The sequence below is a fragment of the Hemitrygon akajei genome, chromosome 5, assembly GCF_048418815.1.
Source record: "Hemitrygon akajei chromosome 5, sHemAka1.3, whole genome shotgun sequence".
Taxonomy (NCBI): Eukaryota; Metazoa; Chordata; class Chondrichthyes; order Myliobatiformes; family Dasyatidae; genus Hemitrygon; species Hemitrygon akajei.
The window spans coordinates 156611793-156755971 of NC_133128.1; the positions used below are offsets into that span (position 1 = coordinate 156611793).

At 41.7% G+C, this 144179-nt stretch overlaps 1 pseudogene; it reads left to right on the top strand.

Moving 5' to 3' along the window:
* The first annotated feature begins 17435 nt into the window (after positions 1 to 17435).
* Positions 17436 to 92735, top strand: LOC140727257 (elongation factor 2-like; annotated as a pseudogene).
* Positions 92736 to 144179: the final 51444 nt, after the last annotated feature.

A 144179-nucleotide genomic window follows, 5' to 3' on the forward strand; every position in this document is an offset into this window, starting at 1 on the left:
TTTGCCACGGACGACTGTGCAGGTCAAGTCATTGTGTATACTTAAGGTGGAGCAACCTCCTCCCTCACCTCCCACAGTAGCCTGGGTCTCGTCCGGTCCCGGTAACTTATCCAACTTGGTGCTTACCAGAAGCTCCCGCACATTCTCTTTCTTAATATCTACATGCTCAAGCTTTTCAGTCTGCTGTAAGTCATCACTACACCATTGCAAGGAACAACTGAAGCAAACCGAAGTGCAGGACACAGGCACGGAGATTGAGTTAGGATGTGGACGTGAACATTGAACAGCAAACAGCAGGGACCTTGACACGGAGTCTCGACATGGAGTCTCGACACGGAGCCTCGACACTGAGAGATGGGATTTCGTAGGTAAACCTTGAAAGTGGAGCAAACCTTAGAACACACCCTCCTAAGCAGCCGGGAAACATTAATCAGCACACAGGCAAAACCAACAATCTGGTGATTAGTGGTTGTAATGCCAAGGTTCTTATGCTGCAGGTCTTGATGGAAACCAAGTGTGCCATCATCAAAGAGAATTAGAAGCGAATGGGAAAATAATGGTTGGAATTGTGGCACAATCAAAGGAAATTAGGAACAAAATAGGGAATTAATTATCAGGACTGTGACGATACCCCCCTCAATAGAATCCTCCAGGCGAACAACCAGGCTTGTCTGGATTGTCTCGATGGAAATCACAGATGAGGGAAGAGTCCAGGATAAGGAGCAGGGAGTCCAGGAGTATGTCCCTACCAATTGACAGGTCTGGAGGCCCCTGCCTCAGCGGCACACATCCAGTATTCACCGGACGGTGTATGCTGGGTGGTCGTCAATGATCTGGGCGGGTGGAGGGTGTTCAGCAGGAGGGCACAAAGGGCTGACAGATACAGGTTTCAGTTGGGAGACGTGGAACATGTGATGATTGTGCACGGATCCGGGCAGTTTGAGTCTGACCATCGAGGGTTTGATGACACTCTCAATCTCGAATGGTCCCAGGTAGCGAGGGGCAAGTTTCTTGGGTTCATTCTTGAGGGGGATGTCTTTTGACGAGAGCCAAACCTTCTGCCCATGCTGATAAATTGGTGCAGGAATCTGATGGCAATCGGCAATCCTCCGCTTGCGGTCGGCTGAGTGGAGCAGGGCTGCGCATGCATCCTTTCAGATCTTGGGGCACCGGCGGAGATGGGCCTGAACAGAAGGCACAGCAATGTCATCTTCATGTGCAGAAACAGAGGGGGTTGGTAACTGAGTGAGCATTCGAGGGAGACATTACAGTGGTGGTGCTGACCAGGGAGTTGTGGGCGTACTCCTTCCAAGTGAGATGGTTGCTCCAGGATGACGGGTTGTTGGCGGATATGCAGTGCAGTGCTGCTTCCAAATCCTGGTTTGCTCACTCCATTTGACCATTAGTCTGTGGGTGGAAGCTGGAAGACAGGTTTACTGAGGCTCTAAGGGCTTGACAAAAGGATCTCCAGACTTGAGAGATGAATTGGGGGCCCCGGTCAGAAATAATGTCAGACGGAATTCCATAGAGGCGGAAGACATGATGAACAAGGAGGTCAGACAGTTTGAGTCCGACCACCGAGGGGTTGATGACACTCTCAATCTCAAATGGCCCCAAGTAGCGAGGGCCGAGTTTCTTGTGTTCATTCTTGAGGGGGATGTCTTTTGACGAGAGCCAAACCTTCTGCCCAGGCCGATAATTTGGTGCAGGAATTCAATGCCTCACAGCTAGCACCACCACCCAACTTTGTGTCATCTCCAAGTTTACAGATGACACAAAGCTGGGCAGCGGTTTTAGCTGTGAGAAGGATGCTAAGAGGATTCAGGGTGACTTGGATAGGTTAGGTGAATGGGCAAATTCATGGCAGATGCAATTTAATGTGGATAAATGTGAGGTTATCCACTTTGGTTGCAAGAACAGGCAAACAGATTATTATCTGAATGGTGGCCGATTAGGAAAAGGGGAGGTGCAACGAGACCTGGGTGTCATTGTACACCAGTCATTGAAAGTGGGCATGCAGGTACAGCAGGCGGTGAAAAAGGCAAATGGTATGTTGGCATTCATAGCAAAAGGATTCGAGTACAGGAGCAGGGAGGTTCTACTGCAGTTGTACAAGGCCTTGGTGAGACTGCACCTAGAATATTGTGTGCAGTTTTGGTCCCGTAATCTGAGGAAAGACATTCTTGTCATAGAGGGAGTACAAAGAAGGTTCACTAGATTGATTCCTGGGATGGCAGGACTTTCATATGAAGAAAGACTGGATCGACTAGGCTTATACTCACTGGAATTTAGAAGATTGAGGGAGGATCTTATTGAAACGTATAAAATTCTAAAGGGATTGGGCAGGCTAGATGCAGGAAGATTGTTTCCGATGTTGGGGAAGTCCAGGATGAGGGGTCACAGTTTAAGGATAAAGGGGAAGCCTTTTAGGACTGAGATGAGGAAAAACTTCTTCACACAGAGAATGGTGAATCTGTGGAATTCTCTGCTACAGGAAACAGTTGAGGCCGGTTCATTGGCTATATTTAAGAGGAAGTTAGATATGGCCCTTGTGGCTAAAGGGATCAGGGGGTATGGATAGAAAGCAGGTACAGGGTTCTGAGTTGGATGATCAGCCATGATCATACTGAATGGCGGTGCAGGCTCGAAGGGCTGAATGGCCTACTCCTGCACCTATTTTCTATGTTTCTATGTTTTCTATGTCAGTTGTCTCACGGGCTGTCAGGAGTTTGGGAAGGGCTACGAGGTACACAGCTTTGGAGCAGCAGTCCACCATGGTGAGTACGGTAGTGTTCCCGTGTGAAGGGGGTAGTCTAGTAACAAAATCCAGCGCAATGTGACACCAAGGGCAGCTAAGGACAGGTAGGGGATGAAACAATCCAGCAGGTGTTCGGTGGGAGGCTTTTTTGTGGGCACAAACAGAACAGGCAGAGACGAAGGAACGGATGTCAGCGTCCATGGAGGGCCACCAGAAATGTCTCTTCAGAAGGGACAGAGTTTGATCGATTTTGGGGTGGCAGGCGAAACAAGAAGTGTGCACCCACCGGAGAACCTGAGACCAAACCGAGTCAGGCATGAAGAGACGATTGGAGGGTCCGTTGCCTGGGTCAGGTTGAGTCCGTGGGGCCTCTTTGACTATAGATCCAATCTCCCAGGTGAGGGCAGACACTACACAGGATAGTGGGAGGATGGTCTCGGGGTTGGGAAAGTCCTCCTTGGAAATGTATTGACGGGAGAGAGCAACGGGCTTCCCATTCTTGGACCCTGGACGATAGGTGAGTGTGAATCCGAAATGGCCAATAAATAATGCCCAATGGGCTTGGCAGGAACTCCGGCATTTGGCGGTTTGGATATATGCGAGATTCTTGTGACCAGTCCAGATGATGAATGGATGTTCCGCTTCCTCCAGCCAGTGCCTCCACGCCTCCAAAGCGAGTTTGACTGCCAGTACCTCCCGGTTCCCTATGCCATAGTTCTGTTCAGCAGGGGATAGCAGGCGAGAAAAGAAGGTGCAGGGCCAGAGTGCTGGGAAAGGACTGTTCCCACCCCAGAATCGGAGGCTTCGACCTTTACAATGAATTGGCCAGAGGGGTCTGGTTGGACCAGGATGGGAACGGAGGTGAAATGTCTCTTCAGCTCTGAGAAGGAGGCGTCTGCTTCGGGGTCCAAGTGAAAAGGGGTTGTAGGAGAGGTAAGTCAAGGAAGAGGTGATGCCACCCAGCTGTAATCCCTGATAAAATGATGATAAATTTTGTGAACCCCAGAAATCGCTGGAGTTGCTTGAGTGTCGTGGGTTTTGGCCTCTCCGCCACTGCCCGGATCTTTTTGGGATCCGCCCTCACTTGCCCGCTCTCGAGGACGTACCCCAAGAAACTGGCAGAACGGACATGACACTCACACTTCTCAGCCTTCACAAATAGCTTGTTCTCCTAAAGCATATATGTCAAACTCAAGGCCCGCGGGCCAAATCCGGCCCGCGGTGGAATTATCTTTGGCCCGCGAGATAATATCTAATTACTATTAAAGCTGGCCCCAGTAATCAAAGCGCCTATGGCGTATGATATAGCTAATGCTGAGTTTATTCAGGTACCAGGTTTTCAGGGGTTTTAGTGTTTATTCAGCAGTCTTCTTCATAAGAAACGGAATTTGTAAAGTGAAACACTTTGTAGTTATATCAGAGACTGAGACACATGAGAGCAGGCTGAAAAAACGGAGGCAACGAAAGCTGCGTTCGCACGCGTCTGACTGATCCGGCCCGCATGAAGCTGCATTTTGCTCAATCCGGCCCGTGACCTAAAATGAGTTTGACACCCCTGTCCTAAAGCCTCTGCAGAACCCGATGGACATGCTGGGTGTGTTCCTGAAGACTGTGGGAGAAGATTAAGATGCCGTCTAAATAAACAAACATGAAATGATTAATAGTGTCCCTAAGGACATCATTTATCAGGGCTTGGAAGACGGCGGGGGCATTGGGGAGTCCAAATGGCATGACCAGGTATTCAAAGTGACCAAGAGGGGTGTTAAAAGCTGTTTTCCACTCATCTCCCTCCCTTATCCTGACCGGATGGTAGGCACTTCGTAGGTCCAACTTGGAGAAGTTGGTGGCTCTGTGAAGGGGTTTGAAAGCAGGGTTGATATGGGATAGTGGATACTTATTCTTTACGATTATACTATTCAAGCCCCGGTTGTCAATGCAGGGGCACAGTGAGCTGTCTTTCTTGCCCACAAAGAGGAAACCTGCACCTACAGGGGAGGATGAGGGTCAGATAATGCCCGCCGTGAGAGAGTCAGTTAGGTAAGCCTCCATTGCCTCCCTTTCTGGCTGGGACAAGTTATACAGCTGACTGGTCAGTAGAGGGGCTTCGGGGAGAAGGTCAATTGTGCAATTGTAAGGTCGGTGTGGAGGCAGGGAAAGAGCTCGTTGTTCGCCGAACACCTCTCCCAAGTCGTGATACTCTGCTGAAACCTTGGACAAGTCAGAGGTTTCAGAGGCAGACGAGGCCGCAGTGACTTTCACAGGGGAAAGGGCCGACGGAGTGACAGAACGGACTCCAGCTGACTATGTTCCGGGTGGACCAGTCAATGTGGGGATTATGGCGGCTTAACCAGAGGTACCCAAGAACTATAGGAGCTTGAGCAGAGGAAATTAGGTTAAATTGTACCTGTCCCTGATGGTTCCTGGAGAGAATAAGAGACAGGGGTGGTGTGCAGTGTGTGACTCGGGCCAGAAGTCTACCGTCCAGTGCTCAGGCTTAGAGAGGGGTGCTCAATGGCTCCCAAGGAATTCCGGCCCGGGAAGCTATGTCTTCATCCAAAAGGTTTCCCTCAGTGCCAGAGTCCACTAGAGCTGACAGAGGCAGGGACTGTTGGTTGTAACGTAAAGTAGCTTGGATCTGCATCCGAGTTCGGGGGATGCAAGGGAATGTTGTCTGGCTCACCAGGATCCCCCTTTCTACTGGTGAGCCTTCCCTTATTGGCCGAAGGGGACAGGTAGTTCGGAAGTGGCCGGACTGACTGCAATATACCCGCTCTCAGTCTCCGTAGTCGTTCTGCGGGGGAAAGGCGGTTCCGTCCCAACTGTATGTCCCTCTCCTGGGGCAGTGGAAACAGCTACTCTAGGAGCAGGAGGAGAAGAGAGGCTTGTGCTGGTGGGAGACGTTAATGAGTGCCATGGAGTGGCCAAAGGTGGAGGATGACCAGTTCTTTCCCTGTGGTGTTCTCGGAGACGTTTGTCTAACCTGGTGGCCGGGGGATCAAGGAATCCAGGCTGCCGGTGTCATCTCTTGCCGCCAACTCGTCTTCCACCATGTCGCGGAGACCATTCTGAAATACCCCTTTAAGTGCCTCATCGTTCCACCCTGAGTCGGCCGCAACATCCGGAACTCCACGGAATATTCGGCAACAGTGCCTGAGCCTGACAGAGAGTGTGTAGACACTTAGCGGCATCTTTACCACAGGCTCCTTTCTCATTTCTGTGATAAAAGTGGGGAAAGAAGAGCCGATATCCAGCTGGTTATCCCAAACAGCCATAGCCCACGCTAAGGCACTTCCCTGCAACAACCCCATGATATAAGCTATCTTTGACTTATCTGTGGAGTACGTGGACGACTACTGTTCGAACACCAAGGAGCATTGCAGAAGGAAGGCCTGGCACTTCCCCAAATCCCCAGCATAGTCTTCTGGTTCAGGTACGTGCAGTTCTCTTGGCGGGGGTGTTGCTGACACATAGGGGGTAGCCACTACAGGCTGTCTGGGCTGGTTAGACAGAGTTCCAGGAGTGGATGGGGTAAGATGAAGAGATACACGGTCCACCTGGTCTCCGATCTTCGTTACGTTAGCAGACAGGGAACGGAGTTTCTCCATGACATCCCGGAGAAGTTGGTCGTGCAGTCCCTGTAGGAAACCCTGGCTGGCGAGGACTTATTGCAGGGTCTTCGTGTTCCTGGGTCCATAGTGGCCAGATCGTTCTGTTGCAATGAGCGACTGAAGCGATCCCAAGTGCAGGACACAGGCACGGAGATTGAGTTAGGATGCTTAGGCAGACTTGAATGTTGAACAGCAAACAGGAGGGATCTTGACACGGAGCCTTGACACAGAGAGATGGAGTTTCATGGGTACACCTTGAAACTGGAGCAAAACTTAGAACACACAGTCCTAAGCGGTTGGGAGAAACCAGCGATCTGGCAACCAGTGGTCGTAATGCCGGGATTCTTATGTTGCAGGTCTTGATGGAAACCTGGTGTGCCATCCTCAAGGAGAATTAGAAGCAAATGGGAAATCAACAGTCTGAATCGTGGCACAATCAAATGAAATTAGGAGAAAGATAGGGAATTAATGATCAGGACCGTGACATACAACCGCCAAGATCCTTTTCCATAGTGAATACTGAAGGAAAATATTCATTAAGTGCCTCTGCCATCTCCTCCGGTTGCATACACACTTTCCCACTGTCACACTTGATTGGTCCTATTCTCTCACATCTTATCCTCTTGCTTTTCACATGCTTGTAGAATGCCTTGGGGTTTTACATAAAGCTGTCCGCCAAGGCCTTCTCATGGCCCCTTCTGGCTCTTCTAACTTCATTCTTAAGTTCTTTCCTGCTTGCCTTCTAATCTTCTAAATCTCTATCATTACCTAGTTTTTTGAACCTTTCGTAAGCTTTTCTTTTCTCCTTGACCAGATTTACAACAGCCTTTGTACACCACGGTTCCTGCACCCTACCATCCTTTCCCTGTCACATTGGAACGTACCTGTGCAGAACACCACGCAAATATCCCCTGAACATTTGCCACATTTCTTCCGTACATTTCCTTGAAAACATCTGTTCCCAATTTATGCTTCCAAGTTCCTGCCTGATAGCTTCATATTTCCCCTTACTCAAATTAAACAATTTCCTAACTTGTTTGTTCCTATCCCTCTCCAATGTTATGGTAAAGGAGATTGAATTGTGATCACTATCTCCAAAATGTTCTCCCACTGAGAGATCTGACACTTGACCAGGTTCATTTCCCAATACCAGATCAAGTACACCCTCTCCTCTTGTAGGCTTATCTACTTATTGTGTTAAGAAACATTCCTGGACACACCTAACAATCTCCACCCCATCTAAACCCCTCACTCTAGGGAGACGCCAATCGATATTTGGGAAATTAAAATCTCCCATCATGACAACCCTGATATTATTACACCTTTCCAGAATCTGTCTCCCTATCTGCTCCTCGATGTCCCTGTTACTATTAGGTGGTCTGTAAAAAACACCCAGTAGAGTTATTGACCCCTTCCTGTTCCTAACTTCCACCCACAGAGACTCTGTGGACAATCCTTCCATGATTTCCTCTTTTTTTGCAGCCATGACACTACCTCTGATCAGCAGTGCCACACCCCCCACCTCTTTTGCCTCCCTCCCTGTCCTTTCTGAAACATCTAAAGCCTGGTACTTAAAGTAACCATTCCTGCCCCTGAGCCATCTAAGTCTCTGTAACGGCCACAACATCATAGCTCCACGTATTGATCGATGCTCTAAGCTCATCCACTTTGTTCATAATACTCCTTGCATTAAAATAGACACATCTCAAACCATCGGTCTGAGCGCATCCCTTCTCTATCACCTACCGATCCTCCCACTCAAATTGTCTCCAATCTTTCTCTATTTTTGAGCCAACCGCATCTTCCTCTGTCTCTTCAGTTCAGTTCCCACCCACCAGCAATTCTAGTTTAAACTCTCCAATAGCCTTAGCAAACCTCCCCACCAGGATATTGGTCCCCCTGGGATTCAAGTGCAACCCATCCTTTTTGTACAGGTCACACCTGCCCCAAAAGAGTTCCCAATGATCCAGAAATCTGAACTTCTGCCCCTGCTTCAATCCCTCAGCCAGGCATTTATCCTCCACCTCATTCTATTCCTATACTCACTGTCATGTGGCACAGGCAGTAATCCCGAGATGACTACCTTTGAGTCCTGCTTCTCAACTTCCTTCCTAACTCCCTGTAGTCTGCTTTCAGGACTCCTCCCTTTTCCTACCTATGTCATTGATGCCAAGATGTACCATGACCTCTGGTTGCTGTCCTTCCAACTTCAGAATATCATGGATGCGATCAGAAACATCCCGGACCCTAGCACCTGGGAGGCAAACTACCATCCGCGTTTCTTTCCTGCAACCACAGAATCATTTGTCTGACCCCTAACTATTGAGTCCCCTATCACTACTGCCTTCCTCTTCCTTCCCTACCCTTCTGAGCCACAGGGCCAGACTCTGTGCCAGAGGCGCGACCACTGTTGCTTCCCCCAGGTAGGCCATTGCCCCCAACAGCACTCAACCAGGAGTACTTATTGTTAAGGGGGACAGCCACTGGGGTGTTCTCTAGCACCTGCTTCTTGCCCGTCCCTCTCCTGACTGTTACCCACTTCTCTGTCTCCTGAGTGCTACCTGCCTATAGCTCCTCTCTATCACCTCCTCACTCTCCCTGACCAGACGAAGGTCATGAAGATGCATCTGCCGTTCCCTGACACAGTTCCTAACGAACTGCAGCTCGACAGACCCGGCGCAGATGTGGCCGTCTGGCAGAACACCTTACAATACTAAGTAATGTAGAATACATCCCACCTGGATGAGGTGACTCATCCATTTTTCATGCTACCATTTACAGTGATTCCTTTTTGTAAATGTTCAGCCCATGTAGAATCTTAACTATGTTGTTCTTTCCTGAAACTCCAGTAAAGGAAAATGAAATATTGTGTAATGAAGGCTGGTGTAAATTATTCAGTTATTACCTCATCCCTGCCCTCTGCCTCCATAAGTTTTTTCTTTATTTTTGGTTTATGTTTGGCTGCAACTCTTCCCTTGCAAACCTTTGTTATTTTTTTTGTTACTTGTCTTTTCTCATGCTCTTTCTTTGCCTCTCTTATTTTCCTTTCCACACTCTCTCTGAACTTCTTTATATGTCAGCTTGTTTCTTACTTACATGATCACCCTGACATCTGCAAAATATTTGTTTCTAACTGCTCTATTTTACTGTATATCTTTAATGTCATGCAGAGAGCTCTGGTTTTAAACTGGGGAGATTTCTCTGATCTGAGATCTGTCATACAGTGATGGAGCACAGAAATAGGCTCTTTACCCCACCGAGTGTAATGGTACTCATCAAGCACAAATCTCTACTGATCCCATGTTATTCACCCCACTGTCCTGTCAACTCTCCATTTCCTATCACTCACATACACACAGGGGACAACTCCCAGTGGTCAATTAACTGACCAACACACGTGTTTTGGTAATGTGGGAGGTAACCAGAGCACCTGGAATAAACATGTGCTCATTGAGAGAGCTTGCAAACTCCGCAAGGACAGTAACAGAGCTCAGGATTGAACCCAGATCACAGGAAGTGTTAGACAGCAGCTCTACTAACGGCATCAGTCTGCTGCACCTTTTATAACACAACATAAGAAAATGTTACCAGCCGGACTTTGGTCGGCCTTATTTCTTGCCTACAGTGGAGAGGTTGACACCCTGACCCGGTGGTGCCAGGACAACAGCCTCTCCCTCAATGTCCATTGATTGTGGATTATAGGAGGAATGGAGACGGGCTTGGCCAGATCAACATCAATGGGTCTGCAGTTGAGAGGGCGAGGATATATATCACTGATGATCTCACCAGGACCGTATATACTGGCTTTGTGGCAAAAAAAAGGCATAACAACGTCTCTTCTACCTCAGGCGACTGAAGAAGTTTGGCATGGACCTTCTAGAGGGGCACCATTGAGAGCATCCTGACTGCTGGTAGGGGAACTGCACCAACCTTGATCGCTGGGCGCTGCAGAGAGTGGTACGGACTGCCCAGCGCATCTGTGGATGTGAAATTCTCTCCGTTGAGGACATCTAGAGCAGAAAGGAGGCCTGGGAGATCAGCGGGGACACCAGTCGCCCCAACCCTAAACTGTTTCAGCTGCTTCTCTCTGGCGAATGCAACCATAGTATTAAAGCCAGGACCAACAGGCTACGGGAAAGATTCTTTCTACAAGCCACTGGATTTTTAAATTCACATGTCTGTACATTGCAATAGAGTCATAATGCAAAGATTCTTACTCCCTCACATTGTGGGATAGATGTAATATTTAAATAAATTCTATATTCTAATAATTCAAGGACGTTTGCAAAACTTTGTTGAAAAAAGGCAGCATCACCACTGACTCACAGGAATCCCTGCCTCGTGACTGCTCAAAGTGGAGAAGGAGCATCTGTGACAACACAGTAAAGTCTGGCAATCCTGCATCCAATTGTTTGGAAATTCTCATGGTCCAGCGTCTGGCTTACTCATTACTCCAGAAACGTGAGCCAGGAGACCAGAGCGTAAGTGGCTTGGTGCGTTGAGAAGTGAGCTTGGGAGTGGGACCACCAGAGTCTGGAATGTGGGTGGTGTTGCAGTCAGATTAGGGACCAGAATGTTTCCTTTCCTGCTCACTCTATGTTCATCGGGTTAACAGAAGAATTTATTTATCCACCGTGTAACATGTAAAACATGTAAAGTAAGAGTGTATTTGGGTTTTTTTTTGGATATACATCACAGTAACAGGCCCTTCTGGCCCAGTGAGTCTGTGCTGCCCAATTACACCCATGTGACCAATTCAACTATGAACCTGTACGTCTTTGGTATGTGGCAGGAAACGGAACTTCCTAGAGAAAACCCACACGGTCGTGGGAAGAACTGACAAACCTCTTACAGAAAGCAGTGGAACTGAACTGGGTTGTTGGCGCTGAAAACAAGGAGAGCTTGGCGGGCATTCCGGCACATTCCGATGCCTAAATCAGCGGCAGGAGTAGGCCACAGCAACGAGGTTTCTCGCAGGTCGGCAACTCTTGTTTAAAAATACAGGAGGGACAAGCGGGACAGCTATTGTTGGGAGTATGCCAGTGGTGAAAGAAGAATTGTCAGGCTTTGACTCAAAGGAGGCTGTGGCTTGAAAGAGGCATTGACTCTGGGTAAACTTCTGTTAAGGTTCCCTTTTTATTTTCTCTTACCATACCTGATGTAGTAAATGTCTGCTGTGTGTTCTTCATGCCGGATGTTGGCGTCCTGAAGACGCAGAGTCTCCCAGGGAACTACATCTGCGTGAAGTGCATCTGGCTGCAGCTCCTTGAAGTCCATGTTAGGGATCTGGAGCAGCAGCTGGATGACCTTCGGCTTGTACGGGAGAGTGAGGAGATAATCAATCAGAGTTACAGGGAAGTAGTCACCCAAAATTGCAGGAGGTGAGTAGCTGGGTGACTATCAGGGGAAATGGAAATGTGAATAGGCAGTTAGCACAGAGCACCCTTGTGGCCATTCCCCTCAAAAATAATCATACCGCTTTGGATAGTGTTGTGGGGGAATATCTCCCAGGGGAATGCCATGGAGACCAGGTTACTGGCACTGAGCATGGTCATTGGTGCAAAAGGGAACGAGAGAGAAGATGGGACTGGTATTGATAGGGGACTCAATGGTCAGGGAAACAGACAGGAGGTTCTGTGGACGTGAACGGGACACCCAAATGGTATGTTGCCTCACAGGTGCCAGGGTCAGTGTCGTCTTGAATGGAGCCTACAACATTTTGAAGAGGGAGGGGGAGCAGCCAGATGTCTGGGTACATATGGATACCAATAACATAGGAAGGAAAAGCAAAGAGGTCCTGAAAAGAGAACTTAGAGAGCTAGGTAGAAAGCTGAGAAGCAGGAAGTCCCGGGTAGTAATTTCTGGATTGCTGCCTATGCCACGCACCAGTGAGGGTAGAAACAGGATGATGTGGCAGATAAATGAGTGGCTGAGAGACTAGTGTGGGGTTCTTGGATCATTGGGATCTCTTCTGGGGGAAGTATGACCTGTTCAAAAGTGATGGGTTGCACCTGAGACCCAGGGCAACTAATATTCTTGTGGACATGTTTGTTAGAGCTGTTAGGGAGGATTTAAACTAATTTGGCAGGGGGTGGGGACCAGAGTGAAGGGACTTAGGATAAGATGGATGGTGAAACAGCAAAGATAGCATGCATTCAGATGTCAGGAAGGCAGACAGATCATAGGACAACATTGCAGACAGCAGGGTGATTATCAGTGCATTAGGGATGCAGAATCAAAAAGGGTAGCAAAAGCAGCACTCAAAGTGTTATGTCTCAATGCACGGAGTATAAGAAATAAGGTGGGTGATCTTGTTGCACTTTTACAGATGGTCAGGTGTGATGTTGTAGCCATAACTTGCAGGATGATTGTAGTTGGGAGCTGAATGTCCAAGGTTACACATTATATCGGAGGGATAGGAAGGTAGGTAGAGGGGTTGTCGAGGCTCTGCTGGTAAAAAATGGCATCAAATCAGTAGAAAGATGTGACATAGGATCAAAAGATGTTGAATATTTGTGGGTTGAGTTAGAAACTGCAAGAGTAAAATGACCCTAATGGCAGTTATATACAGGCCTCCCAACAGTAGCTGGGATGTGGACCACAGATTACAACAGGAAATAGAAAAGGCGTGTCAAAAGGGGAATGTTATGATAGTCATGGGATATTTCAACATGTGGGTTGATTTGGAAAATCAGATTGGAAATGGATCTCAAGAGAGTGAGTTTGTTGAATACCACCAAAATGACTTTTTAGAGCAGATTGTCATTGAGCCGACTAGGGGGTCAGCTATACTGGATCTCCCCCTCCCCCTCCCACTTTCAAATCTCTTACTATCTTTTCTTTCAGTTAGTCCTGACGAAGGGTCTCGGCCCAAAACGTCGACTGTACTTTTTCCTATAGATGCTGCCTGGCCTGCTGCGTTCCACCAGCATTTTGTGTGTGCGCGTTGCTTGAATTTCCAGCATCTGCAGATTTCCTCATGTTTGAGTGATCAAAATATGACTGAGTTCAACTTGAAATTTGATAGGGAGAAATTAAAGTCAGATGTAGCAGTATTTAGGTAGACTAAAGGAAATTACATTGGTATGAGAGAGGAGTTGGGCAAAGTGAATTAGAAGGAGCTGCTGGAAAGGATAACATCAGAACAGCAATGGTGTGAATTACTAGGAAAAATGAGGAAGGTGCAGGGTAGATGTATTCCAAAAGCAAAGAAATACTACAATGGCAAAACAGGTTAACTTGCAGGTAGAGTTGGTGAGGAAGGCAAATGCACCGTTAGCATTCATTCCAAGAGGTCTAGAATAGTGTTTTTTTCTCTTCTCTTTAATATAAAAATTACTAATAGTCCTTCCTTTCTTCATAAATTGATAAGAGGAAAATTATACATTCTGTATCAAATTTATACTTTGTAGATCAACACTATGTGTGATTCTGATATTGTTTATTTTACCTTCTGTATGTACTGCTATTGACAAATATCACAGAGATATTCTCCTCCTGTTTGTATACACACTTTTTAAAAAATCAATAAAAAGATCGAAAATAGAAAAGAAAGACAGGTTCTTGATTGGACACGGCATCAAAGCTTACAGGGAGAATGCTGGGGAGTGGGGCTGAGGAGGGGAAGAAAGGATCAGCCATGATTGAATGGCGGAGCAGACTCAATGGGCCAAATGGTCTAAATTCTGTTCTTATGTCTTATGGTGTTATGGTCTTGTGGTAATAGTGTTATGCTAGCCACTACATTATGATGCAGCTCCCAGAAGGAGAGCTTTCCAACAGCCTGGAAAATCTACTAGTCTGGCACTACAGAAGTATCAAGAGTGCTGAATTAATGGAGCTTTGAATCCACATGCAAGTAGCACACAGACCACTAGCATAAGCAGCAAAAGGAGATTACCCCCGACAAGCTACCCACCCATCTGCCCCATCATGCATCTCCTACCCCATTTGTGGAATATTATTCCATTTCCACATTGGCCTCATTAGTCACCACTGAGCTGGGGTGGAAACAAGCCATCCTTAACCCCAAAGAACCACTTAACAGAAATGGATCAATACCTCTAATTGCTTGAGTGGGAATACTGGACCTGAGAGAATAATAAGTAAAAGCCTATTGCCATCGCAGTGCGCGTGTACAAAACCAGGCAGGGAGCTAAAGAACTTCTCAAAAATCACCTGAGCCAGCAACTTAAGGGCTTTTAATGCGAACTTTCTTGTGGATAAGTTCTTACTCCTGCAGAAAGATAAGTATGTATTAAATTCAATGCAGAATCGTCAAGTGCATTGAATTAGAATATACTAATTAGTATAATAACTAATTAGAATATACTAATTCTATCAATTATTAACAGAAGTAATAAAAACACACAACACTCCATGTAGACTAAAGTCAACTCCTGATGCAACCATAGCGTAATAGCAACGAACAATAAATATGATACTTCCTTCAAAGTTCAAAGTAAATTTTAACTTACAAATACTAAATAATATAAATATATCTACTAAATGTTTACCAGTAGTAAGAAAGCTTAGGACTCATAGATATTGCTTTTTCAAGGGCAAATAAAGAGGGGATGGAGATGGATGTCTTTCTGAACTGTATGCTTCAAGTCAATATCCAAATTAACCTGCATAGGAAGTGATATTAAAATACAGCTTACATACAGGAAATGATGTTCATACAAAACAAACTGTGCCTCTAGAGGTCAGTACACTCTCCACCTACCATCCATGGAATATCAACTTAACTACTGAAACTAAAAGTTAGACTATCATTTCATTAAGTCTTTGGGTGAAGAAGGACAGCTTCAGAGACTGGTCTTCAAAACAGTCTTACTGCACAGTCTTTAACCATCCTCATTTCAAAAATGTTGGCCTTGATGACATACTTGCTCCTGTATGATGAGCAGAATGGGGACACGGGGCTTAGCAAGAATGACAAATAGCTGAGGTACCTCTGAATTGAGTTGTGCCCTCTTAATACATTCTCCAACTCACTGTAGCTCCTCAAAGCCAAGAAAAGGATAGAGTTCACTCAGGTAACTTTGGATTGGGAGAGGTTCCTGCTTTGTGATGCACTGCTCTTCCTCTGCATGTAACTGCCTTTGAAAAACAAGAAGGATTCTAATCTTTGCTTGATGCAATTCCTCTGTGCTGAAAGGTTGTTTACAAACTTGCCAACCACTAAAAAGATGTCTTTGGCTACTCCTTCAATCTTCTCCTTCATATACTGTAGACAGTACTCTCACATGGTCTGAAGTGACTTGGGTGTCTATTCTTCAATGCACTGACAGCGGGCCGATGAGCACCATCAATGCAGACTTCACACTCTATGACCCAACCCAAGTCCAGTCGCTGGGCTCAAGGTGCCTTGTGCAGACCAAGCACCTTATGTGCACAGATGGTGTCTCTGCCAAACAACAGGAGAACCTCAGCAGAAGAGTCAAGTGAGCGAATTTTGTCAGCTATGTCCATAAGGTGTGAATGAGCACTTGCAACTTCAGGAGTTGGGATTTTATTCTTGTTGTTTGGAATATGGATACACTCAATGAGGGCTGGAAAATGAAAGCAGACCTTCCCTCCTATTGGTTCCATGACAAAATCATGGGCTCTTCTTCTGGCAACTACTGATGTTTCAGGACATATCTTTAAAATGTATGAGGAAGTAGCTACATATGATGGTTGCTCGGCTGGCTCCCAGCTGTCCTCTGCTGTGGTTGTGCTAGAACCAATAGTAGCCCGAAGTGCTGGGCCTGAATTTATAGCTGTATTTGGGTCTAATTTTTCCTGGAGTCCACTGTTGCTTGCTGCACTGTTGGTCCATCTGTGTTCTGCAATATATTGTTACAGTTTCTCCTGTTCCCCTTGATACCCTCCCCAGGTTTTCCACCATTGTCTAGATGATTGCCTTGTCCAGATTTGGGCTCAGGGCTTCTCTGGCTGGCTTCAGTTCCTCACTCAAACTACTATCCAATGATGACTTATCACAATGACCTGGTGCAGCAAGTGAGGGCTCTGTGGTAGCTTCTGCTGAAAAGTGAGCCACTGAAGTATTTGGTGCCTGCTCAGCCCTTGTGGTGAACACCCATGTGTTTCCAAGTTGGCTGAGCTTGGGCACTTCTCATGTTCTACCTTTAATGAGGTTCATCTTTCTTTGGGTTCGTATCTGAAGCAGAGGATGCAAGTTCAGGAGGACTGGGTAGAAATTTGGCCTGAAGTTTGACAGGAAGCTGATTCCTATCTTTGTCTGCTGATTTTATTTCATCTTCTGTTCAGCAACCATGTATTGGAGGGCTTACATCAATGGTCAGATCTTTTGTCACCTTCATAGAGAGACAAGTGCCACTGTCTAAGTCAGCTGCAGCTTCATACACCTTTGCCTCTGCCAAGGTTGCCTCAGCCTCACCTTCTTCCTTGAGCACACTCAATGTAGCCTGTATCTGAGCTTTCTCCATTTGCATTTCATCCACGCTTAGCGTACGCCGCTCTCGTTCTGGCCACCTCAGCTCTGGCACGGGCTCATGCTGTAGCAATACTAACTGTGGTTTCACTTGAGTGTCGCAAAGATGCAATCATTGCGCCGCATTCTGATCTGACTCTCAGGGCTCAGCGATCGATGTCGCTCAGGTCAGAAGTTGATACTGCAATGTCCAACATTCAAATGTTGTTTCCAATCCATGGGCAATGCCTTTGAAGACAAGCTACCTATTCACTCGACTGCCCACGCAGTGAGTATGTACAGAGCTACACAGAGAGTTAAGTAACTTCTCAAAAATCACTTGTACTGGAAACTTTCTTCAGTGATTTTAATGAGAATTTACTAGTGAAACTACAGAAAGTTAAGTAAAATATGTATTAACTTCAAAGCAGAATCATCACATGCCTGAATCACACTGGACCCTTTCCAGCTTGCATATCTCTTAAATCAATCCACTGATGATGCAACAGACTCTGCCCTCCACTCTGTCCTGTCCCACCAAGAAAATGGGGTTTCATATGCTAGACTGCCACTTGTAGACTTCAGTTCAGCATTCAATACCATCATACCTCAGAAAATGGTGGGGAAAATGTCCTCGCTGGGTCTCAACACCTCCTTCTGCAATTGGATACTGGACTTAAAAGGAATGCCACAGTTAGTCCATGTGGGCAGTTGCATCTCTAGTCCCATTAAGCTGAACACTGGCAACTCCCAAGGCTGTGTGCTCATTCCACAGCTGTTCACACTGCTGACGCATGACTGTGTCACCGGATCGAATTCAAACCGTGTCAGCAGGTTTGTGGATGGCCCAACAGTGGTTGGCCTTATCAAGAATGATAACGAGACAGAGCATAGAGAGGAAGTGGAGCGGCTGGTGGACTGGTCTGAGAAGAACAATCCAAGCCTGATTGTGGAGAAGACAAAAGGAATCATAGTGGACTTCAGGAAGGTGCAGACATACCATCCCCCTCTGCGAGTACACGGCCCCTCCACAGAGAGAGAGTTAAGTACACCAAGTTCCTGGGAGCTCACATCATAGGTTTCTTCACCTGGTCCGCTTCCGAAGAAGATTGAAGCAAGCAAGGCTCCTATTCCCCATTTTAATTGCGTTTTAAAGGAGCACCATTGAGAGCATCCTGACAAGCTTCATCTTCATTTGGTATGGGAGCAGCTGAGCATTGGACTGGAAGTCGCTACAAAGGACAGTGAGAGCAGCTGAGAAGATAATAGGGGTCTCCCTACCATCCATCGGGGACATCTATTAGGAGTGTTGTGTACGCAGGACCCTTAGTATTATTAAGGAACCACACGTCCTCTTTGACTTTCTACATCAGGAGATTACAATGCAAACAAAAAGAGCAGTCAAGATGAGAAACAGTTTCTTACCCCAAGCCATTAGGCTTCTAAACTTCCTGCCGCTTTGTATTCAAAGTGTCACTGGTTAATCTGTTCCGTAATTTCCAATATTGAAAATTAATGCACTTCAGTTTGTTACTTCTGTGTGATTCATCTGTAAATTTTATCCGTACCTTCATAAGTTATCGCGTGTTGTGTGCTACGTGTACTACTGTGCTTTACACCCTGGTTTGAAGAAACGTTGTCTTGTTTCTATATACATTATATGGTTATGTATGTTATATTTATGGATGCAGTTAAATAACAATAACCTTGACTTGAATATCCTTACTCGGGAAAGCCAAAACATTGGGACCAGAGGTGATGGTTGGCTGTTTCACTCCCTCTTTTGTGGTGTTCATTCCTCTCTCTGCGGCCCTGAGACTGTGAACTGCTCCAGTGGCTGTCCTCTCTGTGAGTTTCACAGCCCTTTCCCTCACTAATGTGATTAACTGAGACCAAGGCTTCAGCCTACTCTGACTGCTCCGGGAAGCACATTGAACAACTCGGTCTGTTTCAAGAAATTCTGTTGTTTGCTCCTATTATTTGGGGGGGCGGGGGGGGGGTGGTGGTGTGTGTGTGTGTGTGTGTGTGTGGTGTGTGTGTATGTGTGTGGTGTGTGTGTGTGTGTGTGTGTGTGGTGTGTGTGTGTGTGTGTGTGTGTGTGTGTGGTGTGTGTGTGTGTGTGTGTGTGAGTGAGTGTGTGTGTGTGTGTGGTGTGTGTGTGTGTGTGGTGTGGTGTGTGTGTGTGTGTGTGTGTGTGTGGTGTGTGTGTGTGTGTGTGTGTGTGTGTGGTGTGTGTGTGTGTGTGTGTGTGTGTGTGTGAGTGAGTGTGTGTGTGTGTGTGGTGTGTGTGTGTGTGTGTGTGTGTGTGTGTCGTGTGTGTGTGTGTGTGTGTGTGTGTGTGTGTGTGTGTGTGTTGTGTGTGCGTGCGCGCGCGCGCTTTCACCCCCTCTTTATCAGTGTAGAGGTAGAGGTTATGGTCTTATTTTTGGAAATTGGGTTCTTTGGGTTTCTTACTTTGTGGCTGCCTGTAAGGAAGACACATCTCAAACTGTGTAATTTATACATTCTGTGATATGTACTTTGAATCTTAAACCTGCTATTTATTATACGATTGGTGATAACCAAGGTAATACACACGCACAATATTACATAATTATGCCACGTAGACCATAGTGTACTTGTGGCACAATCATAGCTTAATAGCAATAAATGATAAACATAATATATCATTCAAAATATACAGTATCTACTAAATGTTTACGGATGTTAAGAAAGGTTAAGACTCACAGATATTACTTTTTCAAGGGCAAATAAAAAGGGGATGGAGCTGGATGTCTTTCTATACCGTGTGTTGAAAGTCAAAATCTGAATTAATCCATGCAAGAAATAGTATAAAAAGCAACTTCAAAAGGTTTCAAAGGTATATTTAATGTCAGAGAAATGTATGCAATATACATCCTGAAATGCTTTTTCTTCGCAACCATCCATGAAAACAGAGGAGAGCCCTCAAAGAATGAATAACAGTTAAATGTTAGAACCCCAAAGTCCCCCCCAGTTCCCCTCCCTCCCGCATGTAAGCAGCAGCAAGCACCAATCTCCCCCCACCAGCAAAAAAAGCATTGGCACCCACCACTGAGCACTCAAGTGTGCAGCAAAGCAGCAGCAAAGACACAGACTTGCAGTACCCCGAAGACTACTCGTTCACCCAGTATTCAACATACCACAGGCTCTCTCTCTCTCTCGCTAATAAGGGAGAAAGAGGTGTCTCCATTTCACAGCGAGAGGGGAGACATAACAAACAACTTGCTGGTTTACGATGCTAAAAGTCCGCGCACGGTGCCCAAAGATCTCAGGTATCTGGGCACACAGCCATACACCTTCCATCTCCCAGGACACAGTGATCTCCTTCTGGGACATAGTCCTTCAATCCGCCTGTCTCCAGAGCCACGAAATCTGGGACTTCCGAAGGCGAGCAGAGCTCTTAGGCCGTGCCCTTGGCATATCGAATAACGGCCAGTCGTGAAACCCCGTCAGCGGGTCCCATTCCCACAAAGAACCAAAGTCAGCGTGTAACTCCAGGTCAGGGTCTTCAAAAGAACCCTGAAAGGGAAAAATAGAGATATTAAAAATAGAAATAGAGCTGTTTCCGAAGATGCAAGGAAGGGAGTCACCGTTAGGTGCTATTGTCTCCTCCTAAGCTCCTCCTCCTTTACATCCAGGATGTTATGTTCATATAAAATGAACTGTGCCAGAACAAAAATGATCTTATGTTATTTATTATTTTACTTTATTTTAGTATTGTTAAACATAGATTTGCATTTTAATATTTTGTTTATTTTAATAGAAAATTCTACTGCTTTAATTCTTTGAAAACAGCGTAAGATTCTGGCTCCATCGGCTGTGTAAGTCGAGGGAAGACGATATTCGGCCCCGCCAAACATGGGAGATTGAAGCACGAGCCCCCCCAAATCCCCGTTTGTGTGGATGCTGCGTGATTTGTTCCCCTGTTACAAATAAGTACCTTAAAATAACAGACAGTACACCACATACAATGAAAAGGTTTAACTTTATAATTCTTAATTTGACTAAAGGGTTAGTAACGCAAAACAAAAGAAAAGAAAATGGGCCCAGTTTAATGAAACAGTCTGGTGTGTACAAGATGAAGGTCACGGTTTCCCCTTTGCCGATGCTCTTTCGATCTCCCCGGGCTTCGTCGACTCACAGCCCCACTCCGGGTTGACTCCTACGACCTCTCATCTCTGGTGTCTTCTCCTTCTTCGATAACAAAGCCCCAAGCCCAACCTTAGTGTCTCTCACTGGAGAATCCTCCCCTAAATCTAGCCGTCCTAATTGGATGGGATAAAATTCTCCTCTCTCTGTGATCTTCGACAGTAACCCAAACAAGCAATGTACATAGAACCGAACAGCATAGCAGAGAAAAAAAAATGAACCACCTGAGCCAGGGCCGTACAACAATTTTAAATATCTTTAAATGCCCCTGCACACAAGCCTTGGAAACTTTGCTGGGAGGTGAAGCTCCATCGCCAACCTCGGCTTCTGTCAGCAGATTTTAGTCAGGCACGAGGAGAGACTTGGTCACTGGTGAGGCCTCACCTCACTCTTGACCCTGGGATCTGCAGAACTAAGACTATCAAAGCTATGTGCCATTATGCAGTTAACGTGGGCATGGGTAGAGTGTTGTCAATAACATTTCAGCCTGTAATTTTTTTCCCTAATTTAGCATTTGTGGTGTTTGTTCAGAGCTGATGTTTAACAATAAATTGATCCAGAATGTTAAGCGGAGTGTACCTTCAGTTTAATAATAATTGCTGCCTCAAACTTACAGTTATTCCACTGCTGTGTATTTGCTAGCTTCTTTTGTCTAAAAATTAAAGAACAAATATTAGCTTTGTACATGCAGTGAAATGCATCATTTGTGTCAAATCAGATCAGTGGGGATTGTGCTGGACACCCTACAAGTGTCACCATACTTTGGCACCAACGTAGCACGCCCACAGCTCACTAATGCTAATCTATATGCTTTTGGAATTTGGAAGGAAATCTAGCTAGTCACAGGGAGAACCTACAAACTCCTTACAGCTGCAGGAATTCAACCCAATTACTTATCAATGGCTGGCTCTATATAGTGATAGCACTAACTGTCACACTGTCATGCCATCTATATTTAATAACCTCAGTGGTCACAGCTTAAGTTGCACATTTGTTAATCACATGCTGTGGAGGGTAATATTTCTGAAGATTCAATTAGTATGGTACACTGGCTGTTCTCCTCTTTGATGGTTCGAGGGCATCCAGTTTCCCTTTCTGTAATCTTTTATTTCTGACAACCTTTATACTTCTTCCCAGAAAATGAAATCATACCAATACGCTTTGGTCTTTTGTTAAATTTGTATAAACTATCTTCACCTTTGTAAAAATCTTGTTTTTCTATTCCACTTCAATTCCAGCTCAGTGCAATATAACTTTCTTCTAGGTTTTCACAATCATTTTGCATTCGCTGTTTAACTCGTGCACTCCACTGATGAAAGGCTCTGCCATGCAGATGCTCACAGTACGGCTGCTCTTTGATCTATCTAACCAATTGCTTCAGAGTGGGTGACTGAATCATTCCCCCACTTACGCCAGGCCAGTCATTTACTTTGACCTTTCTCATCTTTACTGTGAGAAACTTGCCTTCATAAGTACGCCGAGCAATGGATAGGTGTCCACACAAAGAAGCTTTGCTGAATCAATTCCGAATCTTTATCAATAACTTTTGAATGATAGTGATCACTAACAGTAAACCTGCCACTGTTTCTTTGAACACAGTCCTCATTTAAATCCTCACACTGCAACAAAGTAATGAAGAAGGAATGATCAATAAACCTGTTGAAAACACTACCATATCCTAATCCCTTAATTGGGGTCTAATGCATTCAAGGAAGGAAGGGGTTGATTAGTGATCAAGCATGGTAATACATTCTGAGGCACCTGAATGTCACTCAGGCATGGAGCAGATAAATCTCATTGTCATGTTATATTATGAAATTTGAGCTTTGGCTGATGCTCCAGTCAAAATGACCTTTGATCATTAATCACACAGATTTCTTTAGCTACAGCTTCCTGTAGACTAGATGCAAGTTCACTAACAGCTCAGCTAAAGAGGCAGGAGAACTAATTGCTTTTTGTCTGCTATCATGGCTGATGGGTAAGAAGCTGAAACCCAATTTAGCCAGTAATTGCTTTGCTTGTAAGGAGTAGCATCAAAGCTGTGAGGCGTTATGCTGTTATCTCAAGAAGGGGGAGAGGACTTGGGGGGAGGGGGAAGGCAGGAAGCGGGAGTTGGGTGGCAGTGGGAGGCAAGCTCCTGTCTAATTTGTTTGCTAATATGTCTTATAATACGATGCTCCAACTATTTCCTGCTGCTCTTACAATTAGCCAAAAAAAGAGATTTATTCCATTGTATGCATTCATTGGTTTATTGAGCTCAGTATGAAAGCCCAGGTACATCAGGTCTGTATAACATTGTACAGTAGATTTAACATACCAATGCACACAATATTAATGAAGCTTCAGAATTTTCTGCCTTATCCCTTGAACATTGGTTGAATGGGTAGATTATTGTTTAATCAAGACAATTTAGTGTGTTGTGCATAAGGTGGTCTTTATATTCTGTAACTTATTTATTTACAAAGGACTCTTTTGCATTGATATATGTTTGAAGGCAAAGGATATTATATGTAAAACATATTTTAAAACAACTTTGGCAATTTTATTCCGTGGTATCATTGAAGATCTTTGTTGTTCCTCTGAAGTTTATATATATCCTCGATTGTTGGAAGAAGCAGCAAGCATCATACTTGACAGAACAGCTGTACTGCATGCATCTATGACTAAATCCTGAGCTGAAATATCACAACCACAGCATCTATGGAATCACATCTAAAATATGAATTAATTTAAAATCTCTGCGGTATCAATCAAATGTTCCTGTCACATGCGAGCATTCTGGTTAATAGCTGGATTATGTCGACATTGGTTAAGTCAATAGTAGTGACAGTACAATTTTAAAGGCTGCCTGTTATCCCATTGCTACTGGTAGGATGGAGAGTCAGCAGTATTAAGGTATTAACCTAAACGTGCCTAATTGGTTACCTTGACAGCAGCTTGGAGCAACGTTGTCAAAACTGGAGGCAAAAGTCCCTTGTACATTTTTATAACATAGGATGTAATCCAGTTTCATTTTTAACTGATAGCTATAACTATGATATTTTTACATTGGTGCTGGCTCCGATACTTCATAATGAGCATTTTGTGAAACATTTCATGATGAACTTTAACTTTCAAGTTGGTATTATTTTGCAAAGAAAGTTATTGATGCTGGACTGCTTTTAGTTTTTAAAGTAAACTCTACGTTAACAAGATGCAGTTGTACATTTTGTTTTGCTCTTCAAATGTTTTGACAGCTGTTAACTGGTGAATAATGTTGTGCAAATGCACATTCTACCTTTACTGGTTCAGAGCCACTTTTTTGGATTAAATGTGCAGTATTTATATTGTCGCTGTGTTAAATTCTCACTGTACTCTGCAATGCTTCAGAGAGCTAGCCTTTCTCAGTATCTGTTATTATGTTGGCTGTATGACAAAGAACTGGGTCACTAGACATCACACAGAACCTGTAACTATGAACACTGCATCTATGATAAATAGCATAAGATCTAAACTGCCGCGCAGCTTTTCACCAAGAAGTGTTCACACTATTATTTCTTTACTCGAAAACAGGGGCTAAATCCTCCCTATGTACAACTTTAAATTATGTATTTTTTTTCAATCAGGTCATATATTTGAGCCGAACAAATTCTGTATTACTTGTACAGATTAGGTAATGTTGAACAGTCTCCATGAGTTATTTTTGGGGCTAGGCCAATTACAGAAACATAAGTATTAAACCAGTTGCTTATAAAGTAGCTAGAACGTTTTATATGTGTTGCATTTGTTGGTAAGGTTGTCATTCTCCCTGCTCCAGTGTCCTGGGTTTACTTCTGCTCTCCACTGCTCTGTGTGTATGTCTGCATGCACATTCTTGCTGTGACCCTGCTTCCTCTCCCACAGCTTTGGTTTCAACCCACAAGGGCATGCTGATTTGGAGGTTAATTTGTTACAGTAAATTATCCACAGCACAGGTGGATGGTAGAATAATCAGATGGGGTATTAATGATGGAGGATAGCATATAAGGAAATAGTGGGGGAAAGTGATGGGATTGCTCTGAGCTCCATTGAATCAGAGTTGAACAGCGTTCTTCAATGTCATAATATGAAAAAGAAAATGACTTTATTTACACTTCCATGGCTAATATTGCAAGCACTATTAAATAAAAGGCAAGAAACAGAAAAAGAATAAATGTTTTAAGGTTTAAAACAAAAAGGAGTTAGGAAAGACTGAATAGGTTAGGCTATTTTCTCAGTAGAACTGGAGGCTTTGAGGTAACCTGACTCTAAATTTGATAAGGTAATCAACAGTCTGTGGTAATTCAAACTGATTAGATGGTATTTACTAAATCCAATGAAAAATAAAATAGATTCAAAAAACCTTGAACTCACTTGTACATGAAGTAATTGTGTTGCGGGAAATAGCGTAGACGCATTTAACAGGAAATTAGGTAGGATTGAGAAAAGAACAGAAGGATATGTCAAAAGTCTGGGAGGAAATAATGTGGGAGTATGCTTGCTTGGAATATAGATGCAGGCCAAACAGTATTGCAATTTTGATGTAAATGAAGGGTTTGTAAATGTCAGTTCCCACTACTTGTGAATTGCTTTACTTGTCCTGTTGGATAAACCAGTGATCTAAATGCAGTTATGATATTTACTTGTGTAAAAGGGCAGCACAAAATTACATACTCATTCTAATGTGTTATTTTATTCTCATCTTACATGCATAGAAAATCACGAATAAATGTAAGAACTAATTCTATTTATTGGATGCTAAGGGCACTGTTGGTAAAACTGCCTGGATTAGACATAATCTTTTTCTTTTCTGCAAACAGGTTGATATAAATGAGTTAAAGTAGGAACAATTCTTCATATGAATGTATAAATTCATTTACTATATGTCTCAAACAGCTAAATTTAAACAGGGAATGTGAATATATTTGCTTTACTAAATGTTTAAAGATTTTGGAAGGGGAAATCAATGTCTGATCTTAGAAGAATAAATGTTGGGTTAGAGAATTGCTTTGGAAACAGCAATATTATGCAATAAGTTCTGCCATTTAGCATTTGTGGTCATTATGATCAAATGTATTCATTTCAAAATCAAGCCTCAATACTGGAAGCTGACTAGAATAGATGATGTCACCATGAAGATAAAATGAGCAGACGTTCAGCCAATTCTCAAATTATAGACTCGGATTTACAGCATCTGCAGATTTTCTCTTGATTGTAATTGGTTCACTGGTTGAGTTGTGCATGTAAGGGAATTGCTCCCTCACAACCTTGCAAGAAATTGACATGAGGCGCACATGCTATTTTAGTGCAGATGCAGTATTCCCTTTGAAAGATGCATGAGACATTAACCCAAGCCATTAATGACCCTAAGGCACACTTTGAAAAGCAGTATGCATTCTGACTAAACTTTACCGTTCAATCAAAATATCAGAGAAAACAAATTCTGATCATTTATCATATAACTGTAGAGAGCTGATCATTGAATTCAGGAAGCGGGGCAGTGCACACACTCCTACTTACATTAACAGTCCTGAGGTTAAGAGGGTTGAGACCTTCAAGTCCAAGGAGTGAACATCACTAATAGCCTGTCTTGGTCCCACCATGGAGGCACCATGGCTAAGAAAGAGCACCATTGCCTCTGCTTCCTCAGGATGGTAAAGAAATTTGTCATTTTCCTTCTGACTCTCTCCAATGTTTATACATGCATCATAGAACGTATCCTATCTGGATGCGCCATTAGAATTGGAAATTATTGTCACATGTACCAAGATGCAGTGATAAACTTGATAGATCAAATCATTATATAGTGCTTTGAGGAAGAACAATGTAAAACAAGAAGAGAATACAGAGTAAAGTGTAACAGCTACAGGGGAAGTGCGGTGTGAGTAAACAATAAGTTGCAAAGTCACAGTGAGGTGGATTGTGAACTCCAGAGTCCATCTTTTTACACTAAGAGCCAATCAATAGTTTTATAACAGCGGGGTTGAAATTGTCCCTAGGCTTGTTGGTATGTACTTTCTGGAAGAGGAAAGAAGAGCAAATGGCCAGGGAGCGTAGGGTCTTTGATGAAGTTGGCTGGGTCTACACAGACTCAGTCCACACTTCTCCTTACCTCCAGTAGCTGGAGTATAGGAGAATATCTGTGGCTTTTAGTCAATCATCCATCCACAAAACGTTGTGCAGGAAGTTTTCTTGGAAAATCACTATGCCAGCTATCCATTGCTGCTTCATCAGTGATCTCCGTTTCATCATTAGGCCAGAGGTGGGCATGCTTACTTATTGCTGAGTGACGTTGAATTACATTCACAACTCCTCAGTAAGTGTAGCAGGAGGGATAACATTCACATATGGGTTGAAAGTAGCAAGTATCATTTGTGTCACAAAGGTACCAGGCAATGATCAGCTCCCCTAAGGTGAAGTCTCATCACCTAACTGATGTCCAATAGCATTATTATTGCTGAGCTTCCTTCCAAAAATGTCCTTGAAATCCGAGCAACACACACAAAATGCTGGAGGAACACAGCAGGCCAGGCAGCATCTAGGAAAATAGCACAGTTGACGTTTCGGGCTGAGAGGTCGACAGTACTATTTTCCTAGATGCCACTTGACCATTGGCCAGAACCTTATCTGTACTACTCCCATAAATACTGTGGCAAATAAGAGACTGGGGGTAAGGACAACCTGATTCCCTTCCATCAGCTGCAATGTGCAAATCAGGAATATGATGGAATATTTTCCACCTGCTAGATGAATATAGAGCCAACAAAGCTCAACACCATCAAGGAAAAATGCAGCTGGATTGATTAGCCCTCTGATCAGCCATCCTAAACATTCTTTCTGTATTGTGTGCAACATTTACAACTATGTTTACTCACTCATGCTGTTTAAAAGTCTAAAATTGCAACCGCTAGTTCCAAGGAGAACAAGAGTGTAGGCATATGGAAATGCCACCATCTGTACTGTATTGACTCAGAAATATCTTGTCATTCCCTCATTGTCACTGTTAGAGCAATTTTTGGGTTTAGCACATTTACATTTAGCAAATGAGTCTTTGGGTCTGAGTATAAATTGTGGATTTAGTTTGGACTGCAGCTCTGAACAATGGGTTCCTAAAAGCTGTAAATCCCAGACCAGACAATGCTGATTAAAATTCCTTTGGATGTCTGTGGTGTGGCTGCAAATTGGGAGGCGTGAAGTTTGTGTGTAGTTTCAAAGAAAGCATTATAGATACATTGTAAATATGGAATTGTCCTTTGATGTTTAACACATAAATCATTGAGCCTCATGTTGGACAAGCCAGACATTCCGACCAAAAGCATCTCTACATGATGTCTGCTCTATCTTGTTTTGTCAAACAAAGAAGCTGCTTCATAACCACCAGTACTTTACTCTAGTGACTTCATCTCCACAAAGAACGTCTAAATTCTGGCATTCCCTTCTCAATGACACTGCAGGAGCACCTTCTCCAGAAGGACTGGAATTGAGCTGGGATGTAACTCACCACATCTTTTGAGGAGTAATTAAGGTTAAACAATACAAATTTGTCTTGCTGGCAATGGCTGATTCCAAAAAATGGAGCAGAAAAGTACATGTGAGTAGGGGAAGTAACTAGGAGGGAAAATGTATCCAGTGGTAGATAGAGCAGTGCCTCAGAGGCTGTGGATTTGAGGTATCAGCTTCTACACACAGAAACAGGCTCTTCAGCCTACCATACCCATGCTGACCATGTATTCATCAGTACCTGCAATTGGTCTGTAGCCTTCGATGGCCTGGCGATACAAGTGCTCGTTCAGATGCTTCTTTAATTCTTCGAGTGTCTGTGCCTCCACCTCAGCCTCACAGCGTGTATTCCAGATTCCAGCCATACTGAGAAAGCTCCCCATTTCTCAGCCTCCTTCCTCTTGTTTTAAACACCACTATCATGAGGGAAAAAAATATTCTTTCCCTCACTGTCCACACATTTCACAGTTTTATGTACTTCAGTCAGATTACCCCTCAATCTCCTCCACGCCCATCCTATCTAATCTCTTGATGTAACTGAAATGCTCCAATCCAGGCAACACGCTAGCCACTCTCCTGTACACCATCTCCAGTTCAATCACATCATTCCAGTGTTGTTGCTGTGCTAAGAAGGAAAGAATGAGTTCTGAGTTTCATATCTGCTTGCCTTTCCATAAACCACATTCAAAAGTGGGCATTACAAAGTTCAGGATAAAATTAGGATCAGTATCAAAGCCTTCTGAAGTTGAGCAGTCTACCAACATGACATTTTTCCATCACGCTTAAAGCCCAACTATTCTATAATATGTAAAAATGGCTATTAAATGTTGCTCCTTCAAGATGAGGGGAATGAAACAAAATCAGAAGATAAGAATTAGCGACCAGAAGTTATCAAACTTAAGTTGGCACACTGCATAAGTGAATGAACGGAATTAGCAGGAGCCATAGGCGTAACTGCTGCATTGTGTTCTGAAACGGAGAACAACCATGTCAATCTTAGTAATGAGTTTTGTGCTACATTGCTTTTCATTTCTTTTCATCTTTCTTCTCTGCAAACATGGTGCATGACAGAAGTGAGTTCTTCCCTCTCACATTCCAGTCCTGGTAGTCTCTAATCCATATTACAAAACATCTCTAATTTCAATACTAATTGATATTAATGCAAATGTATGAAAGGGACACTCCCTGGGGAAACACTTAGCTCATATCAATTACCTGTATCTGACAATAATCACCCTGCTCTAATGAGGCCTGTACAGTTACAAAGTAAATGGAGGCAGAATTTTATCCTCTGTTGAATGTGCTAAACATGCAACATAATAATGCATGCCCGACAATGGGCCCAAACTTTAGAACACATTAATGCATCATACATTTAATTTGTGCCACAGAGGACAGATATCATGTCAAAATAGCCCAAGCCTCACTTTTTAAAATGTCTCAACCATCACAGTAATTACTTCCAGAATCAAGTCAAATGGTAATGCACATGGCTTGTTCCATTAACATTTGCAATTCCTCTATTTCAGAATTCATTTAATTCCAATGCAATGTTTTAACTCTGATTCTTTATTTCTATTATTATGAACTGCCTGTCCGGCAGTAATTGGAATGTCAGGATTCTTCAGTCGAAGGTAGGAATAGTTGAAACACCTTTGGTAATGTGAGTTTGCTTCACCATGGTCTGAGAACCACCTTTGTCTGAGATTTATAGGCACTATCTTCTCAGAACAGTTTCCCACAGGAAGGCAATCGAAAACAAAAGGGCGTAGGTGAGGGGGAAAGATTTAAAAGGGACACACAGAGGGTGATGCTTAACAAGAATAAGATGCCCGAAGAAGTGGTTGAGGCAGACACAATACAATAATGACATTTAAAAGTTACTTGGACAGCTACATGGAGAGAAAAGCTTTAGAGGGATTTTTGCCAAATTCAGGCAACTGGAATTAGCATAGATAGGAGCAGCACACACAAGAGTTATAACATTGAAGATGCAGATTTCCAGCATCTGTAGATTTTTCTCGTGTTAGCGTGGATAGGCATCTTTGTTACTGTGGCTGAGTTACACAAGAAGGAGCACATTCTGGTCTGAAAGTATTCAAATAGAAAGGCCTGTGGGGAGGGGAAGAAGTGTGTTGTGGTCGTATCTCAATCTGAAGTTTCATGCGGTGGAGTGCTTCTCTTTCTCTCCATGTCTCAATTTCAGAATTGCATCGTAGCCTCCAGCTATTGACATCCAATCATTTCTCTTCCGAATCAGATTGTAACCTTACCTGCCTTGCCTTGCCTCATATCAGATGAGTTTCTCTCAAACAGTCCAATATTTTGCTGATATACTCTTTCTTTCTCTTTCTCTCTCTCTATCTATCTCTCTCTCTTTCTGTCTCTCTCTATCTATCTCTCTCTCTCTTTCTCTCTCTCTGTCTCTATCTATCTCTCTCTCTTTCTGTCTCTCTCTATCTATCTCTTTCTCTATCTCTCTCTCTCTTCTCTCTCTATCTCTCTCACTATCTATCTCTCTCTTTCTCTCTCTCTCTCTCTCTCTCTCTCTTTCTCTCTATCTCCATCTATCTATCTCTACCTCTACCCAGGTAAGCTGAGGCTTAGCTGTCTTTGCCTTGGGTCTGGATCAGTGGAATGGACAGGACAGGTGGAACACAAATATTCCTGTGATTCCTCATGGAATATAAAGTGATGTAATACAGAAACGGTGGTAATTTGGCACAAAAGTACCTGTACCAACTCTTTAAAAGACAATCCAAATAAACCCATTTCTCATAGTTATGTAAATATTTCTTCACTGACTTTTGAAGGTGAATATTGCATCTATATTTGCATGCAGTTCCACTGATTTCTGAACACAAGAGATCTTAGGATTTTTTTTAAAAGCCTCTGCTTATCTTGCCGCTAGTTCCTTAGCTGACTTGCTTAAGTTGGCATCCTCTGTCTGGGAACTTGTTTAATGAAACTTACTTCACTCGATTGCAAAATGAAGATGTCCTTCAATCTTGACAAACCCTGGCTAAATATTTTAAGGACAGGAAAGAATCATATAGATCGTTTCACCCCCTTTTATTTTTAAATAGGATGGGTAATTGCTTGACAAATCTGCAAAGGATTTCACTCAGCCAACAGGCTCTGCAAAACTGTGTCAGGCTTAATTGTCAGGTTACAGCCTAATCAATGGGTTTTGTGATTTGTTACTGGCTGACAATATGCCTAATCAATGTGTTTGTGCCAAGAAAACTTGCAGGAAGTCAAATGTTTTCCTGAACGTCGGATTGAGTTCCAGTATACTGCAAAAAAGATGGGCTATACATCTGAATTAATTTACTGACCAAGGTTGATTGTTCATAGACTGCAGGGGACATTTGTTTGATGATTGTGAGAATAATGAAAGGTGCACAAATACCCATTAATTAAAATTTATTATCTTTATTTGGCTAAAACTGCTATTGGATCACTGTATACCATGCAGCTCAATCTTGTGCAGAGTATTCTACTACATTTTACCTAATGGAAAGCCCATTCATAATTGGCTTTAAATGTGTTTGTTTACATTTGTCAGAAAATCCTTTCTTTATTGATCATTGGAGTGAGATCAGATGAAATACTGCAAAGAAACAAGAGATACTGTTGCCCCTCTCACACAAAGAGTGTGGGGAGAGAATGACAAACAACCAGTGGTGGATCAAATCCTGCTTGCTAATCAATTCAGCTGAAACAGAAATTAAAAAAAAACACTACTAGCAACAGCATAAAGAACATTTAAACTCCAAAGATAATTAGCAAGTACGCAATCATTTCAGAAGCAGAGAGTAAGGATGCATGCTAGATTAGAATAATGTGTCAGACACATGTTAACAGTTTACATGCTGGAAACATTTCCTTCCTAACTTTCTGACCTGGAAAGCTGACTTGCTGAAAATTCGTGCCCTGTACTTTTCCATCTCCTGATTAATCTATCTTTACATTAATAAATTAATTTGCATTCAAGATTCAAAGATGGTTTCTAGCTCCTCTTGAAGAAATGCAACATTCTCCTTGACTCTTGGAATTTCTAGCCCATGCCTGCTGAAGGTAGAGAAGGTACCTAGTATTAGGTGCAGACAGAGGCCCAGCATAAACAGTGGAAGGAATAGCGCACCTCACAAACTATGCACCCGTCCACCTGCCAGGCACGTCCTGTCCCAGATGTGGAAGTCTGTGGTTCGCAGGATACTTCACCCCATCACCTCAGAACCTTCAGAATGAAAACTAATCCCATGTTCTGGAATCCAAACAAGGAAGACTGAGGGACTACAACACAGATAGACAGTGAATAGCACACTTACCTTCACTGACCAAGCCAAGGTGTTGGGATATCATGTTGGAGTTGTACAGAACATACTTTTGACCACACTTAGTATTGTGTGCCATTCTAGTCAGCACACTATGGGAAAGAGATGAGGAAATGAGAGAAGGTGCACAAAAAATTCACAAGGATATTGTCTCAATTGGAGCTCTTCAATTATAAGGTGAGATTGGGCAGGTTGGGTCTATTTCCCAGGAGTGAAGGAGACCGAGAGGAGATATAATAGAGGTATATAAAATTTTGAAAAGCAGAGTTAGGATAGTCAGAACCTGTAACTCAAGTCTGATAAGGGGTGACTAAAACTAAAGGCCATAAGGTTATCATGTGCTGGAAAATGTTTAAGGGGAATCTGAGCAATGTTCTCTCTAATTTATAATGACCAGTGTGCACAAAATTCTTCTGCTGTGCATTTTTTTGCCCAGTGACAACAACATGTGCACACTAAATAAATTCTTCAATAAAAACAATATAAGTAAGCCGGTTCTAATATCTGCAGACAAATCATTGCAAACTCCACATTGTCAACACTGTCCGCATTAGAAACTGGAAAAGGAAATCTGATAGTGTATGATCATGAACTATACATAACATTCCAACAAGGTAGAGGGTGACAACCTTTTGTGCGCAGTTTAAATTCCTTTGTGCGGTAGTAGCAAACGATGTGTGCACGTGCACACCTTAAAGGGAGCAATGAACCTGAGGGGTAAATTTTTCACAGAAAGAATGATACCTATATTTCTCACATACAGTGAAATGCATTGTTTGCATCAAATCAAATGAGGGGGGATTGTGTCGGGCAGCTCACATATGTCATCACAATTCTGGCAGCAGCATAGCATGCCTACATCTCGCAGATCCTAACCTGTATGTCTTTGGAATGTGATACGGAACGGGAGACCTCGAGGAAACCCACATTGTTACAGGGAGAACATACTTACAGACGGTGGCAGGAATTGAACCCCAATCTGTGGTGCACTAACTGCTATGTCACCATGCCATCATCTAGAACGTGGTGATGACGATAGGAACATTTAAAAGGCGTCTGGATAGCTACTGGAAAGAGCAGGGTATTGAATATGGAATTAAAGCAAGTAAGTGGGATTAGTATAGATAGGCACGACTATCAGCATAGGCAACGTGGGTCAAACAATCTGTTTTTTATGCTGTGCATCGCCTTGACTCTCCTGTAGAAAAAAACAACAGGGTATTAAAACAGAATGGGTCTCAATCATTCCCTGCAATTTTACTTTCAGTTTTCAGTCGCTGGTGACAGACCAGGTCTTAGTGGAGTGTAAAAGGCAGGATTTAGAATTTATGAGAGGATTCACCCTAAACCTGAGCAATAATGATAGTACTGGAAATACAGCCAAGCATAGCTTGTTGGCTTTCTGTAATATTTCAGGCTGGTAAACTGTAGGCTCCTCACTAACTCACCTTTACAAATGATACATGGGCATTATTTATAACAATTCAAGCTAGTAGAATATGGAGTGAAGGATTGGAGCGATGAAGAGATAACATTGTTAGGAAATATTTAGGAAGGTCTAGCCTGAATATAGTGGATGACTCAGTATTTCAGCACTGTTTATTTGTAAATATGCAACCAACATGTTTAATTCCAGGGAAGAATTACACATCCACATTTTCAATGGATTATAGTAGATTCCAAACACATTTGTAGGAATCCAGGCTGGCTCTGTTGTTGTTTATCATCCATGTTAATGGTTTAAATGACAATGTGGTGAATTGGATCATCAAATTTTGGATGACACCAAGATTGGGAGGGTGTGCATAGTGGACAGCGGGGAAGGTTATCACAGCTTGCAGTGGGGTTTGAACAAGTTGCAAAAATAACAGATGGAATTTGATAGAGACAAATGTGAGGTGCTGCACTTTGGCAGAACAAACTACTGTAGGACATGCACAGTGCCTTATAGGGCACTGAGATGTGGGGTGGACGAAAGGGATTTGGGAATATAAATCCACAACTTCTTGAAAGTGCCACCACAAATAGACAGGGTCATAAAGAGAGCTTTTGGCACATTGGCATTCATAAATCAGAGCATTAAGTACAGCAGTTGAGATGTTATGTTGAAGCTGTATAAGACAGGGGTTTCCACCTGTTGTCCACAGACCCATGGCATAAAAAAGATTGGAAACCAAATGTGGAGTATTGGGTGCATTCTAGTCACCTGACTACATGAAAGATAGCAATAATATTGAAAGAGTGCAGAGAAAATTACAAGACTTGTAGGGAAAGGTTGAATAGGTTAGGACTTTATTGCTTGGAGATTAAGAGAATGAGGGGAGATATACAACATTTTGAGGAATAGAGATAGGATAATTACATGCAGGCTTTTCCCCCAGAGTTGGATGAGACTAGAGCTAGAGGTCATAGATTTAGGATGAATAGTAAAATATTTTAAGGGGCAATCTGATTGGGAACTTTGTCGCTTAGAAGGTGGTGTGAGTGTGGAACAATTGCAAAATTTAAGAGAAGTTTGGATAGGGTACATGGATGAGAGGGGTATGGAGGGTTATGGTCCAGGTGTGGGTTGATGGGACTAGGCAGTAAAACAGGTTGGCATGGTCTAGAAGGGCCAAGGAGCCTGTTTCTGTGCTGTATTGCTCTATGATAATGATTACAACACAACCTACCATTCTTCAAACACATGCAGTATGATATTCTTTCATGAACTAGCATTCATCTCAAAACATTAGAATATTAAGGATATCATGGATCAACAAAATCTTTTCACTTTTCAAAGCTATTTTTAAGAGTTGTCCTCTGAAAAATAATCAGTTTTGAAACCTGCATATGAATGTCAGAGAATTTAAATAAAGAATATAACCGTAGCCTATTTTTTCATAACACACATATACTTAAAACAACTCCAAGTTCCTAACTTCATCCCCCTCCTCCACCTTCCTCCTCACCTGCTTTTACCTATCACCTGCCAGCTTGCGCTCGCTCTCCTCCCTCCCACCTTCTTATTCTGGTTTTGCCCCCCTCCTTTACAGTCCTGATGAAGGGTCTCAGCGGGAAACGTTGACTGTTTATGGGTGCTGCCTGATTTGCTGAGTTCCTGCAGCATTTTGTGTGTGTTGCATCACCACTGATTGTTCGCTCTGTCTATCTGCAACAAATTACTTTCAAGTTTCCTAGATGCAAAACCTACCAGTTTTCCCTAAATACCATGGCTAATTAGTGAAATTTACAGGATCTTCCAAGATAAATATGGATAATTATAATTCATTGTATATCTTTGATCTACCACAGAGTCCCCAAGCTTTATGGAAATGCATCCAACAGTTCACTCCTCCCACAGTTTACAGAGTCCTGATGCAGGGTCTCCACAGATGCGGTTTAAGCCATTGAGCTCTTCCAGCAGTTTTTTTTTGCTCCAGAATTACGCATATGTAGTCTCTGGTGTCTCCGTTTATAAAGGGCTTCTGTGTTCTCTCAAAGTATTTAATGAATTCTCCCAAGTTCTCTCTGCAGTGCAAAACACACAAAATGCTGGAGGAGAGCTCAACAGGTCAGGCAGCCTCCATGGAAATTAATAGATGGTCAATGTTTCAGGCCGAGACTCTTCTCCTGGACTGAGAAGGAAGGGGGAAGACACCAGAATAAATAGGTGTGGGGAGGGGAAAGAGGATAGCTGGAAGGTGATGGTTAAAGCCAGGTGGGTGGGAAAGGTCAAGGGCTGGAGAAGAAAGAATCTGACAGGAGAGGAGAGTGGACCACAGAAGAAAGGGAAGGAGCAGTTAACAAATCTTTAACAAATCTATTAGAGTTTTTTGAGGAGGTTACAAGGAAAGTGGATGAAGGGAAGGCAGTGGATGTTGTCTACATGGACTTCAGTAAGGCCTTTGACAAGGTCCCGCATGGGAGGTTAGTAAGGAAGATTCAGTCGCTAGGTATACATGGTGAGGTAGTAAATTGGATTAGACATTGGCTCAATGGGAGAAGTTAGAGAGTGGTAGTGGAGGATTGCTTCTCTGAGTGGAGGCCTGTGACTAGTGGTCTGCCACAGGGATCAGTGCTGGGTCCATTGTTATTTGTCATCTATATCAATGATCTGGATGATAATGTGGTAAATTGGATCAGCAAATTTGCTGATGATACAAAGATCGGAGGTGTAGTGGACGGTGAGGAAGGTTTTCAAAGCTTGCAGAGGGATCTGGACCAGCTGGAAAAATGGGATGAAAAATGGCAGATGGAGTTTAATACAGACAAGTGTGAGGCATTGCACTTTGGGAGGAAAAACCAAGGTCGAACATACAACATAAATGGTAGGGCACTGAGGAGTGCAGTAGAACAGAGGGATCTAGGAATACAGATACAAAATTCCCTAAAAGTGGTGTCACAGGTGGATAGGGTAGTAAAGAGAGCTTTGGTACATTGGCCTTTATAAATCAAAGTATTGAGTATAAATAACAAACACAAAATGCTGGTGGAACGCAGCAGGCCAAGCAGCATCTATAGGAAGAAGCAATGTCGACGTTTCGGGCTGAGACCTTTCATCAGGACTAACTGAAAGAAAAGATAGTAAGAGATATGAAAGTAGGAGGGGGAGGGGGAAATGCAAAATGATAGGAGAAGACCTGAGGGGGTGGGTGAAGCTAAGAACTGGAAAGGTGATTGGCAAAAGGGATACAGACCTGGAGAAGGGAAAGGATCATGGATTGGGAGGCCTAGAGAGAAAGAAAGGGGGAGGGGAGCACCATAGGGAGATGGAGAACAGGCAGAGTGATGGGCAGGGAGAGAAAAAAATAGGGGGGAAGGGGGAAAATAAATAAATCATGGATGGGGTAAGAAGGGGAGGAGGGCATTAACGGAAGTTAGAGAAGTTAATGTTCATGCCATCAGGTTGAAGGCTACCAGGTTGGAGTGTGGCTTCATCTTGACAGTGGAGGAGGCCGTGGATAGACATATCAGAATGGGAATGGGACGTGGAATTAAAATGTGTGGCCACTGGGAGATCCTGCTTTCTCTGGCGGACAGAGCGTAGGTGAAGCCACACTCAGGTTGGAGGAACAACACCTTAAATACTGTCTGGGTAGCCTCCAACCTGATGGCATGAACATTGACTTTTCTAACTTCCGTTAATGCCCAAAATTCTCGGCCCGAAACATCAACAGTGCTTCTTCCTATAGATGCTGCCTGGCCTGCTGTGTTCCACCAGCATTTTGTGTGTGTTGCTTGAATTTCCGGCATCTGCAGATTTCCTTGTGTTTGCCTATTGAGTATAAGAGTTGGAATGTTATGGTGAGGTTGTATAAGGCATTGGTGAGGCCGAATTTGGAGTATTGTCTGCAGTTTTGGTCACCAAATTACAGGAAGGACATTAATAAGGTTGAAAGAGTGCAGAGAAGCTTTACAAGGATGTTGCCGGGACTTGCAAAACTGAGTTACCAAGAAAGGTTGAATAGGTTAGGACTTTATTCCCTGGAGCGTAGAGAAATGAGGGGAGACTTGATAGAGGTATATAAAATTATGATGGGTATAGATAGAGTGAATGCAAGCAGGCTTTTTCCACTGAGGCTAGGGGAGAAAAAAACAGAAGAAATGGATTAAGCATGAAGGGGGAAAAATTTAAAGGGAACATTGGGGGGGGGGGCTTCTTCACTCAAAGAGTGGTGGGAATGTGGAATGAAGTGGTAAATGTGGGCTCACTTTTAACATTTAAGAAAAACTTGGACAGGTACATGGATGAGAGCTGTATGGAGGGATATGGCCCAGGTGCAGGTCAGTGGGACTAGGCAGAAAAATGGTTCGGCACAGCCAAGAAGGGCCAAAAGGCCTGTTTCTGTGCTGTAATGTTCTATGGTTCTATGGTTCTAGGAGGGGACCCAGGGGAGGAGAGAAGAAGTAAAAATTGAGTGTGGGGAATAGTAGAAGGGGGGGGGGGGGTGCAGGAGATGGGGATTTGTTTACCAGAAGGCAAAAATTGATGTTCATGCCATCAGGTTGGAGGGTGCTCAGATGGCATATAAGATATTGCTCTTCCACCCTGAGAGTGGCCTCATCTTGGCACGAGGAGGGCATGGACCGACATGTTGGAATGGGAATTAAGATGTTTGGCCACTGGGAAGTCCCACTTGTTGCAGATGGCGTGGAGGCGCTCAACGGGTCCCCAATTAGTGGGTCTCACCAACGTAGGGTCTCACTCTGTGCATGTTCTACCTATGACCTCAGACTCCACCACTTACTTAAGCAGTTCTTGACTGGCTGCTGTAGATTTCCCCTAATGTAGGTGGGTTGCAGGAAAATCAGGATAGTTGATTATGAGAGAGCTGGGATTGTTGAGATTGCCTTGAGGGCTGGCATAGAATAATATGATGAATGGCCTCTAATGTCATAAGAAAAAAATAATAAATGTAACTAATTTCATTAGCTTTTTAATTTTTTTTAGTTTGCTGCAGATCCCCTTTGAAATTGTTGAGGAACTGCATTTGAATTTGAACATAACCATGGAGGGTTTAGTTCTGGAAAATTGCAGACATGTCCAGCAACATCCTGCCAACTCTCTTGTTTAATTGCAAGACTCTAAGCCACATGCACAAAATCCCCCTCAGGTGAGGCAGCTTGTTAATTGCTCAATTACAGTGTGGATTTGGAGTTTAACTATGGCCCCATGGGCTTGCTGGAACTCACCAGCGAAAGCAGGTGAGAGATCGCTGCATTTATAAGGGCTGAAGATGTGACAGGGAACTGTTCCGGTATACAGCCTGCATATTCAGCTATTTTTTTAATTCAACTGGGGGAAAAGGCTTATTTTCCACCACTTACATTGAAAGCATATTTTACAAACTTTGTTGTTGTCAGCTGCACATCAGAGCTTAAAGATGATGTGACTTTAAGCACAGATCTTGCTGTTTACTCTGTAACTTGTATTAATATTGTGATTCCCCCTTTGGACAACAGAGTCACCTGGTTTGGCTTCTTTGCACAACAATATAAGTTTCATAGATAGTCTAGAGCAGTGGTTCCCAACGTGGGACGTATGCCCCACGGGGGGTAATTTGATTTTTAAGGGGGGCAATTCGAGAATGAGTTATTAACAGTGAATTTTTTCTAGTAAGTCTGTGTGAGTATGAGTGTGTGTGCAAGTTAATACATATGTGTATATACAGTATGTATACATAAAAATACTTGTGTGTATGTACATGTGTAATTGCGTATGTACTGTATATTTAGTGTATCACCATCATTACAACTATCAAATGGCTTTCATATTTAAATTAATGAATTGACTGATGTAGGAAGGAACGAATGCACACGTCCAAACGCGTAAGAAACTCGTACGAGGTCGCGCCAATGCTGCTTTTTGCAGTAGCTTTCGGTTCTTGGTGGTGTGAAGGTGTGTACATTGCGTCATCTCTTTTAAACCGTGTATCTGTCTTTGTATGCTGTAGAAACGAATCGGCATTGTTTTATTTATTTATTATTATTATTATTTTAATATCACTTAATGTTCTTTTTTTTACAATTTCTTAGTAATTTCTTCCTCAGAACTTTAACAGTCCTTTGGTTCTTTTATTTTTCTCTTTCATGAATGCCATGTTCTTTGGAAGCTTGTTTAAACCAAGTTAATGGTCTTTTAGGCTTCCTCCAGGTGAATAGGAGTTCACTTTTTGAATAATAAGAATTATATATCACCACAGGGGGCATCAGGATTTTAGAGGTGATTAGGTGGGGCATGGCCAAAAAAAGGTTGGGAACCACTGGTCTAGAGCCTGCAGCTTTGCACCGAAAGCATTATGTGATTGATGTCCCCTACAAACATGCACACACACGTCTTTTGCTATTAGCACACAAAGGAATTTAAACTGCGTACAAAAATTTGACACCCTCTTCCTCTTTGGCATGTTAAGTATATTTCACAATCATACACTATCACATTTCCTTTTCCAGTTTCTGATACAGTCGGTGTTGACAACATGGAATTTGCAGTGGTTTGTCTGCAGATTTTAGAACTGGCTTACTTACACTGTTTTTATTGAAGAAATTATTGATTAATTATGCCAAGTTCCAAAGAAGCAAAGGGTGTGAAGCGTAAAAAAAAAGCTAATTAATTTAAAGCAGAATGGCTTATTATCCTTAGAATATCTTCAGGTTTGCTTCCACTTAAAAATTCATTGCAAACATATTGTTGTAACGGGGCAAAAAAGTTGCACAGCACAAGATTTTTGTGCACACTGGTCATGACAAATTAGAAGTGTATGACTAGTTAGTACATGGTTCTGTGAAAGAACCTCTGCTTCCGTTTTGGATGTATATCTGCTGTGTGCTTGTGCATTCATAGAGACATTATGGAAGGTTTCATCCATAGTGTAGAAACTTGACCTACCAGGTCACTTTGGCTGCTACTTGGGATGAGATGGCCAGCAGCCATGGTAGCTTGGACACTCGTCCTAATGCATGCTGTCCTCAGAACGGCTGTGATGAGGATGAAACAATCACTCATCTCTTCGTGGACTGTGCCATTTGTAAAGAAAGTCTGAAAAATGATATAGGTGATCCGCATAGTGTGGGTTGTAGTCTCATAGTACAAACATCCCGCATAGCCTGGAATACAGACTGCCATTCATGGGCTTTTGTGAACTGACGGAATATGATCTGCTGTTGAGTACATTTATCATTCCAATTTTAGGAACAGCTTCTTCTCCTCTGCCATCAGATTTCTGAATGGTCCATGAACCCATGAACACAAACTCACTAGTCCTCTTTAGCACTCTTTATTTTATATTTGTAACTTAGTGTAATTTTTATGTCTTGCACTGTACTGCTGCTACAAAATTTCCTGACATTGGTCAGTGATGATAAACCTAATTCATCTTCAAACTGGCTTCCACTTTCTAGAGTTCGCCCGGAGGTATTCACAGAATCTCACAGTTGATGGCATACAAGGTCTGAATATTTCTTCCTTTGCCATGTCTGCTTATCAAGTTAGCACTATCCATGATGGTGCTGGTCAAAGTGGGCTTGTGGCTCTAGCAGACTTTTTGGTGTATTTTTCATGCCTGCTCTCATAACAACTAAAGCTCCTGTAGACCAGCCAAAAGCATTTGTCAATGGCAAGAGCTTCGACCCCCTCGGTGGGCAGCCACTCTGCAATGCCAGGAAGACATTTTAGCAGGAGTGCTTAAGATTTCTGGGAATGCTGAGGTCTTTGAGCAGAACCCATATTTCCACCCCAACTCACCAATGTCCTCATCATGCGTATGATCTTCTTTGCCATCAGGGATATTTTGAAGAGGCGGTGCCTCAAGTAGATGACATCCATCAGTAGGTGGACCCTCACCTTCTGGGACACGGCCTCTTCTTGTTACTACCATTAGGGAATAGGTACGGGAGTCTGAAGACCCAACGCACAGCAATTCAGAAACAACCCTTCACTGCCATCTGATTTCTGAATGGTCCAAGAACCCATGAAAACTGCCTTACTATTTCTGTGAAGGGTCCTGCTGAAAGGTCTCAGCCCGACTGTTCTCTTTCCATAGATGCTGCCTGGCCTGCTGAGTTCCTCCAGCATTTTGTGTGTGTTGCTTGGATTTCCAGCAACTGCAGATTTTCTCTTGTTTGTGACTGCCTTACTATTTTTATAGTTTTTCCTTGCACTGTTCAATTTTGTAATTTATTTGTAAATATTACGTCTTTGCATTGTACAGCTACTGCAAAACAACAAATTTCGTGTCATATAAGTCAGTGATATTAATTCTGATTCGGGTGGTGAACCCTTAAAGCAAGTGGCCATTGCAGAGCGGAATTCATTGTCACTAGCAATGAAAGGAACCTCTGCAGTCCTTGAGATAGATAAAGAGCATCAATGAGTACTGGCAAATTATGTCGTCATTTTGCAGAGGATCATGTCTCACTCATTGACAATTTCATGTTGTCATGGTTAAGTTGTTGTCTGCCACATGTGGACTAAGATTTAACTCTATTACTAAGTTACTGTGAAGATCAATCTCCTCACCTCAGTCCACAGAAACTCCACTGACACACTTGCCTGTTCCTTTACACTCATGAAATGTCACCTCTGCTCCTCTCTCTCACGGTTTCTACAGGTTATCCCTAGTTAATGAACAGGCTCTGTTTTTATAAACTCACACAAGTGAACTTTATCAACATCAGAATATACACAAAATATCATTGATTTGGAATCATACTCCCATTGTTTCATAATGAATGACATCAGAAGAACATAACACTGAGGAGGAAAAAGCAACTCCTAAAAATGGAGAGAGAGAAGAAACTAGTTCCACTGTTCATAGGAACAAATATATTTGATTTAAAATATTATGGGAATTTATTTGTATGCACGTGTGACCACTTGTTACTTGGAGACAGGCTGGAATTTCTGCTTCTGGAAGGAGAAGGTAGGAGGAAGTGAATGGAAGAGAAAGGATAGAGAGCAATTGATAATGATGACAAAATGTCATCGTGACATTATGGAAGGATGAGTGTGAATGGAAAGTTGGTGTGTGTGCATTAAAATATTAAATGATTGCAGATACTGGAAATCTGAAATAAAGACAGAAAGCACTGGAAATACTCAGCAAGTCAAATAGCAACTGTGGAGAGAGAAAGAAATTTAACATCTCAGGACTTAGACCCTTCAGTAGAGAGGGATCTCCGTGAGATGTGTCACTTGAGAGGTGAAAGAGTAGGAGGTAGAATAGTGAGATTGGAAGATAGGCTCAACTAGACTTAGATTACCATGTGTCATTGTTCTCATATTTTTAAATCAGCTCAGCTACAGTACTTCACAGTTATTATTTCCATTTTCAAGAAACAGTTTGAAAATGTCAGCAAGGAGAAAGTAATTGGCCTGTGACTGGAGGAGAGTTACAGTACAGGGCAGTGGCAGCCAAAGCTGAGGTGCAATGTTGCAGATGCCCTGTTAATGGAAGGGTGATGGGATTTGAAGACATGGAGGGATATTGTACATGACCACGTTGGAAACATGTACCAGCATTTACTTCTGCAAACTCCAAACAGGCTTTGTCCCGAGCAATTCCTCATTGGGAAAAAATGTTGTTATATTCTTCCAGATTGCTCAAAGTCTCACTGACCTGAGGCACCTTCTCGATTTGATTTTACCATTCTCTCTGTTGGTTTCCAGCTTCAAATTATACATTTTTCTTTGCCCTATTAAATGCTCGAATAGACATTACATTATATTGGCTGTCATCATGCTTGCTGATGTTAACTATTCAGGATAACTAGAAATGACTCGTAAATATAGTGATTGTGTTGTATCAGCAGGAAGACGGGCTGCTCTGACCTCCACATGTATTCACATTACCACCCTCTGCACCTCCCTGAATCACATCTTATTCATCTCTAATGCTTTAGAACTTTGCTCATGTAAAAAGAAAAAAAATATTATTGCTTATGATGTGGTGTTCGCTACTTCGGAGAAATCAGATGGAGATTGGCTGATTGCTTTGCAGAAGAACTCTGTTTAGCTTGCAAAGGTGGCCCTGACCTTCAAGTCTCCAGTCACTTCCCAAGCAGATTCAGATTTATTTATCGCACACATTGAAGCGTACAGTAAAATGTGCCATTTGCTTTAAGAACCAACACATCCAAGGATGTGCAAGCATCACGACACATTCCAGCAGCAACACAGCGTGCCCACAGTGTTCAACACAACAGCAATGGTGTTGGGTGGTAGCATAATCTTAATACAGCACCAGCATTCCAGGTTCATTTCTGCCATTGACTGTAAAGAGTTTGTATGTTATCTGTGCTCCAGTTCCCTCCAGGTTACTAGGTAATTTGGCATGTGAGTTTAATTGGCTTATTGAGCTAGAAGGGCCTGTTACTGTGTGATATCTCTAAGTAAAAAAACAACTCAAAAAAAGCCACTCAGACTCTTTCACCTTCATCCACCTGAATTTCTCCAACTGTGCTCAGCCTAAGCTTAAGGAAGAGCATCTCATCTTCCGACTAAGAATGTCAGAATCCGCAGGATTTAGATTTGACAGGAAACCTTTCTTGGGGAATATTGCTCTACATTTGTCTCAATTTGTAGTTTCAATTGTTTCCATATGATTTTGTTCAATCCAAAAATGAGAAATGAGAAATGAGAAATTATTTGGTTTTATTTCTTACATCCTTCACATACATGAGGAGTAAAAATTTAATGTTTCTTTTATGTCATTAGAACATAGAACACAGTACAGTACAGCACAGGAGCAGGCCATTCAGCCCACAACATTGTGCTGAACCAACTAAACTGTAAATCAAAAAAACCCCAAAGCAAATCCCTCCTATGTAAACGATGTCCATATCTCTCCATCCTCCTCATATTCATGTGCCTATCTAAACATCTCTTAAAAGCCTCTAATGTTATTGCCTCTGCAAACCATACCAGTTAGCATGTTCCAGACACCCACCACCCTCTGAGTAAAAAACCTACCCCTCACATCCCCTGTGAATCTACCCCTCTCACCTTCCATGCATGCCATCTGGAATTAGACGTTTCTAACCTGGGAAAAACATTCTCACTGTCTTCTCTATCTATGCCCCTCATAATCTTGTAAACGTCTATCAGATCTCCCTCAGCCTCTGACGCTCCTGAGAAAACAACCCAAGTTTGTCCAGCCTCTCATAATACTACATGCCTTCTAAATCAAGCAGCATCCTGATAAATCTCTTCTGCTCCCTCTCCAAAGCCTCAACATCCTTTGTACCGAGGCGTGACAAGAACTGTATACAATACTACAGGTGTGGCCTAACCAGAGGTCTATAAATTTAGAACTTAACCTCTTGACTTATGAACTCAATGCTTTTACTAATAAAAGCAAGCATTCCATGTCTTCTTAACCATCTAATCGGCATTTTTACACCCATATCTGCAACTGAACTATATCGCACTGTATTATTTGCTAATCTACTACACCATCCACAACTCCACCAACCTTGGCATCATCCACAAACTTATTAACCCACCCATGTACATTTTCGGCCAAGTCATTTATATACATTACAAACAGCAGAGGTCCCTGCACAAATCCTTGCAGAACACCACTAATTACAGACCTCCAGGTGAAATAAGTCCCTGTGACCACTACCATCTGACTTCTATCACAAGCCAGTTCTGAATTCAAACAGCTAATTCACCGCAGACCCCATGCGTCTTAATCTTCTGATCAGCCTCCCATGAGGGACTTTATCAAGCACCTTACTGAAATCCATGTAGGCATTGCTCTACCTTCATCAATCTCTTTTGTCACCTTATGAAAAAACTCAAACAAGTTAGTAAGACACGACTTGCCCTGCACAAAGCCTCCCTAATTAAGTCATGGGTTTCCAAATGCTCATATATCCTACTCCTAAGAATTTACTCCAGCAATTTCCCTACAACTGACATGAGACTCACTGGTCTATAGTTTCCAGGAGTTTTCCTGGTTCCCTTCTAAAATAGAGATACATCATTAGGCACTCACCAGTCCTCTGGGACCTTGCCTGTGCCAAGAGGGATACGATACTGATCAAGCCCACAGATACCTTGGCAACTTTGAGCTGGCCTCATCACAGGTATTCACACCGTTCTCTCCACATCTTATTCCACTTGGTTAACATACAAGCTAATAATACAATATGAATACTGAGTTTTCCTATTTCACGTACCCTGAGAATTCTCTCTCTCTCTCTCTCTCTTTCTCTCTCACTCAGTCTCTCCCTCACTCACTCACTCTCTCTCACTCTCATATCTGGTCCCAACAAATCAATGTAGTCATAAAGAAGGCAAGACAGTGGCTATACTTTATTAGGAGTTTGAAGAGATTTGACAAGTCAATAAATACACTCAAATACTTCTATAGTTGTACCGTGGAGAGCATTCTGACAGACTGCATCACTGTCTGGTATGGAGGGGCTTCTGCACAGGACTGAAAGAAGCTGCAGAATGTTGTAAATCTAGTCAGCTCCATGTTGGGTAGTAGCCTACAAAGTACCCAGGACATCTTCAGGGAGCGGTATCTCAGAAAGGCAGCGTCCATTATTAAGGGCCTCCAGCACCCAGGTCATGTCCTTTTCTCACTGTTACCATCATGTAGGAGATATAGAAGCCTGAAGGCACACACTCAGCAATTCCGAAACAGCTCCCTTCCCCTCTGCTGTCCGGTTCCTAAATGGACATCAAAGCTTTGGATACTACCTCACTTTTTTAATATACAGTATTTCTGTTTTTGCAGATTTAAAAAAATCTATTCAATATATGTATTTAATTCACTTGCTTATTTATTATTGGTTTATTTATTTATTTTCTCTCTCTGCTGGATTATGTATTGCATTGAACTGCTGCTGCTCAGTTAACAAATTTCACGTCACATGCCGGTGATAATAAACCTGATTCTGAATCTGTTTGTGGCTTTTGTCCTTTAATCCTCTAGACAAGGTTCGAAAGTTACTGCCCAAACATACCTTCCTATGAAGCCAGAAGACAACACCAATACCAAATACACTGGTTGTCTAACATTAACAGGAGACCTGTGTCGAAGAGCTTTTAAGGTGGCAAAGTTACTGCACTGGAGCAGTTTAACTCCCTTGACCTCGAGGGTCCGAGTCCAGTGGTATGAACGGTTGTTGCAAACTGGGGTCTTCCGTGGGCACAGTAGAAGTTATGGCTTCTTCTGTGCCTTGTCATGCCCTTAGCACTTCATGAAGTGTTGCAGAACCTCCTTCCTGACTGTTGGATCTCGCTGTTGATTTCTTCTGCCCAGTCCACTGAAGCGGACTTCACATGTTAGGATATGCATGAGGTATGAGGCCCATCAGTTTCCCTGACTTGCTTTAGCCCACCTGTTGAAGTGTTGTACCTGGTTGTGGCTGCGGTCACAGCTACATGAAGTCACAGGTGAGAGCCGAGTGTCCAGTTGGGCCCAAAGATGAGTGGGCTGCCACAGAATTGACACTACAAGTCCCTTCACCAGAGGTGCTATCCCCCCTGGATACCCCCATGCACCCCAGATCAGACACAATTATGTTACAAATGAACATAGAACAATAGGGCACTGGACAAGCCATTCAACCCACAATGTTGTGCTGCTTCATATGCAGATTTATACTAAATGTTCTTTTCCTGTGTATCATCCAAGGTTCAAAGTAGATTTTATTATCAAAGTATGTATAAATTATACAACCTTGAGGCTCTTCTGCTTAACATCCAGTGCCAAACAAACCTGAGAGAACACCCAATGTGCAGAGAGAGAGAGAGAGAGGAAAAAAGCAAATCAAATCATGCAAACAATAAAGCAAGCACCAGCGTTCAGTACAAAATCGAGTCCTTAAACCCAGCGCCAAGAGCAGCCAGAGTGAGCCCATTGACCCAGTCTCCATCCTCCACACAGAGGCAAATCGCCACCAAGCTTGCAATTGCTAAGCCCGCAGCAGCTGGGGCATGACATAGGCTCAGTGCCAAGGAGAGTGGAGTAAAACGTCCTTTCATATTCTTCTGTTGATCTAAAAGCCTCAAGCTCCACCATACAGCTTGATACCAGTACTACCCCGGTAACCTCTTCCAAGAATCTACCACTATCTGCATAAAATAACTTGCCCCTCAAGTTGCCTTTAAACTTTGCCTCTAACCTTAAAAGCAAGTCCTTTTGAATTTGAAGCTTCCACACTGGAGAAAAGATTCCGTCTATCTACTCCTCTCATATTTATCAAACACTCGGACAGGCCTTCCCTCAGTCTGACACTCTAAGGAGAACAGCCCAGATTTATCCAACCTTTCTTTACAGCGAATCCATGCAACATCCTGGTAAATCTCATCTGCACCCTCTCCACCTTCTTCCTGAAAAGGAGTGACCAGAACTGCATACATTTCTCCAAATAGAGTCTGACTGAAGTTTTATACAGCTGCAAAAATGACTTCCTTACTCTTATACTCAACACCCACACCAATGAAGGCAAACATATACCTTCCTTTCCACCTTATACACTTGCCTGCCGATTCGGTAGACTACAGACCTGGATCCCAAGATCCTCCTGTAGGTATTCTAGTAAGAGATCTACCATTAATCAGATTCATAATCAGTTTCTTATCACTGACATATGTTGTGAAATCAGTTGTTTCATGGCAGCAATGCAGAGCAAGCAAAACAAATTATAATAAGTTACAATAAGAAATAAGAATAAATAAGTAAATAGATAGATAGAGCAAAAATGGCAAAATAGTGAGATAGTGTTCATGGAACTTTCAGCTATCTGATGGCAGAGAAGAAACAGTTCTTAGAACATTGAGTGTGCATCTTCAGGCTCCTTTACCTCTTCCCTGACGGTGAAGCCATCTTGAGGTGCAGCCTGTTGAAGATGTTCTGGATGGTGGGGATGCTAGTACCTTTGATGGAGCTGGCTGAGTTTACAACCCTTTGCAGCTTCTTTCAATCTTGTGCATTGGAGCTTCCCCACCAGGTGGTGATGTGACCACTCAGAATGCTCTTCACGGTAGCGTCTTTGGTGACATATCAAATCTTCCAAAAGACCTAATGAAGGACTGCATGCCTCCTTTGTGATTGCATTAATATGTTGGGATCAGGACAAATCCTCTGAGATATAGACACCCAGGAACATGAAGCTGCTCACCCTTTCCACTACTTATCCTTTGAAGTCCACAATCAACCAGCCAATCAAATTAACTCATCTATGCCTCGTTGTCACCATCTGATATTCTGCCAACAATAGGCATGTAATTTCTCCTTCCATTTGACCTCCCAAAGTGCAAAATCTCACACTTGAGCAGATCAAACTTCATTTGCCATTTCTCTATTTATACCTGCAACTGATCCATATCCCATGGGTATTATTCACAGCCTCACCAATCTTGGTGTTATCTGCAAATTTGCTAATCCACCCATCCACATTTTCATCCAAATCATAGATATAGATCATGAACAACAGAGTTCCCATCACTGATCCTTACAGAATACCACTGGTCACTGACTTCCAGACAGAGTAACGACCTTCTACCCCTACTCATAGCCAAACTTAATTGCTTTCACTTGCAAAACAGAAATCCCTATGAATAGTTTTTACCAGTGGAAAGTAATGCATTTAAAAATATTTCCAATGCTGTGGAGCTATTGAGTAGAAATATAGGGTTGAATTTTAACATAGGTATTAGGAAATTGACCATTATGGACCTTCACCAATTTTCTTTTCTATTGACTTTGGTAAAATGAAATATCAAATATTATTGTCAATTTATTATCACCCTCTTTTAAACCCTATTGAGATTGAATTTTACTGCCATTATCTATACTGGTGACATTAGACTTCCGTATGTAAAATATACACAACAGTGCATATAAACAAGACATTAGAAAAGCATCATGACTTTCAGCAGACATCAGTGCATTTCTGGTCTACGATTATTATAGTTTGCAGAAAATCTCATTTCAACTAATGAGGGTGGGAATTTTCATCATATGCAAATTACGATTTTGGCAAGAAAGATTTTAAGAGTACAGAAACAAAATCTCGTATCATTTCTTGACTGCACTTGAGTCTGGAGAGACTCTTCTGGGATTCAATTATTTTTTTTCACAATGCTTTCGTGGGTATTATAAAACACCTACAAAAAAAATCACATATGCCAACACTTTTTCGCAGATGATTAGAGCAATGATAATGAATCATATTAAGAAGATTCTGGGGAAAGTTTCTGATTTATTCAAAGTAAAAACTTTGAATTGGATACGCTGACAAAAATAACAGAGTAAAGAAAGACAGGAGAGAAACCAAAAGAGGGAAGTAACACAAGTGTAATGGGTTTAATTAGTAACATAATCTTGAGTTATTTCATAAAGGTAAAAAAATTAATGCATTTTCATCCTTTCATCTAATAACTGCATGCTCCTAAGTTCTTTCAAGACCAAATAACTGAACAATACAAGAAGATTCAAAGAATGCATATCTGTGATAAATATATTTCTCTATTTTGAGAATACTTAACTTATTACACAGTTGATCAATATTAATAACACTCACCCCTGGGTTCTGGCTCAATAATTGGAAAGAGGTCACTGGTGTAAGTGTATGAACCATGCGTTATTGATATTGATCTTTGCTGCAAGAAGTTAATTATCTTCAAAGCGGATGAAATGGGGAACAAATATGTTTCACAGGTGGACTTTTGCAGCCTGAATCTATATATATGTCCGAATTATTTAATTATGAGATGCTATGGTTTTAATAGAGTTTTGCTACAAGTTTCTGCAAACAATCTTCCAATCCATTTTCAGCATGTTAATACAAGCCTCAAGCATAGCACAGCACAGCAATCACAGCAAAAGGTTATTGAAAACTGAAGATGTATATGGCTCAGTCTTGGTGGGTGCATGCCTAATCTAATTCCTCTAATAAGTCTGGGTACATTTTGGTGGTCATTAATCAGTTTTGATGCCAAAGGGCAGGGCAATGTTTGTTTTGATCCAACTCATCAACAATATTCTTGCTACGCAAAACTTGCACATTCTGTGATTGTCTAACTGATCAGGACCTGCTTAAGTATATGAAGTATATGCATAATCCTGTGCACTCTCTTTTATTTCTCCATTTTCAGGACTTGGGCATTGTCAGCAGGCCACAATTTATCCCTCATCTCCAATTGCCCTGAAGAATATGGCGGTTAGTTATTGAACCTCTGCAATCCATAAGACCATAAGACATAGAAACAGAATTAGGCCATTCAGCCCATCAAGTCTGCTCCACTATTCTATCGTGGCCAAACTGGATCCCACTCAACCCCATACACCTGCTTTCTCGCCATATCTTTTGATGCCCTAATCGATCAGGAAACTAGCAACTTCTGACTTAAATATACCCGCGAGCTTGGCCCCCAGTGGAGTATGTGGCAGAGCATTCCATAGATATACTACTCTCTGGCTAAAAAAAATTTCTCCATGCCTCTGTTCCAAAGGATCGCCCCTCAATTTTGAGGTTGTACCCTCTAGTTCTGGATAACCCTACCATAGGAAACTTCATCTCCACATCCACCCTATCTAGTCCTTTCAACATTCGTTAGGTTTCAATAAGATCCCCCTGCTTTTTTCTAAACTGCAGTGTGTACAGGCCCAAAGCTGCCAAACGCTCCTCATATGTTAATTCCTTTATTCCCAGAATCATCCTCGTGAACCTCCTCTGGACTCTCTCCAATGACAAGACATCCTTTCTGAGATATGGGGCCCAAAACTGTTGACAATACTCCAAGTGCAACCTGACTAGTGTCTATTTATAAAGTCTCAGCAGTATCTCCTTGCTTTTATTTTCTATTACACACAATATGCTTGTTGGAGGAGCTCAGCTGGTCAGGCAGCAACTAGGGAGATGGAAATAAACGTCAATGTTTTGCGCCGAGTCCCTTCATCAGGACTCAAAGTTATGATGTCAGATGTGGTTAAATACTTCATGAAATGTGTCGTGGAAGTCCAGAGCAGATCATTGACAACTCGATAAAATTAGCTCTTTTGAGCAGAAGTTCAAAACCAATATGGATAATATTGCCATACTACAGCATGTCCAAAATTCATGCAACTGTATTGGATTATTTTGGCATCACTGGTTAACACTCTGAGACATAGAAAATAGTAGAAACATCTGAAGACATCAGAAATAGGCTGCTCCTCGATACAATGATACATTGCATTTTTAACTGTGGGCAAGCTGACAAAGGTTGACTATATTTAAAATTAAAGGTCAATATATATGGAAAAAATAACTTTAAGAAGAATTCAAGGAGATGATGCTTGGTTTTCTAAATAATGATTGCTACTTATATTGATTTTTTTGTGGAACAGAAGAGGCCAAGAAATAATTTTGATGTGAGAATAGTTTATTAAAGAGTGAACCCATGTATCTTCTGTAATTCATAGCGTCAATATGAATATTAAGAAAACTTGGAATAAGAACAGTTCTTTGACCAATCTAGTATGGTCCCGAAAAACACACACTATTTGGGGTGGCTAAAGCCTCAAAACCTGAGAAGTGAATTATCAGATTTAAAGCTGTCAGGGATAATGTAAATTTTTTCCCTAATTCCCCAAAGCAAAAGCTCCAGTATTTCAATTTGACATTTTGTTTTATTAAGCCTTAACCGATGTTCCCTCATGCTCCCACACGCCTGCAGCCAGAAGGTTCCTTGTAGTATTTGATGATCCATAATGTTCAGTTATCTGCTTTTCCTTATGGCTTGCAATCCTGTACTTAATTAGGTGTTCTTCTTGTAATTTCTAGAAGAACTAATTGGCTTAGCCTTGAATGCTTTTGATGGGAATCCATTCCATGGAAATAAAACTCACACAAGCCACGATTAATTTTATGTTTCCAACATTCTATTCTTGCATATTCCAGCACTGCAGTGAGAGCTAATGTAAATACATTGCCTTTGTATATTACAACTTTCTTTCTTAATCTTGTTTTCCTGAATAAACACATGCATGGTTGTGTTCTTTTAACAGCTGTATTTTTAAAATTCCATTTATATTACAAAGTCTTCCGAAGCAATCCCAATAAACACTATCAAAGACTGAAGGAGGTCTGAGGTCAGATGAGAAGAGGCTGGTCAAAGAGGATTATTTGTAGGAGTGGAATAGGGGTAGAAATGTAATGGGTATCAAGGAGCTTGCAGACTCAGCAGCAGAAGGTGTTGCCAACTGTGACAGAATCTCTAAAGCTGATGATCAAGATGCAGTAATTGAAATGAAACCAGGATTTTGGAAAATTTCTAAGGAAAACAAAATTAGAGGGAAGGAGGGACAAAGTTGTGAAAATCTTTGAAAAGAAAGGTGAAAAGTTTATTGTCAAGTAAATAGCTTAAGAGTGAGCCAATGGAAACAAACATGTATATGAGAGGTAGTTGAATAGGATTTGGTGTGAATCAGGACATGAACTTAGAAGAGGTAGGATTATGAGGAATCTGCTGGAAATCCTGGTACTGGTCTACAAGAAATAAAGAGGCTTCAAACAAGACAAAGCAGGATAAATTCATATAGATTAGTGAGGTGGAAATAGACAACCTTAGTGATGATACAAATATGTGGTCTGATAATCATCTGTAGTTCAAATATAATACCAATATTTCAAATGGCCTGGTTTGCTTTGAGACAGTTGCCAGGTAGGGGGAAAGTAACAAAGAAAATGTCAGAGGGTCAGGCAACATTTGTAGATTGAAATGGACAGTCACTTGTTGGGTCGAGGCACTTCAGCTGGGCTGAAAGATCAAGGGGAGTTGGTCTGTAGAAAAAGGAGAGAGAAGTAGCAAAACAAGAGTGGCAAGCACAATGTGAGTCCCGTGAAGAGCCTGATTGGTAGATTTGGAAGTGATTGGTGGGTGTGACAAGGAGCTGTAGATGATGGAATCTGATAAAAAAGAAAGGTGATGGAATACTAATGATGTCTGATGAACTTTGCTTTGAATGGTCTGAAGATAATGACTTCTGCATTGCCAATTTTCAATTGGCAGTGATTCCTCAGTTTAAGGGTTATTCAGTTTAAGAATAAGGGGTAGGCCATTTAGAACGGAGTTCAGGAAAAAAATTTTCACCCAGAGAGTTGTGGATCTATGGAATGCTCTGTCTCAGAAGGCAGTGGAGGCCAATTCTCTGGATGCATTCAAGAAAGAGTTAGATCGAGCTCTTAAAGATAGCAGAGTCAAGGGATATGGGGAGAGGGCAGGGAACGGGGTACTGATTGTGGATGATCAGCCACGATCACATTGAATGGCGGTGCTGGCTCAAAGGGCCAAATGGCCTATTCCTGCACCTATTGTCTATTGTCTTTGTATAACGTTAATAAATTTGTTTACACTTTTTCAATTTCTGTATTTTTTTCTGTCACAGAAAAAAAGGGGCTGCAAAATACACTTGGTTGTCATTTTATTAGGTACTCCTGTATACCTTCTCATTAATGCAAATATCTAATCAGCCAATCACATGACCAATCAATGCAAAAACACGTAGACATTGTCAAGATGTTCACTTCTGTGAAGACCAGACATCAGAATGGGGAAAGAAATGTGATCTAAGTGACTTTGACCATGAATGATTGCTGCTGCCAAAGGGGATTATCTGAGCATCTCAGAATCTGATGATTTCCTGGGAATTTCAGGCACAACGGTTACAGAGGATGGTGCAAAAATGCAAAGAAAATTTAGTAAGCAGCAGTTCTGTGGACGAAAATGCTTTGCCAATGAGAAAAATTAATGGTCAGACTGGTTCAAGCTGATGGGAAGGTGACAATAACTCAAATAAACACACGTTACAACACTGGTTGTGTAGAAAAGCATCTTTAAATGTGTAACACATTGAACTTTGAAGTGGATGGGCTACAAGAGCTGAGGGTCATGAATATGCACTCAGAGACCACCTCATTAGATATAGGAGGTACCTAATAAATGGCCTCTGAGTGTACTGTATATTAAATTTTGTTCAAATGTATGATAAGAACAAAGATTTTAACTTTTAGAATGATAGAAGGCCCCAGAATGCTCCACAGTAATTGAAGACATAGAGTCATACAACACAGATGCTACTTGTCCATGGTAAACAAATTGACCACCTAAGCCAATCATATTTACCTGTATGTAGCCTCTAGCCCTGTAAGTTTATCCTATCGGTGTAAACATTGGTTAAACATTGTAATTGCACCAAATTTTACACTCCTTCCAGCAGCTTGCTCCATATATGCACCATCCTCTACGTAAAAACTTTCTCCTCAGTTCTCTTTTAAATCTTCCCCATTAAAACTAACCCCTCTCCTCCCTTGGGAGAATGACTGTGACCAGAAAGCCAGGCCATTAACCATACTTACGATAAAAGAAATTGTTTTCTAGCCAGAAAAGGCATAAGACTGGAAGGTATTGGAGCAGAATTAGGCCATTTGGCCCATCAAGTCTGCTCCACCATTTCATCATGGCTGATCCATTTCTCTTTCAGCCCGAATCTCCTGCCTTCTCCCCATATCCCTTCATGCCCTGGCTAATCAAGAATCTATCCACCACTGCCTTAAATGTACTCAACGACTTAGCCTCCAGGGCTGACAGTAGCAACAAATTCCATAGCCTCACCACTCTCTGGCTAAAGAAAATCCTCCTCTTATCCATTCTAAATGGATATTTCTCTATTCTGAGGCTGTGTCCTCTTGGATTAAACTCCCCATCATAGGAAACATCCTCTCCACATCCACTCTATCAAGGTCTTTCAACATTTGATAGGCTTCAATGAGATTCCTCCCTCAAGGGGCAGGATAGAGAGCAGAAACGTTGAAAGGAGACAGAGGATTAGTATTGAATGATGAAGTAGCTCTAGGGGGCCGAATAGCCTCCTCCTGTTTCCGTGCTCTCTATGGTATCACAGTCTGTGCATCCTTGTTCAAACTAATATCCCTTTTATAAAGTGATGAACTGTGTTGTGTTTGAGAAAGGAAATAATATTTGAGAGAAAGCTGAAGATTGCTGCAGCTATTACGTGCTTTTTTTCAGGACTACATTAAATCTGTACTTTCTCGGGCTGATTAATGTGCATCCTTTATCTCACTTAGGATGTGTATTATAACTATTAGCCACATGCCATTTCTATGAAGATGATGATGTATGAAGTGTTCCACGGTTGTCAAAAAAATATTTTTCTGATGTATAGGGATCTGCTAAAGAAGCCTATGTGTTAAATGTTCTCGTGAGCACCATCTGTTATGAAGACATTGAAATCCTGAGCATCGATGATAATCAGGTACAAAAAAACAATATGTTCCTTGCTGAGGTCTGTATAAATGGCTGTTCAGAGAGTATTTTTATAAATGCATTTCCAAAAATAGTAAATAGAAAATGACAAGATAAAAGGAAAAGACACAAGAAAGAGAGAAAGTGGAACTAAGGTCATGAAGCAATATATCTTGTGTGCATCATATTGCCTGTGTGAATCTGTATGTTTATAAAATATGTGATGCATGTCTTCAAGTGTATACGTAATATGTGCCTTCAAGTATTTATTTCATATTTCCTTAATTTTTTGTATATTTACTTATCAATAGAGTGTACAGGTGATATACTGTATCACTATCTGTGTGCACCTTTTAAATATTTCAGAACTGACTTTAAGATGTACCCATTTTAAACAAATCAGCCTCTGCCTCCCATCTCCACCCCTCCACCTGACCCAGCTGTCTCCTTCTGCACATTGCCCTTCATCGGTCCTTGATGCACCTGTCACCTACTGGTCCCTGTGTCACCACTCAACCTTGTCCCCTTTATACCAGCTATCTACTCACTCCACCCTCTGTCCTGATGCTGTGTTTTGAACCAAAATGCTGGCAATTCCTTCTCCTCACAGATGCTGCTGTTGAGTTCCTACAGCGTTTTTTTTTGTTGCTCTTGTAATGACCTGATTCACATGGTTCATTTTTTTTCTCTGTTATGCTGTTCCTTTCTCTGTGTAAGCTGCTTGTTTGGGTTACTGTTGAAGATAAGAGATAGGAGAAATGTGAGCCATCCAGTTGGGATGGACAGATTCAGGGGAGGTTTCTCTGGTGAGGGACACCAAGGTTGGTTGGGCTTGGGGGTTTTGAGAGGGGGGAGAGAGCAGACGCCAGACAGAATGTGTTGTAGGAATCGACCTGGAAGGGGGCTGGGATTTGATGAAGCCGGGGAGATCGAAGGAGGATCAGTGAAGGGGAAACCATGAGCTCCACCTTGTGCACACTAGATCGTTTCAGTTAAAATGAGTCCTTTACTTTTTGTGCTTTTTCTTTACTAACCCTTCAGTCAAATTACGAATTATAAGGCTGAACCTTTTAATTGCATGAGGTGTACCGTCTATTATTTCATGGTACTGACTTGTAACAGGGTAACGAATCATGCAGCACCCACACAAACAGGAGGATTTGGGGGGCTTGCACTTCGATCGCCCACGTTTGGTGGGGCTGGAGGGTGTCTCCCCTCGACGGCACCAGAATGTCACAACCTATATCCCGGCTTCTGCAGACTCTTTTGTTTCCTTGTGTATCCATCTTAAATCTATACAGAAATTACTATTGGGAAAGGAATGAAGATGCAAACTTTAAAAGCAGGGTTTGTATTATAATTTAACTGAAACAGTAAATTAGATTTTACATTTGAGGACCCGGCCACCCCAAGTCGTATGCCAGTATGGAAAGAAGTGGATCCTGGCTGGCCCTTTAACAGTAAGACACCACATGACCAAGGGGGTGGTCCAGCTGCGCTACTGACTGTGGCGATATCACGTGTTAGAATGTGATGGAAAGAGTTCTGAGCATGCGCAGAAATGATAGAAAGATCTGGAAGCATGGTGCTATAAGACATATGTGGTTGTTGCTGTTAAATAGAAGTTATATTTCTTCCAGAATATGGTTTATTATTAGAAACCCAGAGTATAAGGAACACAACATGGTTTCAGAAGTCGGTCTGGAAGAATAATATGTTACCTAACACGGGAGAATTGAAGATAATCGAAAAGAGTTCGAACTGTTTCGGTGTGCTAGCAGTTTTACAAATGGAAGGGCTTCAACCTCCACCAACGCTTCAGTTGTCTGGGAATATAGCTGAGAACTCGAGAAAATTTTACAACATTTTGAAATTTATTTATTGATGATCGAAGCGGATAAAAAAACCGGAAAAAAATGAAAGTTGTGCTTCTACTCCACGTAATAGGTGAGGACGCAATTGAGGTATATAACCATTTTACTTTTGAAAATGGGGATAATTTAAATCTAAAATCGATAATGGTCAAATTTGAAGCATTTTGTATACTGAAGCATACTGTGATGTATGAGCGGTACAAATTTTTTACATATAAGCAGAGAGCTGGTGAAACTATTGATCAATATGTTACTGAACTGAGACACCAGAGTAAAACATGCGAGTTTGCAGAACTGACAGACTCTCTCACTAAAGACAGAATTGTTTGTGGCATTCTGGATATTGGTCGGAGAGAAAGACTGTTAAGAGAATAAGACTTAGACTTGGAAAACGCTTTGAGAAAAGCTTTGGAAACCGTGACGTCACAGGCTAAAGACTTTTTCATTGAGAGCTGCAACGTAGACACTGTGAAAACTGCGAACATGTTAGAAAAAATAATAAAATGATAACAAAACCGATAGAGAGCAAGACATCATCTGAGAGACAAAAGCAATGTGATCACTGTGGGCAGTGGCATCGGCCAAAACAGTGTCCAGCGTATGGGAAAATGTGCAATCACTGTTGCAAGAGTAATCATTTTTCACGCTGTTGCAGAAGTAGAAAGAAAATAAAACAAGTAAATGCAGTGCTTGAAAATGAACTTGAGGAGTTCTATATAGATGTGTTCTGTGAAAACAAAACAAAGTTAAGAATGACTGGACTATTCCATTGCATGTGAACCAAAACAACATTCTGTTTAAATTTGATACTGGAGCACAAGTAAAGGTTCTTGCAGAATCTGAGTTTAATGCATTAAAGCCAAGACCAAAGTTACATAAGACAAATATAAAAGTGACTGGGTATTCAGGTGCGGACATTCTAGTTAAAGGAACATGTGTGGCAAAGGTATCACACAAAAATATTGTGCTTTCATTTGTGGTCATGTCTAGGAATGTACAGTCAATACTGGGTCTATCTGCCTGTGAGAGACTGAATTTGGTGAAAAGAGTATTAGTCCTGGACAGTGACACAGAGTCAGAATACAGTGACTTGATGAAAGAGTATGAGGACTTGTTCAAAGGGCTTGGTTGTCTTCCAGGAGCACACGGTTAAAATTGACAACACGGTGCCACCCGTAGTGCATCCATGTAGAAAAGTGCCTTTTGCATTATGTCGTCAACTGAAAACAGAGCTTGACAGAATGAAACGGCTAGAACTCAAAGAAAGCTACCAGACCCATCCCTTTGTTACTATCATCTGACAAAGCACTGCCACCAAAACCAGAAGTTGCAATTTTGCCCTCTGGAATTAGCGCACATGCATCAATGGGCCATGCATTCCATCACAATCTCACCTCAGCGGGAGCACAGAGGCGAAATGTGCCGGTACAGTACAATACTGATCCGAAGCCAAAGAGTGACAAGAATCAGGATCCAATTGAAGAAGTGAAAGCACAAGTGAAGGAATTGAGATGTTTTATTGATATGATGAAGCCTCAGTATAAAAAAGAGATTCACAGTTAATGAATGAATTCGATGAAGAAAAGAAGATTCATATTTCATTACGAATGGAAGTGGAAGGAATTAAGAAATCTACAGTACTTGAAGATCATACATGATCCAAACAGAAGAAGAGGCAGTGTTAAGAAGAAATCACAAAGACCTCAAGAAGGAGTCAATTTTAGAGTTACAGTTAACTGATGCAGACCAGACGAAACATGGAAATAACAACAAAACACAAGAACTGTGTGAACCACTTAGAAGGTCAACTCATGTTCATAAACCCCCAGAGAGACTGATAGAGACATGTTCAATAATGCATTTGCTATAGTCAATGTTGCTAATTGTTTTTCTTTTTAAGGAAAGGAAGATGTTGTGATATCCTGTGTAAGAACGTGATTGGAGAGAGCTCTGAGCATGCGCAGAAGTGATAGAAAGATCTGGAAGCATGGTGCTGTAAGACACGTGTGGTTGTTGTTGTTCTATTTCTTCCAGAATATGGTTCGTTATTAGAAACCCATGGTACGTATTAATATAAAGAACACAACACTGATGTATTGCCTGGAGGTTCCTGAACCACCTTATGAGAGCCAGGTTTTAAGAGGAACAATCCTTGGCACAGAATGCCTACCTTTCTGAGTGCGCAGTAAACAAACTTTATATCTTCCCCTCTCCAATGATATAGGCAGAAAAAGGGAATGACCTCTAGACTTCCCCACTGTAAAGCTGGTTGGCAGAAATCCAATGTTTTTTTTCATGTCATGGAAAAACATTTTATTCAGACCTGGCAATAGTAATCCTCACTAGCTCATTCTTCTTAGGCTTCTGCCATCCTGCTTGATTGGTGGCAGAAAACCCAGCTGTTCAATACATTGCTTGTTTTCTGCATTCACCTCCAACAACTTCACATATAATGGCCAATTCATGTTGACTGATTGACAAGTTAGGTTTTCCTCAATAGATTGCTATTTTATGGAGGAACTTGAATCTGAGAGAAAACAGATAATTATGCAAGTTCCTCAGTGAACTAATTAAAATTTTCCATAATCCAACATCATTTTTATTGATTGTAGCATTTTATTTTTGGATATTTTTTAAAAGATAGATTTCTACAACTTTCATTTACACTGTATAATCCAGTTATATATTCATTTTCTTGTCAGATTTTTGGAATCATTCTCCAACAAGGATGTTTAATTGACTGAAGATGTTTTCTTTCTCTCTGGGGTTAAAATTCAAAATCTTACTGGCACCTTTAAAAATGGTGATGTGTTTACAAGTACTGGACTAAGTAGATACTGTGACTTTTCAGTCCACTGTGATTTTGTTTGTAGGTTGGAGTGAGGGAGGAGAAGTTGTTGCGAGGGATGACCTCCATATCATCATTGTCTTAAATTGGTCTCAAAATAGCCTTCTTCCAAGATGCAATTTAATTGAGTAATATTTTTCACCTACCTTGTCAGAAATTTCTTCTCTGTACTAAGAGGAGCTTTGCCTGTCAGATAGAGTTGATTAATTGGATGTTTGTGACACACAGAGGAAATAACTCCTTTTGCTTTCAGTTCCACAATGAAAATGCAGAGTTCTCTGAATAAGCTTGGCTTTTTTAATGGATTATACCAGACTGGACAGATGAAGCGGGACACGATGTGAGTGCCTTCTTGCCAAAGTGTAGCAATTGCACAGACACTATGATTGGTTTAGTTTTCTGCCACAAGCGACTTAGCCATAACAGCAGGAGGAGAAGTGAGAAAGGATGCAACCTGTCCCCTCCATTCTCCTCAGCAAGATTGATGGTAATGCTACTGTTGCAAAATCAATGCTCTAGCAAAAGAAAGAACAGACAGCAAATGATAATGACATTCATATCAAAGAATCACAGCTTCTAGGTCACGGAGAAGACAAATTTATAGCTGATTTAATTGTACTCCGTTTGGGCATTGGGGGCTATGTTAGAGTTTTTTTCTCTCTCAATTTGATGTGAACTTGCAATCAATTTCCAGCAATTCAATAATTCCTTGAATGAACGCCCGCTTACACACAGCAAACCTGAACTGGATTTCCTGGGTTGGATCATTTTGCCATAGTAATAGCAATGCCATCAACTTCAGCTGGGTTATTTAAGCACCAACTGGAAATGAAATTACCTAAAACTTTAGTTTTAAATACATAGCCCAACGTAGACTCAGTGGCCACTTTATTAGGTACAGGGTACCTAATAAAATGTATGTTTGTGGTCTTCTGCTGCTGTGGCCCACTTCCTTCAAGGTTTGATGTTTTGTGCATTCAGAGATGCTCTTCTGCACACCACTTTTGAAATGTGTGGTTATTTGGGTTACTGTCGCCTTCCTGTCAGCTTGAACCAGTCTGACCATTCTCCTCTGATTTTTCTCATTTTCTTCCCACAGAATTTCTACGTACTGGATTTTTTTTTGTTTTTCACGCCATTCATCGTAAACTCTAGAGACTGTTATGCTGATTATCCCAAGAGATACTGAGATACTCAAATCACCCTCTCTGGCACGAACAAATAGTCCATAGTCAAAGTCATTAAGGTCACACTTCTTCCCCATTCTGATGTTTGGTCTGAAAAACAACTTTGACCATGTCCGCATGCTTTTATGCATTGAGTTGCTGGCACATGATTGGCTGATTTGATATTTACGTTAACGGACAGGTGTAAAGGGAACCTAATAAAGTGGCCACTGAGTGTAACTGTGCATGCTTGTGATAGTGGAATAATCCATTCTGATTTCACTAACTGGAATGCAGCTTTCTCTGGAATTAATTTCTACTGCATCCAGACAGGAACATTGGCTTTAAGAAACAGTTGACTTTTTCTCACTGCATGGGCATACTACATCCAAGAAAGTGTTCTTTTGAGATGATTATTCATGCAGTAGATCATTTTCTACACAATACTCCTTAGATGACACAAATGAAATATTATAATCAAAGGCTAGTAGTCATAACAGAAGCTAATGAAGAACTTGTAAATTGTTGGGAAAGCACATGGTCCACAGATGGCTCTTCATTCAATTTTAGATAATCTTCATAGAACTTTTGAAAACTTACTGGAAATAAGATTTCTTCACTATCCACTACAGGAGAAAAGGCCACCATGATCTGAATTGTGCTGAAATTGTATGGAACTTCTACTAGCCCAGGTGACATTTGGTATCTAGTATATCTCCGATCCTTCAACAGATCTGACTGGTGTAGGGTTTGAACAGCAACCAAGCTCTGCTGCTGGAGCTGAATGATCAATGTGAAGCTGTTTAATAAGTTACAGACTTGTGCATTAAGCAATAAATGCACACAGGTATAAAACTTAATAAAGCCATTGAATTTGGCCATGAAAAATCGACTCCGAGAAGTTTAACCCAAGTGTTTGGACCAGCATATGATCTTTTGATTAGGCTTAATTGGTTTCTGAATTCAATATTGCACATGGCAGTTCTAGTTCATAATCACAGCAAATCAACTTTATAATTCTGCTGTCCCTCTTTTTAAAGATCTTTATTGGTGTTTTTGGCTATTTAGAGCATAGAACATAGAAAACTTACAGCACAATACAGGCCCTTCGGCCCACAATGCTGTGCGGAACATGTACGTACTTTAGAAATTACCTTGGGTTACCCATAGCCCTCTATTTTTCTGAGCTCCATGTACATTTAATTGCTTATTTTAGTTATTCTATTGCCATTAATTAATAATATGTACTATCAGGGCATGAAGGGATATGGAGAGAAGGAAGGAAATTGGGTTGAGAGGAAAATTTGGTCAGCCATGACGAATTAGCAGAGCAGACTTGATGGGCCAGATGGCCTAATTCTGCTCCTATGTCTGATGGTCTTCTGGCCTTATTTTGTCATTTCATCACTTTTACTTTCTGCTTTATCAGAGTATTTTCTATTTGATACCTCGAATATGGAATGGTACAGCATAAGAGCAGGCCCTCCAGCCCACAGTATTGTGCTGAATCAATTAAATTAGTAATCAAGTGGCCAATTAAACTAATTCCTTCTGCCTATACAGAGATTAGATCCTTCTATTTCCTGCATTTTCATGGGCCTATCTAAGAGGTTCTTGAACACTTCTGTCATATTTGCCTCCTCCACCACCCACCCCCCAGACAGCGTATTCCAGTCACCCACCACTCTGTGCAAAAATAATGCCCTACACATCTCCTTTGGACTTACTTACCCTCTCTCACCTTAAATGCATGCCCTCTAGTATTAGACATATCAACCCTGCGAAATAGAAAATGAATGTCTATTCTACCGATGCCTTTCATAATCTTATGAATCTCCATCAGATCTCCTCTCTGCCTCCGGTGTTCCAGAGAAAACAACCTATGGTTATCCAGCCTCTCCTTATGGCATTTGCTTTCTAAGCCAGGCTGTATCCTGGCAAACTTCTTCCGCACTCTCTCCAAGGTCTGGATATCCTTCCTATATGGAACAATCAGAACCGAATACAACAGTGCCAATCTTCATATTGTGAGCAAACTTACTAACCCATCCACCAATGTTTCCATCAAATCATTTACATATATAACAAACAAAATAGGTCCTGGTATTCGCGGAACCCCACTAGTCACATACTTCCAATCAGATAAATTCCATTGACCATGACCGGCTGCCTTCTATGGGCAAGGCAATTCTGAATCCAAATGGCCAAATGGCCAATGTCTATCCATGGCCTCCTCTACTATCAAGATGAGGTCACACTCAGGTTGGAGGAACAACACCTTATATACCGGCTGGGTAGCCTCCAACCTGATGGCATGAACATTGACTTCTCTAACTTTTGTTAATGCCCCTCCTCCCCTTCTTATCCCATCCCTGACATATTTAGTTGTTAGTTATTTTTTCTCTCTCTCTGCACATCACTCTGCCTGTTCTCCATCTCCCTCTGTGCTTCCCACCCCCTTTCTTTCTCCCGAGGCCTCCCGTCCCACAATCCTTCCCCTTCTCCAGCTCTGTATCACTTCCACTAATCACCTTTCCAGCTCTTAGCTTCATCCAACCCCCTCCGGTCTTCTCCTATCATTTCACATTTCCCCCTTCCCCAACTACTTTCAAATCTCTAAGTATCTTTCCCTTCAGTTAGTCCTGATGAAGGCTCTCGGCCTGAAACGTCGACAGTGCTTCTCGTTATAGATGCTGCCTGGCCTGCTGTGTTCCACCAGCATTTTGTGTGTGTGGCCAATTCTTTGTGGATCCCTTTCACTTCTCCTTTCTCTACCTCTGCACTTGTTTAGAATCTACACTGTTCATCATTTCTGATCTTTTCCCTTTGGTGTGAAGCTCTGATACCTTTTGTCCTTCACGGATGCTTCTGGGCTAGAGTCTCGGCACAAATGCCAACTGTTTATTTCCCTCCATAGATGCTGCCTAACCTGCTGAGTTCCTTCAGCCTTTAGTATGTGTTTCTCAGAGTATTTCCTACACTTTCTGATCTGTAGGAGCCTGCTGCAGTATGGACCAGAATAAGACCAACAAATTTACTACTGACCCTGCAGCAAAGACACTGACTTAAGAGCGTTATAGAATATTGAATGCATTTGATACACATGATTGACAATTACATTGCCTGAGTTTAAAGAGACAGCTTCTTGTGCAGTAGTTTAAATCTTTCTCTGTCAGCCACTTTTGTCTGAGGCAAATATATTTTTAAGTTTCTATAACCTTTAGCTAACTCATTTTACGTCTTCACCGATGTCAATGACTCGTGCTGGCTATCAGGTCTTTTGAGTTATCTTTTGAAAATCAGCAGTTAAGGGAGCCTCGAGGGCTTCTGTCCAGATTATTGCATTGGCTGATCCTGCTGAGCAATAGGCTGACCGATGTCCTGGGATAAGATATTTGTCATACATGCACTGACAGTTGCTAAAATGCAATTGTCTTTGAAGACAGCAGTGTCCAAACTATATTTTCCACAAGTTTTTCCTTTGGTGCCTTTGGAAAAGTAGCCTAACATGAATTGTTTAATGTCTCTCACCAGCTCTAGGTATTATCTCATGAGGCTTTCTTAGACAATGTTAATTTATTACAAAAAAAACTGTTCTGAAAATTAAGTGACAAAATATGCGAGCTTTTCAAGTGATCAATGAACACCCAAATATCGTAATATTATTCATTGTATATCTTGCTACAGTTTGACAATTTGGAAGTTATAATTGCATTGAAACATAGCAAGAGTGAAACATAATTTATATGAACAATCAAAGCTAAATATGGTTAACTTGTATTCTGTTGTGAATAAGCATATTGTTACTTTATATATATTGAACTTTTAGCTAATACCAACAAATATTAGTTGTTAAATTGCCTATGATAAATGCAATAGAAATCTAGTTACTAGTACAACCTTAGCCTGTATTGAAGGGTTTGTACAAAAACTTAGTGTTCTTGAATGAATATACTTGTATATTGCTTGCATACTGCTAGTAAAATTCCCTATTTAAAAATATTTTCATATTCACTCAAGTGCAAAATACTCCAAGCAAAATAAAACGTTGCTTCTACTTGAGCATTGAAGTGAAAAGATGTATCTGGCACCTGACAAAAATGCAAACTACTCATACATTTCAGGAACCCATACAGATTGATATTCATCATATCCACATAGACATGAAGCTCAGTCTATTATCCACGTGCACACATGTGGGTGGACTTAATACACATAAATCTCAACCTGTGCGTGCATATATAGACACACACACACACACAAAAAAAACAGATGCACAGTAACAGAGAGCACCATAGTTAGATTTTTGGATGGATATTCCAAGGATGAGACAATTGATCCGGAAGTAAAAGATCTGGATCTGGATGTGGAAATGTAACATTACAGCTAGATAATTTAAAATTAAAGTATTAAATAAATTGGTAATTAATAAAATGCTATCATTTATATGAGCGTGAACTTATTGGATGATATTAAAATATACGTATTTGGTGCACTAATGTACTTCAGGGAAGGGAAATCTAATGACTTTACCCAGTCTGGCCTATTCACCATTCCAGGCTATTGTACTGACTCTTAGCCTTACTCTGAAATAGCTGAATAATCTAATTATAGGCAATTAAGGATGTGCAATAAATGCTGGCAATGCCAGAGATTGCCATATCCCATTAGTGAAAAGAACAAAATGAAAACAAAGGTACCTCATCCCCTCATACCCTATAACATATCCACCAAAATGTCACGGTCTCAGACATTTTCACAGCCCTTTTCCTCTCTTATACTTCCAACCCATGTTCATGTACAGTATATGTATCCTTCAATGTATGTGCAATTCACATACACCAATTCAAGAAACCTGTTCACCTGTATCCGTCACACCATTTACTCCACATCACATGGACCAGACCCCAGTGTGTGCCCCAGAAGAAATATTCCATCCTATGAACACCCAACTAGACTTGGGCACTTAATTGAAACCCATCTCATAAAGAAGCACACGTCCCAACATATGCACCTGTATCTTTCCCAGGCACCTGATACATTTACTCACACTTACTCCTTACCACACTCATTGCCACAGACTGCTGTGGAGGTCATGTTATTGAGTATAATAAATAGAGGTTCTATTAGAAAGGGTGTCAAAAGTTTCCGGGAGAAGAAAGAATGGGATTGAGGCAGAATAATAAATCAGCTGTGATTAAATAACAAAGCAGAGTTGATGGGCCAAATGGCCTAAGTTTGCTCCAACACCTTATGGTCTATTCACACACACACATGCATACACGAGTCTGAGGCAACCTTAATCTGCCACGCAGAGACACAGATGCGCACACACACATTACTTTTCCAATTACGACTTTCACTGAGGTAGAACTCAAGAATAATGAAGCTTTAATTTAATATTTAAATTACGATCAATCAAATTCTCACAGGTTCCCTGGTGGTGAAGTGTAATACATAAAGTGAACTTGTGGCATTATTGAATCATTCTGGTGGGTTAAAAAGCATTCTCTGCTACTGATACATTGATTTGTGCTGGAGGTATACATCGAATCTTATAACACTGACCTACTAATGGTTTCATTCAGCAGAACCATTTAACTGTGCCCTGGAAACACTTGAATTAGAGACCAGAAAACTATCATGCTTTTTAAATTAAATTTCAGAAGATTAGAATATTAGATGCATGATTAACTGCAATTTGATTTTCCTTCTACAGTGGAGTATATATCATTTCCCACAAAATTCCAAATACATCAACTCACTTAAGGTTCAATGTCAGGTTCATTGGGTTCACCCAGAGCTGGCTTGTGCCTCTGACATGGGCTGTGGACTCTCATTATGCCAAATTTATACACAGCTCCTGCTGAGCATTAATCCTAGCTGAAATCACACCAGTCTTTGCCATCAAGAACGTTATCACTTCGTGTTTCTATCCAACCTTATGGCTTGTGTTATCTGAAACAGCACTCGGTTTTGCTAATCCATCTCACCACTTGCCTGGGGCCAGTAAAGGATGATGAATTGAGGTCTATCTAGCATTTTATTTCACCAAATTGCCCACCAGATGCCACTTGCTGCTGCGATTCTTTTTCAGAACCTTGAAACTGGGGAAACCTACTGCAGAGCCCAGGACCAAAAGCACAAAGTTGCCATGTGGCAGAGGCCTCATGGTGAACACCCGTGGATTTTGCCATGATGCATTTGGTGTTCTGTCTCATAATAGCCCGAGCAGAGATAATGCACAACTACGTCTGCACACTCACTCCTTGTCCTGATACATTTTTGACCACTACACTTTGATCCATTGATGAATCTTTCTTGAGGAAAGCCTTCAGATGAAGATTCAGTCATCTTCCATGGTGTATCAATTGAAGGTGCATTGTTCTTCCTTAACAGGAAGAGGCAGTAGTATTGACACTCTGCTTGTTATCCAGACCAGATAAACTGCTGAATGATACAAAAATCCATTTTATCAAATAATTCTTTTTCCACTTCAACTTTTCTGCTTCTGTTCCTCCTTTTCATGGTACTGCTCCAGCTTAAGTGCCTGTTCATGACATAGATTTGGGTAAAATAGTGCATTAGTTACCAAACTAGTATATTCATGGTCCATACTTTGGAACTATTGGTCTGAAATGATCAAATGACAGGTGTGGAATTTCAGTTCAGTTGATTAAATAAATGCGGTATAAAAGTTCACAAACGAGAGAAAATCTGCAGATGTTGGAAATCCGAGCAACACACACAAATGCTGGAAGAACTCAGTAGGCCAGGCTGCATCTATGGAAAAGAGTAACCAGTCAAAGTTTCGGACCAAGACCCTTCATCAAGACTGGAGAATAAAAAAGGATGAGGAGAGAGGAGTCAGAGTAAGAAGGTAGGGGGAGGGAAGGAAGAAGCACAAGGTGATAGGTGAAACTGGGAGGGTGAGGTAGGGGAGAATTAAAGAGCTGGGAAGGGATACAGGCTGCAGAAGGGGGAGTCTGATAGAAGAGGACAGAAGGCATGGAAGCAAGAAAAGGGAGAGGAGCACCAGAGGGAGATGGTGGGCAGCTGGAGAGATAAGGTGTGAGAGGAAAAATGGGAATGGGGAATGCTGAAGTGGGGGGGGGGGGGGATTACTGGAAGTTCGAGAAATCGATGTTCATGCCATCAGGTTGGAGGCTACACAAGTGGAACACCAGATGTAAGGTGTTGTTCCACCATTGACTGACATGTCAATGGGAATGGGAAGTGGAATTAAAATGGGTTGCCACTGGGAGACCCTGCTTTTTCTGGCAGATGGAGTATAAAGGTTGGCCGTTATCATTAATATTGACCTTGAAATCAATAAATTGTTGGTAAAAATGCACTGATTTCATAAATGCCCTCAGGGAAAGAAAGCTGCTGTTCTTATCTGATTTGGATATTGCTTGATTCCCAATTAATAGCAATGTTTGACTCTTCACTGCCCTGCAACTCATTGCAAAAGCAATTACTGATGGGCATTAAGCGCCATAACCTCAATAGATGAATGGTTAAATTAAAAAGAAGCATGCATCATTGCTGTCCAAATACAAAATTCTAATTCATCTACTTCGCTGAGAATTTTTTACATCTGGACAATACCAGCTGGACCACTTTGAGAAAAAAAATTCTTAAGCAGTTATAGCATTCTGCGGAGATTAAGTGACTGTTGCAATAGACTTTTTGCAGGCAAATTGATGTGTACCAGTTGCATGTTGGTTCATCTGGCAGCTTGTTTGTATGGAACAGGAGGCCATCACCTCTAAAGTCTGTGAAGACTCCTCAAGGACCGTGGCAGTTTGTACGGGAGATGCCAAAGCTGCTGTGGACTCAGAGATGAGATTTTGTTTCCTGCAGTCAATGGATCCCACATTTCTTCCTTCTTGCTTGCGTGTTTATGCCCAGTAATAGATGCTAACTGCTATTTCCCCAGAGTGACCATTGTGAGTTTGAACATTTTTGTGGTAACTGTGCCAAGTATTTAATTGCAGGTCTAAAACCTGCATGTGCAAAGGATACGCTGATTTATCTTAACAGGAAAAGCTGCAGCTCTGCTATTTTAAAAGTGGGATCTGGCTCCAGGATTATCATCACACATGTCAATATCAATTTCCCCAGTAATACCCATAACTCAATTGGGCCATCAAGTTAAGTGCTTTAAGTAGCAAGATTGGTGCCTGCCGGGTCTCCTAGCCTGTGTCATTGCTGGCTTTCTCCACAGTCTCTCCCTTCTTTTATTAATGTTGCAGATATAAAGGTCTTAGTACTGTGAAGGTACCAGAGCAGACACCTTTTCATGGATAAAGCCACATTAAAAATAAGGTTCAGGCTTTGTTTTACTCAACAAGGAAATCATCTGGCTAATGTTTGCAAAACACCCTTTCCATGTCAAAGGGCAATGGAGACTGAAGCAGAGCAAATAATTAGCCAAAATGATAACCAGCTTTAAGACAGCCCAGCCACTGGGAGATATACAATTTACATAGTTGGTCTTCTTTGATGCTTATTTTGCAAAACAACCATATTACTTATCTGAGATTCAAGGTAACAAATACAAAGTGCTGGGTATAAATGTTTACAATATGTCTTTGCTGTATCCCCTTACAGACACGGTGATTAGCTTGACAAAATGTCACCAGGTGAAGATAAAATAAGTAGAAAGGTGTTAAATAAACAACTACAAATTAAGATAATGCCATGGTTTATTTTCCAAACTGAAAATAATTATCATGCCAATATTGTGAATGATGTAAAGACAACTACATTTAGACTAGAGACTGCAATGTCCTATGGTTACTCATCAAGCCCATTCTTACAGTGTGTTTATGGCAAGAAGGGCTGTAAATGGACAGAAAAGCCACCATCTGCAGATTCATCTATCCTTATTGGTCAGAGATCTAAGTTCTACTCAATAAAAGCCAAGAATCTCCTTAACCAGAACAGCAGTGATCAAGAAGCTCATTTCCTTGGTAAATTTGGTTTGCTATTGTCACAAAGACCCATAGAGAGATAGAGCATGAAAAAGGCTCTTCAGGTCAAGTGGTCCATGCTGAGCACAGCCTCCTCCCTGGCATTCATTCAGCCCATAGCCCTCCAAACCCCTCCTTTCATATACCTATCCAAGTGCCTCTTAAAAGCTGCAATTACACTTGCCCTGACCACTTCCTCTAACAACTCATTCCAGGGTACTTTCTACACTCTGTATAGACAAATTACCTCTCAGGTTTCTTTTAAATCTCACCCCTCTTATTTTGCATCTATGCCATCTAATTTTGGACTCCCAGTCATGGGGAAAAGACTATGACAATCTACCTTATCTTACCCACACCCCTCATGATTTTATAAACTCCTGTGAGGTCACCCCTTTTTCTCCTACACTTTAAGGATTAAGAATACAGCATGACCAAACTCTCCCTAAAACTCAAGTCTTCTAGTCCAGGCAACATCCTTGTAAATCTCTTCCACACCCTTTCCAGCTTGACAATGTACTTTCTTTAAAAGGGTGATGAAAACTGTACACAATATTCCAAGTGCAGACCCATCAATGACTTATAGGTATAACTGCAGCATAATGCCCTGACCTCTGAAACTGATGGCCCTGGCTGATGAAGGCCAACATGCTAAACAACTTCTTCACTACCCAATTTACTTGCACAGCTTTTCAGTGTACTTTATAACTTGGACAGTATCCTCTTTTCAGACACCACCGTCAGAGAGTCCAGTTCCACCCCCACAACATCACTGGCCTTACGAATCAGTTTGTTGATTCTGCTGGTGTCTGCTACCCTCAGCCTGCTGCCCCAGCACACAACAGCAAACATGATAGCACTGGCCACCACAGACTCATAGAACATCCTCAGCATCGTCCGGCAGATGTTAAAGGACCTCAGTCTCCTCAGGAAGTAGAGACGGCTCGGACCCTTCTTGTAGACAGCCTCAGTGTTCATTGACCAGTCCAGTTTATTGTCAATTTGTATCCCCAGGTATTTGTAATCCTCCACCATGTCCACACTGACCCCTTGGATGGAAACGGGTCACCGGTGCCTTAGCCCTCCTCAGGTCCACCACCAGCTCCTTAGTCTTTTTCACATTAAAGAGAAATCTTTTTGGAATTCTTAGAGGAAATGAAAGGCAGGATAGCCAATGGAAGGTCAATGAATGTTGTTTACTTGGATTTTCAGAAGACCTTTACAAAGTGCTGCACATGAGACTGCTTAACAAGATAAGAGCCCATGGTATTTCAGGAGAGATTTTAGCATGGACAGAAAATTGGCTCACTGGCAGGAGGAAAGGAGTAGGAATAAAGGTGCTGGGGTGCTATTCTGGTGATCGTTGGTGACTAGTGGTGTTCCACAGGGGTCAGTAGTGGGACTGCTTCATTTCACATTATCTGTGATTTGGATTGTGTAATTGATGGCTTTGTGGCCAAGTCTGTAGATAATACAAAGATAGGTAGAGGGGCAGGAAGTGTTGAAGAAGCAGAGATAGAGGACTTATACAAATGGGGAGAATGGGCAAAGAAATGGTAGATGGAATATAGTGCAGGGAAGTGTATGGTCATGCACTTTGGTAGAAGGAATAAAGCATAAGTTATTTTCTAAATGGGGAGAAAATCCAAAAATCAGAGGAACAAAGGGACTTGGGAGTCCTTGTGCAGGATTCCCTAAAGGTTAATTTGCAGGTTGTGTCTGTGTTAGGGAAGACAAATACAATGTTAGCCTTCAGTTCAAGAGGACTAGAACATAAAAGCAAGAACATGATGATGAGGCTTTATATGACATTGATTAGATTGCACTTGTATTGTGAGCAGGTTTTGGCTTTATCTAAAAAAAGATGAGCTGGCATTGGAGAGGATCCAGAGAATGTTCACAAGAGCTATTCTGGGAGTGAAAGAGTTAATATATGAGGAGTGTTTGATGACTCTGGGCCTGAATTCACTGGAGTTTAGAAGAATGAGGGAGGACCTCACTGAAACCTATAGAGTGGATGTAGGGAGGTGGGTGAGTCTAGGACCGGAGGGCATAGCCTCAGACTAGAGGAGTGTCCATTTAGAATGGAGAGGAGGAGGAATTTTTTTAGCCAGAAAGTACTGAATCTGTGTAATTCATTGCAACAGTTGGTTGTGGAGGCCCAGTCATTGAGTATATTTAAAGCTGAAGTTGAAGTGTCAAAGGTAACAGGGGAAAGGCAGAAGAATGGGATTGAGAGGAATAATGTCAGCTATGATGGAATGGGGAGGACTTGATGGACAGAATGGCCTAATTCTATCCTTCTGTCTATTGTCTTATGGTCCTAGGAATTCTAACCTGCTAGATCAACCTGCCATGCAGGACAGAGTTGCAGTGAAAAACTTGGTTTTGTATGCCAACCATATATATATAAATTCATTACAAACGTTGTACAAGGGAAACCAATATCAGAAAGTAGAATAAAATGTGACAAAACCTGTCTTTTGCTTCCACTCAGACTGCATTACATTTCCTCACATTAAACTACATTTGCCAGGTTTTAATCTAATCACACAATCTATCTATATACTCTTGCAGAATTACAATGTCCTCAGCTCATCATGGCCTTCTAACTAATGTCACTCTGTTGACAAACATAGAATGCCTACATTTCATCCCTGACACCAGATCATTAATGTAAAATGCAAATGATTGAGGGGAAAGGGGTACTCCATTAGTTATCTCCCTCAAAACTGACCCATTTATGTCAGCTCTTTGTTTTCTATGTGATAACGAGTTTTGAATCCATGCTAACAAGTATCTTCCAATACCTTGGATTCTTAATTTATGTACCCGCCTCTTATATGATACATTATCAAATGTCTCTTGGACAAATGCTCTTATTATAAATGTATTATGATTGCTAGTTTGCTGTCATTTCTACTTGAGCCAAAAGATCAGTTCATCCAAAATCTCCGGGACAACATTATCTTCTTCAATTTATCTGGAAAGGCATTTAATGATGTATGTTGATCTTCTGCTGGAGAATTCTGCATAAATTACAGTTAGTTTACAAATACTATTTGTTAATGCCCTCAATATTTATTCCGTGATCAAGCATATACCCTTTCCAAACTTCATTATTGTGTCTTAATTAATGCATAAACATTTGTATTTAACACCAATGAATGTCATCTTACATAGTTCAGCACTAAATGGCCTTTGGTCTGAATTATTTGTTACAAGGAAATAAACATAGTTACCTCATTTTTGTACAGTTGTATTTTTAGGCCAAAATTGGATATCTTGCTGTATGTAACTTTCTGAAAGTTACCAAAAAGTGATACAGAGGTAAAATCCACAGGTTACATTGGTGCTTTTGGAATGCTGTACCCCAACCGTAATGTTCACCACGTTCCGTCATTTATCACCTTCTGTCCTTCAGCCAACGTTAATCCTCTTGACATCCTTAATCCTCATGTTCATCAGTGTTTCCTTTTTGAAAGCTGGAGTTCAGCTTATATTCAAACATCAACTTCAATATTTCTCCAAAGAATGACAATGAACTCTATGACATGCTTTCTGTATGGAATGTTTTATTTGAGTAACTTTTCACTTGAAGCGCAAACTGTAATTTAAGCTCATTTCCATTTAACACTAGACTGCCTTTCCAAATTTAATTTCAGTCTCAGGCATCTCCTTAAATTTACTTGTTCCTCAGCAAACAATAACTTTCCCATGAAACGTTTTCAGGCTCACTTGTCTATCCATTCTTCCAGTAATCAGGGATGTATGATGTAAAAGCAGGAGTGACCCACTTGTCTCATCGAGCCTGTTCTACCATTCCATAAGACTGTGACTGACCCGGTTGTAATCTAAAATAAAAACAGAATGCTGGAAACATTATGTAGGTGAAGCAGCATATCAGGAAAGAGAAACAATTCATGTTTTAAAGGTCATGACATTCTAACTCTGATGAAGGGTCTTGGCTCTGAATCAATGGGTCAAGTGGCTTACTCTTGCTTTTAATCCATCTGTGCTTCTTTCCACAAATGCTCTCTGATTCACTGTTTCCAACATTTTCTGTTTGTATTTCAGATTTTAAGCATCTGTAGTATCTTTTTAAATTGTTGTAACTTAAATAGCCTCCACCTATCTATCAGTTGTAAATATTCACTCCTTTCTTTATCAAAACCCGCTCAACCACTCAATTATAATACACATAAACTGTTTTATTACTCCCTGCCCTGAAGAGGAAGAGAGTTCCAAAGTCTCACAACACTTTAAGAGAGAAAGCTTTGCCTTTTCTTTGTATTGAAATGTCGAATGGTCAGGTGGGATGTTGAATTGTTGGGTGAACAAAATCTATTGTTGGGTGAACAATAGCTTTTGTTGGACTGCAGATCACGGTATCTCTTTGGAGGTTTGCTATTGCTTGTTTGGCGGGTGGTGGGCACTGGAACTTCCTACTGGGACAAGTGGGGAATTGATGCTTTGTGGTTGCTTATGTGTGGGAGGGGATGGGGGCTTTGGGGCTCTAATATTTTCTGTCATTCATTCTTTGGGGTTTTCTTCTGTTTCGTGGATGTCTACAGCGAGAGAGAATTTCAGGTGGTATATCATTCAAATTCTCTGATATTAAATGGAACTATTTAACTATTTAACCATTGAACCATTAAATGAGCATAACTAGGCATATGAAATTCCTTGGATGCTAGCACTGGTCTTGCTCATCTTAGTGCAATAAACTCTGCAACCAAGGAGGAAATTGTTATGTTTTGTAACTCCAAAACAGCAGAACTAATTGAAAGGAAAACAAGGGAACCGGGTGATAACTTGTGTACATTTGCTTTCACTTTAAGCACATATGATTTTATGGTGTGAAACCATATTCCATTTATACACTTTATATATAACCTGTAATGAATTATTTGAACAAACAAAGTAAGCTTAATCAAGCAATGTATTTACAATATGATTCAAATATTCCTGAAATAGTAAATACACAACACTCCTCCCTGTGTAGTTATAAAATCCAATACAATAGTATTGAGCAGTACTGACAGTTCAGTATTCTGGGATTCTATAGCTTTAGACATGACAGAGCAGAAGGGATTAAATGGAGAGGGGTAGCATTACTAGTCAGAGAAAATGTCACGGCAGTGCTCAGTCAGATCAGACTGGAGAACTTATCTAGTGAGGCTTTATGAATGGAACTGAGGAATAAGAAATGTAAAACCATGTTAATGGTGCTACATTATAGACCACCCAACAGTCTACGAGATTTAAAGAGACAAATTTGTAGAGAGATTGCAGACTGTTACAAGGAACATAATGTTGTTATAGTAGGTCATTTCAATTTTCCACATATTGACTGGGACTCCCATACTGTAAGAGGACTAGATAGAATAGAGTTTGTTAAATGTGTTCAAGTGTTTCCTTAATCAGTACATACAAGTCCCAACAAGAGATTCTGCAATACTTGATCTGCTGCTGGAAAATTAGACAGGGCAGGTGACAAACGTTTGAGTAGATAACACTTTGCTAGTGATCATAATGCCATTAAATTTTCAAAATAAATTGGAAAAATCAATTGGTCTGGTCTGTGGGTTGAGATTCTAAGTTGGAGAAAGGAAAATTTTGTTGGTATCAGGAAGGATCTGTTCAGTGTGGACCCTATACAGATTACAGAGGCGGAGGGGTTTGCTGTCTTGAGGGAAATTAGGATGGATAAATCCACAGGATCTGACAAGATGTTCCCTTTTGGAGGAATGTGTAGAAAATGCAGGGGCCTTAGCAGAGATACTTAAATCATCATTGGCGACAGGTGAGGCACCAGAGGATTTGAGGCTAGCTTAGGTTGTTACACTGTTTAAGAAAGGCGGTAAAAACAAACCAGGAAATTATAGGTAAAGGCCAGTGAGCCTGACATCAGAAGTAAGAAAGTTATTGGAAGATACTTTAAGAGACTGGATATATGAGTATTTGAAGAGACATGGATTGATCAGGGATAGCCAACATGGCTTTGTACATTGGAAGTCATGTCTATCCAGTCTAATAGAGTTTATTGAGGAAGTTATTAGGAAAACTGATGAAGGCAAAGCAGTGGATATTGTCAACATGGACTTTAGCAAAGCATTTAACAAGGACTCATATGGGGGGTTGGTCAAGAAGGTTCAGTTGCTCAGCATTCAATATGAGGTAGTAAATTGGATTAAACATTGGCTTTGTGAGAGAAGCCAGAGAGTGGTAGTAGATGGTTGCGTCTCTGACTGGAAGCCTCTGACGAGTGGAGTGCTGCAGGGTTCAGTGCTACCAGTTGACACCAAGATTGGTGGTGTAGTGGACAGCGAGGAAGACTATCAGAGCTTGCAGCAGTATTTGGACCAGATGGGAAAATGGGCTGAAAAATGGCAGATGAAATTTAATGCAGACAGGTGCGGGTTATTGCATTTCGGTAGGGCCGACCAGAGTAGATTTTACATAGTGAATGGTAGGGCACAGAGGAGTGCAGTAGAACACAGGGATCTGGGAATACAGGTCCATAATCATTGAAAGTGGCAGCATTGGTACATAGGGTTGTCAAGAAAGCTCTTGGCACATTGACCTTCATAAATCAAAGTATTAAGTACAGGAAATGGAATTTTATGTTGAAGTTGTATAAGACATGGGTGAGGCCCAATTTGGAGAATTGTGCGCAGTTTTGGTCACCTACCTAAAGGAAAGATGTAAATAAAGTTGAAAGAGCATAGAGAAAAGTTACATGGATGTTGCTGGGACTGGAGGAGATGAGTTATAAGGAAAGGTTGAACAACGCACATCATAATACGTGAGTACAATGTCAGACGTTACCTTGCCATTTTTGAAACCAACATCACACTGTTTTGTCCATTGCCATTTCTTCCTGGCCTGTAGTAATGAGTTCAAGGGGTGGAGCACAGTAGCCAGAAATGGCAGTAACCTATTGTAGTAATCAACAAATCCTAAAGAGGTCCACAACTGTGACATATTCTTCAGCCTTGGGACATCCAACACTGCTTGAATTTTCTCAGTATACTTGTGCAATACCTGTGCATCAATTGTTTGACCATTGTAAGATGCTTGGCTTAAAGAATTCACACTGTGCTCTGAGCCCATAATCTTCTAATCATTTTAACACTGTCTTGAGGTTTTGGAGATATTCCTTGTCAGCGCCTGAACAGCCTTGCTGCACCTGGTGCATAACCTTCTGATAGAGTACAGGTGCAGATGCCTATTATAGCAATAAAACACTTTGTGAGTATTTATTTTGAGAAACATCTTGGACTCTTCTTTTATCTCCATCTGTAGTTAGGTCTCAGCTAAGTCCACTTCATTGAAATGTTTCCCTCCAAAGAGATTTGCAAAGATGTCTCCTGGGCAGAGGGTATTCATTAACTATCGGAACTGGGTAGATGACCTTAAAATCACCACAGATCTTGACAGGCCCATTCTTCTTGGCTACTCGGACCACAGTTGTTGCCCATGGGCTTCACTCAACCTTGGAAAGGATTCATTCAGCCTCCGTGTGATCTAGCTCACTGGCTACCTTATCACAGATGGTATAAGGAACCAGATGGGCTTTGCAAAACTTGGGTGTGACATTTTCTTTTAACATTAAATTACCCTTGATATGTTTGAGTTTTCCAATCCCATCCTCATCGCCACTGTTATGTTTTGTAACCTCAAAACATAAAGACTAATTGACAGGAAAGTGAGGAAGACGGGAGGAAACTCATGTAGATTCATTCTTACTTACATACATACACAGATGCATGACGTGTTGGCGTGATAACGTATGCCATTTGTGTACTTTTACATATAGCCCATAATGAATTATTTAAGCAACAGAGAATGCTTAATCAAACAATATATTTACAATATTACTCAAATGTTACTGAAATATTAAATACACAATAGAAATCTACTGACTCTCTACTACAGTAGATTTATAATTTAATCTGACATGTTTCTACTGTGAACATTTGAGGAACACGGCCTTCTGTTGTATTTTAACTCTTTGGAACACACTAGATTTCATCTTGTCTTTCAATAGCTCTATTTTCAACAAGTTTTGTAACAACTGTGGAAGCACAGTTCATTCTAATGCACTTATTTATTTCATCACTCTTTTATTCATTGAAGTCTGGGGAAAATCACACCAAGTCTAGACAGTATTGATTACTCGCTGTTTAGAAAACAGTGAATTTTGCAAATTGGAAGATAAATTGTGTTGAGTTGATGTCGTTGGTGGTCTGATATCTTCTTTAAGGCTCTGGTAGCCATTTTTAATGAACTATCACTCTCCGTTACATGATGATGCCTCTATGACATTAGGTTGCCCTTTCTGCCAGTTGTCTACCATCAGTGACCTACTCAGTCATCACAGAGGACAGATAAAGTCAATCATATTGACATGGGATTGGAGTTACATATTGGCCAGGCCATACATGAATAGTGGCTTTCCTTCCCTGCAAATTATTAAGAAAAATGTCTGTGTTGATAACACAATGGCTTTATGTACCTTTTTATTAAAACTACCCATAAAATTTCAGATGCCTTATATTATTTCAACTTGTCACCCTGTCTCAGTACAATTAGAACACATATTCTCTGACTTATTAATGCAGTGCTCTGGATTGCCTTGCTTGTAAAATAATCCCTATTATTCTGAATCGTGGAAAGTTGCAGTGGGGTGCTGCAAAATGTTATTTTTATCAGTTGCTAATTTGGATTCTTACAGCTTTTTTTCATATGTTACATTGTTCTTGGCCTGGGTCTTGGTTTAAATTACATGCATTCATTTTCCATGAGGAGACAAATTGAATTGTGTATCAGTTATTCTCGCATTTACTGGAATGCCCACATCATGGGGAGTTAGTTGGACATGAAATGATGTATGAGATTTAGGCCTTTGTTTAACTAGCTACAGAAACTGGAGAATGCTTATGGGAATTCTAGATGTGCTCAGAGTTGTTAATTGCAATTTTCCTGGCACAAGTAGAAAACACAGCTTGTGTAATTCCAGTTACAGTACTATATATTGACCTGCTCCACATTCCTATAGAAAATAAATGAACTTTATATTATTAAATGATACATGATGGTTAGGATGTTTCCATACATCTTCAAAACAAAACATTATTAACAATCCTCTGTTCTACTGATTAGACTCCAATGTGTACAGAAAGCTACATTCAAGATACATTAATACACATGGCATAAATATGTTTAGTAGACTTTGCTGTTTCCCAAAGCAAAGCCTGAGATATATCATGTGACAAAATCATCTGGATCATAAAGATATATTTTAAGCAAAAAATCATCTTGGATCAGAAAATGCCTCAGAAAAAATGTTGTTTATGAACTGTCATACAATCATTTGCAGTCATATAGACACATAAGATAGTGTCTAATAACTCTGCATAGTTGTGTGAAATGCATCCACTATGTTGTTTCATGCGTAAATTAATTTATTTAAGTGCTTGCAACACATACAAAATGCTGGTGGAACGCAACAGGCCAGGCAGCATCTATAGGAAGAAGTAAAGTTGATGTTTTGGGCCAAGACACTTCATCAGGACTAACTGAAGGAAGAGATAGTAAACTATTTCTTCTTTCAGTTAGTCCTGCCGAAGGGTCTTGGCCCGAAACGTCGATTGTACTTCTTCCTATAGATGTTGCCTGGCCTGCTGCGTTCCACCAGCATTTTGTGCGTTTTGCCTGAATTTCCAGCATCTGCAGATTTCCTCGTGTTTGTGTTATTTAAGTGCTTGCCTGCTTTATGAGGCTGAGTTGCTATCTCGATGCTTAACCTAACATGGTGAAACTTGTGCAAGGAGCTGCTTGGATTCAAGCCCAGGACCTCTCACCCCAAAGCCCAGCAGAAATTTCATGGGTAAGCAGTTTCATGGGTCTTATCACGCTAAGGAATGAACTGTTTGCTGCATTAGGGTATGTAAATGTAACCTGGTCAGTGTCACCTAGGTTTGTCACTCTCTACGATCACCATCTGACACAACACAACTTAAACTGCAGGCACCTGCATGGCTGAGCTTTGCAGCCCCACAGTTCAGCTGCCAGATTTCAATGCAGGTAGAACTTGGGCCACCACGGCATAGCCAACAGCACATTAAGCCAATTGATAGAGGTATCTTCAGATAACAGATGACAATACTTTCAATAATTGCATCCTCCAAATCTTCATTTTCATTAACATTCAAGATGATTGCCAATACCTTCAAATTCTTCATAGTACCTGACTTGTTGAAGTAGCAAAATAGTTTCATTTTCACTGCTGGCTGTTTCTGGCATCTCCTAGCCTGAATGCTTGAAACCCGAGTGAGCAAAAACAACTATGAATTGACTTACTCCTTATTTCTCACCAACTATCAGTGACAAAAATCACTATTCTTTGAACACAAACATATGCAACTGATTTGGACGGTACTACTCTGATGCTATTTAAAAACTTTTCACTCTAAGCACAATGTAATGTCTGAAGGCTTCAGTCTCCTGTCCAATTAAGCGGCATAGTGCCCAAGATAAATAAAAGGAATCCTGACTATTTTCTTTATAAGTTATCCCAAATAATTGGCTGCCCCAATTAACTGATGGTCCAATTAACCAGAATCCACTGTATATGTAATGCATGCCATGAAATGAAATGTTTCTAGGGGAAACATTTAGGGAAACATTTGATACTTGAACGCATAGCTGCAGGTGGCCAGATTTGAACAGCAGAAACTGTAGGGTCTGGAGGAAATTAGAGAGATCGGGAGAAATAAGACTGTGCAGGTTTCTGGCAGCAATGGAGAATGAGGTATCACTTAACCAGAAGCCCATATAGGCAGGTAATAGGTGGACAAAGTAGGGTGCAGGTTTATACATGGACTGAGAAGGTTTGGTTGACCTCTAGTTTATTGAGAGTCGATCAGGAGGATGGCTATTGGATTAGGTAAATGTAAACACGTAGTAACAAAGACACAGTGAGGCTTTCAGAAACAGATAAGCTGAGGCAGTCCAGACTTGGTTCATCTCTTACACAGTAAACAAGAATATTAAGTATAATTTATAACGCTTAAATTGCAAAACATAAATATGTCATTGTCATGGCATTTATATTCAGCTGCTAAATTGATAATATATTTGGTATTTCAAAAGGTGAAACTCCTACTTTTAAACAGTACCAGACCTGAGATTCTTAGGCCTTTCAGAATTGATGGCAGAATTTCCAAATCAGTCTTGACTGGGTGGCATGTTTTGCCAGACAGCAACCAATCATTGGCTGAAATCAATACAACTTTAAGCATCTTATTATCCATTTGAGTGGCACGGCTAATAAATCCTACAGGACTATTCAATACAACTGAATAACACAATTTCATTTTGATTATTCATTAAAATATGCACTCACAGAGTGCACATTAATATACATCTTTGTTGGAGACCTTCCAGTAAGTAAATTAGAACATTTGTTTAACAAACATTATCAAACCACTTAAGATATTAGCTGACTTTCTTCTCAGGGAGGAATCTGATGGAAGCTACAGATTCCATGCTGAACACCTACCATTCTAATTGTAATAAAGAAATACGAGTTCTGAATGGCAGAGGAGTGACCATTCTCAACAAGATTTATTTCTTTATAATGGTAAGGAAAAAGCCTGTAACGTGAACTGTGATTACATTTTATTTTACTCTTATGCAGACTAAGGAATTTAATGTTACTGGCTGTAGCATTTCATCATTGTTCATGTAAAACTCTTTTTAGGTACTATTTCAAAGAAGCAATTAATCCATTTAAAATACATAGGTTAATGGTTGTGCAAAGAGCAAGTCTATCAATGAACAACTGAGCAGATTAAACCGGTAACATAAACTCTTTAGGGACAAGAGAAAGCTTCACACCCTACGTGTTAGTCTTCATTTGATAGTTCAGCCCCAGTTACGAACTGTGACAGTATTGACCTGAATCCATTTTTTCACCAGCTTTACTGATTTTCCTCTCATGTCAATCTCAATGATTTTCTTTGGCAATTTATTCCAAGCATTTGTTTCCCTGTGCCTTATAAACATCTGTCACTTTGTTTGTTATAGGGAATCGATGGTACTGTAAAAATTTTCCTTTGAACATAACAATACAGGAACAATCTGTGCCGAGCATGATGCCAATTTAAACAGCACATGCGCCTGCTTATGGCCTATATCCCTCCATTCCCTGTCTGTTCATGAGTCTAGCTAAATGCCTCTTAAACTTTGCTATCATATATACTTCCACCACTTCCCTGGTAGCCCATTCTTGATATCTACCTATATATTTATATATATTTAAAAAAATGTCTTTCCTTACAAATCTCCTTTAAATTTTCTCTCTCTCACCTTGAAGTCATGACTTCTGGACTTCGTGCTCAGTTCCCAAATCATGAAGATAACTATGCGGTATGCTTTCTTTGCCACCCTGTCTCTCTGCATTGCCACTTTAGGAAGTGTTGGACTTTCACCCCAAGCTCTCACCGTACATTTTTTTACTTAACTTTTCATATTTTCTGCTTTCACCAGCTAATGGTATTTGCCTGGAACACTGTAAACTCCACTGCTATGTTTTTGTAACTGTAAAAATAATTGAAAGAGACACGGTAGTGTAGTGGTGAGCACAATGCTTTACAGTACTGGCAACCTGGGTTCGATTCCTGCCGCTGTCTGTAAAGAGATTGTACTTTTTCCCCTGGACTGCGTGAGTTTCCTCCAGGTATTTCGCTTTCCTCGCACTGTTCAAAGGTGTATGGGTTGGTAAGTTAATTGGTCATTGTAACTTGTCCTGTGATTAGGCTTGGGTTAAATTTGGGGTTGCTACGGGATGCAGCTTGAAGGCCAGAAGGGCCTATTCCACGCTGTATCTCAATAAATAAATAGAAAGCAGGGGGAGCCCAGGGATAAACACGTGTACTTCATTTTCTACTTCAGTGAGCAATGCACATATGATGTGGTGGGATAATGATATCTGTCATTCATGTACTTTTACATATAACCCGGAATGAATTGTGTAAACAACAACGAATACTTAATCAAACAAAATTGTGTAAAAAAAGCAACAAATGCTTAATCAAATAAAATATTTACAATGTTACTCAAATATTATTGAAATCCATCATTGGGGATATCTTCAAGAGGGGGTTCCTCAGGAAATTGGCATCTTTCATTAATGATTCTCACCATTTGGGAAATGCCTTCTACAGGTTATGAACACCAGTGAGAAGGTTCAGGTGTCATGCTGTGCTCTCCAAGGACTGGACCAAGGTGCGAGGCACAGCAGGCTTGCGCTGTCACAGAGGTCACTGGCACCGACTCGACCCAGGATCTGCGGATGTCAGGCCCACGACTCGACCCAGGATCTGCGGATGTCAGGCTCACGACTCGACCCAGGATCTCCAGGCGGAGGCTGAAACAAAAGGTTCAACAAAGGAATATCAACAGCGCCTTGGAGGAATGACTAAGTGACATTCTTTCCAACACAATGACTCCGCTGAGGCACTAAACAAGAGTCCTCTTTAAATAATCATGAAATGCAGGAAACCCGTGCCAGTCACAATTAGCTTGACCAGATTAAACCAAAAACACAGGAGCTTAACTGCTGTAGTTAAGATAATGATTAGTAAATGCAGGTGATCAAGAACCCTAGAAGGTCAATGCTCTACGGCAAGCCACGAAGCTCATGACAGCTGAAGCCTGAAACCCCAAACTTAATGATTCAGGAACAGCTTCTTCCTTTCTGCCATCAGATTTCTGAGTGGTCTATGAAACTATCAATACAACCTTACTGTTTATTTTCTTTTGCACTATTTATTCTTTTTATAATTTGAAGAAATGTTATGTCTTTGCACTGTTAAACTGCAAATTTCATATCAAATAAGGCAGTGATAACTATTCTGGTCCTGATTCTCCCTAAATATATTTAAATATTCCACATACACCAAATCAAAGTTTTTCATTTCTGAAGAAGCTTCCCTCTGTCAATTTTGTTTCCTTCTGTTCTGGAGAAGAGCTTGGTTGCTCTCTTCCATGTCCTCTATTCTTATCCCCATCACCAGTTATCCAGAATTGGTTGCAGTACTACAGCAGCATCTGAACAATGTGCAAGGCCACAATGTAATCCTTTCAATCTTTCAGCATTAATTTCTTTGTGTTCTATTCATTCACTTTCATAATACAGTTTAGTAAGATTGTGGTCAAATATTGTTCATTTAAATGGGCTATTTAAATTGGTGCTTAGTAGCTTACCAAGTAACAATAACGATAATCTTTTAAAAACTCATTAACTCAGGATCTTCAGTTGTATTTTTCTATGAGATTATTATTTGTGTTTACTTAGCACTTGAAGCCAGTTACTATGAGATTAATGAATCATCGGCATCATATTTATTTTTATTTACAATGATCGCAAATTACTCCATACAAGTAAAGGCATTGATCGAGTTAGGAAAATATGCAACAACTCAATGTGCCAGGCAATGTGTTGTTCATCTGGCACAATATTAATAATGGACCAGGGGTTTCCAGGATTGTGTATGATTGAATTTCCTCCTTAGTACTTCACACTGAGCTGGGAAAATCAATCAAAAGTAGTTTTCATATTGTGGGCATAACTGTACCACACACTTGGAAAGAATTCCAACACCTCTATTATTAATGGATTCATAATTCATTTTCAAGTTTGAATCTCTTTTCTACTGATAAATCAAGATAAAGAGGCAGAATTTTCAGACAGGGCATTGCTGAAACTGGAAGGATTAAAGCACGAGATGAGATGAATGAGGAAGAAGCACTGAGGTATATAAAGTACAGATTCCAGTGCAAGAGCAGATGTTAGGGGCCTGTTGGTTGAGCTGCAAGGAAGATTAATACATCAGACTATGGATCAAGTCTGGGCTGTGAGCACATTGATGGAACTGGTTGCCACTTTGAGGCTGAAAGGACAATGTCAACCTGTGTGCAAAGCCCACTATCAAGTTGCTTGACTCCTCCAGACTTCCTGACATTAAGCTGTGCAATATCCATACGTACCCTTACTCATTGAAGTCCTCATCTGTCATTTATTGAGCAGAACCTGTGAACAGTGTTCACCCTCAGTGTAATGGCATCAGGATTGGCCTTCTTCTCTGTCCTAGAGGTGGTGATCTTTGAACGTAAGAAATAAGAGCATGTGGCCCAGCAGGCCTGCATCAAGGCTGATCTTCTACCTCAGTGGCATCTTCCAGTAATATTCACTTAATATGCAGAGATCTATCGATCCCTGTTTCAAATGAATACAAAAACTAAGATTCCACAGATACCAAGGTCGCGGATTCCTAAGGTTCACCACTATCAAACTGAAATAATTTCACCCCTTATTCTCTAACTATGTCATCTGACTCATGATTGGTCTCTCTGTGACAGAACAAACCGGTGGAGGAACTCAGCTGGTCAGCTGAACCTGTGGTGGTGGGGGGGGGGGGGGTGCAGGGTAGAATTGTAAATGTTTTTGGGTCGACCAAGCCCTGATACAGAGTCTTGACCTGAAACAATGACAATTCCTTTCCACTATCACCCCGCCCCACATACTGCTTCACATTCCAACAGCTGCAGACTCAATGTGACAGCTAACCAACGCTCTAGATTACATAGCATTGTCCTCTCAGCTCTCTGTTGCATGTGTGAAATCAGATGAAGCTGGGTCTTCCTCATCTCTGCCTTCTTAATCCTCTTCTCCTCCCTGCCCAGTCTGCAGCTCTTGGGCGGTTGTGAAGAAAAAGGCTCAATGGTATACAGAGGATGAGAAAGCAGGGAAGAGTTCTTTCCCCTTTCAGTATTTTGCATGAGATAGGCAAGTATCTCATTAAGATTTTATCACCATGGCAGATGGGGACAGGTAAGGCAGATCTTATCAAAATCAATAGACTTCATTTTCAAAGTAATTTTACAGGGGATCTGAGGGGTAAGTTTTACAGAGAGAGCGGCTGCCAGTGGTGATGATAGAATCAAATACAATCATTATCTTTAAGTTCAAAATAAATATATTATCAAACTATAAGTCAACAAGCATTCAAAGTAGAACAAAGAAATACAATAGAATCATGAAAAATCTACATACAAAGACTGACAAGCAACCAATGTGAAAAACAAGACAGACTGCAAATATAAAATAATATATATATTAATAATAATAATAATAATAATAATAATAACAACAACAATTTTTTAAGAACATGAGTTGTAGCATCCTTGAAAGAGAGTCCATAGGTTGTGGAATCAGTTGAGTGTTGATGTGAGTGAAGAGACACTTGTTTTGAAAAGGCAAAGGAAGATATGATCCTTGGGGGGAAATTGACATTACTATGGATAGGCAAAAAGCTCAGCATGGATGTGATGCATCAAAGTGCTTGCTTCTAAGAGAATCTGACTCTATGACTATAATAACCAGTTGTGACTACAAGTTGGGAGAAGGGGTATAAGTTTTATTAATTCTATACCGGCAGGGTAAAGTGCTCAAAAGGTGCTAATAAATGCTGATTGATGTAAAAACCTAGCAGCTGACTGATGAACAGTTGCAAAATCAATGGTGGATAAATCTAAGGTTACATTTGCTGGATCTGAAATGTGGAGACAGCTCTACTGTTTCTGACCACTTGTGTGAAGTCCTTAGACCTGCTGATCTATATCCTGGAGATCGGACTCCTGTAATTGCACTCTACAGCAATCTGCTCCCTTTAGCTTCTCGTTTGCTCAGCCATGTGTCTGAATACTCTCCTGACCCTGCGCATTGCCTCCACCATGCATCCTCAAGACCAGGTTCTTGCTCTCTTCAATACCTCCCAGGCTAAATCCAGCTCCAAAACAACTCCCAGAGCTTTCTTCATATGTAATACCTCTTTCAACAGGGCAGTCTGGCTTTAAAATAGTGAAAGCCAGCTTTAAACGAAGTATTTGCTTTGAACATTTCTCTTTTTCCCCATCAGCTTAGGCATCCAGTCAATCAACAATGCTAGCTGGGCACAGAATACATTTTAATGAGCAATTAATACAAACATGCAGTGCTGTCTGCAGTACTTCAAAAAGTCTTGGAGTAATTGCACATCATAATGCATGTGCCTCTTTTCAGGAGCTATATATATCCGATGGTCTTAATTCGAAGTGCATAACAGGCTCTGTGTGACAAATTGAAAGCATGATTTGTTTGCTTTGCAGCAACCATTTTCCTTTGACAGCAAAGGATGCAAGAGGAATGGAGAAGCCAGTAACACTGGATAAGACACTAAAGCAACAGGTACAAGATGGGTAACTGCACATGATATGGAAAAGACTGCTGGCATTATATTCCATTGATTAAGTGCACAGTGTCTGGAAATTGGCATGAGATTGGATCTGATGCATTGTCCAGAAAATGTATTTAACTACATAGCAACATAAAGAAAGAAATATGAAAAACAGGAAATCAGAATTTGGAAACTGAAATCTGCATGAGGAAATAGGAGATGTTTACTAGGATTGTAAAACTAAGGATTGTAACACCTAAAACTAAGGGAGATCTACAGGTGAGAGTTGGGAGGACCTCCTTTCAAAATTAGATGGGGATGTCTCCAAATGAAAGAAGGGGATGTCTACTCAGAAAAATGGAGGCAGGAACATATGTGAGCTGTTACGCTTGCTCCTAATAAAGAAAAAACTGGCATGGGTAAATGCTAGCTCATTTTATTTGTAACACATTTCAACCAGCATGTGTATGAACAGCTCACCAACGTCAGTTCTGGTTCCAGGGTGAACGACCCACGTTGCTCATCGGGAACTGTCGTTCTTTATTATGTAGACGTATAACAACACATCTTTCCCCTTTAAAAAAAAAACAAGCACAATACTATGTCCTCATAAACCGACAAGGAACAATAATCCTATCCAACAAATATTAACTTCAATTGCATTGAGCAATAACACTCCCTTCTTCACTTGTAATTGTACTCCCTTCTTCAATTGTAATCAATCTCTGAGGTGGTTTGGTGATCCTTTTTGGTCTGAACAGATTTGTTTCGACAGATATATTGTTTTCATTTGCTATGTTAATATTAGTGTCTTTCTGAGAACTCTGATCAACATGTTCATTTTTGATATCTGCTGGCCCCTTTGGCGTCCTGACTGTTGACGTGTCCCAACAATGGGTTTGTGCTTGTAGTCATAAATTCACATGGTTCCTTCTCAGAGGTGTGTCTTGCTCCAGATGGATCTGGTGAGAATGTAGAGCTACTTCCTCTTGTATCTACCCCATCCTTGCTCGGACCGTGTGCCAAGATCGTGATCTCGGACTCACACCTGACCCCAAGGCTTCAGGACTGGTAAGCTTTTTTTGCAGTCTTGTCATGATGCTGCTTCTATTGTTCTTTCCCTTTCTCTTTTGCCAATTTGACTATTCAAGCTCTTTAGGTGTCAACAGATTTTTGTACACCGACAGGTTGGTGCATATGCATCAACCCATCAGCATTTAGGCTGGTGAAAGTCCATTCTGCAGTGGTGTACTTCGATAAATCATTAGATTTCTGTGGAAATCCTCTTATCCATCTTGTGCTTTCTTCCATGAGGCCTTTTGCGACCTTGCCCTAGCTCTCTGTTAGGCCATTAGATTTTGGGTGATGCAGGCTTAAGGTTACATGTCAAAGCCCCCAATCATTGGCAAAGGATTCAATTCCAGAGCTCAAAAATTGAGGACCATTGTTTGATACATCTTTACATAGAACTCCATGCCTCTCAAACAAAGCTTTCAGGAAAATGATGACTGCTTTGCTGGATATTGATTGCAGTGTTACAAAATCGGGGTAATTGGAAAAGTAGTCTATTACAACAATATGACTCTTCCCATTACAATCAAACAAATCCACTTCAACTTTGAAGTATGGCCTGTCTGGCACAGGGTGTGGAGTAAGCGGTTCTGCTTGCTGCTTTGGCTGGTAGGTAAGGCATATTTCAGATGAAGCAGTGGTTTGGCTGATGTCTTGATTCATTCTTGGCCAGTACATCACTTCACGAGCACAATGTTGTCAGGACACTGAAGCAGGGACTCAATCACAGACCAAGTACTGTCCGTACTGTGGTATTTACTGAGTAGCAAATCCAGAGGGGCAACAAAATCGGCATCAAAGTTTAGGCAGAGATCAAAAATTCCAGAGAAATCCAAAAACCAGAATCGGAAAACAGACAGAGTCTATATTCGGACAGCAGAGTACAGATACAAATGCTGAAAAGGCTCAGGAAAATTCACTGGCTCAATCTGGCAACAAACCGCTGAAAACACAGGACTGAAATACACTGAACAATAAACAGAGAGGCAGGTGATAGGTGGAGCACAATGAGACAGAAGTGGCAGCAGAACAGGTACTAATGAGCAACAGGTGAGAGGTGGAGTACTCAGTGATACAGGGGCCGGAGAAGAGCAGGACCAGGGACAAGAGCACATGGCAATACGAAACTTTGTGGAAAACACACAAAAAGACAAAGTTCAACTGCAGATACTGACATACGTTTACATTTTTCCTCTCCACGTGCCCTTCATGTACTTTCTGAAGCATTTCCTTCTGTAGTGACACTGGAATCACAAATCTGTTCCCTTTGACAACCATTTATTCCACTACTGACGGTTCAACTGTGCATGCCCAATAATCCTGAATACACTTTGGACGGTCATTCTTCATTGTTGGCCATCCTTTCTGTATCATTTCTTTGGGTACTTTCATTGTTTCATCCATTCCTGCTGGTTTCCTAATCTTCTCAGTTCTATCAGGAATACGGGAATGGAGGTGATAATCATATCAACATAGCCCTGTATATCAACATTACTTCTTAGTCATTCTTGTTGTCTGCTTGAGACAGAGTATCAGCAGCAAACGTATATTTTCCCAGTGGGTAGATCATCTTCATGTCATATTTATGCAACTTTATCAACATGCGCTGTATCCTCATGGGACAGTCATTCAGTGGTTTGGCCATAATTGAGACCAATAGTTTATGGACTGTCTCTACTTCAAAAGTATGTCCATAGATACGCTGATGGACCCTTTTGCATGCATATGTGCCAGCAAGAAGCTCTTTCTCTATCTGTGCATAGTTTGGTTTCACATTTGTTAAAGCCCTTGATGCATGGGCCACAGGTTACCATGTGTCAACATGCTACTGCAGTAGTACTGCACCAGCACAGCCATACTGGGACGTAGCAGCCGAGATCCTTGTACATCTTTCCGGATTTTCAGACTTCAGCGTGGGCTCTTCAGTTAGGACTCTTTTCAGCATCTGGAAAATATATGTTTGCTGCTGATCCAGATCACGGACTCCAGGCAAGATGGAAGTCCTATACCTGAAGCCCATCCAAAGAATCATTCTAATGATGGGTTGTTGTGTGGAGCCTATTGAGGATGGTGCCTTGTGGAAATATTGAGGGGCTTGATCAATTTCTTGTGAAGACTGGTTCCATTACCACTTATGATCAAGCTCACAACTTATGAGTGACAAAATTCAGTTCAGTTTTGCGTGTTGCAGTTGAAACCAGGAATCCAGCTGATCTGCCCAAATTGGTTGAAGGTTTGAAGCGTCTTGCCAAGTCTGACCTAATGGTCTAGTATATTATTGAAGAATCCAGTGAACACATCATTGCTGGTGCTAGTGAACTTCAATTGGAAATCAGCCTGGAAGATCTTGAAGAGTTCCATATTTATATTCCTATCAAGAAATCTGATCCTCTTGTTCCTTACTATGAGACGGTTTCTGAGGAATGTAACATGATGTGCTTGTCCCAACAAACTCAACCGTCTGTATATGAAGGCATGAACATTATCTGAGGGCCTACCAGAAGACATTGATTAGGGTGAGATCACTGCCCATCAAGAGCTCAAACAGCAAGCCAGGTAACTTGCTGAGAAATATGAATGGGATGTCACTGAGGCCTATAAGATCTGGACCTGATGACACTGGTCCAAATATCCTGGCTGCTGTAACTAAGGGAGTCCAATATCTAAATGAAATCAAGGACACTGTTGTCACTGGATTTTAGAGGGTGGGGTACAATTTGATATTTGTGATGTAGCCCTACATGCTGGTGCTATCCTCTATGGTGGTGGTCAGATCATTCCTACTGCTTGGAGATGTCTATATGCCTGTGTAATGACTGCCCTACCTTGAATCATGGAACCTGTCTACCTGGTCAAGATTTAGTGTCCAGAGCAAGTGGTTAGTGGCATCTATGGTGTGCTGAACAGGATACGTGGTCATGTCTTTAAAGAATCCCCCTTCTGAAGCCATGTTATGCTTGTTCTTAATAAAGACAAACCTAATATAGGTGAACACAGGCACATTTTACTAGGAAAACTGTTCAACAAATATGTGAGTGACCAGCTCACCTTCATCACTTCCTGTTCTGGGATGAACTGCCTGCACTGCCCACTGGGAACTGAAGTTCTTTATTACTTACACACATAATAACACAGGAGCAACCACATCTTAAAGTAAGTGTGACCAACACATGAAGGAAGGAGAAAAATCAAATTCAATAGAGCACATGGAATGTAAGGAGTTGTAGAAAAATTAACCTGGGACTAAAGCAGAACTGGTCAAAGTTACTGTGTAGGATCAGTGTTGAATTTCCTTACCGTTGTAACCCAGCTGTTCTGGATCCTGATACATGCTCATTTCTATTGTCAATTACATTTTATATAATGTACATTCCAATTATCCAAAGAGAACTATTTTATTTTACATTTCTGTTGAAAGATAGAAATTGTAAATACCTGAAGAAATGCTTATCAGAGTTTGAATTGTTGAAAATGTAATCACTGAGAAAGACAACACTGGAAACCAGACAATGCAGTGGTTGAGATGGATGTCCCTTCACTCTGAGCTAGGAATTGATTCAGGACATAAACAATGGGCTTAAAATGTTGCTTCACTCTGATGATGTGCGAGGGTTAGAGCATTGAATATTGCTGCACAGTACAGGAATTCTGGCCCATGTTGTTGTGCTGACCTTTTGACTTACTCCAAGATCAATCTAACCCTCCAACATAGCCTCTGATATTTCTTTTATCCATGTGCCTATCTAAGAGTCCCTTAAATATTCGTAATGTATCTGCCACCATCACCACCCCCGGCAGTGAGTGCTACGCTTAAAGTTCATTGCCATTGTTCCTGATACTTCTTGCATTAAAGTAAACATTTCAACCCATCCAGCTGACTGTATTTATGCCCTGTACACTGCCTATCCTTCCTCTCTCTCTCTACATGCTGAATTAACCTTTATACCAACTGCCCCATCACTCTGGTCCTTTCCCTCTGCTAACCTCACCTAAACTCTCCACAATGGCTCTAACAAACCTGAAAACAAGGACATGGGTCCCGTTCAACTTCAGGTGTAACCCATCCCTTTTGTACAGGTCATATCTACCCCTGAAGAGATTCCATTGATGTGCAATGTGATTAGATTAGATGCGAAATGAGTCTAAACGACCATAAGCCATCTTCTTGATGGTTATAGACATTCACTGGAGTGTCACAAATCAGTAAACTGACTCAGAAAAGATAAGGAAAGGCCTATGGAAAGAAATGGATTTGTCTCACTTCCACAATAAATATTCTGAGATCATTCTTAGGTTATAAATCTGTTGTGAGTTTCCCAGCTATTCTGTGTGACCACCCTGGAACCACTACCCATCCTTCTATTCTCTCCATCTTACGAACATTTCAGCCTTCTGTCCAACTCACCACAAACAAAACAGGGTATGATGTGGGACAATTCCTTCCATTGCATTAGATTGAACCTTCGATTCATCTGACCAATCAGTGTTGCCACTGTGAGAGTATGGGTTAGAATGCCTTCTGTCTCTGGTACTCAGGTTCCTTCCTAAATAAGCACAAGTGCCAGCCAAGTTAACCAATTAAAAATGATGACAGAAGTACAATGGTGAATTGTTTGCTATGTGTTGACAGTCAAATTACTGTGCAGCTATTCCCATGGTCTACAGTTAGACATGTGCATAAATCATCTCTTAGAATGGAGACAATTATTGTGGGAGAAACCAGAGACTTGTGGGATTATGATCACACTTGTGTACCAAAGGTGAAAGTACAAAATAAATTATAATACTTACGCTTACTCATTCAATGCCTAAAAGAAATAAACGTCATTAATTCTTCTGATTCTGTGGCAAAATAATCTGCATGAGGAATGAAATAATTTCACTGAATGTACAAGCAGCTTGAAATGTATAAAGCAACTCTTGAAGGTTTAGTCTAATGGGAATGACCTGGTAGAAGTGGTCATTCCAGGACATAGATCAGAACTTTTTAATAAAGTGCTGTACACAGGGCCTTTGTATTTGCTGAATAAGGATAATAGATAACCCAAATAAATCAATGGGAAACAATCCACTCCCTTGATCTTACTCACCACGGAGTCACTCAATTAATGTAAAATGTTTCATTAAAAACAACTTTGTTTGCTTGTGGTATCAGTTGGCCCTCTGGTGTTATTCCTTATTGGGGCACGTAACATAGGTTGTCATCAATTTCAGATATGGCCCAAGTGCGGAGTGAGAGACACTGAAGCGTGTCGATAGTTCACAAACTTTAATGTGAACAGTGTTAAAGGGAAAATAAACAATAAACGCAAGGCCAAACAGGGCCGTTAACTAAAACTCCCAAAAGGAAAACAAAGCCTACACTGTGGCTGGAAAGAACATCTGAATATTAAAGGAATACTGTTAGTCTTCAGAGTCAGTTGACTCGACAGTCCAATTTCTCAGGCTAGGCTGAATGCAAGCATGCAGTGAAGTGTTGCTATGCTCTGTCCAAGTCTCGACAAGCAGTACAACGACAAGTATGGAATTAAATACTATCACAATTGGATAATATTTAGCTGACACATGCATATTCACAAGCGCCATTGTCGTATCTACTGTGCTGCCGAATCTGTGGTCGTGACATAGGCAGAGATAGCTAAAATGTTTTTTTTTATTGAAGGTGATTATCTTTCAACTAACTGGTAAAATAATGTCTTGTACCATATAATATATTCAGTTCTTAAAAGGTATGCCAATTCTTATATATTGTACTTCACATAATAAAACAAGTCATAACCTATTCAAAATATCAACTAATTATGTTCATAAAGTTTTACCCTCACATTGTGCTTTTCACATGCTAAAGTTGCTATGCTGCTTTCCAGTGGACTTCCCAGGTTGATTACATTTTCAAAATCACTTTAACTTGCTCACACTGAAACTCACTAAAGCATTTCTTTATATTTACAATGTCTGCCTATGAGCGCTGACATAAATTTGTGGCTATTTTGTCTTTCTTTTGATTGATTATTTGGGTGATTGCATCTATTAACTGTATATGGACATGAGGTTATAAAATCAACTAAATATTTGTGGGATGCATATAGTTATAAATCTACACAAACATATATTGACGAACTCAGTTCCTTATTTTGCTGAACTACAAGCTCTTCATTTATATTATAAGATGTACTTAACACCTCTGAAACATTGACTACAGACATTAGTGCTTTTAGTACATCATGTCTCCAAATAGGTTTTACATCCTTACAACAGTCTCCAGCTGCTGCATATTTGTCCCGATCCTGCTAGATGACCGTAAGTGTGTTGCCATGCTCACATAGTCTGAAGTTATAATATTTGATGAGAGCTACATCTACATCAACTATGGTTTCCACCAAGGCAGGCCACAGTGCCAAATTGACTGCTTATGGTGATGCATCTGCCTAGACAATGTGTCCAAAGAAGCCTATAAGTTGTGGCCTTTACATTACTGTACTGTTGTAAAGTTTAGTGATGGTCCTCAGTTTTGATCCCATGCTTGTTGAACTGCTTGCTATTAATTCACTTTCCTCTGCACTGATGCCTCTATCATAAGAACAGAGTGGGGAGGAAGCACACCAGTCATGTTACTTTTCCTCTGCTATTCTAACATAAGAATACCATTTGTGTCGGTAGAGCTTTTTACACACATTCCTGTGTAATTAAGATCTGTTTTTTAACTTTGGCCTCACTCTTTCAGTTATGTTGCAGGTTGAGACTAAGACTATCACCAAATCAGTGCTATTACTTGGAGACACTAGAGCAGCCTTTCTCAACCCTTTTGCCCCGGAGGAACCCTTGAAATAATTTTCAGATCTCAGGGAACCCCTGCGTAAAATTATTATATCTACAGCTCACAGTACGTTAGTGTGATCAGTAAGTTATTGATATAACAATCCAAAAATAATTGCCAATGCTCTTTTGAGTAGAAAATGAATTTTAGACAACCTTTCTTGAAAAAACACAGGTAGTTAAGCTTAGCTTACCTTTCTTGAAATTAATCTCTTTCTTTCCCTTTCATAAATTTTAAAAACTCGTAAGGCAAACTTAATACATTTCTGTTAAATAACTGCTTTAAGCGAAAATGGGTTTTAATTTTTCTAATGGTAGGCTCAGTAGATTAAATCTAAATAAAGGTTGTAAATTGATTTTAATTAATACTATTTACAACATGAAAAGTTATTGACAATGTTGAAAAGTAAAGTTACTAAAAAGCATATGCCAAAGCAATATGAATAAAAATACAGCCTAAGACACAATTTTATGCAAGACTTCGAAAAAACATTTTCTTAAGTGGCGTGATCAGGCTCAAATATCGGCCTAGCATGTGAAACCTGTACTTGTTTTTTGCTGCACAAATACTCAATTCTAGGTCAAATTTGAGAAAAGCACACACAGATTTTACCTTAATCTGAAATGAGACAATTTCTATCCTTGCTCTTGACGCTTTTTAAACAAGAAAAAGCTTGCTCACACATGTAAGAAGTTGAAAACTGCAGCAAAATGTCCATTGCTTTCCTTTGAATGGCAGGATACTCTTCTTTCACAGAAACCAGAACTTGTTCAGGGGCAGGTAAGTAAGTTTTATTGGGAGGGAGAGGTTGATGTCACAGCCTGACTTTGGCAAATCCATTCAATGCTTGGAAAATGCACTTCATGCTCCTCATCAGCCTACCATCCTCACTTCTGTGCAATATTACGCTCACTAATTATCAATAGCCTCGCCTATCTCGCATCTAAAACTAAGAATGGACTCAATCAAACAAACATGGTCCTACTGCGCACTGTCATATTGGGCAGAGAGACCGCTAATGAGATTGCTAATGGGGTGGCTCTGTCACTGCCCACCACTAAGAGTGCTAGCATCGTGCAAGTTCAAAAAACACCGTCTATTTTTCAAAATGATAATTTCTCGTGGAACTCCTAGCAACCTCTCACAGAACCCCATAGTTACAAATCAGGTTAGTGATCTTCAGTATACAAGTGTAGCACAGAATGTTACAGGTGAGACAACATGATTGGTAACCATCTTGCTTCCATGCAAACCTGTGGAAGTTGTCTGCTGCAGAATCCAATCCATTGTTGCAAGAAACAAAATCAAAGCAGAAACAGAGGCTGAGCTCACATTGGCAATGAGGCTGCATCAGAGTGCTTTCTATTCATGTGCATATTGTTGATTGTATAGAACTCCTTTATCAGGTTCACAATACTTTATGATTATCCATTGCCTACAATCAGCAGTCAAAGAGTATATATTCCAAAAGTCAAAGCTATTCTCAAGGTCCTCACATCACTAAAAGAGATCACAAAACTCTTACCTTCTTTGCGTAGGAGGTTAATGTACTGAATGCAGATGATGCCTTAATGTCTGGGTGTGGGGCTGCTGCAATGTCTTTTCAATCTTTAGATCCAGATGAGAAGGATCTAAGTAAATTATTTGCTATGCCTGGGAGTGAGCAAAGGTAGTGATAGCAGATGGGGCTGAACCCCCTACCCTAATAGGAAGATAGAATACCATAGTTGAGCGGTCTGTCATTGATTCTGTTATGGTTATTATTCTATAGATTTATTGAGCATGCCCACAATAAAATGAATCTCAGGGAAGTACATATATGGTGACATATATGTACTTCAATAATAAAATTCACTTTGAATTTGAAAAATGGTGCTCTCTTAGCCTCTCTTCCATGTGCCCTGAGAGAAGCTCTTATACCATTTGATGACAACTCGGCATTTTTGCCATGATATTACCTACCATATGTTGATTTCATCTTGTCCTCAAGCAATTCTGAGCAAATATTGGGGCTTTCAATTTCTGTTACAGGCTGTATTGGAGTTTGTAAGATCTCTTTGTAGGACAGTTGGTGGTGCGCAATCATTTGTGAGTAGAATTCTTAATAGCAAGTTGCTTCTACCTCCTACTTTTAGCAAGATGTCCCCTCAGTTTCGAATCTGAACTGGAAGCATTAGCAAAGGCAAAAGAGAGCTAAAGGAAGTTGGCAAAGGCATTTATGGTGTAGCTTTGTGTAAGGTCTTACTACGCTGCTGCATCTCTCCTTGTTGCTTCTCTGATCGTCACGGGTGAATCTAGTCCTTATGCTGCTTTGTCAGACCTTTATAGCCTTCATTAAATTCTTGTAGCCATTGATTGTACCTTTTCCCAATTAAACTCCATACAGAGCTGATCTCCTGTGGTGAACTACATATACCTGTCTAGACACGTCCCTGATGACTGCTCCTGTGGCTCCTCCCACAGACCCCTGTATAAAGGTGATGGAGGTCTGAGCCCGACCTCTCAGTCTCCAGGATGTAGCATGGTGGAAAGTGCAGGGCACAGAATATCAGAACTTTGCGCTACTGGTCATGCCTAAACTGTGCACGCCTGTGCTATTGGGGCTGGACTTCCAGAGCCATCTCGAAAGTGTGACTATGGCATATGATGGGCCCCTCCCACCACTCACTGTCAGGAATCCTCAGTTTGGTGGGACTTCGCCATATACCCAGTTACTGCACACACACACACACACACACACACACACACCGACCCACACGTCCCGCCCAGCACCATAACGACAGCTGTGCTACTGACACCACTTGCAGCCTCTCCACCCTCAAGATCCCTCCCCCATCGCTGTTCGCCAACCTGACCCCCAACTGTAAACCGGTGGCAACTAAAAGCAGGAGGTACAGCGTGGGGGACAGAGCCTTCATTCAGTCAGAGGTGCAGCGGCTGCTCGGGGAGGGGATCATCGAGCCAAGCACAAGCCCTTGGCGGTCCCAGGTGGTTGTTGTTCGGACCGGGCAGAAAAATAGGATGGTAGTGGACTATAGTCAAACCATCAATAGGTTCACGCAGCTTGACGCGTACCCCCTACCCCGCATCGTGGATATGGTCAACCAGATAGCTCAGTACAAGGTGTACTCGATGATAGATCTGAAATCCGCTTATCACCAGCTCCCCATCCACCCAGAGGACCGCCCCTACACCGCCTTTGAGGCGGGCGGCAGGCTCTATCACTTCCTGCGCGTCCCATTTGGTGTCACAAATGGTGTCTCGGTCTTCCAGAGGGAAATGGACCGGATGGTGGACCAGTACCAACTGAAGGCCACATTTCCCTATCTGGATAACATCACCATCTGTGGTCACAACTGGTCGGATCACGACGCCAACCTCCAACGATTTTTCCAAGTGGCCGAAGCTCTGAACCTTACTTATAACAGGGACAAGTGTGTGTTCGGAACCACCCGACTCGCTATCCTTGGGTATGTCGTGGAAAACGGGGTCATTGGCCCTGATCCCGACCGTATGCGCCCCCTGTTAGAACTCCCTCTTCCCACCACCCTCAGAGCCCTCAGACGGTGCCTGGGTTTTTTTTTCTATTACGCCCAATGGGTTCCCCATTATGCAGACAAGGCTCGCCCCCGGTCAAGTCTACTACTTTTCCCCTCTCTGCTGAGGCCTGCGCGGCCTTCAGCTGCATTAAAGGGGACATTGCCAAAGCAACGATGCATGCGGTGGACGAGACCATTCCCTTCCAAGTAGAGAGTGACGCCTCCGATTTCGCGCTTGCCGCTACCCTCAATCAGGAAGGCAGGCCAGTAGCATTCTTTTCTCGTACCCTTCAAGGCTCTGAAATTCGGCACTCCGCGGTGGAGAAAGCAGCCCAGGCCATAGTGGAAGCTATTAGGCACTGGAGGCACTAACTCGCCGGCAAAAGGTTCACCTTGCTGACCGACCAGCGCTCGGTTGCAATTTTGCGGTGGAGAATAGAACTCTCCACCTACAACTATGATATCCTGTACCGGCCTGGCAGACTCAATGAGCCCCCTGATGCCCTATCCCGGAGAGCGTGTGCTAGTGCACAACTCGACCAGCTATACGCCCTTCATGCACATCTTTGCCATCCGGGGGTCACCCGATTTTACCATTTCGTGAAAGCCCGGAACCTGCTGTACTCCCTGGAGGACATCAGGACGATGACCAGGGACTGCCAAATCTGCGCTGAGTGCAAACCGCACTTCTACCGTCCTGAAACGGTGCAACTTGTCAAGGCCACCCGCCCTTTTGAGCGACTGAGTGTTGACTTTAAGGGCCCCCTTCCCTCCACCGACCGCAATGTCTATTTTCTCAATATTATCGATGAGTACTCGCAATTCCCCTTTGTCATTCCCTGCCCCGACACCACTACCACGTCCTTCATAAAAGCCCTGCACCAGCTCTTCACTCTGTTCAGATATCCCTGCTATATCCACAATGATAGAGGGTCCTCCTTTATGAGTGACAAGCTACGCCAGTACCTGCTGGCTAGGGGCATTGCTACTAGTAGGACCACGAGTTATAATCCCCGGGGAAATGGACAGGTGGAGAGGGAGAATGCCACAGTGTGGAAGGCCACACGTTTAGCCCTTAAGTCAAAAGGGTTGCCAGTCTCTCGATGGCAGGAGGTTCTCCCTGAGGCACTCCACTCTATCCACTCCCTGTTATGTACGTCCACCAATGCCACCCCTCACGAACGCCTATTCTCTTTTCCCAGGAAGTCTGCCACTGGGACCACCCTACCGGCTTGGCTGACATCCCCAGGGCCAGTGCTGCTCCAGAAACATGCAAGGAGCAATAAATACTCCCCGATGGTCGAGAGGGTTCACCTTCTACATGCGAACCCCCAGTATGCCTACGTGGTCTTACCTGATGGGCGGGAGGACACGGTCTCCGTCCGCGACCTGGCGCCCACAGGAGCAGCAGACCACTACCCCGAACACTCCACGGTAACTATGAACCCTGTACCCGAGGTGACACAGCGCACACCGAGCCCTACACAGACTCCTCACGACACTCATATACCGGCGTCTCGCACGCGCATATACCAGGTGCCTCGCACATGCGTGAGGGATCACTGACGCCTAGTGTGCTGACACCTCCAGTCAGGCTGGAACCAGCACAACCTCCGGCACCTGTGCAATCACCACCGGCACCTGTGCAATCACCATCGTCACCTGTGCAATCACCACCACCGGCACCTGTGCAATCACCACCGGCACCTGTGCAATCACCACCACTGGCACCTGTGCAATCACCACCACCGGCACCTGTGCAATCACCACCACCGGCACCTGTACAATCACCACCTCCGGCATCTGTGCAATCACCACCACTGGCACCTGTGCAATCACCACCACCAGCACCTGTGCAATCACCACCGGCATCTGTGCAATCACCACCACCAGCACCTGTGCAATCACCACCACCGGCACCTGTGCAATCACCACCACCGGCACCTGTGCAATCACCACCACCAGCACCTGTGCAATCACCACCGGCATCTGTGCAATCACCACTACCAGCACCTGTGCAATCACCACCACCAGCACCTGTGCAATCACCACCACCGGCACCTGTGCAATCACCACCACCGGCACCTGTGCAATCACCACCGGCATCTGTGCAATCACCACTACCAGCACCTGTGCAATCACCACCACCAGCACCTGTGCAATCACCACCACCGGCACCTGTGCAATCACCACCACCATCTCCGGTGCAATCACAGCCGGTGCTACGTAGATCGCAGCGACAGATTCGACCACCTGATAGACTTAACCTGTAAATATACTTGTCAGAAACTTCGCCCCATGGGGACTCTCTTTTAAAACAAAGGGGGGGGGTGAATGTGGTGAACTACATATACCTATCTGGACACGCCCCCCCCACTGACTGCTCCTGTGGCTCCTCCCACTGACCGTGGCTCCCTCCACAGACCCCGGTATAAAGGCAATTGAGGCCTGAGACCGGCCCTCAGTCTCCAGGATGTAGTATGGTGGTCACTCACTGCTTGTTCCTTCTTCCAGTCAATAAAAGCCGATACCTCGCTTCTACGTCTCAGAGTGAGTTATTGATGGTGCATCATCTCCCAAATGAGTGGTGGACAGACTGACATCACTGAAAATAAAGCAGCAACAAGACTTGCCTCCAGAACCATGACAACTTCAGAATAGAATGAAAAGACTTTGAACTAAAAGAAATACACGACAAATCAAAAACTCACAACAAATAGTGCAAATTCCCTGAGAGATACAGTTGTCTCATTTAAACCTCCTGCCAATAGCTCCAAGCACCCTTAACCCCTTTGAGTACAGAATATATTTACAATCTTCAATACCTTTATACCAGTTAACTTCATGCAAAAATGTCAGTAATAATTTTTGTAACTCCTATTGTTTCAGTTTTCTAAGAATCATAGCAATGCCGAGAGAATACATGCATTTTTAAAAATGTATTATAGTTAAAACATGCAAGCTAACAAAAGAGGTATTTTGCCAGGTGTTATTACTCAACAGTCCCTGGTCAAGAAAGGTAAAATACTTTTTCCATTCTATAATAATTAAAGATTAGCTTTATTTGTCTGATAAACATCAAAACATACAGTGAAATGCTTTGTTTGCATCATCATTCGTGAGGTGCTCTGGCAGTCTGCAAGTGTCACCATGCTTCCAGCGCCAACATAGCATGCCCACAGCTCACTAACCCTAACCGTACATCTTTGGAATGTCAGAGGAAACCACAGCACCCAGAGGAAACCCACATGGTCACAGGGAGGAGGTACGAACTCCTTATAGACCAGGGGTTCACAACCTGGGATCCACAGATCCCTTGCTTAATGGTGTTGGTCTATGGGATAAAAAAGTTTGGGAACCCTTTTTAAAGACAGTGGCAGGAATCAAACTCTGATCAGCAATCGCAGGGACTGTAAAATAATTACCACTTCACAACTGTGCTGCCCTTATTTCATAAGGGAAACTGGACAGAGAAGTGATACTTTAATTAATAAAGCATATTCATAAGACTATCCATTTCCAAAACAAGCATATAAATCACTACAACTGGTCAAATCCAACTATTGGGATTCTTGCCTGGCTGCCTCCATTTAAGAGGACTACAATCTAACCTGGCCCCAGGTGAAGGACCTAGTTTTAGCACCTCCTGTCATGGTGGGTGATCAAGTGCAAAGCCATCCACGTGTATGACAGAAATTGTATGATAGCAAAGCGTCTTACATTTAAAACCCATAGCCTTGTTCCATAATGGCACTTCATCTGAATGCATCACTGTTTAGTATAGCAAGTGCTCTGCCTAAGAAATTCGCAACATGTGTAAAGTGCTTGTCTTATCTCATGCGGCTGGTCACTGCGCTCTATATGAGAAAATCTAATTCCATTCTACTACACTAGGTGTTAGTGGGCTATCAGAAGCTCTAGGTTTTGGAAAGAGGCAGTGAATAGAAAACATACCCTTCTGGAAGTAAGTTTTATTTTTTTTTAAATCGTGATATACACAAAATATTTACATGAGTAAGAACAATTCAAAATTCCAACATTCTGTTTCAGTTTCAAATCTCAGATATCAAACGAAAATCAAATTCCTTTCGAGTTAGAGTCAGTGAGATTCTTTAGAATAATCTTTACTACTCCAATTTCCCTATTTATAGATCTACAGAGTAACATTTGCTTTTTTTATTTATCCCTAGTTAGAAAGGAAACTAACTGAATTTGTATTATGTATTATGTGGTTGTAGAATACACCTTCTGGTGCTACTTGGACATGTCTTCAGTGATGAACCCGGGGTCGTAGGATGTTTTGGGTCTTTAATCATCGAGGCACCCTCGCCCAGGCGACCCAGCCGGGGGGTGATCAGCCCCTGACTTGTGTCCAAGTGGCGCACTAATCCACAGATCCCCCCTCCAGGTCCACAGCCACCGCGAGGCCTTTTCAGCAGCCTCCAGAATGTTCTTGGTGGCTCTTCTGCACTGCAGTCCTTTTACTCCAAGGAGTTTAAGTATAAGTATTATGTATTAAGTGTAAAGGTTAACCTCAGTTTCAGTTTCAGGTCAGAATATCTACAAATTCAAATTCAACACCAAAAGTATATATAAAGCTTATCTCCTTTTATGACAGATTTTCCAACATCACAACTTTTAAACAAAGTAAATCTCATTCAGTCCCTTGTCAAAGTCCTTGTAAAAATAACCAGTTCATCAAGAAAATCAAATTTGGATCCTTCAAATGAGAAATAAAGCTATCAGAATCAGAATCAGGTTTATTATCACCAACATGTGACATGAAATTTGTTAACACCTCAGTGGCAGTTCAATGCAATACATAATCTAGCAGAGAAAAAATAATAAATAAAATAAAAATTAATAGTAATAAATAAACAAGTAACTCAATTACAGCATACATATATTAAATAGATTAAAAATAAATGTGCAAAAATCAGAAATACTGTTTATTAAAAATGTGAGGTAGTGTCCAAAGATTCAATGTCCATTTAGGAATCAGATGGCAGAGGGGAAGAAGCTGTTCCTGAATCACTGAGTGTGTGCCTTCAGGCTTCTGTACCTCCTTCCCAATGGTAACAGTGAGAAAAGGGCATGCCCTGGATGCTGGAGGTCCTTAATAATGGATGCTGCCTTTCTGAGACACTGCTCCCTGAAGATGTCCTGGGTACTTTGTAGGCTAGTAACCAAGAAGGAGCTGACTAGATTTACAACCTTCTGCAGCTTCTTTCGGTCCTGTGCAGAAGCCCCTCCATAACAGACAGTGATGCAGCCTGTCAGAATGCTCTCCACGGTACAACTATAGAAGTTTTTGAGTGTATTTGTTGACAGGCCAAATCTCTTTAAACTCCTAATAAAGTATAGCTGCTGTCTTGCCTTCTTTATAACTACATCGATATGCTGGGACTAGGTTAGATCCTGAGAGATCTTGACACCCAGGAACTTGAAGCTGCTCACTCTCTCCTCTTCTGATCCCTCTATGAGGATTGGTATGAGTTCCTTCGTCTTACCCTTCCTGAAGTCCACAATCAGCTCAATTATACATCCGACCATATTAAGTCCTCTACGTCTTGTAGAATTTCATTCCCACGCTGGTTCTTCGATCTTGGGTGGCTAGTCATTTTGCATCTTGGTTTGTTGGATGAAATGGTGGGCTATCCACGGAAAGTCAATTCACAATATTCACACAAAAAAAAACCTCACCAGTTCCATGGTATGATTTAACAGAGTTTATTCTAGTTACATGGTACAGATATTGGACACTTACTCCCTGCTGATATTGTCTCGCTATAGGTGGTGCTCTTTATAGTGTAACTTCAATAAACCTTTTATCAATAATGTCTCTCCCAGAGGGGTTTCACCCTGAGGATGTCCAGTAAGTAGGGTAGAGATACTAACTACTTATTCCACTTTTAACAGTTTATAACCTGCTAGTTCCTATAGTTTGCTGCATTTCTGTCACTTGTCCACACCTGCATTAGCCACGCCTCATTCTCACATAGCTCTTTTTTTTCCCAAGTACTCTCTTTCTTAAAAATTCGGTAAACCTTATTTTCAACTCTCCACAGATGGAGTTTTCTAACATTACATCTTTGTGTTTAATTAACCTGGGTTACTACAGCAAGTTATGAAATCAAAACCATTTTATCAGCAAACAAGTCTCCTTCTATTGACCTTATCTACATACCCTGCTGCCTTGGGAGAGCAGCCTACATAATCAAAGATCCCGCTCACCCCAGTCATTCTATCTTCTCCCCCTTTTCAGTGGACAGAGTGAAGCATTCAGCCTCAAGGACTAGAAGCCTGGAGATGGGTTGAAAGTCCATTACTGACCAATTCTTGCCAATCTCTTCGATTAAAGCTTTGAGGAGGATTGAAATCATTGAGGTGAGAGCGGAAAGCCAGCGGATGTTCAGCACCACCCACGAGCTTCTCACTCGCTGCTGCCGGAGGAAGGTGTCTGCACGTGACGGTCTCTCTTTCCCTCCCACTTGCTGCTTCTGGAGGTAGGTCCCTGCATTCAAATGGTCTCTCTCTCCCTCGTTCCTTCTCACTCGATGCTGCCGGAGCATGGTGCCAGAGCCCTGTGTCCTGGGCAAGGTCAGTCGATGCGGTTTGTGGATTAGTCTCTGTAGCTCACATTATGATGTGCTTCTGCTTTCTAGTTGCTCCTCTTTTTTGTTGTTATTTTGTATACTTTTGATCAGGGCTGCCCGCAGATAATCAATGATAAAGCACTGAGCTGAACTAAATATGCCTGGACTCTTTCGATGACTTCTGTGGGTTAGTGTTTTATATTCTGTGTTTTTCACTCTTTTTTTTTCATTTGCATCATTTGATTCTTTATTGGCTTGGGACTTGATTTTTTTCTTTGAACGAGTTCCCTAGGTTTCCTTGTTTTGTGGCTGTCTGTGTGGAAGATGAATCTCAGGGTTGTATGCTGTATACATACTTTGATGATAAATGTACTTTGTACTTTGAAAAGAGAGCATGTACCACTACAGTCAAGGACAGCTTCTGTTCTGCTGTTGTAAGACTCTTGAAACAAGTTTTTATACAAAAAAGATGAGCTATTTACCTCTCAATCTACCTAGTTGTGACCCTTTTATTTCGTTTAGGTGCTGTGCACTTTTTTCTAACTATAATACCAACAGAAGTGCCAGAAGCACTCAAGTTGTTATATTTCAGCCTGACGAGCTGTCATTGGAACTGGGGAAAGTTAGAAAATTGGTGTGATTAAATTTGCAGAGAAGTGGAAATGCTGGTGAAAACAAAGAATAGAGAGATAAGAGGAAGTCCAAGAGAGACTGTGATGAAAACAGCTGCTAGAGCCAGCTGAGAGTGGGCAGTGAACTGCAGATGATCAGTCTGAAGGTGACATAAATAGAAGCAGTTGAGTGCAGGCATAAGAGAAAGGGTAGACTATGCTAGATCTCTGTGAGACAGAACATTCTGATCATTGAAAATTGGAAAAGAGAATTCCAGAAAGATTCAGCAAGCCAAGCATCAACTGGGAAGGCTGGTTATCTGAAATGTTTGAGATCAATGTTGATTTTGCTTAGTTAGACTCGCAAGCTGTTGCTTCAGATTTCACTGGGCTTTGTTGGAATGGTGCAAGAAGTTAAAGAGAGGTTGAAGTGGGAGGAGGTGGAAAATTAAAATAACAGTAGCTCAGGTTCTGAATCATGGTGTTCTGCAAAGGTGTTCTCAATCTAAGTTTGCTTTACCATGAGCACTGAATTGGAAGAATTGGTGACTACTTTGAGAAAACTTCCATTTATTTAAGTTTTCCAGCAACAACAGTGTTCAATATCTCACAGTTCCAGCATTGTTCTTTTCCCGTCATCTATCTCCTTCTATTTACAACTCTTCCAGACAGATCATCTGCAAATAATGAGCTTCTCTGCAGTCCCTTAACTGGCATCACCCTTCAACTGCATCACAGTCTCTCTCAGGCTCCATCGTATCACTAACATTCCCTTTGATCTCCCCAACCCTCCACCGTCTCAATAACTTAAAGGATGCTAGTTTTAGAGCATTGCTCAAGTCTGATGGGAGATCATCAGTCTGAAGCACTAACTGTGTTCCCTTTCCACAGAAGCTGCCTAGCTGAGTGCTTCCATCATTTTCTGTTTTCACAAGTATTGTTTCCTTTACCAGCAAGCCTGTTTATTTTGAGTTTTATTTATATTTTATTTTATTCATGCTGATTTCATTCCAAAAACAGATGGAGTGACAATTCCTTGTCAGTTATGAACAGATTTTTTGTTGCTTCCTTCTATTTTCTGTAGAAGGAATTCTGCATTCATTTACGTACCTCTTTCCTGCTCAAATGCAAGCACACTTTCTGTTTGAGATTCCAACAGTAACACAGCCTTGCTACTGGCCTTTTCCTGTAATTCTGACGAGCAATATAATTTTCAATCTGAAGCTTTGCTCTTTCATTTCTTATTTTGTAACTAATCCCTTCTCCATTTCTGTAGGCAATGCAGGTTAAATAAAGAACTGGGCACTAGGAGGAGATTGCAAGGTTTTAGAGTTGAATTACTCTGTTGATCAAAGCGTCACACCGGAGACAGCTCAAGTGATAAAAGAGAATTTAAATCTGGTGAGAGCAAAGTTGCTTGTTGCTTTAGGGATTTCATTCAATAACAGTTACTGCAGTGAATGGTGCATTGACATGTTGCTTGTAATTTGAAGCACGTTTTGAAGGGGTCGGAGTGCAATACCAAATAAGGAAAATACCTTTATGACCATCAGCTAGGATTGGGATATCATGCACCACATTGTATCAGCAGAATTCTGCCAATTAGCACTGTAAGTACATTTGTATCCTGTATGTGAGTGATAAATTATTAAAGCAGAATGATTTATTGGTAGTTACAGTAATACCAGATTGAATTTTGGAGAGGCACATTCACAAACATTGTCTCAAATGACAATTATATTGCATCTCCCTCTGAATACAAGGTTCAAACAGGGACAATGGTAATTCTGGTTTGGAGCACAAATTGTTCCAACAACAAAACAGCCAAAAAGGAGGTGCTGATAACATACAGTATGTGACATACACTGTCTTCAAATCCTAAATGTTAAGCACTTGGTGGGCAAGATGATGCATGGGACAGAAGCACAGATATGTGGGTGGAGAGGGAATAGGAGAAAATCCAATATGAAATGGAAAACACTGCGGTTTTGCAACGACCTCTAGATGAAAGAAAATCATGCGTTCATTTGGAGCCTTTCATGTTGGGGCAGCCATGGCTTTAAAGCAGAAAATGCCACAGCAAACTGCAGTGATGTTGGTATGATCATCTGTTTTTCACCCTCCCTATTGATTTTGAAGAAGAGCGAAGTATAAGACCATAAGATAGAGGAGTAAAATTAGGCCATTCAGCCCATCAAGTCTGCTCCACCATTCCATCATGGCTGATTTATTATCTTTCTCAACTCCATTTGCCTGCCTCTTCCCCCTAACCTTTGACACCACCAATAATCAAGAACTTATCACCTTTATTTTAAATATACCAATGATTTGGCCTCCACAACCATATGTGGCAGTGAAGTCTACAGGTTCACCACCTTCTTGCTAAAAAGATTCCTCCTCATCTCTTTTCTAAAGAGACTGTGCCCTCTAGTCCTAGACTCCCTCATTGTAGAAAACATCCTTTCATTGACCACCCTAAATCAGCCTTTAGATATTCTATAACTTTCAATGAAATCCCCCCTCATTCTTCCGAACTCCAGCAAGTACAGGCGGAAAGCCACAAGAGCTCGTCATATGTTAATCCTTTCATTCCTAAGATCATTGTCATGAATGTCCTCTGGACCTTGATTTTATATTCCAGATCTCTAAAATGAATACTGACATTGTATTTGCCCTCCTTACCATCAACTCAACCTGTAAGTTAAACTTTAGGGAATCCTGCACGAGGACACCTGTGTCCCTTTGCAGCTCTAAGTTCTGAATTTTCTCCCCACTCAGAAAATAATCTGCACCCTTGTTCTTTCTACCAAAGTGCATAACCATGCACTTCCCTACACTATATTCCATCTGCCACTTCTTTGTCCATTCTCTTGATTTGTTTAAGTCCTTCTGTACACTTCCTGCTTCCACAACATTATCTGCCCCTCCACTCATCTTTGTATCGTCCATGGAATTGACCACAAAGCCTTCAATTCTATCAAATTGACATGTAACGCTGAAAAGAAGTGGTCCCAACATTGACCCTGTGGAATGCCACAAGTCACTGGCAGACAAACAGGAAAAAAACATAAGATATAGGAGTAGATTTATGACATTCAACACATCAAGTCTGCTCCAAAAAGGCCCCCTTTATTTCCACTCTTTTCCTCCTGCCAGTCAGCCAGTTTTCTATCCACGGTAGTATCTTTCCTGTAATACAATGGGCTCTTATCTGTTTAGCAGCCTCATATATGGCACCTTGTCAAAGGCCTTCTGAAAAGTCTGGGCATGGTAAGTTCTTGCTTTACTTTGACATTCACCAGAGATGGAAAGCAGTGCTAGACTTCCATGTCTCATCCAAAAGACGCCACCATCAACAGAGTAGCAACCCGTTACAGATTAACGTTTGGCTTTTGTGCCTCCGTTTCTGAGGTGGAATTTGAATCAGTCTTGCAAATGAGAGTTGGACAGGCCCAATAGCTTTGCAGTGGATGCTATTCTCTGTAAATGGATGGGATGCAATTTCTGACATGCAATACGTGACTTGTGGGAATAGTTTTAATTTTGTTCGATTGACAATTAATAACCTGAAAATGCCTTTCCTTTAAGTGCAATATCAAAATTCCAATCTCGATTTTTATTACAACTGGATCACATTACAAGACGTAACTGATATCAGTAACTGGGACCTGTTAGCTGTTTGAGTACACCTCCTTGAATATTCAGTCACAGCTTCTTGCAGTAATGTCCAACCCAAAGTTTAAAGTACCAGATGATAATGGAGTTTTAAGCTCCAGCGGTATTCGCATCATCATGTAACTGTAAGCAACTGCTGAGCAGCTGAAGAAGAGCTTTGCACCTTGCATTGTTTGAATTTGCTAAGAAAATCAGTCTCCTGAGAAAGGCATACCGGACCTCAATACCCATTCAAACAGTTCACGTCCATGAATGATTTAGCAGTACTAGGCACATCAATGGTAACACTATTAAGCACTTGAGTTAAGTGCTACATATTTAAAACATTACTCCATTACTTTACAATACCAGAGTATGTGGAACATCCTGACAAAGTTTATGATCTACACTGTTTAGTTGTGGATGTTGTTCTTAATATCTAACATTCTATCTCGATGACAGTAATATCATGTATGTGGAAAATTAAGAATAGAAATCAAAAATGGTTGGATTTTGATAAACCCCCTCAAGATATTTATGGCTTGCATAAAATTATACCTTTTTCAAATTTACAATAGTCAACATTGGATTATCTGATAGATTATAAGATTACACAAGTGCAAAAGTGCTTTGAAATAACCAAACAACCAGATGCCACATAGATTGGTTTTTGAGTGCTGTCTGTGAGGAGTTTGCGCATTCTCTCTGTGGCTGTGTGGTTTACTCTGTATGCTCTGGTTGACTCCCACATCCCAAAGTGTGTGGGTTGGTAGATTAATTGGCTATTGCAAATCACCTGGTGAGTACACATGTTGTAGAATCCACTGGGCCTCAACGGAAATGTGGGGAAAATAGTATGAGATTAGGATAAAGTCATAGAGCAGAGAAACAGGCTCCTCAGACCACATGTACATGCCAACCTTTTGATTCACCTCCACTAATCCCATTTGCCTGCATTAGGACTGTATCCTTCTATCCTTCTTACCTATTTCAGTATCAACATGAATGCTTCTAATCAATGAACTCCAAAGCCTGGGTCTCTACAGTTCCCTCTGCAACTGAATGCTTGACTTCCTCATCAGGAGATCATAGTCTGTGTGGTTCAGAAATAACATCTCCTCCTCATTGACAATCAACACTGGCGCGTATAAAGGATGTGTGCTTAGCCCACTGTTCTGCTCTCTCTATGCCCATGACTGTGTGGCTAGGCACAGCTCAACTGCCATCTATAAATTTGCCAATGACACAAATATTGTTGGCAGAATTTCAGATGGTGTAAAGGAGGCATACAGGAGTGAGCTAGATCAGCTAGCTGAGTGGAGTAACAACAACAATCTTGCGCTCAACATCAGTAATATCAAGGACTTGACTGTGGACTTCAGGAAGGGGAAGTCAAGGGAACCCACACTAGTCTTCATCATGGGATCAGCAGTGGAAAGGGTGAGCAGTTTCAAGTTCCTGGGAATTAGCATCTCCAAAGATCTATCCTGGGCCCAATGTATTGATGCAATTACAAGGAAGGAATAATAGCAGCTAAATTTCATTAGGAGTTTGAAGAGACTTGCTTGGTATGTCACTGAAAACACTCACATATTTCTGTATATGTACTATGGAGAGCATCCTAACCAGTTGCATCACCATTTAGTATAGAGGGACCAGAGCACAGCACTGGAAAAAGTCACAGAAGATTATAAACTCAGCCAACTCCATCGTGGGCACTCGCCTCTCCAGCATTGAGGAAGTTATCTTCAAAAGCTGATAACTCAAAAATGCAGAATTGATATTTAAAGTCTCCCATCACCCAGGAAAAGCTCTCTTCTTATTGCTGCCATCAAGGAGGAGGTACAGGAGCCTCATGGCACACACTTAATATTTCAGGAACAGCTTCTTTCCCTCTGCTATCAATGAACCCATAAGCACTATCTCAGTATTTTCCTTTCTTATTGCATTTCTTAATTAATGTAATATTGTATATATGCTTCTTACTATAATTTATAGATTTTAATTATGTTTTGCAATATACTGCTTCCGCAAAACAACACATTTCACAACATATGCCGGTGATATTAGATATGATTCTGATTCTGAATATTCAGTGGATTTTAAGTCATCTGTAGTGCGGCTGTTTATGTATTTCTGTGGTTTCTCTGTCTGTAAACCTGAGATGCCATGAAAGTGCAAATCAAGACTGTCCTTCAAGATTCTGTAAATCAAGATTTCCTTATCTGTCTAATTTGATGCAGTTTTTAATATAAAGAAAGATTGAGAGGCATGTTCATCATCAGAGTGAATTGATTACTGTTAGAGTTAATTACCTGCTAATGTGTTACTTGCTTCCATTGTTTGCTATGAACACCTAATGAAATGGCTGTAACCAAAGGTTTGTGCTCACTCTTGACTTCTGAAGAACCTTCCAGATTGTATCATCTCATGATCCATCACAGCACAGCAAGTAGTTAAGGGAGAGGATGTAGACCAACCTACAACAATCGTAACGAGGCACACATTAGGCTAGAAGATGTTAGAATGTTATAACATAACATTCAAGACACAAGCATGTGCCCCCAAGCTTCCAAATTTAAATTGTTGCAGATTGAGAATGTGCTGAAGTTTATGAAGAGATGTGTGAAGTAGCCAATGAGAGCAATATCAGTAAGACTTCTCTTCTTGGTATTCAAATGATGAACAGCTCAACACTGGTAAATGAGAGTAGCATAGTACAGAAGTAAGTAGAAGGCTGTCCTCAGAGCTGAAAGAATGCTGAGATTATACAAAATAGAGAAGCTAAGATCAAAATCTAAAGTAAAACAGGAAGTATTGGAAAAAGTTATCAGATAACTAACTTCAGAGTAAAGCACATTGCATATTTTATATAAAAATCAATTCAGTATGAGTGGCAAAGAGGATGGTCAATGAAAATATGGCCCAAGTTAGATCAGTATGGTGAGAGCTCAAGAAAATATTTTCTCTTTTTCTAGCCTCAGTGTAAACAATCTTGGCTCTTTCAGAACTTGAAAATACTGTTACATTGTGCAGTGCTGTGACTAAGAGATGCATCTTTCAGTGGTATAGTAAATAACACAAAACATGTAATATTGTATATATCTGTGTTGAGTGGACATGTTCCCTGGTGATTGGCCATGTTTCCTGGTGACGTCCTGCTAAATGGGTTAATAGACTAGACATTTCTTCTCACAATTTACCTTTCCACAAATATTATTTTCCCACAGAGACAAAGCCATCCATTTTTCTATCATCCATGTGTCATTCTCTCTGTGTCTGTTATGTCACTGGTGTTTAGGACAGCAATGAAGGTCTGCCATCTCTGGCGGTGTCCAGGGCTTCCTTCTTCATGTCAGTAGTTTGGTTTTCTCTACCGCCAGTCATGCAAGTTGTAGGTGGAGACTCAGGAATACCATTGCACTTAGATGTAGAAGGAATTTTCTTTGCTGTTTCCAGAACAATTTTGTTTGACCAGTCAGAGTTATTAGCCGTGAGCTGAACCCCCAAACCTGGAGGACTGGTAGGACGTTCTTAGTCTGGCCTCTACCCTTTGACTTGTTTGGCATGGGTGACCCTACCTAGAGCCAAAGCATAAAGCCCTGACTCCAGCCAACAGAGCTCTCTGGACCATTGAGACACAGAAGCCTCCAAACCCTCCAACACGGTTGTGGTCCTAATGGAGGATGTGCCTATTAGAGTTTTTTTTAATGTCCCTCATGTATCACTTTGAATTGTTGAGTGCATTGTGGTGGCATCCGTCGGTCTCAAGAGACCATGGATCTGTGCCTGGAGTTTCCAGGGTGCAGGCCTGGGCAGGGTTGTATGGGAGACCGGCAGTTGCAAGTTGCAAGGGTTGTATGGGAGTGCCAAGCTGCAGGCTTTCCCCTCTCCACGCCACCGATGTTGTCCAAGGGAAGGGCACTAGGACTCATGCAGCTTGGCACCGGTGACGTCGCAGAGCAATGTGTTGTTAAGTGACAAACACGCTGCTTCAGCTGAGGCTCGAACCAGTGACCTTCAGGTTACTAGTCTGATGCCTTGCCCACTAGGCCACGCGCCAACACAAGTGTATGCATACTTGAGTGCATACATGAGTGCATACTTCAACAATAATCACTGAATGCAATTTATATGGCTACTTAACTAATTCCCATTTGTGAAAACACACAATATTGAAAAATTGGCTCCAGAATTTAGCTGTGTTATCATAGGTTCAATATTAGCATTCCATTCACTGCGAAGTCTATGGAACTTCTAAAAGTTATGAATAGTGCTGCATATTTGAGTTGTTTCATTATTTCACAGCATAAATGATGTGTATGAAAATGGGAGATGTACATGTATGTTGTATGCAGATAGCTGCACAGTGTAGTTGGAGGGAGAATTGAATAAAAAAGATGCATGTATTTTAGTAGTTTTCCACATCGCCTAGTGATTCATTATGTTCCTGCCAACCCGCACATATAATATTGTCAGTGACTGCAACCAGAGTGATTTTGGTTTTGTGGGCTGGTTGGAAACAATTGAACAGAGCTTGGTGAGTAAGAGAAAAGGTGAGTAATTGGATGACAACAAAATGATTATGGACTTGAGAGAGATTAAAGAGGTTAGAGCAATTACGGGTCTTTCAAAGCAGAGGATGATGATGGGAGTGATGCTTAAAAGGAAGAAATAGGAAGACTGACTGAAATTAAGAGGTCAGTAAGCAGCCTGATGATCTCCTGGAGTAGAAATATGTTCACATGGGGTAAAAAAAGAAGAAAGCACTGTATAAGCGCATATTCCACTTCTGAAGTCAATGGATACATTTCTCCCCATTGTTTTGTCTGGCAACTGAAACATAAGAAAAGCTGCCTTGTGTCAGGTTTATAAGGTTAGGAGTAGACAAAGTGGGACTAGAGCAAAAGTGAAATGAGAACAATACAGTAGTGCTATCCTTTTGAATAGAATCTTTAATTTAAAAATAACATACATGTTGAATACTTCTATTCCTGTTAAGGTATCCAACTAGATTTGTTTGTGTACATATCAAGCTAACTATGGAAAGAGTACTGTCTTACAAACAACTTTATCAGCATCTTTTTCCCAAAAAAACCTTGTCTTAAAAATGCTTTCTGTATGAAAAAAAAGTTGTGCTGCTATTCCTACCAGAATATACACCTCATTTATTTCTCTTCATTTTCTGTTGTGATAACATAGGTGCAGCTGAGAGCTAACACAGACTTTTCACAGAACTGTCAATAGCAAAAACCAAGATTCCTTCATGGCACTTTAAAAACAATTCTGATGTCTACTGTTCAAGAGATTAGATCAAGTCATCTTTTTTCTTATGTGAAATGATAAATTTGCGGCTATAAAAGTTTAATGGCTACAATTCATGTAAACAGGAACAATTCCCGATTCTGTTGTGGAAAGCAAGCTAATGTAGGGGTTCCCAACCCAGGGTCCATGGACCCCTCATTTAATGGTAGGGGTCCATGGCATAAAAAAGGTTGGGAGCTCCATGCCAAAGGTTTGTTTGCAGAATTTGTTTGGTCATATGTGCATTAGCCAAAACTTGGTAGACAATTTAATAAAGGTATAATATTCATCTCCTAGATTCAAGCTTGTACCTAGTCATTGAATCTCCTGATACCTACTGAGCCATAAATTCCATTTATATTTTGTTATGTTCAGCTATAAGAACATCCAATATTATTTTAGGATCCTTCATTTCTGGTCTCTTGTTGTTTTATGTACATCAATGCAATTTTAAATGTTATTTGATACGATATTTTACAAGATAAATATTCCCCATAAAGCTGCCAGCAAATAATTGTATTTATTTCTTGAAGAGTCACTTGCTTCACAAAGCTGTACTTTAGATGTGTGTGGGCTACAGATGTTCTTCTGCTCTCGGTGTTGCTAGATTTTTGACCTAGGAACTTAGTTTGATTTAGCATTGTTCCAGATCTTGCATTTTCTAATCTCTAAATAAAAGCCCCATGAGAGGTAAAGTAGTGGAGAGGTCCTGCTTTAGAACTAACATCCCGAGACTTCATCTTCAAAGTAAGAGAGGCAAGTTCAAATCTCAGCATGATAACTTGGGAAATTTATGAATAACCTGTTTAATAGAATCTGGGCTAAACAAAAATTAGTAATGACAACCATAAAACTAATCTTCAGAGAAAATAAGTCTGCCTTCCTCAACTGGTGTGATTGACAGATGACTCTTACCTGTACTTTGGAATTCCCAGCAACCTATTGAGTTCAGGGGGTAGAATAAGTGCTAGCCAGTGATACCAATGAGAGAAATCTCATTACTGCACTGAAATATACCATGTATGAAAGTATCTTGACTTTATATTCATTAAACAAAATAATACATTCTCTGCCTGACTGTCGCTCTGAATTAGGTTATTTAATAATAACATTATGTATGAGAATACTACAGTATATTTCTAAGTATAAGCTTTCTTATACTTCTTGAATATTTTGAATTTCAAATCCAGTTCCTTCAGTCCCCAAACTAACCTGTTTTTCTTAGTACCTATATGCCATTGTGAGCTGGGCTGGAATAATTAGGCTCTATAAGATTATTGGCTTGAGAAAGATGGGATGGTTGCAAAATAATTATTGTGGTATACATAAATAAGCTCAATAATCAAAAATCAGAAATAAATTTAGAAGACTATTCCTTTTTCATGCTGTTACAGGGTTCAAAATGGTGCTTGTCCACAGAAATGGAGAATGTAATCACACTTACCAACTGTGCCACTAACTTTCACTCAGCTCTCAGATTCACCTAGACCATTTCTGACCCTCCCCGCCCTTCTCTACATCTCTCTGTCTCCATCTCAGGAGAGAAAACCACCTACCCACATTCACTATAAACCCACTGACTTCTACAGCTACCTAGGCTACCCACCTTGTCCCTTGGAAAATGGATACTTATATTTAAGATTTAGAGGTAGGAGTTTATTGATCCCCACGTTGGAAACTCAGACCCCCCCCCCCCCCCGTCAATTACTAAGAAATCTAGACACAAGATGTGAGTTTCCAGTTAGCAGGATTGTGTTTGATGGGATAGTTAATAAGTGCAAGAGGTTAGAGTGTCACAATGCCGCCCATTTTATCGATGATACCATTAGATATAATGCTGATTGTTTGGATACGTAGAAGTAACTGAGGGATATCAAGTTTGACTGGCGGAGTGGGCTGCATCATGAAGGGATTGGGGTTCATTATTATAGAAGTGACTCCTAACTCAATGACTGGTTAAAGGTTTTATGCCTCTTAAACAGTTCGAGTATATTAGAAATATTATGGCCTTGCTGGTCTAGTCAAAGTTATATCCAGTTAGAAATACTCTTGCTTTGGCCAGAGAAAATCCAAGCCACATATTGAGCAGCTGCCCTGCAAATAATGCGGGTGCCACGTTTTTTAAAAAAAGCCTACAAATATGAAACTCTTGAAAGACAAATTTAATATTTCCATTTGTGTTATTAGATGTATACATAACAAAGTTCTTCATTTCCCAATGTGCAATGCAGGTGGTTCACCTGGAATCAGAAATGATGCAGGTGAGCTCATTGCATGTGCTTGGGCTGGAGCAAAAGTCGTTGCTATAAATTTGTAAATAAAATAGTTTGAGCATTTTTATCCACTCTGTATGTGTCTTTACAAATAATGAAAATAACATGGTGTCAGAAGTCAGTGTGAGGTCTAAACATGGAACATAAAAGAATACTGCAAGGACTTATAAAGAATCATAGTAGTCACATAGAAAACCCACAGCACAATACAGGCTCTTCAGCTCACAAAGCTGTGCTGAACATGTCCTCACCTTAGAAATTAACTAGGGCTACCCATAGCCTTCTATTTTTCTAAGCTCACCTGTCCAGGAGTCTCTTAAAAGACCCTATTGTATCCACCTCCACCACTGTTATCGGCAGCCCACCCCGACATCTCCTCTGTACCTACTTCCAAGCACCTTAAACTATGTCCTCTCATGCTAGCTATTTCAGCCCTGGGGAAAAGCCTCTGACTATCTACTCGATCATCATCTTATACATCTCTATCAGGTCACCTCTTATCCTCCATCGCTCCAAGGAAAAAAGGCCGAGTTCACTCAACCTATTCTCATAAGGCGTGCTCCCCAATCCAGGCAACATCCTTGTAAATCTCCTTTGCACCCTTTCTATGCTTTCCACATCCTTGCTGTAGTGAGGCGACCAGAACTGAGCACAGTCCTCCAAATGGGGTCTGACCAGGGTCCTATATAACTGCAGCATTACCTCTCGGCTCCTAAACTCAAAACCACAATTAATGAAGGCCAATGCATCGGATGCCTTCTTAACCACAGAGTCAACCTGTGCAGCAGCTTTGAGTGTCCTATGAACTCAGACCCCAAGATCCTTCTGATCCTCCACACTGCCAAGAGTCTTACCATTAATACTATATTCTACCATCATATTTGACCTACCAAAATGAACCTCTTCACACTTATCTGGGTTGAACTCCATCTGCCACTTCTCAGCCCAGTTTTGCATCCTATCAGTGTCCTGTTCTGGCTCAGTGTCAAGGCTCTGACAGCCCTTTACTTTATCCACAAAACCCCCAACCTTTGTGTCATCAGCAAATTTACTAACCCATCCCTCCACTTCCTCATCCAAGTCATTTATAAAAATCATGAAGAGTAGAGGGTCCCAGAACAGATCCCTGAGGTACACCACTAGTCACTGACCTCCATGCAGAATATGACCCATCTACAACCACTCTTTGCCTGCTGTGGGCAAGCCAGTTCTGGATCCACAAAGCAATACCCCCTTAGATCCCATGCCTCCTTACATTCTCAATAAGCCTTGCATGGGGTACCTTATCAAATGCCTTGCTGAAATCCATATATATTACATCTACTACTGTACTTTCATCAATGTATTTAGTCACATCCTCAAAAAATTCAGTCAGGCTTGTAAGGCATGACCTGCCCTTTACAAAGCTATGCTGACTTCTCCTAATCATATTATACCTCTCCAAATGTTCATAATTCCTGCCTCTCAGGATCTTCTCCATCAACTCTCTGAGGTAAGACTCACTGGTCTATAATTTGCTGGGCTATCTCTACTCCCTCTCTTGAATAAAAGAACAACATCTGCAACCCTCCAATCCTCTGGAACATCTCCCGTCCACATTGATGATGCAAAGATTATTGCCAGAGTCTCAGCAATCTCCTCCCTTGCCTCCCACAGTAGCCTGGGGTATATTTCATCCGTTCACAATGACTTATCCAACTTAATGCTTTCCAAATGGTCCAACACATCCTCTTTCTTAATATCTACACGCTTAAACTTTTCTGTCTGCTGTAAGTCATCCCCAGAATCGCCAAGATCCTTTTCCGTAGTGAATACTGAAGCAAAGTACTCATTAAGTACCTCTGCTATTTCCTCCGGTTCCATACACACTTTTCCACTATCACACTGGTCCTATTCTCTCACGTCTTACCCTCTTGCACTTCACATGCTTGTAGAATGCCTTGGGGTTTTCCTTAATCCTGTCTGCCAAGGCCTTCTCATGGCCCCTTCTGGCTCTCCTAATTTCCTTCTTAAGCTCCTTCCTGCTAGCCGTACAATCTTCTAGATATCTGTCATTACCTAGTTTTTTGAACCTTTTGTAAGCTCTTCTTTTCTTCTTGACTAGATTTACAATGGCCTTAGTATACCACTGTTCCTGTACCCTACCATCCTTTCCCTGTCTCATTGGAATGTACCTATGGAGAACTCCACGCAAATATCCCCTGAACATTTGGCACATTTCTGCCGTACATTTCCCTGAGAAAATCTGTTCCCAATTTATGTTTCCAAGTTCCTGCCTGATTGTCTCATATTTCCCCTTGATCGAATTAAACGCTTTCCTAACTTGTCTGTCCCTATCCCTCTCCAATGCTATGGTAAAGGAGATAGAATTATGATCACTATCTCCAAAATGCTCTCCCACTGAGAAATCTGACACCTGACCAGGTTAATTTCCCAATATCAGATCAAGTACAACCTCTCCTCTTGTAGGCTTATCTATATATTGTGTCAAGAAACCTTCCTGAACACACCTAATAAACTCTACCCCACTCCAGAGTCACTCAGTTTATTCACTAGTTCTGATGGAAAAAAATACTGTACTAGAAGCAAGTGAGGTCGGCAGTCAACGTGGCAACACAGCACATTGTTCTAGAAGTTTACCAAGAATGATGAGAAACGCTGAAAATCCCCATAATGGATAACCTATGTCCTCCCGCATCAATGCAATTTACCAGCAATTTAACAGATAATTGGAAATGCTTCAACAGCATTTCAATATATAATTAGCAGTGAGCTGAGTCGGAGGGGTGGAGGATAATTTGAAAGCATCTATCTTTCTACGTGCAGTTGGTGAAGATGCTTTGGATATTTACATCAACTTTCTAATTGATGAGACAGCCTTTACATTTGGACACTCTGATGACAAAATTTGAAGAGTATTTTGCCCCAAGTAAAAACATCATGTTCAAGAGATACAAGTTCTTTTCCTGTGACCAGAAAGAAGGTGTTAGCTTTGACCAATACCTAGCTGAGTTTCTCACACTGGGTAACTCCTGTGAATTTGGAGATTTGAGTGTCTTACTAGACAGAGACAAAATTTGTGAAATCCCAGATAATGAGCTCAGAGGAAGCTTGGAAAAGATTTGATGCTAGGTATGCTTTGGGCAAGAGATACCACACAAGCACAAGCTAAGGAGCTGCACAGGGCAGAAACAACAGTGCATGTTGTGAAAACAAAGAGGCAGAGAACAAGGCATTTCCAAAGTGACAGCAATGCAAAGAGGTAGGCTCAAACGGCAAATGCAGCACATTCCAAAGACATGTCTTGCTTATGGAAAGACCTGCAATCATTGTGGGAAGAAGAATCATTTTGCAAAGTGCTGCAGAGCTGGGGCTACTGAAAGAAAGGTGCACACTGTTGCTGAGGAAATGGAGGAAGTCTTTGTAGTTTCTCTGCAGACTGCAGGCTGCTGGTGCTGGTAAAACAGAATGGATTGTCCCAGTGACTGTGAATGAGACAGCAATTCCATTCAAGCTTGGCACCGGAGCCCAGGGGAATCTATTATTCATGGATGACTACAAGACTCTCAAAAGAAAAAGCAAAATTTACCCAGTGAAATTAAAAGTGACAGAAGAGAAAGTTCCAGTAAAAGGGGCCTATATAGTTACCTTCAAGCACAAAGGGCAAAACCTAAAGGCACAGCTACTTATTGTAGAAAAGTGAGTACAGCTATTATTAGGTCTGACTGCATGTGAAAAGCTCAACCTGGTGGAAAGAGTTTTTGTCGTGGCTTCACAGACCAAAAATGACCATGCAAAACTCAAGGAAGAGTATGCAGATGTCTTTGAGGGGCTCAGATGCATCCCTGAGGTAACTCAAAAAGCTCATAACAGCATCCATGAGAGCTCCAGAGAGGAACTCCATCCTCCATTGCCAGCTACACCGGTATGACTGTCAGGATGCCACTGCTGAACAGAGTGATCATGAGGAAGAAGTCACCAGTCTTGCTTCCACATCATGCAGCTTTGGTTCCAAATCTGTCTCTCAGCGATTTCCCGTTAAAGACTAAAAACGAAAAATATCCCCACAAACCTCTCTGGAGTTGAAGAGGAAAAATAAGAAGGACAATTGTGAGACCACACAGATGCAAAGGTCAGAACAACAGCAGCAGTTCAGCATAAACTAACAGGAGGAGTTGCTACCTGTGATACACAGCCAACAGAAGGATCTCTGTGAATTGAGACAGAAATAGTTTGAACCTGTGCTCACTCATCACATGGACGTAGTACAGGGATGCATTATGACGCACATGGAGCAAATTATGGTCACACAGCAAGAACAAGAAGAGAAATGAGCAGGTAGGTTTTGGCAGCAGGATGTGAAAGAAATGAACAGGTTGATCAAAGTTCTCAGAAAGATATTAATATTAATACAGCAAGTGAAACCAATACACCTGTGGAGACCAATAGCAGACCAAAAAGGATAATCAAACCACCTTTGAGACTGATTAAGAGTTACTGAATGAATAAGGGACTGTATTTGCTCATTACAATTAAAGTTAATGTTTTTGTTGGAAAAGATTATAGTTTCTTGAAGGTTTATGAGGACAAGGTATTCTGTTTGCTTGTCTTTAAAGGAGTAAGATGTGTTATTATGTCTGTACATAATAAAGAACTTCCGTTTCCAGAGGGCAATGTGGGTGATTCACCCCGGAACTGGAAATGACATGGGTAAGCTCATTGAATATGCTCAGGCCGGAGCAAATGGCATTGCCATAAATCTGTAAATAAAGTAGTTCTAGTGTTTTTACCCATGCTGTTTGTCTTCATAAAGAACAAACATAATACCATTGTGCAGTTATTTAGTATTACTACTGCTGCTTCAGGTACATGGTTTACAGAAAATAAGAGAGCTTTAGATTTCCTTAGGATCAAGAATTACAAAGGTTTTATCTTGTGGGTCACATTTGTTGCTTTTAAAGGAGCTAAAAATATAGTTAGGTGTTTTATGGATGGTTAATTGTTAATTGGGTCTGTTTTATTGTCTTGCTGTTTTTTTGTCTCCTCTGCATCTTCTCTCAAGATAAGGCCTTCCATTCCAAAACATCTGAAATATTCTCTTGCTTCAGGAAGCATGATCTCCCTTCTTCAGTGGTTGATGGGGACTATTCTTGTGTATCCTCTGTTTCTTGTACTTTGGCTCCCACCCCACCTTCCTCCAAATAGAACATAGATAGGGTTCCCATAGTCCTCACCTGTCCCCCTATGAGCCTCATTTCCTCTATCTGCAATGAGATCCCATGACCAGCCACATTTTCTGCTTCTTACTCCTTTCCAACTTTCACAGGGACCACCTCACACACATCTCCCTGGCCCACATATCCCTCCCCACCCACCTCTAGCACATTCTCCTGCACCCGCAGGAGGTATAACCCTTGCCCGTACACCTCCTCCCTCACCAAATTCCGCAGACCTGAACAGCCATTCCAAGTGATCACCTGCACATCCTCCAAACCTGTCTATTGCCTTCATTGCTCCTGAGGGAAGCTCCTCTATATTGGTGACCAGGCTCTGACTGGGCCAAATGTTTTACAGGGCTTAGTCCACAATAGACATCCTGCGCCCCTGGTTTCATGTCATTTCAAATTCCTTTCCCATTCTCATACTGGCCTGTTTATCTCCATTAGCCTTCTCCGTTGCTAGGGTGAGGTCCAAGGTAAACTGGAAGAACACCTCATACTTTGACTGGGTAGTCAACAATCCAATGCTGTGAATCATGTGGTTTCCACTTTTAATTAACCCCCCCCCCCCCCCCGGGTAAGTTTGTTATCTCACCCTTCTCCACTATCAGTCCTGATGCAGAATTTTAACACAAAATATCAGCAATTCCTTTTCTCCCACGGATGCTGTTCAGCCAGCTGACTTCCTCCAGCAGACTGTTTGCTGCTCCTGATTCCATCATCAGTGGCCTTTTGCAGCTCTAACTGATCTCAATCCATACCGCTCAGCTCCACAGGATGCATGAATTTGAATTTAATTGCAAAAGTTAGATTTCTGTTTCAATCACTTTGAAAAACATATTGGATTAGGCACTCATCAATGGAAAGTGGCAGAAATCAATGAGTATTCATAGTAAGACTTAGTTGAACAATTCTGTTGCCATTAGCTGTTGCATTCATAAACTGTTCAGATATATTTACCTGAGTTCTGCGTACATACTGTATGTACCATTCACTAAACATAACCTTACATGTCTGTGATCATCTTGCAACATCTCATAAACAATCTGAGAGATAATGATTTTTTGAATTAGCGAATCTGTATACTCACGTGATCTGACTTCTCACCTTTATATCAGGGTCTCATTACATTTGGTAAAACTTGACCTTTTTAGAAATGTAGTGACAGAGATGGCTGCAATTTTCCAATCCATTTCTAATGTTAGCAATCTGTCAATACAGGTATTCTATATTATACAGCTTACTCTCTCTATAGCATGCTGCATTGAGTCAGTACTGGGTCAGGAAACAAAGAAAAGGTAAAAAAATGAAGCAGATTTTTTCCAATCCACAGAGACTGTTGCTTTCTTAACATTTATCTGTGAAAGATTAATTAACCCGCAATAAATGCTACATATTTCTGCATTGCATCAGTTAGATTTGTTGATAACTTTTGTGTTTCCTTGTCCCATTGATTTCTATACATATTTAATTGCCCTGCACAATAAAAAGGAAAGCTAATTTAATATTTTGTCATCTTGAGGAAGTGACATCCTGAGATAAGTTGATAGTTAGTCGAGTACAAATCAAGTAATTGCTTTTCCTATGGGGCAAGTTGCAGGGGAAAGACAAATAATGAGAATGGAAGACATGATTCACTTACAAGAAATGTTGCAAAACTGTGGAGAGCAACTATTCTCCAAGGGCACATTATATTGCAATTGTGTGGTCAATGCAAAGCAATTTTACTTTGTGCTGAGGCTGCAGATATCGCATAATTGTAGCCTGAGCCCATCCAGGGCTTCAACTGATGTTGGACAAAATGGAGGAGGAAGTCTCGTTCTGTTTTGTTCCTGGCTTGAAAAGAGGCAGTGGGAGATGGGATGATGCTGTGTGGTTAGATCTTAACAACAAATTTACATAAGTGTAGTGGCAAGTCGAATCAACATTAAGCATTTATATGAGATGCCAAGTGCAAAATAAAACAGTATTAGTAGTTGCATAATAAGTACAGAAACAATGCACTTACCCATCCAGTACTTCACCCTCTGAATGACGCACTGCATACACTTAACGAGAACTGACTAGTCTAAAAAATCCCTATTTTAGGATATAATGCAGCTTGTTGAGGCTTATAACATCTTGAAAGGTTCTAAAATGATATATTTTGTCCAACATGAACAAAGATAATGCAAGAGAGGGAATAAATAGTTTCCTTATAAAGGACTACCTGTCAAGAAACATGAATGCATTTTCTAAACTCCATGAACACAATGTTTTCTGTTGCATTAAAGTGATTGATGCCATCCATGAGATGTGCCATAATAGCTAACTTGAAATGCTCAATTTATAGGGGAAATATATTACACTCAAACAAAACCCAGACCAGTGTATTAAAAATTAGTGCTTTAAGAACATAATCCTATAATCACTGCCAGATCGTCAAGTGTTTGTTCATATATGGTAGCAAGAACAATGTAATGACTTTACCTTAAAATCTATCCTATTGTATTGCTGTAATTAAAAGCTGTTAACAGTACTATACAAAAGTACCAAGGAGCCCACAGCTTAGCATAGATGCCATAAATCATTTCTGTTAGATTTATATAGTTACTGTCATAACCTCAAGATGTCCTTGAATAAATGAAAGCCACATTGGCATATAGTGCCCTATCCACTGGATTTATATGATATTATGACCCAGCAAGTAAATCCAAAGCAGAGCACAATATTTACATTTTAGTTTTCTTTGCACACAGTTCCTGATATTAGTGATAACTGATATTTCAGACACAAAGTGGCCACATCACAAGAGCTATGCAAGTTTGAAGCTCTCCCAAATCTGCAGTCTACCAAGATTTTTACAATGTGCCTGCGCGCTGTTAAATCTATACAACATATTCTGCACATTTGCTATATCCAGTTATGACTTCTCTTCTATGTTGTTGGGTAATAATCTGGAAGAAACCAACTACTAAAAGCAAATACCTAATCTTAGATAGAATAATTAAATTTGTTGGTTCCTGGAAAGAATGGACAGTTTGCTATTGAATCCAAACAAGACTAAGGGCATTTCCTTACCTCAAGTACACATACTGTAAAAGATTATAGAAACCCCATTGTAGTACAAGAGGCCTGTATTGAGTTATCCCATATACTTAGGGATTATTCTGGGGTTATGAATTATGGATAGCAGATATTAATTAAAATTAATACAGCTTCAGAAATTGAAAGCAGTTCACAATTTAACTTCAAGCATTAGTCAGTGCATTGAAATGATGTTATGTGTGCAGGACATTCTGATTCTGGACCATTAAAACAAGGGAAGACAATAGATGAACGTTCATATTAATTACTGATCATTGAAACCTTTAACTTGGGATCAAGGAAGAATTAAGTGGCTACCTCCTATTATTAACTCACGGTAAAATGTATCTCCCTGCCCTGAATGTGCAATTCAGGACAGGTCTATTTTAACAATCTGGCCAGCTGTACAGTATATTCAGAGAGGCATCCTTCAACATTGTAGCAAAAGGGCTATATTTTGAATGTCTGAAATTTCTGCTCAGAAGCTCTTGGACCTAACTTCAAAGTTCAAAATAAATTTATTATCAAAGTACTTAAACATCACCATATACAACCCTAAAATTCATTTTCTTACAGGCATACACAATAAATCCATAATGTAATAATAACAATAATAGATTCAATGAAAGACCACACCAACTTGGGCAACAAACTGCTCAAATACAAAAGGAAATCAATAATAATAATAATATTAAATAAACAATAAATATTGATAACATGAGATGAAGAATCCTTGAACCTGAGTCCATAGGTTGTGGGAACATTTCAGTGAAGGTGGAAGTGAAGTAGTATGAAATTATCTCATCTGGTTCAAGAGCCTGATGGTTGAGGGGCAATAACTGCTCCTGGTGGTGTGAATCCTGTACCTTCTTCCTGATGGCGGCAGTGAGAAAAGAGCATGACCTTGGTTGTGGGGGTCCGTGATGATGCATGCTGCTTTGCTGTGACAACACTTCGTGTAGATGTGCTCAATGGTGGGGAGGGCTTTACCCGTGATGGACTGGGCCATATCCACTACTTTTTGTCGGATTTTCCATTCAAGGGTATTGGTGTTTCCATACCAGGCTGTGATGCAACCAGTCAATAAACTCTCCAACACACATCTATAAATGTTTGTCAAAGTTTTAAATGTCATGCTGAATCTTTGCAAACTCTTAAGGAAGTAGGAGGCGTTGTTGTGCTTTCTTCATAATTGCACTTACGTGCTGAGTTCAGGACAGGTCCTCTGAAGTTATAACATTAAAGTTGAATACCCTCTCTACCTCTGATTCTCCAAAGAGGATTGGCTCATGTACCTCTGGTTTCCTCTGCCTGATGTCAATAATCAGCTCCTTGGTATCATTGACATTTCCATAAGATGTTGATATGGCTTCGTTCTGTGCCAATGGAGATTTTGGAGGAGATGGTATTACTTATCCAAACAGACTAGAATCTGCAAGTGAGGAAACTGAGGATCCAATTGCATAAGGAGGTATTGAAGCTAAGGTCTTGAAGCTTATTGATTAGTTTTGAAAGGATGATGATATTGAATGCCAAGCTGTAGTTGATAAAGAACATACTAATGTATGCATGTTTTTAACCAGTCACCATTGTTAAGTATTCAAACAGGTTCTGTTCGTTAGGATGTGCTACCATTCTTAATATGAAATTCTGCACAGTAACCTGTCTGCATCAAAAATGTTAACAAGTAAGTAGTTTTAACCACTGAAATTGTAGTCAACTATTTATTAGGTACAAAACATTGTATCAGGAGAGGAGAACTAGAATATCACCAAAAGATCTTTTTTACTTTGCCTGAAGATCTTACTGGTCTACTCCTTAACCACATAACAAAAGCTTCCTTACAATTGACATGCAGGTGAATATTTTACTATCCAAACCTTATCTGCATCCCAGATAAATCAACATGGAATTTGTAATAAGACAGAAAGCAGTTGGATCCTGGAAAATTCTGGACTTTTTTTTTACAGCAGCCAGCCTATTTTCCTTTGATCTCATCAATTCAGTTCAGCTTTTCAACTCAATTTTCTCATTTTCTGTATCTCCTACTGGATGGCATAGTGGTTAGCAACCACTTTACCCCAGTCACAGATGGGTGTTCAGTTCCCACCTTCATCATAAGGAGTTTGTACTTTCTCCATGAGACTGTGTGAATTTCCTCTGGATGTTCCTGTTTCCTCCGACAGGCAGAAATGTATGATTAGGGTTAGTAAGCTGTAGGCATGTTATCTTGGTACCAGAAGTGTGGTGACAGCTGCAGACTGCCCCCAGCACAATCCTTACTGATTTGATTTGATGTAAACAACACATTTCACTGTATGTTTTGTTGTTTTGCTGTAGATGTAACAAATAAAGATAATCTTTCTTTTAAATCTTTACCTGTCTACACCAGTATGCTTCCACATTACTTTAGTCATATTGACATCTTAACCAGTGTCTATTGGTGTAACGTTCTCGCTCGGGTGTGACGGAACCCGAATTAAACGTCGAGGTAAACCGTAGTCAATGAAAACAAGGTCGCAGTAAGATTAACCATTTACTGTTCACTCTTCACATTAACGTATGATGAAAACTGTTGATAAAACAATATAAGATTGGTACAGTGTTTGTTTCCTTCTAGATATCACATTTACATCGTAAATACTTGCAAAGGTAAAACTACAACAACTACATTACATTAAAGTGCAGCATACAGTCAGAATCTACCTACTCCATTGACTGCTTTGAATACACTTCAACACAAACTATCCGCAACTCTTTAACTAACGAAAACATAAACCTTATCGACCGTCGTTACTTTTAACAGAATCAGCGTTAACATTTTAATTCAACATATCGATTATCTCATGACTTACAGCGTTGCTTTCACTGTGTTTCTGGTGCGTAGAGAGAAAACTGCTTGCGCTGAACTGGCACATGTCAGGCCCCCACCCTTGCGTTTATCCCAAACTGGTATTTTCCCACAAGACGCGGCGAAACCGGATGTGACGTCATCGCATGCCGCGATATATTAGACAACGAATTTACTTAAACAATCCTAACTTTAACTAAAAAATGCTAACAAACGAATTACTAAAGCGAAAATATTATAAACTAAATAACTGCCATAAAGGCAGCACACTCCCCGCTTGACCTTCGTAAGGTCACAATGAACATAATACAAAACTTCAGTCTCTAAATCAGTCATTAGATAGAAGTAGAATGACTTCTGTAACCGGCCTTTGGTAAATTTTCACATCGCCTTGGTCGGTAGTTTTCAACTCGACTTTCCTGACATGTCCATCCCGACTAGGGAATGTGGCAGTGATTCTGGCCATTGGCCAGCAGTTGCAGGCGATTTGCTTATCCCTGAGCAGGACTAAATCCCCAACTTGAAGATTCCTGCGGGGTTCTGTCCACTTTTGTCTGTGTTGCAACAAAGGTAGATATTCCTGTCTCCAACGAGACCAGAATCGATTTGCCAGAGCCTGGACCTGTCTCCATTGCTTTGTGTACAAATCCTTATCAGAGAAGTCCCCTGGTGGAGGGGGAGCTCTTGCCTTCTGCGTAAGGAGCATTGATGGCAAGAGTATGAAGGGGTTTTCCGGGTCGGAAGACACAGGTAGGAGTGGTCGTGCATTTATAATGGCTGTGACCTCTGCCATTAGTGTGCGCGGTACCTCGTGGGTTGATCGGGTGCATTGCTGCATCTCAGGTTTCCTTTTCAGGGTTTTTTGCAAGGACATGAACCGCTTGACTGCCTGCTCTTTGTTGTTTGGCATTCGCTGGCGTGGTTCTCTGAAAGGTAGTGGGGCAACCCAATTATTTGCTTCACCTCTGAAGACCTTGGTATCCTCTGTTTTTAAGAAGATGGCGTCTTGAGCCGATGGAGCAAGTTTATTATCATGCTCCGTTTGAGAGAAGACTGACTGACCCAGCGTCTCGTCAGTTACTTTGCGCTTGTTAAAGCCTCGTTGTGCTTCCTGGACACACATGGAACTTGTGCGGGGTTGAAGAATCGAATGGCGGCTGCTCTCTAGCACATTGGTCTTGAGTGTGTTAACTGTTGGTTTGTGTACGTTGCCGAGACACACCTCTCTTATCACCACCCAACCCAGATCCAGGTGTTGCGCAAAGGGGGCGTCGTGTGGTCCATTGACCTGCTGCCTAACCTTGTGTACCCGGAGAACATCCCTCCCTAATAGCAGGAGTATTTCTGCTTCTGGATCCAGTTCTGGGATGTGTTTGGCGATGTGGTGGAGATGTGGCTGGTGTAGCACCGCACTTGGCGTCGGGATCTCAGTGCGGTTATTCAAGATTTCATTGCACTCTAAGAGTGGAGGGAGACAGATGACGACTTTACCATCCAGGGACTCGATCTGGAAGCCTTCAGCCTTCCTTCCGTAAGTTTCCATGTTGCCTGAGCAAGTTCTAAGGTAGTATGGGAACTGCTCACTCTCATTGTGGAACAAGTTAAAGAACTCTGGACTGACTAGCGAGCGATTGCTCTGATCATCCAGAATTACATAGGCTTTGATGGCCTTGTCTTTGGCTCCCTTAGGGTACACCTTAGTGAGACAGATCTTTGAACAAGAACGGCTTGACTGAGCTTGACCGCAAACTTCTGTACAGCTCGAGCTGACAACAGTTGTCCTGGAGTGAGCTTCTCCCTCCCCGCCGTCCTGTTGTGGGGGTGAAGGAGCATTGTCGGTTCGTGGTAACGGGCAGGGATGCATGGCCCCATCGTGATTAGTGCTATTACATTCCGGGCACTTCATGGCGATCGTACACTCTCTAGCAAGGTGAGAGGTTGAGGAACAGCATTTAAAACATATTCTTTTCTCCTTGAGAAGGGCCATCCTCTCTTCAGGGGGTTTTTCCCTAAACGTTCTGCATCTTTTGAGGGGGTGGGGTTTGTTATGTAATGGACAATTCTTGCTAGGGTCGTTGTTAGTTGTAAAGGCTTCAGTCTTAAGCACTGAGACTGGTTTACTAATGTTGAAATTATTCGGAGAGGATTTATCTGACTTGGTGTAAATTGTACTGCTTCCTGGACCTATGAGGCTAGGATCATTTCGCTTCTTCGCCTCCTTGCACACAAACCTAGTGAAATACTCAAAGGGAGGAAATCGACCTCTGTGATCTTCCTTGTACTCTGAGGCAACGGACAACCACCTGTCCTGCAGCCCAAATGGAAGTTTGTCCACGATTTGTCTAATCCCGGTTGGAGTGTCTAGGTATACTAGACCAGCTGAGTAGCCATCTTCTTTGGCGCCTTGAATCTCCATGAGTAAATCTCCGAGTTCTCTTAGCTTAGTGTGGTCCTTGGCTGACACCTTAGGAAAATTTCCTAAACGTTGGCATAGCGCCGCTTCAATAATTTCGGGGGCCCCATAGCCCTCCTGAAGTCTCTCCCATGCTTTCTTCAATGCTAGCTCGGGTTTGTTGATGTACACTGAACGTATGCATCTCACCTGTTCACATGATTCTTTTCCCAGCCATTTCGCCATAAGATCCAACTCCTGGGTTGCTCTGAGCTGGACTCCGTCGATAGCGTTGGTGAATGTGGAGTGCCATGCACGGTAATTTTCAGGTTTATCGTCGAACTGGTATAGTCCTGAAGTGATGAGATCCCGTTGTGCTAAATACCGTGCTATGGGTTCGACTGCAAGTGGCATGCGGGCTGAGGAAACATGTCTGTGGGTATACGACTGAGGGCGTACATCTGTTATGGAATTTGCTGTTCTGGACTCGGTCTTTGCCTCTCTTCTCCCCAAATCTGGTAAGTTTGGTGTCGAGAAGTACTTGTCGTGAGCCCTTCCATTCCTGGATTCATTGCGGGGTTGCACGCGTAAATTGATTTCCTCGGATGGATGTGATGCGGTCGGGCCTCTCTGAGACTCCTCGTGAAGTGGGACGTTATCAAATAAGTATGGAGAGGAAGAACGAGTCTTCCATTCTATTTGAGATTGGACATAGTCGCTTGTGCATTCCAATCTGATCTTTTCTGAAGTAGATTTTCCGTCAACCGGATCATGCATACCTTCAGCATCTTCGATGTAATCTGCTTCCACCCTGGCAGCTTCTGCTTCTCGTTCTAGTGTCAGCAGTTCTAACTCTGCCGATATCCTTGCCCTTTCCTTCTGGTTTTCGGCTTCTCTGGCCGCCGCTTCCATTTTTATTTCTACTTCTCGTTTGGCATAGCGCGCTCGCACCTTGGCAACTTCTGCTTTAGCTCTTGCTTGGGCGGCCTTACTTGATGCCCTACTGCCCCTGTCACTGGGTGGCAACGACTTGATGCTGGACCGAGTTGTCATTGCAGCACTTGAAACACCTGATAATGCCGCTTTTTCACTGTAACGTTCTCGCTCGGGTGTAACGTAACCCGAATTAAACGTCGAGGTAAACCGTAGTCAATGAAAACAAGGTCGCAGTAAGATTAACCATTTACTGTTCACTCTTCACATTAATGTATGGTGAAAAAGCGTTGCTTTCACTGTGTTTCTGGTGCGTAGAGAGAAAACTGCTTGCACTGAACTGGCACATGTCAGGCCCCCACCCTTGCGTTTATCCCAAAACCGGTATTTTCCCACAAGACGCGGCGAAACCGGATGTGACGTCATCACATGCCGTGATATATTAGACAACGAATTTACTTAAACAATCCTAACTTTAACTAAAAAATGCTAACAAACGAATTACTAAAGCGAAAATATTATAAACTAAATAACTGCCATAAAGGCAGCACAATTGGATTCTTCAGTCTCCTTTAATGGAAGGGCTGTAGTCTGTCAAAAACCATCACCATATCAGTTCAGACCTACTATGATTTTGAAGCATAATAAATAGCAACATACAGTATATGCTTCGTAAGTACTTGCTAAGTGTTCTGTATTTCATCATGTGGGAAACATGCAGCAATTTTATGCACAGCAACCTCCCATATGCAATAATGACCAAATATCTTGACTACCTATTCCTCTGTGTAAAAACAAATTGCTGGAGGAACTCGATAGTCATGTGGCATCTGCGATGGCAAAAGGACAGTCGATGTGTTGAGGAAAGACTTTGTCTGCTGATAAAAGGATAGTTCATATCAAGGTGAGCAAATGTAATCTGGATGGCTTACCAGAGCATTAGTGCGCACCTTTGTATAGAAGCCCCTAGCCTGGGAGTTAGCACCATACTCAGCACCTTCCCAGGCCACACTGACATAGAAGCAGGAGGGGCTAAATAATTGGCAGTAGAAAGTGGCTCTTAACTAATGCTGGTGGCTAATTTAAGGTGGCTGATTCGAGGCTATAACCTGACCCACATGGAGGAGGTGGTGCTCACACGCGCTAGAACAGCTGCCGCCGAAGCTGTTGTCACTAGTGGAACGATACGATGGGAGGTGAAGCCTGTCATAATTACCCCTACTTCTCCATCCTTCTCTGAATCACTGGCGACCGATGTTGCCAGTGGGTGGCCCTCCGGTCCCCAGCCTCTTTGCAGCACAGTCCCAAGCTCGTGCCTGGTTCTGCTGATGCAGCCAAGAACTGATACATCCCGAAGACAAAACAGAGGATGAAGATGCGGGCCGGCCATCACTCTGCTTAACAGGCACAATCACCTGCTCAGGTACTGCAACTACTCATCTCATAATCCAGAGACTGATTGACTTGTGTCTGAACATCGATGTGAAACTGACGCCAGCTCTGGGAGACACACACACACACACACACACACACACACACACACACACACACACACACACACACACACACACACACACACACACACACACACACACACACACACACACACACACACACACACACACACACACACACTCACACCACTGCAGAAGGCAGGGTCCAAAACATGAAGATCTGTACTACCTGTACCAAGTACCTCAAAGCAATGGAGAAATAACATCAATGCAGCCTCCACAAAACCTTCCACTTTCACCAGCAGAATAAGTGAACCAACATAAGTGTCTCTCTCCCAGGTCCATGTCCCCAGCACTGAGGCCCCTGTTGCAGACTGCTGGTTTTGTTGACTAGCCCACTATCATAACCCAAGCACCGCTGTGGGAAGAAATCACCAGGTGGACAGAAGAGAAGGCTTGAGAATGTGCTCTCTGAAGAAACAAGGCATCCATGGTAATTCTTTGGAATCACTAGCCAATGAACGCTCAAGTGGAAGAGAAGCATTCAGGATGGTTTGAGAACCTTGAGACCAAGTATCAGAAGCACAGGGATGCTCTGAGTAGGTGAAGGAGGGAGCTAAACTCTTAACCTGCCTGTTCTGGTAGACATTGCCCATTATATCTGTGGAAGAATCTGTCGTTTCCACTTTGGCCTTGCCATCCATCTCAGAACTCCCGCAAAAAAAAATCATCCTCAATTCCAAATTATCCTCAAATAGACAGGAATGAGTTAGAGGTATATAGGCCAAACACAGACACATGGGACTAGCTCAGGTAGGCAACTTGGTCATCATGAACGAGTTGGGCCAAAGGGCCTATTTCTGTGCTGTATACCGCTACATGCTCTGACTTTATTGGAATTGATTTAATATTGTCACAGGCACCTTGCCTTTTCACAGTGAAAAGCTTGTCTTGCATATGTGTTCATATAGATCAATTCATTATACAACAGCAAATGCAACAGCTACAGAGAAAGTACAGTGCAGGTAGACAATAAGGTGTATGATCATCCTGTACTAGACTTGAACACAAACTTTCTGGCATGAAAGTGCCATGGTATCTTAGCAGTTAGAATAATACAATTACAGTGCGAGTGGCCTGGGTTCAATTTCTCCACTGTCTATAAGGAATTTGTACTATTTCCCCATAACGGACCTGGGTTTCCTCCAGGTGCTCCAGTTTTCTCCCACATTCCAGAGACGTTCAGGTTAGTAGGTTAGTTGATCACATGGGAATAATTGGACAGCACGAGCTCATTGGGCCAGTAGGGCCTGTTACCAGCCTGTATCTCTAAATTAAAATTGTAATGGCTTGTCCTATCTGCACACTTGTCACCCAAAGGATCATCAAGGTCTTTCTTTCTCCCAACAAAGATATTCATCCAGAGCGCTGTGCATTCATGACCCTTAGCGTTGTCAATGATCCGTCCCACCCACCCAACAATCTCTTTGACCCCTACCATCAGGCAGGAGACAAGTGAGCATTAGGACAAAAACTGCTAGGATGGGAAACAGTTTCTTCCTCCAGGTCATAAGACCACCATGGCCCTATCACATCTGAAGCGCCAATGACATTATATTGTTTACATTTTAACACATCGTAAATGCACATTAACCGGCTGGTGGCGTAGTGGCATCAGCGCTGATCTTCGGGGTGAGAGGCCCCGAGTTCAAATCCGGCTGGCTCCCTGGCATGCTCTCCATCTGGGCCTGAAAAAAACCTGGAGAGGGATGGGCTCCACCAGGTTTCAGATGCCCAAGACATGCCAAATGATGAGCAATCACCAAAAAGTTTGGTGCAAAAAGCTTGTCATGACGGCGCCCCGACGACTCCACCAGGAGTTAAGGGCGCACACACACAAATGCACACAACATTTTTTTGACACACACAAAATGCTGGAGGAACTCAGCAGGCCAGGCAGCACCTATGGGAAAAAGTACAGTTAACGTTTCAGCCCAAGACCCTTCGGAAGGACAGGAGAAACACAAGGTGGGATAGGGATGAAGTAAAAAGCTAGGGAGTTCATTAGTGAAAGAGACAAAAGGTCTTGGAAGATAGAAAAAGGGGGAGGAACAGCAGAGGGAGGCAACAGGCAGTCAAGGAAATAAGGTGAGCGAGGGAAAAGGGGATGGGAAACGGTGAAGGGGGGTGGGGGCATTTATGGTTGTTCATGCCATCATGTTGGAGGCTACCTACACAGAATACAAGATGTTGTTCCTCCAACCCAAGTGTGGCCCCTTCACCACAGTGGAGGAGTCCATGGGTGGACATATTGGAATGGGAATGGGAAGCAGAATTAAAATGAGTGGCCACTGGGAGATCCCGCTTGTTCTGGCGGACAAAACATAGATGTCTGCTGAAGTGGTCTCCAACCTACGTCGGGTCTCACCAATATACAGGAGGCCAGCCCCGGAAGCAGCAAACACAGTATATGACCCCAACTGACTCACAGGTGAAGAATCACATCACCAGGGAGGACTTTTTGGGGCCCTGAACTGTAGTGAGGGAGGAGGTGTAGGGGCAGGTGTAGCACTTGTTCTGCTTGCAAGGATAAGTGCCAGGAGGGAGATCAGTGGGGAGGGATGAATGGACCAAATTCAAGTTGAACTTGAACTCAGATACCAGGGCAGCACAAACCAAAGCCAGCAATCAGTTGGCAGTGTTGCCTGAAGGAGCTTTGCCAGTTTTCACATCAGCCCAGTAACCTGTCTTTGAAAAGGTACTAAGGATTGCAGAGTGGTAGTCCCAGAAAATGGTAGTGGCAGGGTAGAGTGCAAACCAGTCATCTGTTCTCAGAATTATTTCACTACATCTAGCTCAGGCTGCTACATCCCACGGCAGCCTCAAATCAGAGCTGCTGACCTAGGCCTCCCTGGCCATCTGCCTTAGTGAGGGGCAATAACCCTCCAGCAGCCATTGGAACAGGGACACTCAAACAGGGAAAGGCGCACTGATGATGGGTTCCCAAAGCATTACAAGAGCAAGTACTTGATCTCTAATGGTTCGCTTTGAACGATAACTTTGTTATTGAGTGGTTAATTTATACCAGCCTTTGCTTTCCTGGGTTGGGCAAATATGAAACTGAGCAAATCAGGAGAAAGTGAGACGTGGGAGGGGGATAAATGAAGAACTGGGTTATATTAACTGGACCAACAGTCATTATTGTGGAACAAAAACAAAATACTGGAGGAACCTAGCAAGTCAGGCAGCATCCACGGAGCAAAATGAACAGTCAACATTTTGGGCCGACGCCTTTCATCAGGTCTGGAAAGGAAGGGGGAAGAAGCCAGAATAAGAAGGGGGAAAGAGAAGGGGTGCAAGCTGGCACATTATAGGTGAAACCAGGTGAAGTGGATGAAGTGAGAAGCTGGGAGATGATAGGTGACATTTAAGCTGAAGTGACCAAATGTGTCTTCTCTTCTGCTCCACCAGCTCACATTGTACAGCTGGTGTCAATGGCCATTCCTTTACTCTGCAGCTGACCACAGGCCTAGAGGGCCACTCCATGGAGTTCTGCAAGGCACTGCAGCGGCACAGGTAACGGAGCCATTTTTTCATGACAACACTGGTTTCCTATACACATGTCATGTGGCATCATGGCTTTCAATGTGCACGTGCTGTTCATGAGCTTATGGGTTACACCAACAGCGAAGAGTTTGGAGCCGCTCAAGCCTTTATGAGACTTGCATGCTGGAAGCATGACTATGTCTTTAATGAATAGAATTTGTCACCACCTGTTTTGACATATGGCAGGGAAGTCAAATCTTTGGCTCACCATGTCCATGACATCCCTGTATCCATCTTCACCACTTTTATTTTCCCAGTTTATTTTCAGTTTCACCCTGCTGTGTTCACACCCCTTTACACTGCACAGTCTTTTTCAAGTCAAGTCAAGTCAAGTCACTTTTTATTGTCATTTCGACCATGACTGCTGGTACAGTGCATAGTAAAAATAAGACAATGTTTTTCAGAACCATGGTGTTACATGAAACAATACAAAATCTACACTGAACTATGTAAAACAACACAAAAACTACAGTAGACTACAGACCTACCCAGGACTGCATAAAGTGCACAAAACAGTGCAGGCATTACAATAAATAATAAACAAGACAATTGGCACAGTAGAGGGCAGTAAATTGGTGTCAGTCCAGACTCTGGGTATTAAGGAGTCTGATGGCTCGGGAGAAGAAACTGTTACACAGTCTGGTCGTGAGAGTCCGAATGCTTCGGTGCCTTTTCCCAGATGGCAGGAGGGAGAAGAGTTTTTATGAGGGGTGCGTGGGGTCCTTCATAATGCTGTTTCCTTTGCGGATACAGCGTGTAGTGTAAATGTCTGTAATGGCAGGAAGAGAGACCCCAATGATCTTCTCAGCTGACCTCACTATCCGCTGTAAGGTCTTGCAATCCGAGGTTGTGCAATTTCCGAACCAGGCAGTGATGCAGCTGCTCGGGATGCTCTCGATACATCCTCTGTAGACTGTGATGAGGATGGAGGGTGGGAGATGGACTTTCCTCAGCCTTCACAGGAACTAGAGACGCTGCTGGGCTTTCTTTGCTATGGAGCTGAGTATGCTCCAATCACCATGTTCCCCCTGCTTCAACCAGCTGCAGATCACTGCTGCACTACCCCCTTCGCTCTGTACATCCCCACTCCTGGTTCACTCTATGTAGACTGCTCGGTCAACTTCCTTCAAAATCCACCTCAGCTCAAACAAATCTTCCAAGATCTGTCTGAGCTCCACCCCGCAGCATCTGCACCTAGTTTGCCAGATCGTCCCGCTCCCACTGAGCTTCTCCCTGCTGCCCACTCCTTTCCCCCTTGTAGTTCACTCTCGCTTCAGTCTGCTCTGTTCACACTTCACCCCGCCCGGTGCACTGCTTCGCAGCCCAGTGTGGTCTGCTTCCAATCACCCTGCTTTAACCTGCAGACGATCGCAGCTGCAATTTCCTTGTCTTGCTACCCCTTTGTTCTGCCTATCCTAGCTCGCGGTTCACCGCTTCTAGTCCATGTGAGATCCAACTGACCACCTCATTCAGGTTTGCCCGAAATGAACAGCATCGTGTCCCTTTTGTGTTATCCTGACATCACCATGCCACCTCCCTTTCAAGTCTGCTTCAGCTCCACGCTGGCTCACCTGCACCATGACCGCTTCAGATCATCTGACTGACTCTGGTCTTCTTTCTGCTGCCCATTACCTCTGTGACTTATGTAGTTTGCTCTCAGTTTCTTCTGCTTTCTCAGCCTGTCCACTCATCAGTCCGTTTCCATGATCACAATATAGATTTAACAGTGATCTGGCACTAGGGCATTAAGATCCTCACTGGGCATGGATGATGCATTGCCTACATGGAAGTTGACAGAGCAGAATCATCTCAGCATTGACCTAGAACTCCCACAATGCAATGCATAATCAGTCAATCCATTTTGCAACGAGTCACATACAATCCCATAAGACCATATGTTCTTTCCAGCACGACTCTTTGTCAAGAGGCAAAGAACTCTCAAAGTGAAGAAAGAAACAATGGCCTTCTAAATGGAACAGTGAATGGAAAGTCGAGATGAAGCGAATTATTTGGTATGGAGAGAGGCAGGAGCAAAGGTTCGATATAATGCTATCCTTGCCCAGCTCTAATCAGTAGTTATATCTGCAGCAAGAAGTAGATATTAGTGAGGTAAAACTGAGCTGGAAGTATTACAACCACAAAACCACAGGTCCACAATCATTCCCACTGTGAGCTTTTCTCCTCCCTCCTCTTGCAGATTGATTTCCTCTGTATCCCCAGATTTATTTTCCCAGACATTTGGTATTTCAAGAGGAATACACACAAAGGTACCAAAATATCTGAAAGCAAATCTTTTGTGCAGTAGGCCTGAAGTTCAAAAAAAAACCTCACCATGAGCTACATTATGTTTATCAAGAATGAAGTCAAGAACAAAATATTTGTGGGATAGCAGTCAGTAGAAATAATCAAAAGCATACAAGTAGTTTTACACATCTTGTAAGTGGCTCGTACATGGATCTTGTAGAAACTCAAATGATCCATTTAAGCTGTACTGTTGAGGCTGGGAAGAGCGATTCTTCCTTCCTGTGAATACATATTCGGTTCTGTTCAAAATTTAACAAAGGATAAGTTGCAAAAGAGAATTAGAACTGGCATCAAAGTCAATATTTATTTTGAATTAACATTGCACACTGTTGGGCAGTGTGACCTTCACAGTTCAGACAGGCAGTTTCATTACCAGCGTGTTAAATACTTCACCAACCTGATAGGCAACAGGATTTGCACCACAAGCATGTACAAGTACCATATATTGGCGGTTAATCAAATACAAATGCAAAACCTGTAAGAGTACACAAGCAATGTACATATTAAAGAATCTAAGCCAAAATATGTTACTATTTTGTAGTCAAATTATGTACAAAGAACATTGTATACCCAAAATAATTTTTGTACTGTATCACTATTCCAAAACTTGAGATGTTTGCAGTAGACAGTAGACCATATGAGTCAGTTTGTCAATTTATTGTTTGAAACTAATCAAAATCATGGAAAAGGAGGATTAACGGATAGGCTGTCATAATTCTTCATTTTATATGGCATTAGTGCCTGATATTAACTGAAATGGTGGCTAGACAGAAATGGACAAATAAGCCTGCAGTAATCTGATGGGAAGGGTTAAGGTATCTCAGTTCTTTTCAGAGTGCTGTGCTGGAAACAACAATTAAATGAGCTGGACAAGTGATTACTTGCATTTACAAAAATGATTGTCGGCTGGAGGACTGAAAGAAAAGTGGAAAAGTCTGACTAGACAGCAACACTGCCTTTTAAATCCGTGGAGCACAATCACACACCTTTCATGTCAAGTAATTGCTGGGCAATTTAAATAATTTCCTTGAATGTATTTTTGAATTAAATTGCTCATGCTGATCAATACGTAAAAGTTGCAGTCATGTTTTAACGTAAACATTGTCTCTCTTATTATTAGCCCTTCTGGAGTTGCGTAAGGTTGTCAAAGCCGAGGAGAGGTAGTGGGGATAAGCTCCCACTACCTATTAAATGCTCCCAATGGCATTCGACTCAAATACCCACCGACAACCAAGTCCAGCTCCTGGCCTTCATGTGTGGCTTAGCTACGAAGCCCAGTGGAACTGTTTCTACTGACAGGAGAAGGGGAAAAGGCAGGTTACTGGTGCCTTAAAACTAATTGTTTCAGGCAGATGGGGTTCATCAACCGTAGTTGGCAGCTCATCTGGGAAAAGAAAGACTCTGATCTCAAACCTCTGCTGCCTTGTGCCTATACCCACTCATGGAGAAGGCTTTGGGAGAAAACCCTTTGGAGAAATCAGGAGCTGGACTCCCTAAGGCAGTCCTACGTTGAGTTCAACATCGACTGTCAACTGTATTGTTCTCTGCTGTTCCTTTGGATTCATCGGCAGTGTGGAGAGAAGGAGCCTTTTGCATGAGCAACAGCTTGCTCTCCATATTGTACAACCATGGCCTGCGTACTGGCTTGCTACACCAGACATCCAGGACACAATATCCTTGGTCAACCCCAATCAGCGGAGCCCCACTGAACCTTACCGGTGATGGGAGAGAAAATGAGTTCTCAGTTCTTCATGTCAGTTGCTGAGCGGATTTAGCAGATGCTGTGTTCTGAAACAGCACAGGATGAACTGTCACTAAACCTCTTGGCATTCAGCCCAAATCACGCAGGGCAAGGTGTGAAGCCTTTTGTTGCCAGTCAGAGCAATATTAGTTGTCATGGTGCCCAGATAAGGAACTGAACTAAATTAATCTGTTCCTGAAGTGTACTGTTCACATGTAACTTTTTTGCTCTATAAGTAACTGAAAGATACCTGTAGTGATGACATTTGATTAATAATCATGCATAATATAATTTTATACCATAATCACAGATGTTAATATCACTGTTGTGTAAGTGAATTGTAAAAATTCCTATAGTGAAATATAAATAAAAAGTCTAGGAACTTATGACTGAATTAACTAATTTATTGAGCAGGATTCTGGTGAAGCACCATGCTGTTACCTTAATAACCAGTTATTCATGAACGCTGTCAGTATAAACATCTGAACATTGGCAATCATTACATAATTCCCAGCTTTTAATATATGACAGCCTTCAAGCAAAGAGCCCTCAAGCAAGTAACGGCACAAGATGCACATGTCATGTGGAGGGGAATAATACCCCAGACAAGATCACTCTGCGTCTAGTTGTCAAGACTACTTAACAGTAAACGAGGGCCAGGAGTATTTACCCACAATTATTGACTCTGTTCACATATTATCTACCAATTCTCCTTCTCAGGCTTTTCTGCTTCAGCTGCTGGTCTCAGTCTGAGGACTATGCACTGACAACTGGCAGGCTGGAGCTGCACCACCATTTCTGTGAGTCATGGCAAGATCACAGGGAACAGAGTACACTGTTTGATTACTCAGATGTTCCCCTGATGTCGAGAGATTGTGTTCCATGCAAACATTCTAAAACATGGAAAATTAAACTGAAAATAGGTGCAGAATTAGTCTTAAATGTTCAAAGTATGGTTTGGAGCTGTGCAAGAAGTGAGCACTCAAACTGGTGTAAACAGAGCTAAACCTAACTCCCTCCTCCCAACTCTGACTTGATATATACAGCACAGCCGGCACTTGGGACTTTGTCAGAATTTGTTCTATCAAATGTCATTCGCACACAACGATGGATCCAATAGAGACAGAATTACCAACCTGTTACAATGCAGACGAGGTCCCCAGTCCGTCTAGATCGTTCAGCTCCCCAATCTATTCAATTCATTACCTGCCAAATATTTTACCTCAAGTGGCTTTCTAACTACCTTTCCAAACCCCTGACTGATGCTGATCCAACTTGCTCACAGGCGCTAAGCTCCAGATCATCATCTCCTCACTGTATAAAAGGTTTACCTCATTTTCTTCACTTACTCTTTATGCTTATGGTAACCTGTTCTTTCAACTTTCTTCAAATGGGAGCAAGTTCGTTCTATTTAACTGCTCAAAACTTCTCATGATCACATAAACCTCTTATCAAGTCTGGCAAATTTGACTGATCAGCAAAACATGGATGTTGGGTATCTGAAATAAACATGGAATCAGCTAAAAAGACTCAGCAGGTCAGGAGGCATCTCTGGAGAAAGAAACAGGGCTAATGTTCAGGTCAACTGTACAACACCAGCAGAATGTTTATGACAAGTGCAGCTTCTCCAGCCTAACCCTCCTGTTGGCCATGATGGACTTAAGCTATGGAAGAAAACATAGAACTCGAATCAGTCAAGGGCAGTGGAAGCAGACAGATCAATTGTCTTTGATGCTGCCATGTGCTTGGAGATGGAAGCTACCATTTTGCGGAACTGTTTTACATCCTCCATTTGGTGAGGTGGAGTTGCTTTGCTTTCTGTGTTTTAAAAGTAGACACAATAATGTTTCAAGCAATCTGCAGGACTGGAGATCATTTCCAATTAAGAAGTTAATTGTGATGTGTTCTTTAATATAGTATAACATGCAGGTTTGTGAATGTTGGGGTTGGTGCCTGCCTGGAGTGATTCAAGATGGTTACTGAAGAGAATCAAGAGCCATAAATTACCGACTGTCACTTGCTGGGAAG